At 36.4% G+C, this 144,179-nt stretch overlaps 1 protein-coding gene and 1 long non-coding RNA gene across 6 annotated transcripts; both read right to left on the bottom strand.

Moving 5' to 3' along the window:
* Positions 1-57,978: 57,978 nt before the first annotated feature.
* LOC141506156 (uncharacterized) lies at positions 57,979-87,433 on the bottom strand. The gene is made up of 3 exons (XR_012473780.1): positions 73,933-87,433; positions 64,065-64,313; positions 57,979-60,713 (listed from the first exon to the last, which is right to left on the bottom strand). It is a non-coding gene; the product is annotated as an uncharacterized LOC141506156 (long non-coding RNA).
* A 1,538-nt stretch (positions 87,434-88,971) lies between these two features.
* Positions 88,972-141,672, bottom strand: CSNK1A1 (casein kinase 1 alpha 1). Of its 5 annotated transcripts, XR_012473777.1 has the most exons (12): positions 140,640-141,672; positions 139,847-139,953; positions 120,414-120,540; positions 118,533-118,631; positions 116,170-116,253; positions 111,234-111,373; positions 108,244-108,322; positions 105,852-105,926; positions 104,227-104,333; positions 101,207-101,355; positions 94,973-95,422; positions 88,972-94,163 (listed from the first exon to the last, which is right to left on the bottom strand). XR_012473777.1 is itself a non-coding variant. In XM_074212664.1 (11 exons), the coding sequence occupies exons 1-11, from the start codon at positions 140,760-140,762 to the stop codon at positions 91,522-91,524; spliced, it is 1,098 nt and encodes a 365-aa protein (XP_074068765.1). In that variant the 5' UTR covers positions 140,763-141,666; the 3' UTR covers positions 88,972-91,521. The 5 variants fall into 5 exon arrangements, 2 of the variants coding, with proteins under 2 accessions (XP_074068765.1, XP_074068766.1); XR_012473778.1 differs by having other exon boundaries at positions 94,973-101,355; positions 140,640-141,667; XR_012473779.1 differs by lacking the exon at positions 116,170-116,253 and having other exon boundaries at positions 140,640-141,658.
* Between the last annotated feature and the right edge of the window lie 2,507 nt (positions 141,673-144,179).

Below are 144,179 nucleotides of genomic sequence, written 5' to 3'. Positions count from 1 at the left end.
TCCAAACACAGCATGCTTTTCAATTTAAACTGAATTATTAATATTTTTCCATACTTTCTTGTCTAGAAAAATCAATAATCTTGAAGAAGACCATGACTTCAAGGAGGTGATGCCTTGATACACAAGTGTATTAGATTTAAGTCAGAGGGTGCTGTGTTAAGTCACCAGACTCACTTTCTCCTCAAGAGTCATCTGGATCCATTGATCTGATATGGATCAGGAGGACTGGAGATGAAAAGAGGCAGGATTTATACGCAGGAAATCTGATTCTGGAACCAATGTGCTTACCACTGTACTATATTCATTCCTTATAACGTGACATTTTAAATGCTAAGAATTTGAAGTGATGGAGTGTACTAGAGTCAGCCCTAATTAGCTGGTAAGAGCTAATTGTTAAAATTCCAGTGTGAACATTTACATTTTGGAAAATCAGCAAATGCAACAAATCATGATTTATTAAATCTAATTCACTTGCATATCCTGGCTTTACCTCCCTGATGCCCTGATCTTTTTCGAGAATGAAGGGCAAACAACAACAACAATGCTTGAGCTAGTCAATAAACTTCCTAGTATCTCAGTTTTCTCATCCATAAAATTGGGGTTGGGGAGATTTGAGTTCATCCCTTCTATCTCCAGTTTTATGATTTTATGCAATTCCAACATACTGTAATACCTATTTAAACTGTGAAATAAGTTCATAGTCTGGAATTTCAAATAATTATTTATATCTATTCAACTGCCTGCATTAGCACTTCATTATTTCTTGGCTGGGTCCACAAACCCAGCAGAATTGTCTAGATGTTTCTATTAGGTTCTAGGAACCTAATCTGATGGGTTTTCTCCTTCTGAAATCTTCCACTCTCCCTTTCTCACTGTGTTCCATTTTGACTTCTTATGGAATCTGTCATGGGATTTTATTAATCCTCAGCAGTTCTCAGAGAGATTTAAAATAATCTCTTTTAATGGCCTTCTGTCAGTATTTTGTATTATGCTCTTGTCAATATTTTTGTTTTGTTTTTGAAAATCCAGAGGAGGCATGCACATAGCTAAATTCCTGATATGAATATTCATAAACATTATTAAGGACAGCTAGGTAGTTCAGTAGATAGAGCACCCAGTGTGAAATCAGAAAGATTAGAGTTCAACTCTAGTCTCAGTCATTTATTAACTGTATGACCCTGGGCAAGTCACTTAACCCTGTTTGTCTCAGTTTCCTCATTTGTCAAATGAGCTAGAGAAGGAAATGGCAAACTACTCTAATAACTTTGCCAACAATAAAAAACACCAAACAAATCCAAATGGTGTCACAAAAAGTCAGATATGACTGAAAACTGAAACAAATGAACAACAAATATTGTTAGTTTCTTGGCATGTTCCTTTTGGCTGTTTATAGAATATAAGACATGAAGAGCACTTGATGATAATCCATAACTATGTTGTCCCTGGAAGGAATGTTATTTGCTGAAATGAATATATGCTGCCTATATACTGCCCAATATACATTCATGAAGCATGGATTAGGAAACTAATCAAATACCAGTCAAATGATAACCTAATTAGTGCTTAATGAACACTTATTGAAAATCATTTTAACTTGGATAACCAATTTACTCTTTCAGGATACTACCTTTCCTATGTGTCTTTCTCTCCTATTCAAGCAATACTCACATTATAATTAACTTTATTCCTGCCAATAATCAAACTTGAAAAATGCAAATATAAAAGCTCAACCCCCCCTCTCCCTCTAGTGTATAGATTTGTTTTGATTCTTTGTTACAAGTGATTTTCAAAAAAAAAAATACCCACAAACATCAATAAAATATTTCATTTTTAAAAGTAGCATTTTAAGTCCATGTTTCCTTGACTTTCCCAGATGATTCTAGGTCTTATTTTCAGGAATTTGGGGAGATTTTAACCTGACTTTTATGGATGAACTTTTAATTGTCAAATACTGCTTTATTTCTAAGAAATAAAGTTCCAAATTGTGCTATAATGATGATTATACTCTTAGGTCAGTGCCAGAACTACCTGCATTCCAACATGGACAGTTTTTATATTTACTTTTAGTGGTTTCTCCAAAGGAAATAATCAAGGGGAGACGGAACCCATCACTTTATGTTAAGCTCTAAGCTAAGGTACTCATTACCTTGGGTTACTGGTCTCTTAGCCATTTCAGAGGATGAAATTTTCAAACTCTTAACAAGTGGTTTAGGTGGAAAAGAAGTCAACATTGTTTTGCTTTCAGCTCCTCTGCTGACATCATCAACCACTCTGTTTATTATTAACCCCCTTCAAACCACAGTTCAGCAGGAACTGAAAAAGTTGATTTGTGGTGACCTGGTTAACATCAAGCTTATCCACCAGGAAAGGTCTCTTAAGCCACTATCTGAAATATTCCTCTCCATTGAAAAGGTCAGAGTTAGTTGACAAAACTTTAGGGAAAGGGCAATTAAGAGAAACAATGCTGACTGCACAGGATAGGAATTAGGGAAAGGTCTAGCAAGCAGGCAGAATGAAAAAACTCAGCAGTTTTCCACATTATCCCCCTGGAATGAATCACAGGATCATTGACAATCATCTAGTTCAACATTCTCAATTTAAAGATTAGTAAAGAGAGAAGGGACTTCACAGGTGATAATTTAGACCCAGGACTTCTGATTCCAAACATAGCATGTTTTTCATTCTTTATAATGAGGCTTCCTTTACTGGAATATTAGCACAATCAACCCACCTGTATATAAAATAGAACTAGAACCCTTCACAACATCAAATACAAAAGATTTGGAACTGTATGTGACCATCATTAATAATGTGTTTTTCTTTGGATTCTTTGGATATATTTGGGTGTGTTTATCATCTCCTGGAGAACATAAATCCTTGAAGAGGAAGGATCCTTCTCCTGTGTCAATGATAGTCATCCAGCACAATATTCTGTGTAATGTGGGAACTTAAAAAAATGCTGAATGTTTGGCAAGATAAAGGGGGAATGAAGCGATAGCTATTATACTATCTATTGTGTATTATCTAAATGTAAACTTTGATCATTCTCCTCATTCTTTTGCAAGACATACTATAATTTTAAGTAGAAACCATTTCATTCAATTGCTATCTACCTTTCCAACCATTCTATAATGCTCCATATATTTTTTGTCATAGATTTCTTTTTAGTATTGGTTTGCCAGCAGATGGTGCCATTTCCAGGGGCTAAGTAGTCCAAAGCAAAAAGCCAGCCAGTGACCTAAAAACAGCACTTCTCTACTTCTCAATTTCCTGCATCATCATGATTAGCAATGATACTAATAAGTTTTAATGTATACTTTTGTCATGGTAAAAATGTATGATGATTGCTCTAAAAGTTATCAAAACAAAAATTTTTGGCATGGGGGCAGCTAGGTGTCACAGTGGATAGAGTGCTGAGCCTAGAGTTTGAAAGACCAAAAATTGAAAACTGGCCTCACTTACTGTGTAATGCTAGGCAAACCATTTACCCCTACCTCAGTTTCCTCATCTGTAAAATGATCTGGAGAAGAAAATGGCAAAATATCTTTGGCAAGAAAATTGTGAATAGGGACACAAAGAACCTGACTGATAAAAACCTACCTGATCAAAATGAATGACAAAGGTTCTAGGAGGTGTCTTAAAAAAAAAAACCTACACCATGTTAAAGGAACATTAGGTTTGTCATCCCAAGGTAACCAGAATTATCAAAATTATCATTTCTTCATTTTAAAAGGGATATTGATAGTCTCAGAGTCCATGATAAACAGGTTAAAAATTTTAGGAATACTTTTGGAAGAAACAAACCTTACTATTTTAGGAATAGAGGCTAACATATGTTTTCAAGTTATTTCAGTCATGTTCAATTCTCTGTGACCCCCTTTGGGGTTTTCTTGGCAAAGATACTGGAGTGGTTTGTCATTACCTTCTCCAGCTCACATTTTACAAATGAGGAAATTGAGGCTTACAGGGTAAAGTGACTTGCCCAGGGTCATACAGTTAGTAAGTGTCTGAAATCACATTTGAACTTGGGAAAAGAACTTTCTTATACAAAAATGTTTGTAGCAACTGTTGTTTTTGTAGCAAAGAACTAGAAACTAAAGAGATATCTATCACTTGAACTAAGGAGATATCTATCACTTGGTTAATAACTAAACAAATTCAAGCATATTAATGTAATGGAACATTATTTTTGCCATAAGAAATGATGAAAGAGACGGTTTCAGTGAAACCTGGAAAGACATAAAATGATGCAGTAGAAGCAGAGAACAATTTGTCCAGTAGCAACAACATTTTAAAGAAAAATAATCTTGAAAACTTTAAGAATATTAATCAATTCAATCAACAACTACAATCTCAGAGTCCCTATGATGAAACAATGGTAATCCTTGCTGACAAAGGTAATGTATGCAGAATGAGATAAACAGTATTGTACATGGACAGTGTGAATATTTGATTTGTTTTAACTATGTGTATTTGTTATAATAGATTTGCAGTTTTCAATTGGGAGCTGGGGCATGGAGATCAGAAACTAGGGAAAAGATTGCCTAAAAAAAAGAAAAGGAAAGAATAAGAAAAGAAAATGTGGTCATTAAAGCATTTTTTAAAATGTGTTCTCTACACAAAAAGAGGAACTTTGAAAATTATGTGTTAAAGCAATTATATACTTAAAGAGAAAATCAGATGTACAAGATTCACCATTTCATATGCATTCCTCTTTTTTATGTCAAATTCAATTATTGAAAGTAATTTTATTGGTTGTTTATTACATTCATAAGAAAAAGGATCTTTAAAAAGCAACAACAAATGTTTGCTCAGAGTACCAAGAGAAAATGGATAAAAGGGTCTCTATTGGTCATGTAAAATTCATTTATGTGTAATACAAAGCACAGTTATCTAGTGTATTTTATATATATAAACAGATAGCATGAAAAAAAGAAACTTTCTCAAGTTTCCCAGTAGGACAGAGATACCCTGAGCTACAATGTTAAGGCTGACAGTTCCAAGTTTAGCCCTGCCAGCAGTAACGATTCACCAAGGATTTGTCTGCCCTGTTTGGAGGTGTGGCCAATGTGGTCAAGAAGACCAAAAATGGCAATGGGGTTTGCTCAGCAAGATCCTTAACCTATCTGAGAATGCTAGTGAGTGAACCTGATACCCAAGTCTTTTAGTTCCCTACAATCCAACCTTCTGATATAGGACTGCTGTGTAAGTGATAAAAGTGATATATAAAGTATAATGTATTGGACTGTGCAATCAAGAAAACTTGTTTTCCAATCCTACCTCTGAAACTTTCTAGGTAATCACAGGCAAGTCATTTACCCTTGCAGAACTTTGGTTTTTCCTCATATATAAAATGTGAAAAATATATATGCATCTACATCTACATTTTGAAGCTCAAATGAAACAATGTAGATAAAGGGTTTCCAAAACATTAAATTTGTATAGATGTGCTAGTTACTTTTAATATTTGTCCTTCATTTTCGAAGAAGACTACAACATCAGGGAAGTGATGCCATGACAAGCATGTATATTGGATTTGAGTAAAGGGATTTCAGTGCTAAGTCACCAGCCTCACTTTCTCCTCCAGAGTCATCTGGGTCCAGTGGCCATATATAAATCAGGATGACTGGAGATGGTGCTGGATGTGAGACAATCAGGATTAAGTGACTTGCCCAAGATCACACAGCTAATAAGCGACAAATGTCTGAGGTCAGATTTGAACTTCTGTTCTCCTGTCCTCCTGTCCTCCTGACTCCAGGACTGGTACTCTCTATCCATTGTGCCACCTAGCTTCTTTATTGATGTTGCAAAAGAGAAAAGAAGACTAAATTGAAAAGAAGACTAAGAGACCAAGTACTTTCTTTTTTAAATGTATGATCAAAAATAATAGATGTTGATTCATATGGATCTATGTTTATTTAGCATGGTCATAAGTATAAAGCCTGTATTAGATTGCTTTCTATCAGGAGTGGGAAGGAAAGGGAGGGATGAAAATGTAAAACACAAAACTTTGCCAAAAAAACTTGTTGAAAACAGCTGTTGCATGTAGTTGGAAAAAAAACAAATAAAATATTAAAATAGCAATTTTTAAAAATGTATGTTTAAAGTTTCACATGCTTTAAAAAAACCCACAAAACCACATTTATCAATCATCTACTGGGTCCAGAGTACTATGTTAGGTCCTGATATGACAAAACTCCTTGTATTCAGGGAGCTTATGTTTTAGTATGTCCTTTAATTAGTCAATAAACATTTATTAAATGTCTACTATGTCAGGCCCTATGCTAAAAAAAAAGCTGTCATAATCTAAGAGAGAAGACTTGAAATAAATAAAAATATACAAACAAGCTATTTACAGGATAAATAGAAAATAATCAACAGAGGGAAGGTACTAGAATTAAGGGAGATTGGGAAAGGTTTTATTTAGAAGAAGGGATTTTAGTTGGGACTTAAAGGAAGCTAGAGAGATCAATATGCAGAAATGAAAAGAGAGAGGCTTCTAGGCATAGGGGACAGCTAGATAAAATACTCAAGAGTCAATGGATGGAATGTTTTCTTTATGGAACAGCCAGGAGAACAATATTACTAGATCAAAGAGAAAAAAGTGGAAATAAAATTTAAGAAGATTGGAAAAGTAGGGTGGGGGCTAGGTTATAAAGAACTTTGAAAAGTCAAACAGGATATTTTGTATTTGATTCTGGAGGCCATAAGAAGCCACTAAAATATTTTGAATAGGGTATGGCATGATCAGACCTATGTAACTTTAGTGGCAGTATGGAGAATAAATTAGAATGGGGAGAGGCAAGCAGACCCACCAACAGGTATAGAAGTAGACTAGGTGTGAGGTGATAAGGGTCTGGTCTAGAGTGGTCACAGTGTCAGAAGAAACAAGAGAATGTATTTGAGGGACGTTACAAAGATAATATCGACTGACCTTGGCAATAGGTTGGATTTGGGCTATTCCATATCTCAGTGTCACTATTTTTATGTAAAATTACATAATTTTCAGTTTATTGTTTTGGTTACATTATTGCAATGACTGTATTATTGATCAAGTCTATTTTTTTCCTATTTTGTGCCAATGCTATAAAGTAAAGAGTTCATTGAAAGTTTTTAATTTAATAGTCATCTCTTGATTATCCACACCTAGGGAAGGAAGATTCACTACAAATAATCCTAAAATAATTTGAACTAGGCTTCAGAATGAACTATTCACTATTTCCTTTCAACAAAATGATCTTTTCTTCCTACTTGAATTATTTTTTTATTTCTATAGTGTGTCTCTAAAAGTAGATACTTAATAAGTGTTTGTCGAATTGGGTAAAACCATCTGATGGTGGGTGGAGTTAAACTGGAAGAAAACAATCTCTAAATGAAACATCAACAATTAACTATTTATTTTGAGGATAGGCCTCACTCAATTTCAAGGTTTGACAAGGACAGTTGGTCCCTGAGTATAGTATATGTTAATTATAATTGGGAGATATAGCCACAATAACATCAGGTTTTCACTTATGAACAGAGATAAGCTTAACAAATAGTAATATCTTCTGTTTGATGTCATATTTTCATCTTTAAATGCTCTCAGTATGACTTTTCTTAGCTAGATATCTCCAAGCTTTCTTTAAATTAGCTTTAGCTTCCATTGTTTCTTTCTGATTTATGCTTAAAACCTTTTATCATTCTTTTTTGTAAGATATTACAAACAAGTTTATATTCTAAAATTGTGCTGCCCTTGGGCCATCATTTTCTTCTACTTGACAAGTAAGTTAGATGTTTTCTGACCAAGGCTCTTTTCAGATTTTTTTTTGATGCAATTGATTTATATTGATTAAACTTATGTATAAAATTATTATGATTAATGCTGTCTCCTACCTACACATTATCTATTTTTAATCATCTGATAAATAAGACAGGATTAAATTGTCTTTCTTTTTCCCATTAGCTTTTCTTCTAGCTTTATAGTAATTATAAATATATATAATATGCACAATATGTATATTTGTATGTCTACATATGTGTTACATGCACATGTTGAAATTATGAGTTTTCCTTATACAGAAACATTGGACCTTAAATGGTCACTAAAGGTGAAAAGACATTTTCAAGAACAAATCATACCCATTTGCCTCACAAGGATGGGCTTGAAATTTCTATTTAGAGTTTAGCCTTTGTATGAGCCACCAGGTGGCCCTATATGTACCAGCCAAGAATTCTCGTTTATGCAAACAGAAGCATCCTACCTGGATTGCTGTGCCAATGCCAGGAAGCATTCTTAGCTTCCTACTACCTGCCCAAGTTCTAGTGTACATCAGTTCAGGATCTAAAATGAAAAAAAGCATTAACCCATAATATTTCATTAGTTTATCACAATTGTATACAAATTCCCATTCTAGAGTGAAGTACAAGCACTGAATTGATTTAGCTATTAAAATATACAACAGGACTAGAGGCCCTGCTATGTAGTGTTTATAGTATCTACAATCAGCATCTTTGCCTCCTTTCCCCATCTTTAGCCAGATATTCCCAGGTGTACTCAAGTGATCAGTTTTCCTTTCAAAGTCAATGAAAGTGGAGACATCATCTGAAAGGCCACTCTTAATTCTTGCTTTCTGGTAAGTGGGTCAGAGAACTCAAGTTTTGAAACCACCCTGGGTTCCTCCAAGGCACACCCAAGACCAGAAGCTACTTGGTCTCCCAGGAATCTTAGTGTGAAGCCTCTGCCCTCTGCTCTTGCCAAGGTTCATTGCTATGCATGTCACTTCTACATCATCAACCCTGGCAGGAGTTCAAAAGTTGCTAGCTTTAACCTACGGTTGTCCTGATTTTCCAGGCAGAATGACCTTTCACACCTGCATTTCCACATGGCAAGCATAATAATATCCATGCTTGCCATAAAGTAGACGGTATTTATACTGAAAGACTCAGCTGAATTAAATGCATTTTAAGTAATTACACTTATGTTAATTCCCAAGGCTACCCAAGCTACAGTCTCACTAGCCTTCTAGTTGGGAAAAATGTAAAGAAATTCCAAATAAAGGAAAAACTGACCTGGCAAGGCATTGAATTCATTTAAAAACATATAAATGTATTTGTGTGTTCAAGTGTATATACTTGTGTTCATAAGACTATATAATGAAATGTATATATATGCATATATAAAACTATATATATGCATATATATATATATATATATATATATATATATATATATATATATATATATATATATATGTAACACCATCTCTATTGATTTCTCACTGACTGAGGTCCAGGTAGCATATATTTCATCCCTACTTCAGGGTTCTCCAGTATCCTTAAAAGAAATAGAAATTGGGATGGGGGGGTGTCTAGGCTCTCTGCCAATGGCTCCAGTCTCTATTAATCATGCTTTGTTAATTTTAGGGGGGTGAATGCCTTGTAATTCAGCTCAATTTAGTTACTAAAGAAATATCTATTTCAAAGGTTTAATCACAAATATGCAAACTTACTCTTGAATATCTAGGGCTTACTTGCCCTCCCTTCTTTGCAGCACTTTTCTGGGGGAAAGATTAGGTTCATAATTCAGTCTCTCTCTCACTCACTCTCTGTATATACACAAATACATATACATGTGTATTCACATATACATGTATACACACACATATATATTATATATAATATATATAATATATATATATATTATATATATATATATATATCTCCACGGTATTCTCAGTTGATAAATCTAGTCACCTTTTAAAAATTCTCCTGTAGTTTATTCTCTCTGTAGTTTATGAAACTGTTGACCACAGTATTTTTTTCATTGAAATTTTATTTTTCCACTTACATGTTATAGTAGTTTTCAGTATTCATCCATTTGCAAATTTATAAGTTACACATTTTTCTAACAGCCTCCCTTCCCTCCTCCCTCCTCATTTTGGCAAACAGTCTGGTAAAAGTTGTACATGTACATTTGTGTTTATGATATTTACATTTTAGTCATTTTGTGTAAGGAGCATAAGAGAAGTTTTTTTTTTAAGTGAACATAGTATGCATTCAAATTCAATGTTTTTTTTTTCCCCTCTGGATGTGGATGGCATTTTCCCAGGTAGGTTTCTTAAGGGTTTTCCTTGATCTCTGAACTGCTGAGAGGAGCTACATTCATCAAAATTGATCATCTCACAATATTGTTGTTAATGTGAACAATGTTCTCCTGGTTCTGTTCCCTTCACTCAGCATCAGTTCATGTAATTCTTTCCATGCTTCTCTAAATTCTGACCATTCATGATTTCTTTTTTTTTAGTTTTTTTTTTTGCAAGGCAAATGGGGTTAAGTGACTTGCCCAAGGCCACACAGTTAGGTAATTATTAAGTGTCTGAGGATGGATTTGAACTCAGGTCCTCCTGACTCCAGGGCTAGTGCTCTATCCACTGCACCACCTAGCAGCCCCCATTCATGATTTCTTATACAACATAATATTCATAACTTGTTTATCCATTCACCAATTGATGGGGATTCCTTCAATTTCCAATTCTTTGCCACTACAAAAAGAGCAGCTAGAAATATTTTTGAACAAGTGAGACTTTTCCTGTTTTTTATGATTTCTTTTGAATGTAGGCCTAGTATTGGTATTGCTAGGTCAAAGGGTATATATGATAAACTTTATTGTTCTTAGGGCAGAGTTCCAGAGCCACAATATCTTTCTAGTAATAATCTTTCTTTTGCTTCCATAGCATTGATCTTTCTTGGTTCTACTTCTTTCCAATCAGTCCTCAGTTTCCTTTGCTAGGTCATCGTCTATCTCCTATCCAAAAAGTATGGCAGTTTTGCATGGTTCTATTCTGAGGCTTTTATCTTCTCTCTTTTTACACCCTCTCTTGGTGACCCCATCTGATCCATGGATTCAATGATCATTTCTCCTAGATCCATAACATCTAGGTCTATTCTTGTTTTAGAACTCCAATTCCTTTTCACTTTTTTTCCTTGGATACATCTATTTGGATTCCTAGCTCAAATTCACATGTCCAAAATGGAACTCATGTTCTTCACAGTTAAATTTATCACTCCTCAATCATCCCTTTTTTCTATGAAGAGTACCGCAATACTTCTAATTATCTGAGTTCACAAACCGAGTCACTCTTATTTCTTCCTTTTCCTATCCCCACCCATATTTAACCAGTTGCCAATTCATGTTGATTCTTCCTCTATATCATAACTTCTTTCTATCTACATGGTCACCAAAATAATCCAGATCCTCCTCACTTTTTACTGGCATTGCTGCAACAACTTTCTAATTAGATTTCTGAAGAATACTGTACATAGTAACAGCAATTTTGTACAATGATCAATTGTGAATAGCTTAATATTCTCAGCAATACTATGATCAAGACAAACCTGAAGGACCTATGATGAAAGACCTATCCATCTCCAAAGAAAGAACTGATGAAATCTAAACGAAGCTCAAAGCCTTTTTTCCCTTGATTTTTCTTGATATTTTTGTCTGTATTCTGACATGGGAATTTGTTTTGCATGACTGCATGTGTATAACCTATATCAAATTGCTTGCCTTCCCAAAGAGGGTGAGAGGGTTGAAAAGGAAGGATAGAACTTGGAACTCAAAAAAAAATTAAATGACTGTTAAAATTGTTTCTACATATAATTGGAGGAAATAGAATATTAAATTTTTATTTTAAAAAAGAGCATAGCAGAAAAAAAAAAAACCTAACTGATTTCCAGTTTCTTCTCTCTCTCTAAACCATCCTCCACACAGTTGTCAATTGTCTTCCTAAAGCATTTTCAGTGGCTCTTTATTGCCTCTAGAAGAAAATCTTCAACTTGGCATTTAAAGTTCACAGTTTGGCTTCTGGCTTCTTTGACACGATTCCTCTTTACATTCTTTCCATCCTGTGACCCTGGCACTCCATCTCTAGTGTCTGTACTTATATACACTCTGGTTGTTTTCTCTGTTATGTTTTTCCATGCACATTCCCCTTTTCTGCCTCTTAGAATCCCTAGTTTCCTTTAAGTCTCTTCCTATGTAACTTCCTATGAGAAAACTTCTTTGATTCCCTTCCCTTTCTTTCATCAAATGATCATATCTAGTTGACTTTTTTTTAAAGATTTTTGCAAGGTAATGGGGGTTAAGTGGCTTGCCCAATGCTACATAGCTAGGTAATTATTAAGTGTCTGAGATCAGATTTGAACTCAAGTACTCCTGACTCCACGGCCAATGCTCCACTACACCACCTGGCCACCCCAAGTTGAATTCTTCAAATAGAATTTGAAGACTACACAGCTGGATGGCAGTCTGTATAGACACTGGCTTTGGATTTTGGGAGACCTGAACTCAAATTCTTCTTCAGAACTCAATAGTATAACCCTGGAACGTCGCCCTCTGTCTACTTCAGTTTCTTTAGCTGTAAGATGGAGAGAATGGCACATACTTCACAAAGTTGTTGAAAAGATGGAATGAGATAGCATGTAAAGTCTTTTGTACATGCTAGCTATTATCACAACTGTTATTATTTTGCACCCCCAGCACCTATTATAGTACTTGCACATAAGAAGCATATAATAAATGCTTGCTTATTTGAATTGCAAGCTACAGGATGATCTGTAGGATTGAGCCCCTCCCCTTAAATTGATGTCTCAGAGCTTTTGGCTCTTAATTCCCTCCTCCTTAATCAGAACACTTTTCCTGTCTCTTGTTCCAGGATACACAAATTTCTCAGTAAAACCATGCTGGATATTCTCTCCTCCCTTGGCTCCCATAGTGGGCTCTCTTGTGTTTTTTTCCTCCCACCCATATGTCTGTGCCTTCTCAGTCTCCTATAAGAATCATCATCCAATCTGTAACCTGTTAAGGATGGGCATCTTCCAAGGCTATGTCTCAGTCTGCCTTTTCTTCTTCCCATACTTTCTCTCTTGGTAACTTCATCTGTTCCCCTGAGTCCAATTATCTCCATAAAAATGACTTCCACATCTACATATCTAGTCCTAATCTCTCCCAAGAATTCCAGTTTCGCTTCACTGATTGTCTGCTAGACATCTCCAAGTGGATGCCCCGTAGGCATCTCAAACTGAATACATTCAAAACAGAATTTTTTACCTCCCCCTCAAAACCACCCGCCCCTCCAAACATTCCTGTTTCTGTTGAAGGCAACACCATATTTCTAGATACCCAAGTTCAGAATCATATAGTCATCTTTGTCTCTTCTCTCTCTCACACCCCCTCAGAATGCAATCAGATGCCAACTCTTGTCTAGCCACAGTATCTTTCATATCTCTCCCCTTCCCTCCATTCAAACAATGACACTCATAGTTCAGACTCTTATCTCCTCTCTCCTGAATTATTGCAAAATTCTCCAAATTAATCTCCCTGCTTCCAGTCTCTATTCTCTCCAATCCATCCTCCATTAATATTCTTAAAACACAGATTAATATTCTTAAAACACAGATCTAACCAAGTAGCTCCTGTGCTCAAAAGTCTTTAAAGGCACCTATTGCTCTTAAGACAATAGAAAACCTTAATCTTAGAATGAGTGGATAAAGGAAAAATCATTTATCAAATGCTTACTGTGTGAGTAGGTCTGGGGATAGAAATAGGGAAAAAAACTCTCCCTGCTCTTAAGGAGCTCACATTCTTTTTTTAATTAATTATCCCCCAATTACATGTAAAAACAATTTTAACATTCTTTTTTCAAATCTTGAGTCCCAAATTCTCTCCCTCCTTCCTCCCCTCTTGAGAAGGCAATATTTTGATATAGATTATACAAGTATAGTCATGCAAAACACATGTCCATGATAAGTCATGTTGTGAAAGAAAACAGATTAAAACACAATAAAACAAAAGAAAAATAAAGTAAGGAAAAAGTATCTTCAGTAGGCATTCATACTCCACCAGTTCTTTCTCTGGGGATGTTTAATGGAGCTCATATTCTAATAGAAAAGGACAAGTGTTGAAGGTTTCAATAGTAAATCAGATGGAAAACCCTGTGGTCCATAGACTGCTGGAGGAGAACTGATGATAATGCATACTATTCCATGTCGTTTCCATTGACCATATCTTTTTCTGATCCTGAACCATTTGGAGGTGCCAAGGGCTTTGGTGACAAGAACTTTCTTTAATAGATCTTCTGTTAGAATCCTCCATAATTTCTCCTACCCTTCAATACTTACATCTCATTGGGGAGCTGGAAGATGCAATGAATAGAGCACCAGCCCTGGACTCAGGAGGACCTAAGTTCAAATGTGATCTCAGACCTTTACTGGCTTTGTGTACCTGGGCCAATCATTTAAACTTGATTGCCTCAAAAAAAAGACTTACATCTTATTAATCCTTTCATATTATCTTTATTCCTGCATAACTGATCTACTACCATTCCCCAAACATGTCATTTCATCTCCTATATCCATTCCTTTACCCAGGTCTAAGTATGCTTCTCTCACTTCTGTCTCTTATGATCCATAACTTTTTCAACAACTCAGGAGCCACTTCCTCTGTCAGGCCTTGTTAGACCCAACTTCTAATGTTTTCTTCTCTCAAATCACCTTGAATTTATTTACCTACATATAGGTGTTATATTCAACCTTAGAATATATATACCCTTACATATACATATACATATGTGCATAGACCCATGCATATTTGCAGACACATGCATATATTCATTCAGTCCTGAAGTTCCTTCTATGGTCAGGGTACTGTGTTTAGTGCCAGGAGAAAATACAGAATATAAATAAGACAAAGTTCCCATATTTCTGGAGCTTAAAGGCTCTGACAAAATAACTATAATACATAATATTTTTAAATACTTGTAATGAATATTAATTATATAATACATATATGCATATGTGCATAATACAGAAGTAACTATAATTCATAATATTTATATTAGAAAGTTTCAAAACAAAGGGTTATATAAGGTCTACTGTAAAGATCAATACCAACAAAGGGGTTTACAGAAGACTTCTTGGAGGAAGTGGTATTTGAATTAGGCTTTAAATGATATAAGCAGAGACAGGAAGGGAGAATAGTACAGTCATAATGAACAATGTAAGCAAAGAAACAGGAGTGGAAAGTACATTGTTGAAGGAGAGTAGTCCAAAAAAAGATGGAGTCAGTCATTCAATAAACATCAAACATCAACTATTTGCCAGGCAATGGGTTAAGCACTGGAGAGGCCAAGAAAAGTATAAGACAGACCCTGATCTCATGGGGCTCATGGTCTAAGCCTGGAGACAACATGCAACTATGGACAAACAATCTATGTATAGGATTAATTGAGAATAATAAACAGAAGGAAGGCACTGGCATTCAAGGGGGATCAAGAAGAGCTTTTATATTAAATGGCAGATTAGATTGATGCTTTGGATGGCCTTTGCTTCCAAAAGGCAAAGGAGACAAATATAAATACTATAAAAGTTGGGGAATTATCTCTCTTCAGAAGAAAGCTGAACCATGATCTGTACTAAACCAACACAAGATGATCACGACATTGATGGTGTGGGGGATAAAAATCCACTTAAAAAAATATAAAGACTCTTCTGAACAAAAAAGAAAGTTTATTTTGGCTTTTCTTGAGAAAAGGGCACACTCCAAGTCTCACAAACATAGTGAAGATCAAGGAGCTGTCCCAAGGTAACAGTCAAGCAAGATTACATGCCTAGTGCAATTTCCCCCCTTCCCCTAGCCCCCTCTCTTCCAACTTGATTGGTTAAGGTTTTCAGAGTTAAAATCTTTACGTGAAAAATCTACCCAGTAACAAAGAGAAGAATAAAATGTTTTCATAGAATATTACCTCACCATCCAGATGGTGAGGGTATCAGAAGATTTCTAATGGTCTTTTGTTGTCTACCTAAATGAATTAATGTCTGAGTATGCAAGGTCTTCTAAGAAACTCTGCTATCTTCTTAGTTTAGTATTTATCAAACAAGAGAAGGCAGTCTACTGTTCTCCCAGTCTATCATCAGATAGGTGGCTAACTAAGAATGTAAGGTCTCTTCTCTGGAAGTATTCCACTATTTCCCTCCCTAACAGAATCAGGAGGGTGTCTGACTAAGAAGGCAAGGCCTCTCTCCCTCTTTTCTTCTAAGAATAGTCTAAGGGTAATAGTCTGTCTTTGTTTTAATGATTTTTAATCCTGAGAGGACCTCACTAGGAATATTAACTCTTAAGAGAGAATATTCCACTCAATGGTAATGATGCCTTAGGTGGGGCTAGACCAGTTCCCCTCTTCCACTGGGCCATGGTACCTCTCCCAGGAGCTCTTGGATCCCTCCCTTGTTCTCTCCCTTATCCCTCTGGGGCCATCTGCCTAATAAACTCTTTTAGAAGAGTCCCTGGTTCCTCTTAATAAAAAGTTGCTTATTATCTCCCCAGTGTGAATTCTGTTTGGCAGAGAATCACCCATGGTCAGCATTTTTTACAGAGCAGCATTAGAGATCACGTGGAATCAAACCCTTTGTGAGTTCTCACTAAGATTCTGCCCTTCTAAGCTGTCTTTTCTCATTTAGTTTGATTTCCTGCTAAATCCAAACAAACAGCAACCCTCTCATCCAACCACATAGAGAAAAAATTGGGCTGAGTTGCCAGGAAGTTTTAGACCCAGTGACTGCTTCTACCTTGGTCTAATCTATTTTATTCAGGACCAGTCAGTCATTTTGTTTAGTTATTTATGTCACAGCCAATCTTTATGACTCCTTTTGGGAAGCTTTTTTGGTAAAGATACTGGGGTGGTTTGCCATTTCCTTCTCCAGCTCATTTTGAAGATGAGGAAACTGAAGTAAACAGGGTCAAGTGACTGACCCAGGGTCACACAACAATTAAATATCTGAGGCTGGATTTGAACTTCCTGACTCTAGACCCAGCTATCTACTGTGCCACTTAATACCCTGGGATCAGTGTTAGTAAGGACCAAAGAACTCCAGAGTCGAAAAGCAAAAATGTATACAATTTAGATACATGGGAATAAGAAATGCAACAAGGTTTGACCCTGTCGTTTGCCCTTCTCAAAGAACTTTATTGGCTCCCTATTGCCTAAAGAATCAAATATAACCTTTTTTTGGTACCAGATTTTTCATTAGTATAAGGAACTACCTGTGAGTAGTTAGTGACATTCAGATTGGCAATTAATTTTCCCTTAATGGTTTTAGAAAATTGCCTGTTTAAGTTAAACGATTTGTCCACAGTCACTTGGCTAAAGTAAATCAGAGTGAGAACTTAAACCACATCTGCCTGCCTTGCTATCCATCATACAAGGCTGCCTCCTTTAAAGTCTCTTAAGCCTGATATTCAGGCCTTCCACAGTCTAGAAGCAACTCACCTTTCCAGTCTTATTTCATGTTACTCCTCTTCACACACCCTTACAACCAAAGTGGATGACTAGACATCCTCTTACCTCCTCTCACCTCTATGCATTTTTATAGGCTTCAATGCATGAGTGTGCCAAAGTCAGCTTTAAAAGACTCCGGGGAGCCTAGTGTTAAACTTTCAATTTACATCTGGGATATCATCAAGGGCTACAAATCAGGACTTGATGAACTGTTTTGTTGATTGTCTAGTTCTAAGAAAATATTAATAATGCAGACTGAATTAAAGAGTACATTGTTTGGGGGGGGGGAGTGGAAGGAAACTGGCTTTTCAAACATTTACCAGCATACCCCTGCCTCTCTCCTTGGACACCATTCCCTAAGCACCTCTACCTCTTAGAGGCTGTTATAGGAATCAGTATATAGAATACTAGCTCTAGGGTAAGGAAGACCCACTCACAAAAGTGACTTCAGACACTTACTAATTGTTTGACCCTGGACAAGTCAATTAACCTCAGTTTGTCTCAATTTCCTCAACTGTAAAAATGGAGACAATAAGAGCACCTATCTCCCAGGGTTGTTTGTTTCACATTTTTTGCTTCCTTTCAAACTCAGTCCAGGTGTCAAGTCTTCCATGAAGATTTCTCTGATTCCCTCAGGAAAAAGTCATCTTTCCCTACTGAGATTTGCAGTCTCTGTCTGGGTCTTTTGTTCTTTTCACATTCAACTAGTGGTATGCTTGTAAATGTTTAACAACTACTTTTGGGGAAAATGTACACATAACCCATTTGAAATTTGAGTTTGAATTATTAACATTTTCTCCACCACCTTCTTAAGTCTAGATGGTCAACAAACAAATCAACAGGCAGCTAAGTGGTGTGGTAGATAGAACACCAGCCCTAGCTAGAGTCAGGAAGACCTGAGTTCAAATCCACCCTTAGATACTTACTAGGTCTGTGACCCTGTCACAGTCACTTAACCTTGATTGCTTCCCTCCCACCACCAAAAAAAAAGGAAAGAAAAAAAACAATAAATCTAGTCTCAATTGCAACTTTTGTTGATTGTCTAGATGGCTAACTAAGAATGTAAGGTCTCTTCTCTGGAAGTATTCCACTATTTCCTTCCCTAACAGAATTAAAAGGGTGTCTGACTGAGAATACACTGAAAATTTAACAATTGGCTCTCCTCAACTTCTCCAGAACCCCCACATTCCTTTTTATATTATGCCATCTATGTATTCCCCCAGTTTGGTTATAAGCTCCTGGAAGACAGAATTAACATCTTTTTTTTTTTATTTTTACTTCCCAGTTCCTTGCATAGAGTAATCACTTCATAAATGTTTGTTATTAAATCGAAGTTGAGATAAATAGGGAATGAAGTCGTCTGTTTGGCTTGTTAACAAGATACTGCAAGTGGAGCCAGCCAGGCTTCCTTATCTTTTGTCCTTTGTGCTACTCATATATGCTCATTCATTGTTATAGTCAGGACTGTTGTCTGGTCCAGGGAACCAACGAGAGAAGCACAAAGATGAATAACCTAAGACAGCCTTAGAAACAGCACTGTGTTCTGCCAAGTAGGCTCTGACTGACAATAAAGATGGATTGAATAGCTGTAGAAATGAGGGGAAGAAATCAATCAACTCTGCCCTTTCCTATCCTGTTCATCCCTTTGATGCTCATCCCTCAGCACTCTGGCTAAGAGCTTTTTCTGAGTTTGGGATCAAAACTCAAGAAATAAACATAATAAACATTTCATTTGTTTCTCTCTCTCTTAACAAAACAATAGTGACTACTCTGTCTTCTGATGAGAAAAAAGAATAATCTTTCTAAATTACCACAAGTTAGATATTTCTCCCCTGCTCCAATCTTCAATGATTCCCTCCTGCCTATAGAATAAAGTTCAAATTCCTAGCCTTATCATTCAAAACCCACAGTCTATCTTCTACTTGCTTTTTAAAATGTCTTCCTCAGTCTTTTCCTAACACTCACTCACAATAATCACTCTGCTTTCACCAGGCTGCCCATCTCTCTCACTGCTGCTGAGTATACAGCATTCATGTCTTTGAATTATACTTAAGATTGAAGTGAAGGGTAAAAGGGGATCAGTGGGATTTTACAAAAGGAATAAGTGGTTATGGAATGCAAAAAACAGTTTGATCATGGAAAACTGGAAATAGTGGGTAGAAAGTGAGTGAACATAGGATTCAGTGAGTAGATGGGAGAGAGTCAGTGACTCAAACACAAAAACAAGAATCCTGGATCCATGAAGGGCTAAGGGCTTTAATGTTCCCTTGATGCAATATATATATATATATGTAAATATATGTATATACTAGCAGAGGATTCATACTGATTATATCAGGGATTTTTTGAGATCTTAGGCCATTTTGGGAAGAGAGATTCATAATGACTTTCTATGCAAGCCACACATAACTGTGAAGGATAGTTTGTTAGCACTTTGTAAATAATTGTAAGACTGGAAAGGTTTGCACATAGATATAGATGTGTGTTTGTATATGTATTTATATTGGTTTTGTGACCCATGTCAAGACACTTAATGACTAATTGTTCCCCAAATAACTCTCTAAGGCTATGGATTGTAGAAAAGATGCCAACTTGAATTGATGAAAGTAATTTGCTCATCCAGGAATTCCCAGTATCAATGAAAATACAGATCTGGTTCCTTTCCCTATGCTCATATTTACAATAGAGACTAACTGAAAGATAATTGATCAGTATCAACTCATCACTACTAATTAAATTAAATTAAAAACAATTCAAAATACACATCCAACTCATAACCAGTCACTGTAATCTTTATAAAGGTAAGCACACACACATCATTTTTAAAAATAGTTTGTAAGCTCTTTTGAGCTAGGGATTATATATTATTAAAGGATTATAGGATTTGGGATTGGCAGGGACCTTAAAATTGTCTATTCCTATCCACTCAATTTACTGATGAGTGAACTGAAGAGGTTAGAAGAGTGAAATGATTTTCCCAAGGTCACTCAAGTGGTAAGTAGCAAAAATGGGATTCAAATCCAGGGCTCTTTCTCTTATACAATCATGCATTTTCCTTGTAGAGTTTAATCTTCAAGAATAATTCACAAGTACTTTGGAATCATTGACTCTAGATTAGAATATGTCTTCAGAGATCCATATATCTAATGGATGCAGGATCCAGAGGTCCAACACTACCCTAAGTAAGAACCCCTTCTCCATTATCAATAGAGAATGCTGACAGCTTTTATACAGAAACATACAAAACTTCATGATGCTAAAATATCTGTTGCAAAGATTAACTGATTCCTGCAATCATTTCCCAAATTAAATTAATCATATTACACTTTGGGGGTTAAAATATGTTGACAAAACCAAGAAATGCTGGTCCAAGTTGGGATCTAGAATACCTTCAAGAAAAAGGTAAATGTGGAACAAAGAAGAGGAAATTAAGATTATTTTAAGGCTGAAATATTGCTGTATGCAAAGTATTTATTTAATATTTAATATCTTAAAGAGGTTTTAAAAAAGTAACATCAAGATTCTCATGGAACTCTGTGTTTCACATGGGACCAGGGTTCTACATAATTCAGTTTGAGAAATGCTGCCCTAGATAAATTTAACTGGGCCACACAGTGTTACTTCTGCACAAGCTAAGTTATCCTTAAGAATTCAAGTGTCTGCATGAAACACTTAGGAAATGAGTCACTTTGGGCATAGTCAAGCTCTCAGGGATCTTGCCATCTAACCAAACTTACAGTGTTTTTGTAGTGACTCAGAACAAGGGGGTTTGTTGACAGGCACATACATAACTAAATTTTTTTAAAATCATTTTGAAACAAAGGATTGAGGAAGAGAGTATTGTCTAGCTGAGACTCCACCTGACTTTTTCTTACTTTCTCATACTCCTATTCATTTGCATGGGAGAACCAAAAACTCTTAGTCTGGGATAAGACTGAGATAGTCCACACAGTTTGTGGGGATTTCTTTCTTGGTGTTTATTGTCCCCTCACAAATGGATTTGAGGGCACAGGATTCCCAAAAGAGATTACAGCAGTTATAGAGAATTTCTAACTCTAAATCAGATAAAGGCTTGAGACAGAGACATTGTCCTCAAAAAAAACCAGGAGAACAAGACTCAAAGTTTAAATGCCAATAACTCTATTAGTTGACAAGCTATTTTGTTTTCCCAAAAGTTGATCTCTTGAGGCTAGACTTTCTTAAAGAAAATAATTAAGTTAAATTTAAACTTCTCTTTATAGGGAAAAAAGAGCAGTTAGAGATTGAGTTTATGAAGGGCTTGCCTACCTCCCTAAAAGAATTAAAGATTAAACTTCTAAGTTATAAGATGAAATACAGACTACACAGCCTACTCTCCCTCTTATGAGGAAGAGAAGCTTTGGACTCTACCTAAAGCTAGATGCTAGAAAAAGAGAGAAGCACTGCAACCCTGTATGCAGCAAAGTAATGCCTGACAATGGCCATGAGAAAAGTGGAGTTCTGCACTTACATACTACACAGAATCAACCAGAAGAAGACTGTGGGAGCAGCTCAATAATACTACCAGAAGATGATTAGTATTAAAGGAGGATGCTCCTTTCAGTCATGTATCTGGTCATGTTATCCCCTATATGTATACCCCTTCACATATGTATTATCCTTTAGCATGTTGAATCTTCTAATTGATTGTATTTTGTGTGAGAATATACCCCAGTTTTATCAAGAAAATACATGCCACTTTTCTTATTATGCTATTGAATTAAATGACTTCATTGTGTACTAATTTCTTCCTCTAAGTGACTAGTAAAGGTAAACATGTGGTGGTGCTCATGAGTTATGCTTTTTCATAAGATCAGGAATTAGCAGGCATCTCAGAGATCATTTAATCTAACCCCTTAATTTTACAGATTTTGAGTTGAAATGGACCCACAGAGTACCAGGAATATGAGATAATGGGTCTTGGGAAGGACCCACATGTGAGTTGAGCTGCCCCAAGTGCTATGGTATTATATTTCATGTTGAAATGTAAGAATTACAGTGGAGAGACAAAATGGGTCAGGGTTAATATAGGCAACCTGGAAAATTCAGACTATTATTAATTAGGGAAGGCTTCCTGAGAGTAGGCATGAAGATTTAAGATTTTTCAGTGGCTATGCTTCACTACCCTGTCCTTCAATTCAGTTGGTATCCCTTCATATTACTTCAAAATTTTCTCTGTCACTATATCACAGATTCTTTCTTTCTCTTTTTCTTCTGGAAGATATTTTATTTTAGTTGATATCTTATATGAAGTGCTTTATAGTTTGCTAATTCCTTTAAATACATCATTTCATTGGATACTCAGAATAATTCTATGAGCTAGATATTATTATTATTATTATTATTATTATTATTATTATCATTGCCATTTTACTGGTGTGCATACTGAGATTTAGATACCTTGTCCATGGTTGCAAAGTTCTTATAGCTTTGATAATTTTGAGCTGATTTCAAGGCTCAACCACTTTGAAGGCATTGCAGTTATTTTTCTGTCTATATAATCTTGTTAAATTCTGCAATTATCCCTCCAATATGGCTTTGTTGACTGTTCTGTGGCATCTGTTCTGTTCTTTGATGACTCTAGGGATCTTTTAGTTTCTATGTTGCTTGCTAAGTCCTTGATCTGTCCCTTTTGGTTATTGAAGCTTTTTTCTTGTTTGTCAGAATTTCTCAAGGTTTTTTCTCTTTCTTTCTTCCTCTGTTTCTATTTCCTTGGTAACTAGGTTGCTGCTTTCTTTTATTTTAGGATATTTTTTATCCATTTGAGAGTCAACAAAGTATACTTACACACACAGACACACACACACACACACACACACACACACACACGTGTATGTTGAGAGAGAGAGAGAGAGAAAGAGAGAGAGAGAGAGAGAGAGAGAGAGAGAGAGAGAGAGAGAGAATACCAACCTTAAAACTACTCAGATCTAGGTAATCCCTAGATCTGACACATACTGTCAGACACATACTTCTGACATATACTGGCTATATGACCCTGAGCAAATCATTTCTCTTCTTAGTGCCCTAGGCTAGGCAGTTCTTTAAGACTCTAAGTTGCAATGAAATGTGCAAATCTGCTTAGTAGAGTTTCCTCCTTTAGGAGTTCCCAGTGATAGTAAAATCATACATCTAGTCCCTATCCTTTAGAGTTTGGACTTATTTTTTCTTAATTATTTCTTCACTTTTCTTTTGCTTTTCTTCTTCTTCTTATTATTATTATTAGAATTTATATTTCTTCCTAGCTTCTCTATGGTTGCTATTTAGGATTAATCTGGAGTCATAGTCCTAGAGAAGGAGGAATTTCAAGAACAGGCATGTTTCAGAGGGTGCTTTGGACATTATCCAGAAAGGCAAGAATCCCGGAGTCAAGAGCATGTATCACTTAACTTTTTCTAAGTTTCACAGTCACCCCAGTCCAGAGACAAGCCAGTTACCCTAGTTTCCCATTTCCCACTCCCACCCCCTATTCCCAAATTAGGAGAATCACTCTATTCCTTTCCCACTTCTAGGATCTGTTAACACTATAGTTAACAGTCTGTCTCTGTCTCTCTTTCTCTCTTTGATTCTCTCTCTGTCTCTCTGCTATTTCTGTCTTTGTCTCTGTCCCTGTCTTTCTATGTGGGGGTCTTTCTCCTTTCTCCTCTCTCTCTCTCTCTCTCTCTCTCTCTCTCTCTCTCTCTCTCTCTCTCTCTCTCCCCCATCTCTGGTTCATTTTGTACTAGGAGGTAACTTCATGCTAAAATATAGATGATTCACGGATGGCCCCAGAAAAATTATGATGAGGCATGCAAAGCCAAAGATGTGGGTGAGAGTAGTCTAAATTCTGTGAACTAAGGGAGAAATTATTATCCATTTATCTCTGTAACACTTTAGTTATGTTTCAGTCATGCTGCTTAGCTGTGGCTGGAACCATCACAACCTCCTACCTTAGACTCTGCTCCTCCAGTTCCTAAGCCAGAGTCTGGGCTCTCATGACTAATGAGAATTTACTATTTTTTACTTGGGCAGCTAGGAGTGTGCAGTGGATAGAGAGCCAGACCTGGAGTGAGGTAGACTCATCTTTCTGAGTCCAAATTTAGCCTCAGATACTAGCTGTTTGACCCTGGGCAAGGGACTTCACCCTGTTTGCCTCAGTTTCCTCAACTACCAAATGGAAAATAGTTTGACAGAAATTAGACAGAGGCCAACATCTCACATTATAAACCAAGAAAAACTAAAATGGTTACAAGATTTAGATATAAAAAGTGATTGTGAGCAAATTAAGGGAATGTGGCAAAAATTGTCAGACCTATGGAAGAATTAATGATTAAACAAAAAATAGAAAAGATCATGGGAAATAAAATGTATGTTTTTGATTAAATTTAAAATATTTTGTACAACAAAACCAATGCAGTCAAGATTAGGAGGAAAGTAGGAAACTGGAGAAATAATTTACCCCAATTTTCTCTGATAAAAGTCTCATTTCTCAAATATATATAAAGAACTGAGCAAAATTTATAATCAGTGCCATTCCCCAAAGGATAATTAGTCAAATTATATGAAGAGGCAGTTTTCTGCAGAAGAAATCAAAGCTATTAATAGGCTTATAAAAATACTCTAAATCACTAATAATTAGAAAAATTATACTAAAACAACTCTGAGGTACCACCCCTCACCTATTAGATTGACTAAAGTGACAGAAAAGAAAAATAACAAGAAAGGGAAATGGGAAAAGAGGGACACTGATGCCTGTTGGTGGAGTTGTGATCTAATCCAACCATTTCAGAGAATAATTTGAAACTATGCTTAAAGGGATATAAAGCTTTATTATTTGACTCAATGATATCACAACTAGGTCTATATCCTATAGAGATCAAAGGAAAAGGAAAAGAATATTTATAGACAAAAATATTTATAGCAAGTCTTTTTTGTGGTGACAAAGAATTTGAAACTGAGAGGATGTTCATCAATTGAAGAATGGTTAAACAAATTATGGTATAGGAATGTGATAGAATACTATTGAGCCATAAGTAATGATGAAAAGGGTAGTTTCAGGAAAAAACTAAAAGTGGATACAAAATGAAATGAGCAGAACCAGAAGAAAAATGTACACACTCATAACACTATTGTAACAATAATCCAATTAGCAACTCTGAACAATGCAATAATCTATGACAATTTAAAAGACTCATAGTGAAAAAAATCATCTACCTCCAGAGAGAGAACCGATTGACACTGAGTGAGGACTGAAGAAAATTTTTTTCTTTCTTTTGTTTTGTTTTTAAAAACATGACTAAAGAAGGAGAAAACGGCTTAGAGTGATTGCACATGGTAAACACATGGTAAATCCTTATTCCTTTCTCTTCCCTACCTCCTTTCCCCTTCCTCTCTACTCAGCATGTACTGTTTACAACTATAAAGCAGATATAATAGGAAGTAGATTTTGTTCCCTAAAATGGAATGTTTGATTGTGAACACAATGAATATATGCATTAATGGTGAGATTATTTCAAGAGAATCATCAAATGAGAAAATATACATAATGTGTTGTGCAAACCTTAAAACACTATATAAATGTTAGTTATTATGACCTGGAGTGGCTGAAAATCTGTTACAAATAAAGCCTTGAAACCGTCTGTGAATCGTGGAATTTTAAAACTGGAATAGACATTAGAGCTCCTCTATTCCAACTCCCTCACTTTATACTTGAGAAAACTAAAATTAGAGAGATTAAGTTACCAGCCCAAAGTCATGAAGCTATTCATAGTTGAGACAAGATTTGGACAGAGGTCTCATTCTAGATCCATTCTTATTGTTCCTTCCAATAAATGGGTCCCTAAAGGGCCTCTAAATGAATGAAAATATTTGCCAACCCCCTTGGAATGGAGTAAAAAATAGGCAGGAGGTAGCAACTACATGTTATTCAGGTCCCAAATTCTAACAGATAAAAGACAAAACAAATTATAAAGATAATTTAAACCTTAAACTCTATGCTGATGAAACATAAATATTAGGAGTGAATTTGTAACATGAACATGAAGGAAAATTCATATTTCTTCCTTTTCATTGGTGCCAGGGAGAGCTCCCTAGAATTTGACTGCTTACATTGTATAAATTTCAATGGGCCTAAATATGCAATTTTCCATGGGAAAGATCTATGTATTCTTTACTCTGACAACCTCTTATCAAAGTGAGCAGTCAGTCCAAGAGCTCTGAGAGACCCAGGGAGCAAAGGAAAGCAAGGGAGATTTTAAACATCAGCAGCCTCTGAAGTTGGAAATAATTATTAGAAAAATCAATCAACTGCATATGAAAAGAGCCAAGGAATGGAAATTCCGGGGACTCCTTAACTAATAATGGTCAGTTTACTTAGTCCTTAGGATCTAGAGATGGGATCCCTTAATTAGCAATGATTAGTTCACTAGTACCTTCTTGATCCCTAGGATCTAGAGATGTAGAATCATCTAATCTAACTCCTTCATTTTACAAAGGAGGAAACTGAGGCACAAAGAGGTTAAAGTGATTTGGTTAATGTTCTCCTAAAGGTCCTTCAAATCTGGTATAACCCACAAACTTTGTGCTACTCTGATTCACTTAAATCCAATTCAAGTCTGAGACAGATATCATCCATTGATGTCATTGGTCCTCTTCAAAAATAAAGGACCTTGCAGCAATCCACACACATTATTAAAGTTAAATACCTTTCAAACATGAGAAATCATTAATCAGAATCATAACTCTAGAGCTGAAAGAGACCACAAAGTCATCTATTCCAAGTATCTCATTTCACAGATTAAAAAACTGAGGCCTTCAGTAGTTGTGACCTGCTCAAAGTGCATTAGAGAGTAAGCATCAGTGATAGAATTTAAACCCAGGCCCTCTTGCTCAAGAACTAGGACTCTTTCCACTGTGCCATGTTATTCTTTAATATGCTTTAAAACAAGTAAGGATTAATGAAAACACCCTGGACTCACATTTTTTTTTAATTTCCAAGAAAAGGGGAGAAAAGAGTCTTTCTCCCAACAAAGACAATGTGACAATGTAGCCAGTGATGATCATAACTCTGAAGGACAGTTTTCCTGTCAAACTAGTCTCAAAGGAGAAGAGTCATATGCATGAGACCTTTCTGCTCTTTTGACATTCATTGGCTTTGAACTTTTTTAGGTTTTCCTTGATATATGTCTAAATTTTAGAAGTTTATCAGATTTAGATGTTACATTGAAATACCAATTGTTTTTTTTTTATAAAACTGATGTGATAACTTGCCCAAGGAATATGAAGTTACTTTTGGAATATTACCTCATTGGAGGCAGTGCCTTTCCACAGAGGTACAGTCTGGCTTGAGAATCAGAGTAATCTAGGTTCAAATATCATCTCTGACACATTACTTTGTAACCTTAGTCTAAATTTCGTCATCTATAAAATTAAAAGGCACACAGGTGGCACCATAGTGCACTAAGTATCTGACCTATAGTCTGGAAAACTCATCTTCCTGAGTTCAAATCTGAACTCAGATACTTACTACTTCTGCAACCCTAGCCAAGTTAGCCTCAGTTTCTTCATAGGTAAAATGAAATTGGGAAAAGGAAATGGCAAACCGCTTCAGTATCTTTACCAAGAAAACCCCAAATGAGGTCATGAAAAGTTGCATATGACTGAGGAAACAATTGAATTGATAAGATGAAGGGATTAGACTAGATGGTTTCTAAGAATCATTCCAACTTTATATTGAGAATCCCTTTTAATCTCTGGAATAACCCACACACTATTGTAATTATATGCCTCTCAAACACAAGGAAACCATAATAGAAGCAACATTCACTAAAGCAAACAGTGATTAATAAAAATGATAACTATACCTAATTTATATTGGGAAAAATGGCCAAGAATATCAAGAGCCACTCTGAGCAGAAAGAAGGGGAAGGGAGAAGGGAGGAGGAAGGTGAATATGTTTTTACAAAATATTTTAAAGCATATTATAAAATATTCAGCCTTAAAACTTTAATCTTCTGCAGAAAAGCATATTAATAATTCTCAGGAGCTAATCCAGAGCTGTACAAATGTTTAATGTCTGAGAAATCTATAGAAAACAACAAATGGAGAAGTAATCATTATTTAATACATGTAATTGTGAAGAATAGGCAGAGGTAAAAAAAATAAATTTTAGATGCATATGTCAAGCCATATTCTGTAAATTCCAGCAGATCATAAAATTTAATATGAAAAAGGGAATGAAGAAAATAGAATAACATATTTACCTCAGCTCTGACAATGAAATCAGTTTTATCTGATAGATTAAATTATTGAGTCTTAAGGAGATGAAATTGTTTACATACATATGCAACAAAGGTTTGAGATATGCCAAGATTATCTAAGATGGAGGCACCTTCATGGGAGATTCAGGGCCCTTACTTCTGGGACATAGAAGACCCAGTGATGGTATGGATATTCTTAGTTGGCCGATTACATGGTTGGGAACAGCTAAGTGGCACAGTGGATAGAGTTCTGGGGCTCAGGAAGACCTGAGTTCAAATCTGACTTCAGATACTTAGTATTTATATGATCTTGAATAAGTCATTTAACCCTTTTGCCTCAGTTTCCTCATTTTTAAAATGGGCTGAAGAAGATATTGGCAAATCACTCCTGTATCTTTGTCAAGAAAATCCTAATGGGGGGCGGCTAGGTGGTGCAGTGGATAGAGTACTGGCTCCTGGAGTCAGGAGTACCTGAGTTCAAATCCAGCCTCAGAAACCTAATAATTACCTAGCTGTGTGACCTTGGGCAAGCCACTTAACCCCGTTGCCTTGCAAAAAGAAAAAAAGAAAAAGAAAAAAGAGAGAGAGAAAAAAAAAAGAAAATCCTAATGGGGTCACAAAGAATTGGACAGGCCTGAAATGACTGAACAACAACAAAAATGTGTTTGTGAGAAGCTTTCCATCAGCAGCATATTCCTGAATTGTCTCTATGTTTAAATATACTTAAATGAATCATATCTGTGTTCTTTCATACAGCATCCAGGAGTGAAGTATTCATTCAGTCATAGTAGGGACATCAGGCAATAAACAAGAAGAACTGAAAGTCACCTTTCCTCCCATTTAGGTCCTATGGCTTATGATTCTGGTCTGGTTTTGTTTGTCCTTTTCAATTTTAAGTGCAGAGAATGGAGTCCCTAACCAAGGAACTCAAGCCATTAGGAACACTGGAATACAGGATAGCATGTTTCAAGCAACCCGATACAGAAGTACTAAAAAACCAAGCTGGCAGAATGAAAGCCAAGAAAGAAATTAGAGTCTTCTGAATTTCAAACATGTTGGGACTAAAGCTATGTAGGAACTGAGTTAAATTATGAACCTAATCCCACTCCCCTTCCCAGAGTCTGGTAAAGGAGGAAGATTTGATCCTAAAGTATTAGGGATAATGTTTGTTTATTTGTTCTAGTTTTGGGGGGAGGGGGTTGACATGGTCTTATTTTAATTTTTATTTTATACAATTTAAAAAATATGTTTATTTTCCATCAATTACATGCTAAAACAATTTTTAACATTTGTTCTTTTAAAGTCTTTGAGTTCCAAATTCTATCCCTCCTTCCCCTTTTACCTCTCTGAGATGGTAGCAATCAGATATAGGTTATCCATGTACAATCATGTAAAATATTTCTGTAGTTTTGTATAAGAAGATTCAAATACACAAGAATTTCTGTACAACAAAAATGTGTATAAATATGCTCAAGATAAAAAGAACAAAAAATTGGGGGGAAAATGTGCCAGATATCTTAGTAACTTTAGGGCATCCTACTCTCTTCCCATGTTCTATTCTACCCATCTCAGGCACACATAAAGATGACTATACCCTTGATTTTTTTTAGGTTGTTTTTTTTTTGCAAGGCAATGGGGTTAAGTGGCTTGCCCAAGGTCACACAGCTAGGTAATTATTAAGTGCCTGAGACCGGATTTGATCCCAGGTACTCCTGACTCCAGGGCTGGTGCTTTATCCACTGCACCACCTAGCCACCCCTACCCTTGATTTTTTTATCATGCACAAATGCACTGCCTCCAAGTCCAAGATTCTGAGATCCTCTTATCTGGACAAAATCTATTGGTTTTTCATGTCTTCCCTTTGCCTTTCCTTAAAAATTCTATTCTTCCTACTCACTATGACCTCCAAACTCTGGACCCCTCAGTTCTCTTCACCACCATCACTCCTACATTAGCCACTTTCTCCTCTTTTTGCTATCTTGACCCTTTGGTAAACCAATTGAACCCTATACTGTCTTCTTCTCTAGAGTACCTGGTCCTCTTAGCATATTGCAGACTGTACTTTGCCAAGTCTCAGACTTGAATGACTCCCACTGTCCATCACCTTCACAACAGCATCTGTGTTACTGAACATAAGCAGGAAAAAAATCATACAACCATTCTGATTGGATCAACTACAAATTTATGTTATATAACCTCAACTGTCACCAGGCAATCCTTTTACACTTTCCTTATCAATTCACTTTACCATTCTCTACAGAAGCTCTTCCACATCTTTTATCCCTCCTCAAATCTCTTGATGGCACCTCCCTCCTCTCTAAGCTGAGCATTTTGCCTCATATTTTACAGAAAAAATAAGATCATTCTCTATGAGCTCCCTCTTCTCCCATCGTCCTTATCTCTTGTCACTCAGATACATTCTGTTTCCATCTCTTCTTTCACTCTGTCTCACACCAAGACATGACCTTACTCCTTATCAAGGCTACACCTTCACCTAAATATTAGATTCCATTACATCACATCTCCTCTAACACATTTTCTTTTCTATCATCCCCATTCTTTCAATCTTTCCCTACTGACTCATTTCCTTCTGCCCTCAAACATGTTCATGTCCATCCTCAAAAAATCCTCACTTGATTCTTTTATCCCCATCATCATCCTATATCTCTTCTAACCTTTGTCCTGAACTCCTTTAAAATGTACCTACTCTTTCTCTTCTCTCACTTTCTTCTTAATCAGTTATATTCTGACTTCTAACCTTATCTATTCTACTGAAACTGCTCTCTCTAATATAATTAATGATCTTTTAGTTGTCAAACCCAATTATCTTTTCTCAATCCTCATTTTCAATCTTTGACACTATTGGTAGTACTACAATTGGTAGCAACCCATTCTGCCAATCCATCAGGCTCACAACCTAGATGTCATCATTGACTCCTTCCTATCTTTCACTCCCATATTCAATTTCTTGCCAAGGCTTGTCAATAGCACCTTTGTAATATCTCCCTAATACCCTTCTCTTTTCTAATACACTCATCATTCTAGTGTAGGCTTTCATCACATCACACCACATCTAGACTATTACAATAGCCTTCTAGTGGGTCTGCTTGCCTCAGTTCTCTCCCCATTACAATGCATCATCTATTCAGTCACCAGAGTGATTTTCCTAAAACACAGGTCTAATTAGTTCCCTTCTCCATTACTCAATGAATTCTAGTGACTTCCTGGATATTGTCTCCAGGTTCAAATACAATATTTTCTATTTAGTGTGCAAAGTCTTTCACTCTTCTCTGGAACTTTTTTCAGTCTTGCTATATCTTCCCCCCCAACATATACTCTTTGATCCAATGACATTGGGTTCCTAGTTACTCCATGAACAAGATAATGCATCTCCTAACTGGGTATTTCCTCTTACTGTCCTCCATGCCTGAGATGCTCTCTCTCCTCATTTCTGTCTCCTGGTTTCTCTTTTTGTATCCTCAGGGTTTGGCATAATGCTTGGCATAGGCAGATAACTACTGGAATAGGTGTTTAATTAATGTTTATTAATTAGTTGGTTGATCCACAAAATTATTAATGGGACACATGAATGTGGGACCCAACCATGTCTACCCATCCTGTGTAACTCCCATCCATGTCTTCTCATAAATTCAAAGGGAAGTTCATTCAAAATTCTGGAAAATTTCCTCACAATCTACTGATATTGAAATAATATCAAGTTGTGGGGTGGCTAGGTGGTGCAGTGGATAGAGCATTGGCCCTAGAGTCAGGAGCACCAGAGTTCAAAACCTGCCTCAGACATTTAATAATTACCTAGCTGTGTGGCCTTGGGCAAGCCACTTAACCCCATTTGCCTTGCAAAATCCTAAAAAACAAAAGAAAAAAAGAAAAAAGAAATAATATCAAGTGACCATTTCATCACTTTTCACCACATTTCTCTGATAAATACCCTTCACATCAGAATTTCTCATTTATAATCCATTGTAGTCTGAATCTCCTCATTGTATTTCCAAGTTTTATCCAATTGTTGGTCTTCCCAGTTTTATCTTTAAATGCCTTTGGGATGACTTTGCTTAACTGCATGCCTTACTAAATTTTCTTTAAATAAGTTTTTCTTTCACTACTTTTTGCCATTTTATAAGGCAATATTATACCTTATTTTCTACCATCCTCATTAAGATTTTGTAATTGGGTTAATATTATGAAATGGTTTTATACTGTGCACAGTAGTGCATATCTGCAATCTGAGCTCCTGGAGAGTCTGAGACTAATGGTTCTTTTAAGCTTGAGAGTCCTTAGCTAAGTCAATCAACTGTCACACTAAGTACAGTAGCAATAAATATGGTATGCTCCTAGACCGATTAAGAAGAGGCAAATTATCAGGGGTGGAAGGGTTGGGGAAGAAGATATGGTTAAAAAAATAAAGAGAGGTTGAGAAAGAAAATATTAAGTAAAAAGATGAAGAGAAATTCACAAATAGTAATTATAACTTTGAATGTGAATGAGATGTTTATAGCAACTCTCTTTGTGGTGGCAAAGAACTGAAAATTGCAGGGATCCCCATCAATTGGGGAATGACTGAAGAAGTTGTGGTGCTCAGTTGTGATAAAATACTATGGTACTGTAAAAAATGATGAGCTCAATGATCTTAGAAAAACATGGACAGATTTGCATTAAATGATGAAGACGAAAGTGAGCAGAACCAAAAGAACATTGTAACAGTAATACTGTTTTAAGAATGACTGAGGGGTAGCTAGGTGGCGCAGTGGATAGAGCACCAGCCCTGGAATCAGGAGTACCTAAGTTCAAATCCGACCTCAGACACTTAATAATTACCTAGCTGTGTGGCCTTGGGCAAGTCACTTAACCCCATTGCCTTGCAAAAAAAAAACCCCAAAAAACAAAAAAAAAACAAAAAAGAATGACTGAACAACTAAGTCATTTCGACTATTATAAATACACAAAATAAAAATAAAGGATATATAAAGAAAAATGCTATCTGCTTCCAGAAAAAACTGATATATAAAAGTATATGTAGAATAATTTTATATACATACACACTTTGTGTCCAATATTAGTCATCTTTAGGGTGGGAGGGAGAAAGAAAAAAGGTTAAGAAAAAGAAATTCATATGATAACTTTGTAGTATATTTGGAAAGACTAACAAGTTGTACATGGTAAATGTGCATTCTTCTTTTTTTTATTGTACTGTGTTATGGAAATGTTTGTGTTCATGAATTGAAAATACATATTTTTTTTAAAATGGACCAAGTTAAAGTTATCATGCTAATGTGTACAGGGTTCAAGTCTGTAAATGGCACTTGCAACCTGATTAAGAATTGCTACTGAGATGATTTCTAAATTCATTATCTTCCTGTTTTGGCAATTAATTTAATTTGTTATAAATCAAAACAAAATCATAATAACCAGTAGTAATGTCCTTTTATCCATCTGTTTCTCATTTTCCAGAATCAATAGCTTATTTAAAAAGGAAAGGTTGGAGGTAAGATTTATGCCATGTCTTTTTTTTCTCATTTTTATCCTTCTAGCATTATAATAATTTTGATCTTTGCTCTGACAAGTCAGTATTCTGACTATACACAGATAATTGATTCAGGAATGATTCATACAGAAATAACAAGTCCTTTCCTGTTCATTAGAACATAAGGCGTTTCATTTTTGCTATGTTATTTGGTGTTTATCATTATGTCCAACACTTTCTGAAGAAAGTATCATGACTTTAAGAAAAAAGTTTTCATATAGTCCATCTGTCATTGTTCTTTCTCAGTTCTTATTCCTAAAACGTGATTTCCAACATATCATTTGCCATCTTCTACTTAGCTTACCTTCACTTTGAAGACATCAAATGTCAAAGAATATGATAATTGAATATTGAGGATATTTTCAAATTCTTCAAAAGAGGCATAATGGCCTGGGGGAAGAGTGATGACGGGAGTCAGGAAGACCTGAATTCAAGTTCTGCCTTTTTGCATGTACTATATTGGCTATGTAAACCATAAGTTGCTTAATACATGTGTATAACATATAATTGAATGTTTACTAAATATTTAACTGACTAATTGACTTACCCTCATAGTAAGTTTCAAATTGCTGATCCACACTAATGAAGTCATAGTTTAGAGTGCTGTCCCCACCCTACAATCAAACTTTTCATAGAATGTCTCCACCCTCTTAACTTTTGTAACTGATGTGATTGCATAAATTGCAATCATTTTTGATGTGAAATGTTGTTGACTGGATAACCAACAAAACTATCTTCCTCAACTCTTTAATTTGCTTCTCCAAATAAACCTAGGATCATCTTTTAAGTGAAATGCAGTTCTTCCACTTTCATGGATAGAAATACAATGTAGTTCTTCTATAGTATGTCTACTTATTGGTCGAGTTCTTATTGATAAAAGCACTCAAAAACTTTGTGATTCTCTCATTCCCCTTTAGTATTCTTTGTCCCCATCATTATAGTAGAGAAGTCTGCACAAGGCTGAGGACCATTTTGTATTATAAGAATAACCTTTCTTCCTTCCATTCCTGGGCGGATCCAGCCCTGTGGAACTTGTCTGGACAAAAGTATTGGCAAATAGGTAAATTTTTATCACAGTTTGACTTGTGATTTCTCTACCCCAAATAGCCCCTTAATCCTGCTCTCACTACATCTCAGAATTCTGAAAGAATTTAAAACAGTCATTGTAATAATTGATCTTGACGATAAATTGATATATGATGCTCTTTCTCTAGAACTTATATAGTGCTTTAAGGTTTGCTTTCATTTTGCAAATATCTCATTTGATCTTTATAAGAGTCCTATGAGAAAAATGCTATTACTATTACCATTTTACAGATGGGGAAAATGAGGCAGATAGAAGTAAAGTGACCTTCCTAGGTTTACATGGCTAGTCTGACTTCAGGAAGTAGAATCTATCTACTAAAACACCTGGAAAAGTGGGGGGGTCTATAGGTGCAGAATATTGTTCTGCTATGAGGTATAGACAGTAAAACCAAATCCTGAATGAGTTACCTAAGGTCACACAATTATTAAGCAGCAGAGATTATATTTTAGCTCAAATCCTCTTTCTCCAGAGACAGTACTTTTTATATTCTACCAGCTTCACTCAAAGCCCTCTATAATCTTTATTAGTCATGTATAATTTTATGATTTGCACATTCTAATAACACTTCAGCATTTGCAAAAAGACCACTATGAAAATAATTGCAACTTATGCACCAGCATCAGTTACTGAGGAGGAAGAGGAAGATACATTCTACTGAACTACTGGGATGACTTTAATGAAAATGTGGAAAAAGATGAGGATGAAGAGACATTTTTAGAAAATTATAGTTCAGGAAAAAGAAATGAAAGAAGCCATAGATTTGTTCATTACTCAGAAGCCTCTCATCTCTGTGTCAGGAATACTTTATTTAATTTTAAAAAAAAAGGAATGGTAGGTACTGGATCTGTCAAACACCAAATAATTATAAAGAATGATATAGAGTTTATTTTTACAAACAGGAAAAGACTTGTTCTTTATGTAGGAGTTATCCCTGAGTCAACTATCTGTTAACAGTCAACTCATTGACTCATCAGAACTAAGAACTGATTTTGAAAATATATATATATATATATGTATGTATGTATGTATGTATGTATAAAATAAGCCCCAAGAAGAATAATGAGGATAGCATATGATATGCAATTAAAACAATTGAACCGTGAATTGTTTTTTTAGGTAATTGAAAATAAAAATGGCAAATGGACAGCAAAACTGACATTGACACTGATTATCATAATTTTATCCCGATGTTAGAGCAATAGAGAATGATTGCCTCAACAAGAGGATGGATAAAGGGCATAAAACACCTTAGTCAGCAAACATCTGTTTTCTTTGCTAGACTGAGAGAGCTGACTACTGAAGGCAAAACCAGGCTAGAATACAAACTCATTTGAAAAACCTTATGAATAAGGATGATAGATGGTTATGAGCAATGTTGTTTCATATAGCAGAAAGAAGCAGTATTTAAAACCAATTTTAAAAAACCTTGGCAAAATGTGCCACTAAGAAAATTTATCATTAAAAGGAATTCAAAGATGAAAATGCAAGAACTACAAACAGAAGAAAAATGGAAATGATTTGCAAAAGGCCAGTCTAAAAAACTGCTCTCTCTCCATTAAGGTCAATAGAACCACCACACTTGAATCCTAACATCATGGTCTTAAGGTGAAATGGAACCAAAGAGAACAAAGAAGGACAATATAACCATGCTGGACAAAGCATATATAGAGAAAAAAAACAGTGGCAAAGGCAACACAATTGTGAAGGCAATGAGGGACTGATTTCCAAGATATCTTGAAGGAAGAGAAAATATCAAAGGTTTTTTTGGGGGGGAATCTCAAATTTGGGTTTTTGTTTTTTTGTTTTTTTGCAAGCCAGTGGGCTTAAGTGATTTGCCCTAGGTCAGACAGCTAGGTAATTATTTAGTTTGTGAGGTAGATTTGAACTCAGATCCTCCTGACTCTGGGGCCTGTGTTCTATCCACTGCACCACTTAGTTGCCTCTATTTCTTGTTGATTAAAAAAAAAAGTAACCAAGAGAAAATCCTACTCCCTATGTATAGAAAAATGTTTACAATCATCATCCAAATATGAAATGAGTGTCCTCAATGAGGATATTGATTGGCAAGAAAGCATCCACAAGTTGTACTTTTAAAAGGCTCTTTACTTATCATCTCACAATCAACTGAAAAATATAAAGTACTTTAGATCCCATACTGTTTATTACTTGTTGATTAAGAAAAAATATTTGATTTGATAGGAATAAATGCTATCTTTCAAGCTCTTTAAAGCAAGTGTCTCCCATCCCATACATCAAAGTTATTCCAGACTCCTTGGAAGGTACAGCAACAGATATAATCCTATTCAATAACCCTCCAATAATAATCAGGTGATGCATTAAAAAAGGGAGATCCAGTATTGATAAAGGTGCTTGCTGTTGTGGTGGAGGCCATATGACTGAGGATCCAAGTTAAAGAAGGATTCCCCCATGAATGATGAAGTCCTTCAAATGGAAAATGTTTGAGAATGACTGGACGATACAGAACTTCTTGGAATAGATCTATTATTACCTAAAGGACTTTGACCTGTCCATCCACACAGGAAAGATCTTGTGTTTGAAGAATATCTGCTGCCTACATTTCAACATACATTTGAACTAAGAATCCTATGAACTTATCCCTCAGGGTATGTATCTGGGATGGGCAATATAGAAGGACAGTGAGGTGGACCCAGAGCTGAAAAAGAAAGCAGGTCGTTCTGATCTGCTTTGGGAGAATTACAAAGCCCTTTTACTCAATTCAAGCTTCCTATGAAAGTTAAGATCCATCTTTTCTATACTGTGATATTTTACCATTGTTGCTATTGTCAGTCATTTCTGATTCTTTGTGACCTTATTTGGCATTTTCTTGGAAAATATACTAGTATCTCTAGTTTTGAAAGAAAATTTACCATTTTCTTTTCCATCTCATTTTACAGATAAGGAAACTGAAGCAACAGGGTTAAGTGATTTGCCCAAGGTCAAGCATCTAGGAAGAGGCCAAAATCATATTGGAACTCAGAAAGTTGAATTTTCCTGACTACAGACAGACAGACAGACAGACACTCTATCCATGGTACCACCTAGCTCCCTACCAGTATTGCCGTAGAACAATTCTTTCCAATGTCCATGAAGTTGGCAAAAGCAGTTGTGGAGCTCATAGAGTTTGGTTAGACATCAAAGAAGCCAGGGTCATCCCAGGACATTTCCAGTCATCCTGACTTTTATTCTGTCTCTCGTCTTCAATTACTCTAGAGGAGAGATCGAGACTGATAAACTTTGTGCCTCTGTCTCACTTAAATTCAATTCAGATGTAAGTCAAGACATCACCCCATGATGTTATAGATCCTCTTCAAAAAAAAAATCAACAACAAAAAAAGGAATAACAGCAGTGGCAATGAGAAATAGAATATCACTCCCTTTGAAGAGTTAAAAATGAATATTTCACAGAGGATAATGGAGAGGTCTCTGGTGGCTGTGAGTAGGCTGCAGCATATAACCAACAAGAAATTCCAGAGAAGAACAAAAATAGGAAGAGATGAAGGTTTGGTATTAAGGAATAACAGATAAACTACCAGAATGCTCTACTGAAACTTTTTCTATGTCAGGATAAATTGAGAAGATTTCCAACACAGTGGGTGACCACCTTCTCCTCCACCACCCCACCATCCCCCAATTGAACTCCCCAATTAAACTTGTAGGACAGTATGGACAAGAGTTGCAGAGGATCACAGGCATGGGTGGATTGCTATCTCTTCTACGTTGTTGGAGGAAGACCTGAATATAGGAGATCATAAAACCATTTGAATAATGACAGTGCAGGGGTTTGCATCATTGATTAAGCTCCTGAAGCAGCAGCTTCTCTCCACCCCCACCCTCTTCCTTTCATCTGCTGATTTAAGGTCAGTATTCCAGGAGAAGGCAGCAGGTCATAAAACATGGATGAGTTTTTTTTTTTCATGAGCCCAAGTGCTTCATGGGTGTTTGTGTCTGGAGGCACAAAAGACATCGATTAAACATAGTATTTGTTGCACAGATGGAAAGTTTCACCATACAAAGAACCCTTATAATTGAATCTATGGCAGAAAAGTACAGGAAGGAGAGAAACCTTGTTTAAAGGTCTGGGTCATGTTGACCTTTTGCATAGTGAACAGCCACAGGAAGCTCAAATAATGTGTTTTCAGTTCTTATCTTGACACTCCCAAAACGTATTAGATTTGTCATGCTATTCTATCTATTCTTAGGTGGAGACAAGCTTGGACAGACGTGAGAAATAAAGGCAGTTTGCTAAGCTATTTTTTCTTATGAATCCTAGTACCTAGCACTTTACCTTAACCTTGTTTAAACACAGTAGATGTTTAGTAAATGTTTGAAAAATGAGATGGGAGATTATCTTTTTTCCTTTATGTCAGTCTCAGATACTTGCCAGGAGTGAGACCCTGGGTAAGTCATCTAAACTTCTGTTTGCCATAGTTTCCTCATCTGTAAAATGAGGATAATGATAGCATTTCCCAGGTTTGTTGTAGGGATCAAATGAAAGAATATTCATAAAATGCTTTGGCAAGTCTTAACATCCTATATAAAGGCTAGCTAATTATGATAATTATTATTATTATTACTATATCATCTTTTCATTTAACCAGCATTTATTGAGCTTCTATAATGTATAAATAGGTAGCTAAGTGTTACAGTGGATAAAGTACTGGATTTGGAATCAGGAAGACTGAGTTCAAATCCAACCTTCAAATCTGAGTAAATCATTTAACCCTGTTTGCCTCAGCTGATGAGACTGGTGAAAGAAATGACAAACCATTAGAGGTATCTTTGCCAAAAAATACCCAAAATGGGGTCACAAAGAGTTGGACACAACTGAAACAGCTAAACAACATCACCACAATGTTTAAGTGGTACATATTATTGTAATGAGGAAAGAAGTTATCTTGTGGAGCATGTACAAAGCTGCCTTTCCTTTTTTTTTAGTTTTTTTTTTTGCAAAGCAATGGGATTAAGTGGCTTGCCCAAGGCCACACAGCTAGGTAATTATTAAGTGTCTGAGGCTGGATTTGAACTCAGGTACTCCTGACTTAAAGGCCAGTACTCTATCCCCTTCGCCACCTAGCCGCCCCTCCTTTCCTCTTTCTAACCTATCATATTTCTCCTTGAAGCCCTTGGGCTCTTTAGGATGTTGAAACAATTCATTCATTGGCTCCTTGAGTTCTCTTCTCCCTCTCTACTACTACACTCAGTGATCTCATCAGTTCTCACAGATTTAATTACCATCTCTAAGCTGATGATTCTCAAACCTACCTTTTCTCCCTCAGTCTTTTTGCAGACCTCTAATTTTGCATTTCCAACTACCTTTTAGAGATCTCCAACTGGATTCTAGTAGACATCTTAAACTCAATAAGTCTAAAAGAGAACTCATTAAATTTTCCCCTCAACCACCATCCCACTCCAAACTTCCCTATTACTGTCAAGGACAGCACCATCTTCCCAGTCCCCCAGGCTCACAACCTAGTGGTCATCCTCACCATCTCTTAACCCAACTTGTCAATCTCACCTTTGCAACATCTTCCAAATACTTCCTCTTCTCTCCTCTGATGCTGCTACTACCTACTAGGTTCTTATCCTGTTCAGGGCCTATACTCTAGGCACTGTCACTCATGCTTGGCCAGGTTGCTGGTGGGACTGTCTGCCTCAACTCCATGGAGATGTCAAAGTGACTTTCTTAAAAACAGGTCCAACTATGTCACACACACACCCTTGCCTCCACTTAATAAAGCCTAGTGGCACCTGCAGGAACAAATTCAAAATTTTCTGTTTGCCATTCAGAAGCCATCCTAATTCCCTCCCTGCACCTTGGCAAGCTTCTTACACATTACTCCCTCCAGAGAACAGTGACACCAGGTTTCTTGCTCTTCCAAAGAAAGAAGAAAAGAAAAAAAGGAAGGAAGGAAGGAAGGAAGGAAGGAAGGAAGGAAGGAAGGAAGGAAGGAGGGAAGGAAGGAGATAACATTCCATCTCTTGGTTCTGGGTATTTTTTTCTAATCGTCCTCCATGCCTGAAATGCTCTCTCTTCTCTCCTCATTTCTGCCACCTGACTTCCTTCAAGTCTGAACCACAAACATTCCTCTACAAGAAAGCTTTCCCTACCCTCTTAATTCTAGTTTCCCTCTGCTGATTATTTTCTATTTATCCTATATATAGCTTGTTTGTATATTTGTTTACTTGTTGTCTCCCCCCCATTAGATTGTTTTTTGGGAAGAGTTTTCTTGTTCTGGTTTTTTGTTTTGGGAATTAAGTGACTCAAAGATCACGCAGCTAAGTAAGCATTGAGTCTGAGGTCACATTTGAACTCAGGTCCTCCTGACTCCAGAGCCTGTACTCTATCTACTGCACCACCTAGCTGTCCCTCCTCAATTAGATTGCTAACTCCTTGAGGGTAGGAACTGTCTTTTGTCCTTTTTTTTCCCCCCAGCCCTTAGCTCAGTGCCTGGAACCTAATAGGTGATGAATAAATGCTTATTGACTCACTGAATGGAATAGTTGCTGACACAGAATATTTAAAAGAGAATGCTAGATCTGTGTCTCACTATTTCATGTTTGTTAATCATGTTAGGAAAGGTTCAATTTTTTTTCCTAAAAGGGAAGAGAAGAGGGCTGGTGCCCCTCCACCATCCCAATGTCATTGTATCTATTTGGACATGGTTTCTAATACATGTAAACTGTCTAGCCAAACTTGACATTGCAACTTGGAGATCTAATTGCCCTTCAGTTTTATTCAGTTCCTTCACTAAGCATAGGCAACTGAACAGCAATCCTGAAATGTTCAGCCTTAGAGGCTAAGTTCCAAAGTTCCAGAGGTCCTGGCTCCTTAATCAAAGTTGACTGATCCCAGGGAAGTTTCTGAAGTGGGGAAGATAACAGTGAACAGAGTGAAAAGCTCAGCTCCTGCCCTCATGTGGTGGAAGGCCATGGACCTAGAAGAAATTATTTAGACAAGAATTTGAATAGAAATTATTTGGCAGAATTGAAGTAAAAAGGAAAAATATCTATTCAGCAGTCCCACAGCTGCATCATATCTTGATGTGTTAAGTATTAATCTCTTATATATAACTGAAGTTATAAATTAATGTAGCCTTCTTTAAGTCTTTTGTCAATGGGTGTTTTTGGATCTTTATGTTAAATATTTCTTTTTTTTTGTATAGAGAAAGTAAAAGTTGTCCCATATTTGATTTACATTGAGAATCTTTTACTCTCTGTCTCTGTCTCTCTGTCTGTCTGTCCGTCTGTCTCTCTCTCTCTCTCTCTGTCTCTGTCTCTCTCTTTGAGGAGACCCTACATAAAAGTTGGTCTGGATATTAGACTCTTTTGGTCAAAGAGTACAACATACTAAATTTGATTTCATACTGGCTAGTATACTAGATAGAAGCCTTAATTTAGGTGCTTTTTGAAGCTTTTTAAAATGCCTATAAATCATTGTCCTACTCTAATAAATTTCTGCCTGAGAAAAATGTTGGAACTGTTTGAACCAAATTGATTCCATCTTGTAAAACTGACTTCATTTATTTCCCTGTACATTCCATCTGCTTGCTAATCATGGGAATTGAGTGACATCCTATTTCACATCTGGAAAAAATCTATCCTGCTTACCTACCTCCTCCCAACTCTCAAACTCACTCATCTTCTTCCCAAATCAGAAAACCCCTAATCTTTCCTCCAATTAGAAATCAGATGGCCTAATCTTGAATCTTGGTTTAAATCCTGTTAACTATTTTTTTTTAATGCATAAAAATCTGCCTCTCCACCCCACCCTAGTGTTTGGGATCCAACTAGGGGATGTACTGATTTGTTATGTAATTGGAGTGCTTTGCTTAATAAATTGATAAGTTCAGAAACTTGAACTTTTGTTTCCTCAGTTATGTCACTCACCACAAGTCAACAATAGAATCATCTTTTGTATAAAGGGAGAGGGGGCAGGGCTCTTCAATATGATCAGATGGCCCAGTGAACATTTCTGATACTGTATGCCTGTAGTCCATCACTAGAATGAAGGATTGGACATTCCAAAAGTCTTAGTGCAGTCAAAGAGTGAGAGTTAAAAAAAAAAACCCGATCTTTATTTAAATGTTCAGGTTTCCCCAAACCGAACATGGTCCATGAGCACAAGTTTAGAACCAGGAGGAAATCTTCAGTGAAGAGAGAGGGTTTGGTCCTCTAGTTCCTTTAAGCTCAGAAATGATTACATATTGTTATAATTACCTTTAAAAAGGATATAAAGGGGAGTAAGACTTGGTTTCTGGTTTCTAGGAGTTTATAATCTATTAGGTAAAAGATAACACATACAGCCTCCAAAGTTACTAATAGTCCAAGACAGTGATGATTGGTAAAAACAAGGGTGCTACTCATATAATCAAGGCTGGGAGAGTGATTTATGGGCACCCAATGAGTCTCCCACTTCCACCTTGGGAAAACTGGAAAATCATTGATAACCAAAACTTGAAAGATTTTAGAACTTAGAATGTTAGAGCTAGAGAGTAGCTTAGAATATCAAACATAAGATGTCAGAGATGAAAGGGACCATGTTGTCCAAGCTGGAAGGTGCATCTTAGGACATAAAGCAGCAGAAAGGGACCTTCAAATGGCAGAGTTAAAAGAGACTTTAGAATTGAGTGGGACCTTAGAGTAGTTAAAGCTTTATCTTGCCAAAAGTCCTTTGAATATTTATATTTGTGGGTCATATAAAATTATCAGTTTAAAAATCCTACCCCTAGAAAACTACCAGGTTAATTGAATTTTGAGTTCTGCCTATGATTGCTTTGGCAACATCAGACCAAATGATTTCTCAGGCCTCATGCAGCCCAGGCTAGATGTTCCCCATCTCTGCCTTAGAGCATCATCTGTTGAACTAGAAAGGATCTCTGAGATTATCTCATCCATTGCCCTCATTTTATTAGAGGAGAAAAATAAGGTCCAGAGGAGGAAAGTGATTTGTCAAAGGTCACCTAAGTCCTAAGTGACAGAATCTTGATTCCCTGTGGAGGCTCTGCCCACAACATCACACTTAGGGAATGAACAAAGACACAGAAAAAATAAAGTTCTGGAGGAGAGTTTGGAGCCAGCCAGAGCCAGACAGTTGGTTTGTCAAGGGCTGAGGGCAGGAGCCCTGTCTCTTTTCTAATACAGGCCTTCAAACTAATAAGGGGTCATCTTCAAGGAAGCCATATAATCCCCACAGATCTGTGCTGATGATAATTATTATCAGTTCTAGCTGAGGATAATGAATGTCTGCTCTAACTGCCTTCCCTCCCAGGAATCTCTCTGAACTGAATTTCAACCACCCTTGTATCATCCTAATCATTCCCTATCACTTCCCCCACACTGTCTGCTAATGTGAGTGTTCCTGTTAGCCAGTGCTCACACAGAAGGCAAGATGCTCGAATCTATCCATCCATAAGTATTTATTAAGCTTTTACAAATATCTCATTTGATGCTCACAAGAACCTTTAGAGTATTCTTATTCCCTTTTTACAGCTGAGAAAAATGAGTCAAAGTTAAGTGACGTGTAGGATTACACAGCAAATAAGTTTGAGGTCAGATTTGAATTCAGGTCTTCCTAATTCTAGATTCAACATTCTATCTCTTTTACCACCTAGCCACCTATACAAGGGGATATAATTGTTGACTATATTGGGATATTGTAAGCATCTTGATGATAGAGACTGTTTTCTATTTGTCTGTATATCTTTATTGTCTTAGCTAGTGCCCTCACATGGGAAAGGTAATTAATAAATTTATGTTTAATTGAATTAAATTGTTCCAACTTTCTCCCTGTACTGTAAATTGAAAGTATCAGGAACTCAATGCCTAAGGGGTCTGGAAAATATTAACTCAGAGACCCACCTTAATCTGAATGAATCACTGCCTTCTTTGCCTCTGCAACCCAATCCCACCAGTCTCTAAAGACAAAGTTATCCCAGTGTCTCAGTTCATTCATTTGTATTTAGGTTCAATATCCAAAGTAATAAATACGTTCTCTTTCAAGTCTTTGAATCATTTATTAGAGACTCAAAAAATAACATATGACCCATTTAATGATACTTTTAATTTCCTCAATAACTCATTGGAATCAACAAACATCCATGACAGTGCTGTGACATGATGTCACATGTCCACCTGTCACCAAAGAGTCATAGACCTTTAAGGGTAATCTTGAAATTCTCCTATGAGGTTGTAAGGTGGCTATCTCATATTGGGTCTTAGACCTTCAGGAAGCTCTCAGCCCAGATTCCTATGCAGTTGCCTCTGAAGGGCCTCCTCTAAAGGCACAACCAGCTTTGAAATAATTGGGCTTCAAGTCCAGATATCTCAAAATGCCTGGGACATAGTGTCACAGTACATACTTCATCTCTCTGTCTCTATCCATCATGCCACATTGCTTTCCTAAAAGATAAAAAGCATCTGTAAAACATCAAATGAAATTTAATTAGACTGTTGGACTAGATAACATCCCCCCAATTCTAATATTCAAAAGATGATGTTTCCTTGGAGTGATGGCTAGTCTTGGAGGGCTTTCTGTACCTTAGAAACCTATGAGCACCCTCCCCAAATACATACACCCTTTTCTGAACAAAAAGCTCTTTTTAGATCTCTGTGATAGCATTATCTATTCTCCTGGCCTAAAACTTAAAGGGCAACTCACTTTCTGTCTCTGAGCCTCAGGTTCCTCACTATAAAATGAAGGACATGGGGTCAAATGTTCTCTCTGGGTCCTTCCAGCTCTAACAAGTCTAGACTTAAAAGTTTCTTTTAGCAGCATTTTACCCCCTAAGGTCTCTCTCCTAGGACAGGGAAAAATAGGTAACCTTGGCTAGAAGGTCAGAAAGTGGCCCACTGGCCACCATACACAGGTGCTGCCTTTGCCAGTAAAATCCCTCATGGATCTGTCATTTTCCTATCTTAAAGAAAAGAGCCTGGGGCTTCTTCCTGTCTCCTTCCCTCCCCACCAGAACACTGTAATCCCTGCCTGTTGAGACAGGCTCAAAGACTCCTCTTTGCCTTCTAACTAAACTAACTAACTTTAACTTGATGTTCAAGGGTCTCACCCCAACCCCTCACTCCTACTGTGAGTGTGTGAGAGTTAAGTGAGGGAAGAGCTTGGGAAGGAGAGGGGCATTTGCTGCTTTACCTGTCCCTAGCTCTCCATCCTCCCCTTCTTCTCCCTCCCATCCCGCTCTGAGATGATACTCCTAGGGACTGAATCACCAGACCTGTAGGTTTGACTTTTTTTTTTGAAGGGCAGCCAGGAATATCAGTGATGCTTTCTACAGGGAGAGGTCTTGGCAAGGGCAAGGAACTTCCAGGGGAAACTGCCCAAGACTAGTAGCTGCCTTCAGCCTAATTCATGAGTCACTGCCTGCCCTGAACGCCTCCTTAGCCCCCAGCTCTTCCCTAAACTGCTATTTAGGCAGGTGGGCCCTGCCCTACCCACTGACTCCTCAGCTTTACCTAACCTAGCACTGAGGCTCAAGAGGCCTGGAAAAGAGTTTTTTTCCATCTAGACAATGGTCAAGGCCTCCCTACCTAAAGCTAACATCTTCAATAGCCTTAAGCAATATCAAAAAGCTTGGGTCTGATGGGCCTGCTGGGTGCATTCAGCCTAAAGAACACTTAACTTGAAGCCTCCAGACCCGGTCTTCCTGACTGTTTTACATTTTCCTTCTGGGTCTCACTAATCCATCTATTAGCCAACTTGGCCTAGCCAAGCTAGTTCACAGTCTCTGGGTCCCCTGATGTTGCTGTCCAGATCTTCCTGGAGTCTAGGTTTGTCTGTGAATCACAACTTCACAGAATATAACATCTCCTCCAACCCTCATTTCTTAGATGGCTTTACCAGGGATGGGACTGTGCACTAGTCTGATTGGTTTGCCTAGTATCTTATCTCAGAAAGTGTTGGCTTCACCTTGTCTCCACTAGTGTCTAAAGACATTAACCATGTCCTCCCCTACTTGGAAAACTTCAGAGCAGCTATATGGCTCAAGGGATATAGACCCAACCTGGAGTCAGGAAGATCTGAGTTCAAAGTCCAACTCAGACCCTTCTTAGGGGGTATGACCCTGGACAATTCACTTAACCCTGCTGCCTCTGTTTCATCAATAGTAAAATGAGCTGGAGAAAGACATAGCAACCCATTTTAAGTAACTTTGCCAAGAAAATTGAAATGACTGAACAACAGCAAAAATAACTTATGAAATAAAATATAAACTCCTTAACTAGGCCTTTAAGGCCCTGCATCATCTGGCTACAATATTATTTGTCTTTACTTGCTCTATATTCTGCCCATGTTGGACTCTAAATTGTTCCAGGCTCTCAGCTTCTCCAAAAGCACTCATCTGTACAAGCTGTCTGTCCCTAGGGCTTAGAATGGGCCCCCTCCTTATCTCTGTCTTTCAGAATTCTCTTCTGTCAAGGTTCAGCTCAGATTAATCTTTTTCCATGAAGAAGGGAATCCTTGTCCTTCAGCTGAAAGATTATTCCTCCTCTTCAAATTTCCCTAGAGAACCTCCTCCAGATCTCTTCTTTGCTTCTGTGCTGAGTCTTGTATTATTATTTGTGTAGCTATCATATTCTCCCCCAAGAAAACTGAAGCAAGTATTGTTTGTCAATTTATATCACTGTCTCACCAGGGCCTGGCACACTTTGTCTTACCCAAAGTATGAACGTGATTAAGATTTGTTTTATTGTATTTTTTTTAATCCAAGCCTGTGATTTCATCTCTATTACTGTGGTTTAACAACCATTTTATGATTGCTTGGTCCCCTATTGGAGGAGAGAAAGAGGGGAGGGAGAAAGAGGGAGAGAAGATAGGGAGGGAGGGGGAAAGGGGAGGTAAAGAGGGAGGAAGGGAAGAAAGAGGAGAAAGGGGGGGAGAAAGAGAGAAGGAAGAGGGGGAAAAGAGAGGGAGAGAGAGAAAAAGAGGGGCAGAGGGAGAGAGAGAGAATGATAGACCATGGGGTATTCAATTTTATACAAACAAGACAGTACCTACCCTATAAAAAAGGAAGACAGTGCATAAAAGTTTCACATAGATGAATTGTGTGAGGAAGCAATGTAGCTAGCAAGAAGAAAGGAAAGTCCCGAGTACCATCATGAGGGAAGGGAAACATGGCTAAAGTTCTTTCTGAGAGTTTTCTGGGCAGACAGTAATCAATCAGAAGAGAGAATTTCATGTATTAAGTTTTCTCCAGAGTGGGAATGAGTCAAACAGGAGGTTGGAAAAGTCAGGACAATAAGGAGAAGAGCCAAGAGTGAAGTGGGCATTGCTTGGGCCCTTTAGGAAATGGTAGCTTCAGCGAAGGACTCACCAATCAGAGATGAGTTTCAGGGAAGAGACACAATCAGTATGGAAAGATTATTGGTGAGGGGTGGGAAATAATAACAATAATAAATAACATTTAAATAGCGTTTACTGTGTGCCAGTTTACAATTTTTATCTCTTGATAAAATCTTGATCTTGATCCTCAGAAACAACCATTGGAGATAGGTACTACTATTATCCTCATTTGACAGATGGGGAAACTGAGGCAGTCAGTGTTTAAGAGATCTACTTAGGGTCACAGTCATTAAGATCCTGAGACCAGATACTAGGAAAGAACTTATGGTTCATTTAGCTTTTAATTTTTATTTGGGGTTTACGTGAAATTGAGAGAAGCAATCCCCTAAATCATACAACAAGGTTGGATGGGCAAGAACAGCACCCAAATCCGGGCTCTTTCACTGGACCTTATAAAATGGTTTCACTTACTCCTCAGAGAAATGAGAGTTGAGTTATTTTTAGGTTTTTTTTTCTGAGGCAAGGCAAATGGAGTTAAGTGGCTTGCCCAAGGCCACACAGCTAGGCAATCATTAAGTGTCTGAGACTGGATTTGAACCCAGGTACTTCTGACTCCAGGGCCGGTGCTTTATCCACTGAGCCACCTAGCCGCCCCGAGTTGAGTTATTTTTCAGGAAGTAGGTGAAAACCAGAAATTAACCATCTGTCCCATCCAATATTTCTAAAGTTATTTCATTCCAGTTGTCAAATCAGAGATAAGGAACAGCAAGGTCAAAAGCTAGCCAAAGCTGGGCACTGTAACCTACAAAAGACAGCAGAACTGACCACAAGAGTAGAGCTGAAAAGCTCAAGGAGAATGACTGAAGGTCACTATGCACACGTCCAGGAACAGTTTGGAGTTTAAATGTTTTATTTCTGCTCTTGTTTAATCTATTATCTCTGCAATAAACTTCCATTACACTGTTACTTTTTGTAACAAACATACAAAAATCAAGGAAAATAAATCATCCCATTGGTCATATCAAACACTACATTCTACATCTATGGTTTACTATCTCTCTGCCAAAGAGACAGGAAACCTGCTTCACCATCACCATGGTTCCACTGAGTGACCAGTGGTCATATATACACCTTACAACTGAACCCCAGAAATGCTGGAAGTTGGAATATGAAATGGAAAGGATTCCAAGCTGAAAAAACATAAAACCTTGGTCCTGTAGTCATGTCTAACTCCTCATGACCCCCTGTAGACTATTCATCCATGAGATTTTCTTGGCAAGATATTGGAGTGGTTTTCTATTTCCTTCTCCAGTGTGTCACCCTTTTACAGATGAAAAATTGCAGGAAATAGAGGGTAGGGGAGGTAAAGCGACTTGCCCAGGGTCATACAGCTATGAAGAGTTTGTAGCCAGATTTGAAAGCAGATCCTACTGACCCCAAACCAGGTGCTCTATCCACCCCATCACTTAGCTGCCCTCTACAACTAATTAAAGGTAAAACAAGAAATTTTTTTTCAGCTTTGATAGAAACAGTTGTCCCACCCCACCCTCCCTTCTAAACCCCACCTCAGCAAGGAGAATAGTGTAGAAGGTAAAGAGAGCTATGATAACACAGTGTCAAGTTACTCCTGGGTGTGTGTGCTTCTGTGGACTTAAGGGTGGGCCCTAGGAACTCCAAGGATAAGGGATCAAGTTTCTTCAGGGACTGTGGGAAAAAAATACTTTATTATTTATCATTCATTGACATCATTTGAACTTAGCTTTATGTCACTAGAAATTGCCCAACCCAAAGCTTACCATAGAGGTGGGACTGAACTCAGAAAGCCTCAAGGGAAATCAGAGACAGATGTAAGGAATGCCTAGTTGGGGTCCTATTTTGAGTCTACCCAAATCTTTTGTTTTGGCTTAGCCCAAATTTATTTAATGTTTATACTTACCTGCCGATACACATCTCCAGTACATTGCCTTCATATGGCAGTTGTGCACTGGGACTCTCATTTGACTTCCATATATAAACTTCACCTAGATTTCAGGAAGGAATCACACTTTTTTCTGGCTCTTTCCTTTGTTGAACACAACAATAAAACTCTTTTTAAGGGGTGGCTAGGTGGCTCAGTGAATAGAGCACCGGCCTTGGAGTCAGGAGTACCTGGGTTCAAATCCGACCTCAGACACTTAATAATTACCTAGCTTCGTGGCCTTGGGCAAGCCACTTAACCCCATTGCCTTGAAAAATCTAAAAAACAACAACAAACAAAACTCTAAAATGCATAAGGTTTGAGGGGGTTGATCACCACCAACAGGACAAATAGAATTGTGAGGGGCAAAAGTGCTGACTTTTCAGAAACATAGTGCTAAATTAGTCTAAACCATAGGCCTCAGTTTCTATTTCTCATGAACCAGGTAATCATGAGAACCCAGATCTCCAGCTAGGAAAAATTATGTCACCCTAACCATATAAGATGTAAACAAAGACTGATGACCCTCCTGGGAAAGCTTAGGTACACCTCCCTTCTCTTAGGATCATCAAGTTTGACCAATTGTTGTAAGAATCAGCAGAAAAGAGGAGGGGGAATGGGTTGTGGTTTTTGTGGGTTTTTTTAAAACTCTGCTTCAGCTTCTGTAATTTGGCTTTTCCTGCTCTCTCTTTCATAGAGAGTTAGGAACTGCCCCGCTTCTTGCAAGAACCAAATTAAATCTTAACTCTTTGCTGCCACTTTGAGAGGACTCCAAGTAGTCATTTTGGGTCAGGGTTTCAATACCATGTACCGAATCAAGGAAGAAACCCAAGGGAAAAAGGTAATTTAGTCAAAATCCATTCCCCAAGGACTCTGGGGATGAGGCACGACTTGGTCAAAAATGGATGGTGTTCAGGTGGAATGAATCTCTCCAAACTGCATCCCTGATAAGCTACCAGCTTATCACTCTGGGTCAGTTGAATAGGAAAAGGGAGTGGCCTGTCCTGCCCAAACCTGTCTCTCTACCACCTTGTTACCGTATTTTCTTTCCCCATCTCAATGACACCTGAGGTCTGATTCCCCTTTTAAGGTCAGTAAAGGATCTTAAGGTGTATGGCAGAAGGGTGGTAGTTTCTGGATTGTTAAGGGAGGAATTAAACTCCCTCTCATGCCACTACCTGGGAGGAAATCTTGACCATCCTAACCCAGTTATACCACTGATACCACTTCTGCCACTAACTTTGTGACTGTGATTTTGGATGAGCCCTTCCCCTTCTCTGGGACTTAGTTTATCCATAAAAAGGGAGGGATTGGACCACCTTCTCTCCCACAATCCTTCTAGTTCTAAATTTGCTGATTCTAAAGTCCTTTATGATTTAATTTCATTCAGCATTTACTATTAAATGCCTGCTATGTGCAAAAACAAAATTTAATTATAAAAAACACTGTTCTCAGGAATTCCTTCCCTCCAGGAAATGATAGTTTACCGAAGTCACAATTAGCTCACTAAGCCCTATAGTTTTCATCATAAATTTGTGATTAGCAGAGCTAATTCAGTGTTACATATCATGAGGTCATTGTTAATGTCTTAAGCTAACTTGGAAAGTCTGCCAAGTCATTTCAGAGTTTGGTTTGAGTGTGGACTTTTAATGTGGCAAATACTGACCATTGCAGGGCCTTTGTCCATAAGAAACCTTCATGTTGTGACATTTTATATTTTGTGGAAGATTTCTCCATGTTTCAACCTTCAAATACCCAATGGTTAAAGTGTGGAAAGGCACAGAAATTTCTGGTTTACTAACTAGGTTAGTTAAAAAGTTAAAGTTTTAATTTAAAAAAAAGAATTAAAGCTTAAGGAACCTCTAGCTTTTCACTTTATAACTCATCAACTAGAATGAACATTAGCAAATGTGAGATAGATAAACAGCCTCTGAGAACAGCCCCCCCCCCCAAGCTGGGGTCCAGTAGGGTAGGGTTCCTTTTTGGCATCTCCATAACTTAGCATTCCCTACTGGGGAGAAAAAAGCATTTTTCTCCAGTGACAAGGACCACACACCATTTGCACAGTCTCAGAATGTCTCCAACACTACTCTCCTGATATAGTGACCTTCCTCTCTCCAGAGTCCTATATGGCAAAGTGGGATGAGGACTGAATTGGGAGATAGGATCCCTAAATTCTAGTCTTAAAGAAATTCCTCTGTGTGTGTGCCTTTCTCAAGTCTCTTCATACTCCAATTCATTCTTCATGCAGCTGACAAAGTGATTCTCTAAAGCACTCTTCTACTCAATAAACTCTAAGGGTATAATGAATCTCGAGCCTTGGATTTGGGGTCAGGAAAACATGAGTTCAAATTCAGTTGTTACACACTGTGCCACCCCAGGCAAATCACTTCATTTTTGTCTACCTCCCTTTCTTCATCTGTAAAATTGAAATAATAATTGCACCTACCTCCTAGGGTTATTGTGAGGATAAAATGAGATAATATTTTTAAAGTGCTTTGCAAACTTTGATGTGCTTGCTATGTAAATATCAGGAACTGAATTAGTTAAGTTGAATTATCCAGGTTCCATTGACATCTCCCCATTACTACCATCCCTGGCTTCTCCACTGCTGACTAGCAATGAAGCAGGCTAATATTTGAAACAATAATATTTGATGTTGGCATAGTGGTTTGAGGCTACAAGGGACTTTACATTCATTATTTCATTTGCTTCTTCCAACAACCTATAAGATATGCATGTGATTATCGTAAGCTTTCTATTATTTGATGTAATAGTTATAATGATAGGACTCCAGGATGGAGTCGTCTACTGCTCATAAAATCATATAGGCAAAGACAGTCAAGGGTGTACTTTTCCACTGTTCTGACCCTAGGTCAGTCAAATATTGCTCAAAGCTTTTAATTGGATAAAGCCCTTGACTGATTGCAAGGGTCTTGAGTCATTCTTCTTGTGCTGCCTTGGATAAGTTACCTTGCTTTGTGGTTCCAACTCCCCATATTTGAGCCTTACCCAAACTCAAATTGGGTATTAAATTATTGATAAATGACCCTGAGAATTCCTCTACTGATTAGGAATGTCTGTTCCTTCATCTGCCACCAATTACCTTTCTTAATGTACATAATTTCACCACCTGAATCCCAACTTTGAGCATGTTTCCTACCTAACACACTTTCCTCACTCTCCAGCCAGGATTAATTAATTAATCCCTAGGGATTAACATCTATCTGTTAGATTGCCACATGGTATGTGTGAGTGTGTGTGTGTGTGTGCGCGTGCGCGCACATGCACGCACCTTCTTACTGCACTATATAATAATAATAAAGTTCTACCAATTTTCTGGAAGTTCTCCAACCCAGGGTCTTGTTTTAACCTAAACTGAGAGGCCAAATAAAACAATGTAGGTATTATTTACTTCACAAGTGAAGAAACTGAAGCTTAGTGAGATTTAAGTGCTTTTCCCACAGTTGGGTCCAGTAAGAAGCAGAGCCAGGATTCAAATGCTAACCTTTCACTCTAAACAGTGTTCTTCTACCCACCATACTGTGCTGGTAGATAATGAGATCCCCATCATTAGAAAGGTTCACAGAATCGCATCATACACTTAGAAGGAACCAACCCACAGCTAGAAAAAAGGAATTTACAACACAAGCATTCAATAATTCATTCATTTTCTTCATAAAGAGCTGACTCTACTTGAAGACCTTCAATGAGAGAGAAACCATTGCCCCCCCCCCCCCAAGAAGCCTAAATTATTAGGAAATTCAGCTCCAAATTTGTCTCTTGGAAACTTCCAGGCATGACAGAACAAACCAGTCCCTCTCCATATGCCAGTCATTCAAATTCTAGAAGACATTTGTCATGTCCCCACCCTGTCGGATCCTTTCTTCTCTAGGATAGATGTTCACTTCAGTGGATTCCCATAGATCATACCAATGCCCTGGTCCTGAATTGCCTTCACAAATCCCTGTTTTCACAAAAAACATCCCCGTGACTCAGCCATTTGTTTGAGGTTTCTTTATTGACATATTGTGCCATAAATTAGGGAAGAGACTTGATTATATGCTTAGATTTTAACCATTTTATAGGTTCTGCTGGGGAGTAAAACACTTTCAGGCTTCTATGGGGTGTTCAGAAGGACTAGCCCCTCTGAGGACTTGTCAAGCCCTTTTCAAGGTGCTCATCCACCTTTGGCACTCACCTATCACCTAACTCTCAAACATGGCTCCAAGAAACTGTATCGTGGGCAGTGGCCACATCCTGGTAAAATCATCTTGGCAAACAGGTTAAACCAGATTGAGGGTAATAGACAAGCCTCAAACCTGTCAATGAGTTAGAGGGATGTTCACCCCAAGAAGAAAAGACTTTCCCCAGCAGAATGGGAAGATGAGAACAATTTGTTCCAAAAGCCATGAAGGCGGTTAAACAGGAGTTGTGAGGTGCTTTAGAACTTGGTCAGACTTTTAACACTGGTGCTAATGACTTTAAAGTGTTCTTTCCTCCTACTTTTGACTTCAGGATGCTAGTAAACCTCTTAATGTATTTTGTCAAGGACTTCCAAGATATTTTTATATTCATTGTGTTTTACTTTAGGGGAACCATGGTATTTGTAAATATCCATTAGTTCAATATGACCTCTGGATTCAAGCTCAAAGTTTATATTTATCTTTCTTTGGAATGTGATAAGAATTTTACATAGAGTCCAAATGGCATTCTTAAATCATTGGAGCAATCTCCCATAAAATAAAGAGGCTATTTAATGTGTCATTCAGTGGAGATCTCTTACATGTCACCTATACACATCAAATGATTAATAATATGTCTCTCTTTAATTGGAAAGTCATACCTAGTTCTCTTCAGCTCTGATGACAATAGGTTTAAGGCCAGACAGAACCATAATGGGCCTAAGTTGTACCTCTGAAAAACACTACATTTTATAACAATTGCTCTTAGCATTCATGTGATTGTGACATGTTTTATTTTTTTAACATGCATCTAAAATTTTTTTCAGTTCCATATTCTTTCCTTCTTCCATCCTCTCCCTCACTCATGGAAAAGTCAAAAAATATGATATAAAATCATGCAATAAATATTTTCACATTTGCCATGATAGGCAAAAAAAAAGAGCAAGAAAAATAAAGTGAAAAAATATCCTTCAATCTGTACTCAGAGTTCATTAGTTCTCTCTGGAGATGGAGATGGATTTTTCATAATAATTCCTTTGGAACTATTGGGGATCATTGTATTGATCAGAGACATTGTCTTTCACATACTTGATCATCATTACAGTATTGTTGTTATAAGGTACAATATTCTCCTACTTCTGTCACTTCACTTGCATCAATTCATCCAGATCTTCCCAGGTATTTCTGAAACTACCCCATCTATCATTCTGATAGTCCAACATTCCATTACATTCATATTCCATAACTTGTTCAACCATTTCCTAATTGAGGGATGTCCTTTCTGTTTCTAATTCTTTGTGGTGACATGTTTTAAATAATGAAAAGTTTTTCATGTGGACATTAAATATTCTTGCATTCTTGCTCTGCTTTCATATATTTGCAGTTGTGAATAAACTTGCATGGAACTAAGTCAGAGCTTTGCAGTATATGTAATATAAATGTTATGGAGTTTTGGGAAAGCAGCTTGCACAATAATTATCAAACCAATAATCATTCCTTCATTATATCTCAGTGACCTTTTGTGTCATCATTTTGCCTCCAGTTTATTATTTTATTTGTATCTATAGATTTTTTTTTAGTGAAACAAGCTATGATTGTTTTGTATAAAACATAGAAATTCATAATTGACCTACATTTGAAAGAGGTAATTGACATTTTCATCTTTTGGCAATAGATTATCTTCCTGATCACCAAATGACATAAGAAGGTTTGGGCTTTGAGCCATTGTTCTTGTTGCTATTACTGCCTGCTCAGGTAGGAACCTATCACCATGGCTACAGTCTCTTAGGAAACCCTACCAGAAATTACCACCAGCCACACAATTTAGAAAGAATGACCTTCTACCAATAGGAAGTGATAACAATGAGAAGCCAGCAAAAGAAGGAATATAGTATAGCAATACAAGCATTGGATTTGTTTCTTTACTACCTGTGTGTAGAGATCCTGGGCATCTCACCTTACATCTCTGTGCCCCTGTTTCCTCTTTTGTAAAATGAAGAGGTTAAGTTTGATGTCATGCAAGGACCCTTTCAACTTAAACCTTGTGTGTTAATGGGCATACTCCTGGCTTGGAGAACCACCAGAGCACTGTTTCTGGATCTTTACTGAGCCAGCTTCCAATAATAACAAATGATTTACATAAACATTGTCTTTAATGGTTTACAAAGCATTTCTCCTCTCCTCAAGCAATCACAAGAAAGTAAGAAGCAATAAGCAGGGATGAACAAAGAAGAAGCCACATGTGCCCACTGAAGAGCACTTTCTGGTTCTTCCCTCCAACTCCCCACCCCCTCCATAGGTGGCTCAGTGGCTAGAAAGGGTTGGCTTTGGAGTCAGGAAGATGGGAGTTTGAATCTAGCCTCAGACACTGACTCTTTAGCTGTGTGACCTTATGCAAGTCACTTAATTCTGATTGCCTCACATTTATGGCTATCTCCAGTCCTGATTCATATCTGGCCATTGGACCCAGATGGCTCTGGAGGAGAAAATGAGGCTGGCGACTTAGCACAGCATCCCCCTCACTCAAATCCAATTCATGTGCTTGTCATGGCATCACCTCCCTGATGTCATAGTCTTCTTCAAGAATGAAGGACAGGGGTGGCTAGGTGGTGCACTGGATAGAGGACTGGCCCTGGAGTCAAGAATACCTGAGTTCAAATCTGGCCTCAGACACTTACACTTAATAATTACCTAGCTGTGTGGCCTTTAGGTAAGCCACTTAACCCCATTGCCTTGCAAAAAAAAAAAAAGAAAAAAAAAGAATGAAGGACAAATCATCATCATCCTTCCTATCAACTATGAGAAAGTATTTTTATTCCCATTTTAGAGATGATACTGATGCGCAGAGAGTGAATATAATTCATCTAAGATCACAAAGCCTGAAACGACAGAGCCAAAAGTCTCTTAAATCCAACCTCAGTGTTCTTTCCATTCCCCACAATGTTTCCTAGACAACATTTCCATTGCTAACTTCCCTATAAATGGATCCCCAAAGAAAAACAAAGAAGTACAAGGCTATAAGAACTGCTGTTAACTCATGATAATTGAAGCTTTCTGGAGGAAAACTTCAGAGTAATTGCTAGATTATTAGCATTGACTTTGAACCTAAGCTATTTCCTCACTCAGCAGATTTTGAAGTTCAATTAGTCTCTTAGCTCCAGGCTGAACAGGACTTTCTGTAATAGAGCTCAAGTCTGCACCCACACCTACACTTTCACATATCCCTACATCTATATAGCTTCTATACCCAAATTCATTTACCCCTCCCACATCTATACTGCTTCCACCCCCCCAACTCATGCCGATATCCACCCCTCTTTCTACAGTCCCATATGCTCCTTAACAGTATATTGCCCAACACGTACCCCTACACTATATCCCCAAATCACAAAAATACCTATTCTCATGCCTGTATCTCCCTTCCATCTATATTGATTCCCAATACTTTTATGCCCTCATGCCTTCTCCACACCTATAATCTAGAGTTTTACTCGCCCCCAAAAAAACCACCAGCACCCACAACTGGGGCTTCTTAGCTCAAGAAAGGGGGACACGGTTAGAAAGAGGGTAGAAAGGCATGGGGCTCCCCTCAAAGCAAGATAAGGCTTTGCTTAGTACTTCCTTCCAGGAGTCATGGCCTATTTTAGCATGAAGGAAGGAAAAAAGTTTCCTGAAAGAAATGACTGATCTAGAGCTTAGAACTGAGGAGGATCTTATCAAGTAGAGATGGCAGGGAACGTCCTTCCCAGCAAAGGGAGCAAACAGCCCAGCCCAGATGGGCTTGGCTGTGCAGTAATTTCTTGGGCTGGGCCAGAAGTCCCTGAAGACTTGGGAGTTCCTTCATGAAACTATGGAACAAATCCCAAAATGGCAAGGACTGGTGATAAAAAGCAAAAATGCACTTTTTTAGAAGAAAAACACCAACAAGAATGCTGACTCTGGGAGAGAGAGTTCTATAGTTTCTCAGCTAGAAAGCCTCCAGGTCACAGACCCACCTCAGTGACTCAGATCCGCCCCAGTCCCTGTAGGTAACTATGCTGTTCTTGTCAAACCTGAAACTCTGGACTAGGTGCTCTGACCCTGGGGCCCTTTGAAAGGGTTGGGCCTAGAATAAGGGATTAGAAAGTATAGGTATACTATACAAGGCTTGGGATCACATAGGCAGAACCAGATGGATCCTCAGAGCTCATCCAGGTCAACGCACCTTTTTTTTTAAATTAAATTTTATATTATTTCTCCAATTACATGGAATGGTAATTTTTTTAGCATTCAATCATTTACAAATGTAGGAGTTACACATTTTTCTATCATCCTCCCTTCCCTTCCCCCTCCCCATGGTGGCAAATAGTCTGGTAAAAGTTGTACATGTACAATACTGTCTAACATATTTCCATATTAGTCGTGTTGTGAAAGAGGGATTAGAAATAAGGGGGGGAAAAAACCATGAGAAAGGAAGGAAAAACCATAAAAGAAGTTTCAAAAAGTGAACATAGTATGCTTTGCTCTGCATTCAGGTCTCTGTGGTTTTTTTCTCTCTGGATGTGGATGGCATTGTCCATTGCAGGTCTCTCAAGGTTGTCCTTGATCTCTGAACTGCTCAGGGGGGCTGCATTCATCATTGTTGATCATCTCACAATGTTGTTAATGTATACAATGTTCTCTTGGTTCTGCTTCCTTCACTCAGCATCAGTTCCTGTAATTATTTTTCTCTAAAGTTTGACCACTCATGGTTTCTTATAGAACAATAATATTTCATAGTATTCATGTACCATAACTTGTTTAGCCATTCCCCAGTTGATGGACATTCCCTCAATTTCCAGTTCTTTGCCAGCACAAACAGAGCTGCTATGAATATTTTTGAACAGGAGAGAGTTTTCCTGTTTTTCATGATTTTGGGGGGATATAGAACTAGTATTGCTGGGTCAAAGGGTATGACCAGTTTTATTGTTCTTTGTGCATAGTTCCAGATTGTTCTCCAGAATGACTGGATCAGTTCACAACTCCACCAACAGTGAATTAATGTTCCAATTTTCCCACGTTCTCTCTAACATTGATCATTTTCTTTTTTATCATCTTAGCCAATATGATAGATGTGAGGTAGCATCTCATAGTTGTTTTAATTTGCATTTCTCTAATCAATAATGATTTGGAGAATTTTTTCATATGATTATACATAGTTTTAATTTCTTTATCTGAAAACTGCCTGTTCATATCCTTTGACACATCCATATTTTATAATTAAGGAAACTGAGGTTCACAGTCAGGAAGTGATTTACCCCAGGTCACATACAGGTAACAAGGGTCAAAGGCAGGATTTGAATCCATGTCCTCTGATTCCAGAACCAATGATTTTTATTTCATAACATTCTATCTGTCTCTTAAACCTTTCAAGTTTGCAGCAGAAATTTAAATAGCATGAAATGTTCCTGTCAGCACATTTGGGCTTCTAGTTCCTTGGCCTTTTTTCTCACTCCTCCCACCTCAGTCCCTGCACTCCTGCCATGGATGGACTAGGGCAGTGATCTGGAAAATGAGTTTGAAATACTCAAGGCCTGTGGGAACAAGGACCATGGTCAGCAGGTTAATTTTCCTGTTTGCTTCATGAAGGTGAATCTTGGGGACAGAAAAAAACAGAAGGTTCTTCGATTCTCATAATCTCATTACAGGACTATACCAGAGTTGCAAGGGAAGGTTATTTTGCATTTTTTTTGGCTTGTTTGGGTTGGCATGGGCTGCCAGAAAAATATATCATATAGTGACTGGTCAGGTGATGAATGCTTTGGGGATCAGTCCAAGAATAATAGTCACAATCTGTTGCCTTTCCAATGTAATAGGACCTGAACTGGTATTCCACTGGTATGGCCTTCAAGAACCTGGGCTGCCTCCATCCCACGGTGAGGGTATGAGGCCCTGGGAGATATCCAAGCTCTGCCCCAACTCTCTAGGCTAAGTCACTCTCCCTTGCTGGGTCTCCTCCTCCTCTGTAAAGTGATAGGGTTGAACATGGCCCTTCAAGGTGCCCTTCAATTCTAACTCTGATCTGATGAGCTTTCTTTTAGTTTACTTCCTAGAAAGCAGAATTAAAAAAGAAAAAAAAAAGAAAGCAGAACTGAAATCCTTGTGCTCATTGTAGAGTGTATACACAGTCACACAAATCCTCCCCCCTCTTGAGAAGCTTTTCCTGAGGACGTTGTTTCCTTAGAGATACTAAAATTTACAACACCCAGAAGCGCAAACAAGTCAAGCTGGCACAGAAAATCAGAAGCACAAAATGTCAGAGACTGGGGAGCATCCAGTTCTAACTGGATGCTGATATTAAAACTCACTTGGAGTTCCTTTTCCATTTCTTAGCCTCTCTATGTGGGTTCTCTTGTGGACTTCTCTCTATCAACATTCTCAATAATTTCATCAGACTCATAAGTTCAATAATCATCTCTAAACAGACTTCTGAGTGCTGGCTCATAATATTACAGTTGCTCCAAACTATATTTATTTTTCTAGATTCCTGTATATCTATATAGTGACTCCATAATGGAATATAAAAATTCCCCGAGAGCAGGGACTATTTCATTTTTATCTTTGTTTTGCCATCAACTAACCCAATATCTGTTAGTAAATAGTAGAAGCTTGACAAATGGTTGCTTATTGATTGAATGAGTAACATCTTCACCAGAATGCAACTTCTGTGCAACATATACAAAATGTAACTCACAATCTTTCCCCCAAACCTATCCTTTTTAACGTTCTTCTTTTGTCAAGGGCACCATACATTCATTATCCATATACAAGAGCCTACTTACAACACAAGCAACATACATTCTCTGGATCATACCAAGAGGTTTTAATTGACTGTTCTTTGGAAACTTCAAGGTCAGATTCTAGGCCATTATTAGCAACAAGCCTTTCAGAACCCAACACTGGTCTATCTCTGCCTCTATGATACCCCTTGCATTTATCTCATTTCCACTCACATCCTAATTCAGGACTATGGCAATAGTCTCCTAATTAATCTCTCTGCCACCAGCCCTTTTTCTTACACATTCTCCATACAGCTATCAAAATGGTCTGAAGCACCTTCCTCTGTGACAATTCCCTATTACCTCTATGATTAAACTACCAAACCTCCTGGTATTGGGTACCTTTCACATTCTAACTCCATCCTACCTTTCCATGTTTAATTTAGATTACTCCCCCTTTCATCTCTTGCTTCAGTGCCTTTGCTTAGTCTGTTCCTGATGCCCAGAATGTCATCCCTGTTTATCTTCAACTCTGGAAATTCCTAACTCTCTTCGAAGTTCAAATAAAGTGAGTCCAACCCCCCCCCCCCAGCTTTTCCTGATCTCCCTTGGTAATGTTCTCCCCACTGTACTCCCTATAATTATCTTATACTGATTTAGCTTTATCTGTTTTCTTTTAGCAAAATATAATCTACTTGAGGACAAGTTCCATTTTTTGATTCTGTCTTTGTCCAGAGCCTTAAACATTATAGGTGCTGGTTTAATTACATTGCCCAAAGTTATACATAAATGACAGAAAAGGATTTGATTCTGTCTCCTGATTCCCAGTCAGTCTCATTCCACTATATCACAGTGCTCCAGGAGTTCCTCCTTCCCCTACACCCTGTTCCTTTCTCTTTGTCTGAATTTAGTTTCCCAGTGCTTAAAGACAAGAGAATTGGACTTGAGTCCCTTTCAGCTGACATTCTATGAATCTGTTTTAGAATCCCTTCCAAGGACATAGAGGAGTTGGACTAGGGGAACAAAACTATTGTTCAGTAACCTCCATCCAAGGTTTTAGAACCACCCCAGGCCCTATAAAGGATTTACCTTTAAGTCTCAATATCTTGAACATCTTAGAAAAAAAGCCTGGGTTTACCTTATATTTTCTCTGCCATCTCCCTAGCCCAAAAGACTCTATTGCTTCTGCCTTCTGTCAGAGGCAGTTGCTGGTGTGATGGACAGAATATTGGACACAATATCAGGAAAAACAGAGTTCAAGTCTGGCCTCAGACACTTACTAGCTATGTGACCTTGGACAAGTCACTAGACCCTGTTGCCTCAGTTTTCTCATCTATAAAATGAGCTGGAGAAAGAAATGACAAACCACCCCAATATCTCTGAAAGAAAGTCAGACACAACTGAAATGGCCATACAACAAATCTCGACAACTGGGGCAAGTCACTTAAAAACAACTGGCAAGGGGCGACTAGCTGGCACAGTGGATAGAGCACCAGCCCTGGAGTCAGGAGTCCTTGAGTTCAAATCCAGCCTCAGACACTTAATAATTACCCAGCTGTGTGGCCTTGGGCAAGCCACTTAACCTCATTTGCCTTGCAAAAAAAACCTAAAAAAAAAACAACTGGCAAATAGGGAATAATAATTTCACCTAATCTCATGGGGTTATTTTGAGGATCAGATGACAAGATATTTGCTTTTATTTAGGGGATGGGGAGAGAAAAGTGCTAAGGACAGTGTCTGGATGTAGTAAATACTGTATAAATCTTATTACACTCTCTATTGAACCCATTGATTGGCTCCTACTTCCTGCCAAATAAAGTCCAAGATCCTTAATTTGTTGATAAGGAAACTCTGCAATTTGGCCATAACATCATTTTTCCCACAGTAAGACAGGGAAGCAGGGGGAGGAGAATATCATTTGGAATTATGTTTTCCCGGGTGTCTGGCTTTCTCTATTCCCCCTGGTCTTCGGTCTTCTCTTGCCCCACCTCCTAACCCAACTCTGGGGCTGATCATCCAGGAAAATCACAATGCTTGTGGGGTTTTCTCCCTTAAAAGGAAGCTAGGGACACCAGCAGCATTTCCTGTAGGGAAAAATTTTTGGAAAGGCAAGAGCTTCCAAGGGGAACTGCCCAAACGGGTAGCTTTCTCCTATCTCGTCTGTGAGTCACTCCAACTCTAGAACACCTCCCTTCTCTAAGCTGCTAAGGATTCCCTAGGCTATGGATGGCCAGGGGAGGATGGGGCAGAGCTTCAGGCCTTGCCCTGCCCCACCGGTTCCTAGGTTTTTCCCTAACCCACGTCTGGCCTCTAAGATCACAGTCATCATTTAAAGAATGGGAAAGAAATTTGAGGTTCATCTAATCCAACCCAATAAGGAAGTGAGTCTGAGGAGGAAAGTGTCTCACCCAAGGTCACAGGTGAGGAACAAAGCTTCTCTTATCTAGAGAATGGATTTGGGTCATTTCCTAATCCTATCACCTTTGGAGGCCTCCCGGTTCAGCAAAGAGCTCTTCCACCATAGGTCAGAGCTCCTGGTAGCATACATACATCTGATTGTCAGAGCTGAAGGGATCTGAGAAATCAGATTTCATGAACCTAAGATTCTGAATAGGAGGCAACCTAATAGATCATCTAGTTAGACTGTTGGGAAACTGAGACTGGGAGGGGAAGGAGCTTACCCTTAAAACACATGAGAACAATCAACAAGACTTGCTTCAAACAAACCCACATCTTCTGATTCCAAATCCAATGTTCTTTTCCATTCATGGTTCTGTTCTTGGTTTCCCCCTCTTGATAAATGAAAACAGGCTCAACAAGGAAGAAACAGGAGAAATTGCCTAGAGTGCTACAGTTGAGTTTTGGTAGGACCAGGCAGGTCTAGGACTTGGTCTTGTGATTACCAAACTAGAGTTCTTTCCCCGGACCTGCTAGAAAAAGAAAGCATGATGTTTATTAGTTAGAAGGTCAAAGCCAAGGGACAGATAGGTGGCTCAGTGGATAGAGCACTGGCCCTGGCATCACGAGGACCTGAATTCAAATCTGACCTCAGACACTTAATAATTACCTAGCTGTGTGACCTTGGGCAAGTCATTTAATCCCATTGCCTTGCCAAAAAAAGAAAGGTCAAAGCCAGGAGTTAATCAGTCATCCCATCCAATATTTTTGTGATTACTTTATCACCATTGTCAAACCAGACATGAGGCAGCAAGGTCTTGAGGCAACTACTGTGGCTTGCAAGGGTAGGAGGACTCAATAGACCCAGAACCAAGGACAGCAGTGGCAATCTTCTATTTTTTTCTTCTTCAAAAATGTATTATTGATGCTATTCTCTTTGGGCAAACCTTGTTGTGCATCAATTAATAAATCAATCAATAATAATTAATTGTGTCCACCAGCCACTTTGGTAAGCACTGGAAATACTCAGACAAAATACAGTACCTGCTCTCAGGGAATTCATAGTCTAGTGAGGAAGACAACATGAAAGCAACTCTATGTATTTCCAAAAAAATACCTCTCCTTGTAGCAAATATAGTCAAGGAAAACAAATCACATCTGCCACAACTGCACCATCTCCTTCTCCTTTGCTGGATCTTCATCAAAGTCATGCCCAATAACTACCCTAGGTCCTAGTCTCTTCCCCTCTATACTAATTTGTTTGGTCATTTTATCAGCTCCCAAGTTAAATTATCACCTCTAAGTAGATGAGTCTGAAATCTATTTGTCCATCCCTAACCTCTCTACTGATCTCTGGTCTTATATTTCCAACTGTCTATTGGATAATTGACGTATTGTAAACATTTTAAATTCAACATATTCAAAAGTAAACTATCTTTTCCTTCAAGACCTACCCTCCTCCCAACTTCCTTACCATCCTCTTAATCTAGGTGTCATCCTCAATTCCTCATTCCCTTTTGACCCCCTTTCCCCACCATAGACAATCAAGTGCAAGGTCTTGTCATTTATGCCTCTGTAACATCTCTCTGCCTTCTCTCTTCTGGCTCTGCCACCTGAACCATGAACAGAAAGAACAGCAAACCTTGCCTCACTTGAATCATTGTAATAAAAAGCCTATTGGCTTCTCTTCTCACTCCAAACTATACTCCACTCATCCACTGATGACAGTACCTCTTCTTCAATAAACTCCTGTGGCCCCCACTATCTCCATGATCAAATATGAAATTTTCTATTTGTTTTTTAAAGACTTTCAGAACCTTTTGCTTTCTACCTTTTCAGTCATTTTATACTTCCCTCTATCTATTGTCTAATCCACTCTCACTGATCTCTGTGCTTTTTCTCACAGAAAATACTCCATGTCCAGACTCTGGATATTTCACCAGCTATCCTCCAGGCTTGGAATTCTCTCTACCCTCATCGTTCCCCACAACCCCCTCCAACCCTCCAACTTCTCTCAAGTCTCTATATTCAATAAGACTCACTCTACTCCCTTCAAATCTAGTGACTTCCCCCTGAGATTATTTACAATTTATCCCATCTACATCATTGATATCCAACTGTTTGCATGCTGTCTCCCATAGGCTGTAAACTCCTTGAGAGCAAAGGCAGGTGGTAGAGTTTTTTTTTTTAATTCATTTGCCTTCCTTTGTATCAAGTAGTGCTTACCAAAGTATATGATTCATAGAAAGTACTTAATCCCATATCTGAAACATCCTTCATTCTACCACTTTCCTACTGGGAAATAGGAAGTATTCTGTGTCAATAGTCCTCTGAAGTCACCATAGGTCACTGTGCCCTGCAAATGTCAGCAATGAATATGTGATAAAGGCAACTGGCCAGTTCAGTGGTTTTTAAAAAGAGGTCAGTGCTATTAACTAAAGAAGCTGACTGAAAAATCTACAACAGATCAGTCAATTTTAAAGGTCCCTGGTATAAATTGAGACTTTAATTAGGGAAATACTAAGGCAGGGGATCGTGGCTTCCTTGTCCTTTCATTTCCAATCTATAATGTGGCTTTCTATTAGAGTAGGACAATGATCTTGTCCAGCATGAGTTTCCAATTCATGATTGAAAGGATAGTAGGGAGAGATAGAGAGGAAAGGAAACATGGACTTAATGTGCCTCTAGCTCTAAAAAGGACCTAGATATGTTAGACCTAAGCTAGACCATTCTTGCATTAAATAGATGTGGAAACTTCCTATTCCTCCCCCAGGTGATTCTTAGTGCTCCCCACAGTGTAGCACCTCATACTTGTCCTTCAGAGTGTGTGGACTCTGGACTAGTTCATTCTTTTCAACCTGCTCTTACTCTGGCAGGACTAGGTTCCCCCAAAATAACCACCATTATGTAGTTACATTCAATCAATCAATATTTATTAAGAACTTACTAAGTTCAAGATACTATGTTAAATGCTGGAGATAAAAAAAAAGCAAAGGAGCTTATAGATTTTAAGCTCATTAGAATTATGAGGAAAACGGCGTGAAAATAAATATATACAATTCAAGCTATATATAAGACAAATGGAAATAACAGAGGGGATTCTACCAGAATTTAGAGGGATTAGGAAAGGCTTTCTGTAAAACATCAGATTTTATTTGGAACATAAAAGAAGCCAGAGAGGGTCAATAAGACAGAAGGAGGAGGGAGAGCCTTCCAGACATGGGAGACAACCAGATTAAATACTCAAAGAGAGTTGAGAGAAGCAGAGTCTTATTAAGTCTTATAAAGAACAATCAGGGAGGCCACTGGATCAATGAGGATCTGGTAGGAAGTAAGATGTGAGAAGACTGGTGGAAGGAGTCAGGGAATAAAAGGATTTGAATATCAAACAGAGCATTTTTGTATTTGTCCCTGGAATTTATTGAATTGAGGGGTTACATGATTTAACTTGAATTTTAAAATAATTTCTTGGGGCTGAATGAAGGATGGATGGGGGTAGGGAGAGACTCGAGGCAGGCAGACCCATCAGCAGGTATGAGGTGATGAGGACTGCTCTAGAGTGATGATTATATCAGAGGAGAGAAGGGAACATATTCAAGAGATGCTGCAAAGATGAAATCAGCAGGCTTTGGCAACAGATTGGATATGATGGGGAAGAGATAGTGAGGAATCCTAAGCTGTACACCTGAGGGACTGGGAAGATAATGATGAAGGTAGGAGATAGAAAGAGGGTTTAGGAAAGGAGATAATGAGTTCTGTGTTGGATATATTGAGTCTACTGGACATCCTATTCAAGATATCTCAAAGGCAGTTGAAGATGTGAGATTAGAGGTCAGTAGAAAGAGACAGGAAAGGTAGATCTGAGAATCATATGCATGGAAATGGTAATTCAATTCATGGTAGCATTGAGATCACCAAGTGAAGTAGCATAGAGGGACAAGAGGGCCCAGGAAGACATCTATGATTAAAAGTATGATAAGGAGGATAATCTAGCAAAGGAGACAGAGAAGGAGCAGTCAAATAAGTAGGAGGAAAACAAGGAGAGAGTGATGTCCAAAAACTTAGAGAGAAGAGTATCAACACTGTCAAAGATTGCAGAGAGGGAAAGGACAATGAAGACTGAGAAAAAATCATTGGATTTGGCAACTAGAAAGTCACTGGTAACCTTAGAGAGGGCAGTTACAGTGGAAGGATAAGGTCAGAAATTGGATTGTAAGGGGCTTAGAAGATAGTTGAAAGTGGAAGTACCCACAAAGGGCAGAAGAGATAATAGGATAATAGCAGGGAAGGAAAGATCAGATGAGAGTGAGATATGGACATGTTTGTAGGCAGTAGGAAAGAAGCTAGAGGATAGGGAGAGACTGAAAATAAGTTAGATTGACAGAGAGGTGAAATCTGCTGGAGCAAACCAGATGGAACAGGATCACTTGAAGAAGTAGAGGGGTTAGCCTTGGGAAGAATTAAAACCATTTCAGCATGTGAAAAGGAGTGATGGAGGAGGGAATGACAGAAGGCAATGAAGTGATAGATGAGAAAGAGGGGGAAAGAGGGAACTCACAGAGAAGAGTCTCATTTTTTTTCCTGTCAAGTAAGAGCAAAGTTCTCAACTGAGAGACCGGGAGAGGGGATACCAAGGGAAATCTAAGGAGGGATGAAAAGTTTTGGAAGAGTCACCATGGAGAGAGGAATAGAGAGTTGACAAAGGAGTTGTAAGAAAGATGGTTGGGAAATGATGAAGACCTAGTTGAGGTTATAAAATATTCATTTTATATGTCAGAATAGTTGAATGATCATTACAACTTAGTTCAGTATCACATGTGTAGGTGTGAAGGCAAGGAATGGTAGGAGTGGTATAAGGCTAAAGCTTGGTTGGGCACAATCATTGATTGATATGATTAAGGGGGCAAGGGATCCAAGAGATAAATCTTTTGAAAGGATAAACTCTCGCTATTCAACATCCTCCCCTTCAAGCCTCAATCTGTTTTTATTTACAGAAACCAAATAATGAGACTTTTCATTCTTAAACATAATTATTTCCTTATCAATAATTTTAGAAAACTACACAGGCCATCCATGGGCCTCATTTCCCAGGCAGGCTACAATCTGGACTTCTCTACCAGTTTTGCCCCTTGGGGAAATAAAGTCTGGACATTATAGAGAACTGGAAGCTACTTTCATCTAAGGAAGAACCTCATAGTAACTAAAAATGGCCTATGGTAGAAGCAGTAGCCACAGTAGATATTCAATTCACCATAATTGGAGGTTTTCAAGCTGTTGGAAGACACTTTGTCAAGGATATTGTTGAAGGGATTCTACTCAGATATATTAGATGAGATCAGTGGGGTCAAACTCAAATAGAATCAGGAACCACTAATTCATGCACAAGGATCCTGGTTGGCAGTTCCTAAATGTGGTGCTATCTATGTTTTATTGTATTTTTATTCATTTCGTTAAATATTTTTCAATTACATTTTAATCTGGTTCTGCCAGCTGGCTGTATATTTAACCCTTATTAGATGACTCTGAAGTTCCCCTTCTGACATATATTACCCTGTAGGACCTGTTTGACAAATCATATAAACTCTCAGTAACCAAGGACACTTTTGTAAGACTAGATGCTAATCTAAGCCAGCAAAGGGATTTCTACACAGTTTTTATTATCAATAGAGGTAAAAGTATAATCCTGAACCCATTAACAATCTCCCCCAGTATCAGCCCCTCCCCAAAAAAGTAGCTGCAAACCAAGGATCTTTTTGTTTTGTTTTTGTAAGGCAATGGGGTTAATAATGTTTGTCCTTCATTTCTGAAGAAGACCACAATATCAGGGAGGTGATGCCATGAAAAGTGCATGAATGGTGCTTGAGTGGGGGGCTGTGTTAAGTCACCAGTTTCACTTTCTCCTTCAGAGCCATCTGGGTCCAGTGGTCAAATATGAATCAGGACAACTGGAGATGGTCCTGGATGTGAGACAATCAGGGTTAAGTGACTTGCCCAAGGTCACACAGCTAGTTCTTGTCAAATGTCTGAGGCTGGATTTGAACTCAGGTCCTCCTGACTCCAGGGCTGGTGCTCCATCCACTGCACCACCTAGCTGTCCTCACACCAAGGTACTAAGAGTATTGGGAGTATTTAACAAGACTTCAGAAAATATTGTCTTGCCTGTGTGCCATAGTAAATACAACAAGACACCAGGGTACCCAGGATTCAGAGTTCTAAGGTCCCTGGAAACATTTAAAGAAGAGATTCCAGTGCCAGCTGTTAAACAAGTCTAAGTGGGTATTCAGATTTGCTTCCTTTGCATATGCTCTTGACAGAATGGATATACTGGCATCTGAGCAAAGGAAGACACTAAAAACAGCTTATTAGAGAGAAGGAATGCTTGGAGAAAAAGAAGAGACAAGTATTTTCAGATGGATAGTAGAGTGGCTTTTTGATGTCATGAATATGGGTATTGCCTCTGACAATATGGGTTACAATCCACCCATGCTTGCCCATACGATCATGTCTGACTCTTTGTGACCCTCTATGGGGGTTTCCTTGGCAAAGATACTGTAGTGTTTTGTCATTTCCTTCTCCAGTGAATTTGGCAGAGGTTAAGTGACTTGTCCAGGGTCATACAGCTGGTGACTGAGACCAGATTTAAATTCAGGTCTTCCTGACTCCAGGTGCAGTGCTCCATTTATTTGGCTGACTACTTATTCAATTTCAGCTTTTCATAGACCATAATATTTCATGACCAAATGCTATACAATACCACTAGAAGAATGTTTCTATTAGAAAAATCGACTTTTGTTTTGGGGCATAGTTTGGGGTCACTTACTATTTCCCATGGCACAATCTTCCTGTTCGATTTCAAATCCAAACTCATTGTACATTTTCAGTGTTTCTTATCCAAGATGTTTACCAGTGAATGAGTTCTACAGGTTGTCCATTCAACTGCACATCAACCTAGAGCAGGGTTTCTTCACATTTTTGGTGTGTCATGGACCCCTCTGACAATTTGGCAAAGTCTATGGACTATTTATCAGAATAATTTTTTTATCTATGTCCATAATTGAAGAAAAAGTCAAACTTCAGTTAGAATTCAGTCAAAAAATATGTACCAGGCATCATGCTAACCACTGAGGATACAAACATAAAAAAAAAAAAGCAAAAAACACCCTCAAGGATGATTTGGGGAATGGTAGAGAATTTGAGAAGTCCAAGATCGTGCAGTCAGGTAAGAAATGCAATAATAAAAATATAACTGTCATTTTTTTCCAATCCAAGATCCCTTAGGTATCCATGGACACCAGGAAAGAACCCCTAACTAAACTTTAGGCATTCTTCATTTACTTTTTCCTGTGTGGAAAATTAAACCAAATCTTTAACAGTAATTAGGGATCTCATTTAGAAGATTCTGTAATGCAATGTTTCAAGGACTGATGTAATCAGCAGAATGTCATCTACAAAAAGAAAATCTGCAGCATCTCATCTACATGGAAACCCTCTTTAAGTTGAACTTGATATTGGATCATCCCCCTAACTGTAGTGACCATCCTTGGACAGCACAACTCGGTTTTTATTCCTTGACTGATATTAATCATCAGAGAGGCAAACAAGTTGTCTTTGGTATTATATCTTTCATGAATACTAAATAATCTTATATATGTTTTGGGAATACCCTGTTCATGGAGAGCCTTTAAAGTGGTATTTTGTTCTACTGAATCAAATGCTTCTTTTATAGTCAGAAAACAATGATCAGAATTGTCCCTTATACGCATCAAATGATCTATTCAATGGTGAGTGGTGGTAAATATGTACTGTACTATAGAATATCACTAATGAGTCTTCCTTTCATCTTACCTTCTATAAGAGGCATTTTCAATTCCTCCATTCCAATTATTGTTGAGGTATATCAACAATTTAACTTTTATTTACTATGTAAATATTTAGCATGCATATAGTCTCTAGTGAAAAATTAACTTCTTAAAGGCAAGGACTATCATCTTTTTATTTATATCCTCAGGCCTAGATCACAATGTATAGTGCCATAGTAGGCAGCAAAAAAAAATGCTTGGTGATAAATTAACTATAAGCTCTATTCAAAGATATCTTCAATGCATGTATAGATTAGTTTCATATATAATGTTTTTAGATTACTTTCAACTTTACTTTCAGATTTGAATGGATATATATAAAATCATAGGAGACTAATCTATATATGCCTACAGGGCAGTTTGATTAGGATTTATAGTCAATTCATTTTATTTCTCTGAAATTAGGCATATCACAGTTGGTGGGTAATGTTTGCTCATTCTCTTTTTTTAATATTAATACAGTTCATAAATTTTTTCTTTTGTTTTCTCTTTCTTAATACAACTTGAGAACAAATTCTTCAATACCCTAAAAATTGTATTACCTTCAACACACACCACTTCTATTAGTAAATGCTCTACTCCAATATTTTTCTCTTTTCTTCTATTCCATTTCCTCTACAGACATTAAGATTGATATTAAGGTCCAATTATGTTGACTTCATAATCTCTGAAAGTAAAAAGAATTTTTAAAAAACCTATAGATCTTTTCCCATCTTCCATCTGTTTGCTAGCTTCCTTCTATTTTCATCCCTAAAATACCTATGACTTTGCTTGCTAAGGTCTCTTGCTGAAACTTTCTTTAAAAAAATTTTCCCCTACACAACTTCTTGTTTTATGAGGCAATATTGCTTATAATCTTTCATCATTTTCTCCAAATAATCTTGCCATTGATTCACATATTTCTTAGCAAAGCAGCCAAGAATTGGCTGATTAAATAAGTTTAAGACAACTTTCTTATTACAGCATTTGAATTAAACATTTAAATGAAATTGCTAAAATCAATGCTTGTTTTTTTCTTCCATCCATTTCCCACATCTTTTAGCATTAATAACTTGTTTAAATGGGTCAAGTTGAAGATTTCATTTCATGCCATATCTTTTTCATTTTTTTCATCCAGCTTTCTCTTAATTATGGTCTTTGCTCTAAAACGTTCATAGAGCATAAACAAATGAATTACTATGCCTTCAGTAATGAGTCATTTTTTATTTGTAAGGAAGCAATGTTTCATTTGTTGTAGTGTTCACCGTGTCTAGTACCCACCTGATACTCTTCTCAAAGAAAATAATCATGACATGTGGACAGGAAGCTTCTATGGAATCTATTAAGACTTTGGCCTCTCTTATAGTCCTGAACCATATTTTCCAAATATTTCTTACTGCCTTACCCTTCTATCTTTGTTTTGGAGCGCTACATAAGCAAAAATTAAGATTTTTTTAGATTTTTAGGCTAGGTGGTGCAGTAGATATGGCACCTGCCCTGGAGGCAGGAATACCTGAGTTCAAATCCAGCCTCAGACACTTATAATTACCTAGCTGTGTGACCTTGGGTAAGCCACTTAACCCCACTGCCTTGCAAAATAAATAAATAAATAAAGTTATTCTGAGTGTTTGCTTGGTTGTTTTTGCTGGCATTTTTAAAAAAATACATTTATAGATTTCATTGCTTTTATCAATTTATGTCATCATGTTGCTTCATACTGAAATTATGGTTAACTCATACTCTGAGTTCTTTTCCTAAGTAAATTACAATCTAGCCATGTCACATCCCATTATGGACTTGTGCTTTTGATTTCTTGAACTGAAAAAAAAAATTTAGCTTCAAAGGCAAGGTACTAATCAATTGTTCATTATTGTAGGAAAGGAGTCAAGAATCCCACAAGATCTCAAGAAAAGAAAGGTATTCTCCTACATTTATCTAATTATTAGTAAAGTAGACTTGGCTAACTCATCTTCTGAAAATTAAAGGTGTGTGGACATTAAAAAAATTCAAATTCATTTTTGTTAACATCTTTTGTTTTTACATCACCTCTATTTCCTTTTCTCAAGCTCCTCCCAAGAATCATTCCTATAGCAAAGAATGAGAAATCAGAAGAAAAATAAGTTAATCAAAAAGGCTGAAATTATATGCAGTGCTCACAAAGTCCCCAAATTCATCAAAGGAGGTGAGGGAGGCAACTTCTTTTGGAGTCAACCTTGGTCATAATTTCAGAGCATTCAGCTTTGTGCTGTGGCTGCTGTACTTTCCATTTTAATATTTTTGTATCATTTTATATCATTTTCCTGGTTTCACTTACTTTGCATCAGTTCATCTACATCTTTGCTTGCTTTTCTGTTCTGCCAGGATCCACTGCTTAGTACAACAGAGTGATTCCCTCACCTTCACATATAATGACTTGTTATTCCCCAGGTGATAGGCCAGCCAGTTCTCTTCATCTATACGAAAGGACTGCTGTAGCACAGATCCTTCCAAACATCTTCAGCATCCCATTCTGAGGTTGGATCATGTTGTAGAGGTTAGCCTGGGTTCTCAAGCAATGCCAGCCCAGGACAAGCTCTGGCAGGTTTTCTATGCTTGAGAGGCTTTGAGTGCAGTCCTGGCAACCGATGGGATCTGTTTGCAGAACACAAACCTAGCTAAGTCCTAAGAGGCTCATCACCAGCAGGCTGGCCACTTTGGGATGAATTCTTTAGCCATAGCAACCCATTAAACAAAGAAAAATACAAACCATCCCTCAGCCCAGGGCTGGCTCCCTTCCACTTTTGCCCAGACAGTGACAGAGGGCTGGGGCAAAGGGGGATAAGAATCATAATTTTCAGACCATTTATAAACATTAACTTAGTTCCATTATTTCACTACATATGAAATCTTTGTACCATCAAATAAATATATTACTTGAAGAGTTAAATTCCACCAATTTTCACATTCTTACTAATACATTTAACCTGAAGACAAAAGTTGTGTCTAAATGAATGACTCAACCACTCCTTGGAGAAGAAAATAGTAGAACTGATTTTACTATGTGTCCAAAGGAAACCAAAAACATATCAAGGTCATTTGGACATCTTGTATTGCTGAGCTCAGGATCAGCATGCACAGAAAGACACCCAAGAAAACAATAGCAGATGAAGTAGGTCACCCACCTCTTGCAGAAGCGATGAACTCAAGAGTGGAAAGGCATTTTTTCAGACATGATCAATGTGGACATATTGCTTAACTATTCCTATTTGTTACAAGGGTTTGTTTTTTATTTCTTTTTTTCTTTTTCTAATGTCAAGGTGTGGTGTCGGGGGACAAAAAATTAGATTTTTGTCAATTTTTTAAAAAAGAAAATTAAAGAAAAAAGGAAAAGAATTGAAGCTTCGAGGCTAACAGCTATTGCAGGTGAAGAGGGAAAAAAACTCATCAATAATAGGTAGCTAGATGGATAGAACACTGGTCTTGGGCTCAGGCAAATCAGAGTTCTGAACTATCCTCAAGTCACTTCTAGGTAAATGATCCTTTTCCAAAGGAGAGGTCCTGCCCAACCACACAAAGTTTTGCCAGTAGAAATAGTCTGGAAGGTTAGGAGTCTGACTCCCAGAGAGTGAACACAAGCTTACTCTCTTATGATTCACTGTATTGCTGTTTTTGATAAAACTGTCCCCTCCAATCCTATGAGCAACTGGAGATTATTCCTGTCCTGGCAACAGAGAAGTAAGGGAGGGACTAGTTATTCTATCACCCCTTCCCATTCAAATAGCTAGAAGGCACCAGCTGTTAAACATTGCATTACCAAAAATGGGAGGAAATGAGTGCCCAGTCGTAAACTTAATTTGAACACTCTTTCAAATTAAAAAAAAAGTTATTTCCATACCCACAGTTGAACACAAAAGGATTCTACAGAAAACTAAGAACCTCTCATTGAAGGGGTTTCAACCATGGCAGGAAAACTCATAACAAGACACCAGGAGAGTCAGAAGACAATGCCTCAAGACTCAGAGGTCATTAAAGGAGAAGATAGAAGTCGTCCAGATTAGTTCTGAGGAAGGGGTGATGTCTTGATGAAGTTACAAGGTCTAGCCTAGGCCAGGACCTGGGCTAGTATCCTTCCAGGGACTTGAGTAAGCACACAAAATGCAGTTCTTTTCAGTTAGAAGCAGTGGCCCACATTGAGTGGGGAAGTGACTGCAACTTGTCTGTCCCTCCATCTCTGCCCCCAAAGCCTCCTCAGCGGACCCCTTCCCAACAGGGAGGAGAGGGAAATTTCCCCCAGGCACCTCCTCCTCTTGACTTGGTTACCAGGGTTTATGTTTCCTATGGTTTTCTTAATTAAGGGAGCACTGGATTTTAAAGACTGATTTTGCACCAGGGGAGCCCTCTCTCAAGTTTAAATAAATGGCCCTCCTCCTCCTCCCTCTTACCCACCCCCCAGAGATCAACACTTGCCCTGCAAAGATCAGATAGCTGTTGGCATATATCAGTCACAATACAAGCTCCACGGAATAGATTTCTTACTGTGTTGACCTATATCCTAGCAACAAGGGGCTATTTGGATGCTGTTCATCTACCCAACCCACTACTTGATCCCTGGGCAGGGTGGGCAATGACAGGAGGCTTTTGGGTCAGGACATGGTGCATGCCAGAGGCTCCATGGGGCAGCACAGTTGAGAGTTATGGTTCTAACTTTAGGCAACACATTCTCAACTGCATACATTTTTTCTGGCTGTTTTCCATGCCTAGGATTCTTTCCCTCCTCATCTCTATCTCATGGCTTCCTTCAAGTCTCTGCTAAAAGGGCACTGTATGCAAGAAGACTTTGTTTTCCTTCTAGTGTCTTCCCTCTGAAATTATCTCCAATTTTCCCAGTCTGTAGAGTTTGTATGTCTTCACCTTTGGACTGCAAGCTCTGTGAGGGGCCAAGGAAGCCCTTAATAAACAGTTGTTCCCAAATCACTGCCTTTCTTTGGACTTCTATTGCTCCTCTATGACAGGGGCAAGTCTGCAATGACTTCTTGGGGCCCTTTCCAGGGGTTCATGTAATCACCAAAAATGTATGAGGTTCAAGGTCTCTTCCAGCTGAAAGGACTCATAGCCACTTAGTGAAAAAAAAAAGCTAGTCATTCCTTTTTTGACTCACTCCCACTGGCAGCCAAACATTTCTGAAAATTCAGGTATTCTCATGGTTAGACTAGAGCAGACTGGCTTTCAACACACAACTGTAAAAGGCTTACATTAAGGCACGCATATGGCTGCTTTTCGGTCTAGAACATTCTAACCAAACTCTACCAATGATCCCCTCCACACCATTTTAAAAATGCCTCAAATTATGGAAAACGGTAAAACCATCACTTGTACAAAAATGTTCATAGCAGCTCTGTTCGTGGTGGCAAAGAACTGGAAATCAATTGGAGAATAGCTGAACAAACTATGGTATATGTATGTGATGGAGCACTATTGTTCTATTAGAAACCAGAAAGGATGGGAATTCAGGGAAGCCTTTAAAGACTGGCATGATCTGATGCTGAGCAAGATGAGCAGAACCAGAAGACTGTATACCACAAAAGTAACATGGGGGTGATGATGAAACCTTAATGGACTTACTTGCTCATTCCATTAGTGCAACAATCAGGGACAATTTTGGAGTATCTGTGATGGAGAATACCATCTGTATCCAAGAGAAAGAATTATCTTACGTTATCTTGTAATTTTTCTACCTCTTATAATTTATTTTTTTTCCTTAAGGATATGATTTCTCTCTCATCACTTTCAACTTAGATCAATATATACCATGGAAACAATGTAAAGACTAACAACAGATTGCCTTCTATTGGGGGGGAGTGAGATTAGTGGGAAAATTTTAAAATTCAAAATAAATAATTTTTTAAAAATGGATCAGGAAAAAAATATCGTTCCCAAGATGAGTTTTGGAGTGGCAGAGTCAACAAAGGGTCAGGGTGAGACATTTTTTTCCAGCCTAAAACAACTTGTTGACATTGTGACCTTGAGGTGTTGGCTGGTCCAGAGAATACCCATAGCAGCACTGTAGACCTTGGAAGAAGTTATGACAGTGGCAACAGAAGCAAAGTTTCAGTCCAGAGACTGGTCAGAAAGAGAATATAGGGGGGATCCTTTGCTGGCAATGGGTAAAAGCTAGAACTGAATGACAATTCTATTGCCCATATGAATGAAGGTCTGAGTCATAGTCACAGGGTGGAGAATACTTGTGGTCACTCTATAGGGAGCAGGGAATTTGGTCAGAGTGACAAAGCCAAGAGGAGGGCTATTGCTTATGATTGCAGAGGAGCAGGGGCCCTTGCTATATATATAAAGACCAAAATCAAGTTCACAAGAGCAGTGACCAGCCTCTCCCTGGATCACAAAACCTTGAAAGCACTGAAAATTTGCAAACCCCCCAGAACTAGCTATGAAAACAGTAGCATCTAAAAAGCCTGTTGCTTGGGACAATGCCCCTCCACCCTAAAGTGAGCAAAACTCAACTTTAAAGTTCAAATTCAAGAAAAAGGCTGAGAAAATGAGCCCACAAATAAAACAAACAAAAAAGAACCTGTTCACAAAAAGTTACTAGTGTTAGAGAAGATTAAGATACAAATTCAGTAGAAGACAAAAATTTTAAAATAACACAGAATTTGGCCTACTGGTAAGAGAGGCACATAAATTCACTGAAAAAACTTCTTAAAAAACAGATTTGACCAAAAGGAAAAAAGGTACAAAAGTTCACTGAAGAAAATTTCTTAAAAATGTGAACTAGGCAAGGTAGAAGAGCTAATGACTCCATAAGATATCAAGAAACAATGGAAAAAAGTCAAAAGAATGAAAAAGTACAAAAGAAAATCTGAAATGTTTCATCAGAAATATTACTGACTTCAAAAATAAAAAATCAAGGAAAGATACTTTCACAAATTAATGAATTACCTAAAAGCAATTATTTTTAAAAAGGAACCTAGACATCACATTTCAAGAAATTATTAAAGAAAACTGCTCCAATTTCTTTAGAGCTAGAGAGTCAAATAGAAATTGAAATAACCCACCAATCACCTCCTGAAAGAGATCCCAAATTTCAGAGCTCCCAGGTCAAGGGACAGATAGTGCAAAATGCCATAAGCAAACCATTCAAATATGAATGACACACAATTTAGTAATTTTCACCTTAAAGGAGGGCTTGGACTATCATCCCATAATGCAAAGGAGCTAGGATTATAACTCAGAATCAGCTATTCAGCAAAACTAATAGAAGAAAAAAATGAACATTTAACAAAATAGAGGACTTGCAAGTATTCTCAATGAAAAGATCAGAACTAAATAAAAAAATACAAGATTCAAGAGGATAAAAAGGTAAACATGAAAGAGGTATCAAAGGATTTATTAAGACTAAACTGCATTTCTATGAGTAGAGAAATTAGTCTAAATAGAAGGTAAGGGTATGAGTTTGGATCATCTTAAAAAATGAAGTGAGAAAGAGGGAGAGGGATGTATTGGGAGCAAGATATAGAATGCAGAAAATTTTCTCACATGAAAAGTTTACAGTGGAGTGAAAATGGGAGGGGGGCTATAAAATTCTGCTTATTCTTTGACCCAGAAACATCACAAAGTCTGTATACCTCAGAGATCAAGGGGAAAGACCTCTGTATAAAAATATGACAACTTTTTTTGGAAGCAAAGAATTGGAAATTCAGGGAATATTGATCAGGTAATGTCTGAACAAGTTGTGTTATACGATTGTGATAGATTACTATTGGGTCATAAGAAATGAGTAAGGGAGATGATTTCAGAAAAATGTAGTAAGATCTATGTGAATGAATGCTGGGTGAAGTGAGCAGAAACCACATCAATGGACACAAACTATTAAAGACTTAGCTACCTTGATCAATACAATGATCAAAGAAAATTCCAAAAGACCTCTGATAAAAATACTATCCACCTCCAGAGAAAGATCTGATGAACTCTGAATGCAAATTAAAGATTTCTCTATTTTTATTTTTTCAATATGGCTAACATGGAAATGTTTTGTATGATTTTACATATATAATTGATATTTTGCTTGCCTTCTCAATGGGTAGGGGAGGGGCAGGAGGGAAAACAATTTGGAACTCAAATTTTTAAACGTTAAAAATAATTATCTTAAAAATTAAATCTCACACACACACTCACTCTCTCAATCCAACTCGCACATACAGAAGGGGAAATTGAGCTGTTAAAAAATTCAACCAAGATCTCAAAGCAAAGCTGTGACGGAGCTAGGACTAGAGCTCAGATTGCCTGATTTTACATTTTAGGATGCTTTCCACCACATAATGAGACTCACCTTCCACCTGCTATAAGGCAGCATTCCTATGAGTGCTGCACAGAAATATTAGTATAGAAGATGGTAAAAGGGTGTTGACATTCTATGCTAAAAGAAAGTAAATGAAATACAAATACAATTGTGACACTGCAGAACTTTTGGCTAAAACAGCTTTGTTTTAATGCCTAAGCAGAACAGCCTTCTAGGTAGGGCATTGCAAATATGCAATTTACAAATGTGAGCAGATATGTCCTCTTCCAATCCCTCCATATTAGCTGAATGATATTGGGATCTTAATATTATGGAGAACATAAAAATGAAGGTGATGTTTTTAAAATCACTAAATTAGTTTTAAAGAACAGACCAGGGGCAGCTAGGTGGCGCAGTGGATAAAGCACCGGCCCTGGAGTCAGGAGTACCTGGGTTCAAATCCGGCCTCAGACACTTAATAATTACCTAGCTGTGTGGCCTTGGGCAAGCCACTTAGCCCCACTCGGCTTGCAAAAACCTAAAAACAAAACAAAACAAAAAAACCAGACCAAAAGTGCTACACATATATAACTTTTTTTTCATGAGTGGAAAGGGTCCTACAGTCTGGGTTTAAATCCCAGTTCGATTAAGGACCTGTTTCCTACAGAATGGGCAGATCGACATATAGTTAACATTGACATACATATGTGTAAGGATTATATTTTTGTTTGGTTTTCCAATCCTAAATCCTGTTTTGGACTAGACATCTAGAATTGGAAGGTGGGAAGTTATGGAACAAAAACACAGGTACCCTCCTCAATGCCATATATCCACTAGGCATTGCTTGAGCAACTCATGGAGGGGACTGTATAAGGAAGGATGATCTCTGTCCTTAAAAGAGCTTACACAGTGTTATGGAGTTGGAATTGGATTAGATCTGAGAGGTCTTCCAGTCTGACCCCTCATTTTGCAAATGTATATAAGGATGTTTTTAAAAACGCTTTGATATTAATATTAAATAGCAAAACCAAAATCCATAAAAACACCCAATCAAAACATGGTATGCCAGTGGAGCCTAAGCTCAGCCTTGTCGTACCAACCTGGAAATGTTGGAAGTATGGTCTAGCAATCAACACTCTCCCCATCACCAGATCAGCCTAACTGATCAGTGGCTTCTCCTTCCTCTGTTCCAGGCAAATTTCTCTGGCTTTCTTCTGTGCCTGGAATGTCTTTTCCTCATCTCCCCTTCTTGGCTTTCCAGGCTTCGAGTCCCAACTAAATGCCAGATTCTTCAGGAAGCCTTTCTCAACTAATTCTATCATCCCCCCACCCCATTACTTCCCATTTTTTTCCTATAGTATGTTTTCCTATTGCCTATAAATGGTACAGGCTGTAAGCTTCATAAGGGTAGGGACTGCCTTTTCCTATTTATTTTAATCCTTAATGCTTAGCACAATGCCTAGAACATATAGGCACTTATTAAATGTTTATTAATCCAACACTCCAAAAATGAATTGTTTCAATAGAGAACTGTATCACAAGGTAGTAGAAGCTCAGGGGCAGTGACAGAACATGCACCAACTTAGAGATCTGCTCTTTTTCCACTTTAAATTGAGGATGAGAAAGAAGTGACTTGCCCAAGGTTACCCACTGAAAGCACTAGAATTCCGATCTCATTATCTAGATTGTACTTTTTCAATAATACCATTCCAATCTTAGCCTGTAAATGCCTATGAAAAAAGAGCTTTTTTCCCAATAGTAGGAATGCTTCCCTAAGAATAACAACTGCCTATCCCCAAGCTTGAATAAGAAATGTAGGCACAAAAAGAGAATTTAAGTCAATTATGGCTGAAAAGAAAGTTTTCTGCTGTAATTTAAGTAGGAAAATACTTCTAGGGGCAGCAGTTTGACACAGTGTATAATGCACCTCACTGGCCCTGGAGTCAGGACAACCCCAGTTCAAATCCAGTCTCAGACTTTAATCACCTAGCTGTGTGACCTTGGGCAAGTCATTTTACCCCATTGCCTTATTTAAAAAAATAACAAAAACCACTTAGCAAGCTTAAGAACTTTAACTGTAAATATGAGGTCTATTTTTTAAGACAACAGTAATGGACGATGTTCTTTTGCCATAGATTGTCCAATACTGTTATATTTTGATCATCCCTAGATTATACTGTAGTAATAAAAACACTTCCAAAACCAAAAGGAAATTTGTTGGCATTTGAACAACAAATTTGAACAGGAATGCAAGTTCCCCTTTCAACAATGGAAAGGTAAAGCTGTAGAATAAAAAGCCTTGGTCTGGGTATTCAAAAGAATCCATCCTGGAGCTTCCTTTCGGTTATTCATGTGATTTCAGAGGTCACTTTACTTTGTTTCTTCCCTATTTCACAGAAGGAACAAGACTGGGTCATTAAATTCTGATATTCTATGATTTCACTGACCTTATAGCACATATAAATCATGACTGACAGAAAAATTTTAAATTCTCTTGGAAAATAACCAAAACTCCTCAAATCAGTTTCTAAAAAGGCAATGCAAGCTATCACAAACAACCTAAAAATGCTTCAAATTAGATATGAAAATTTAAATGCCAAATTTCACACTTTTCATCTTTAAGATGAGCTTTATAGCTACCTATATACACATAATATGCACTCTCATATACATACACATGTATATGCTTACTTTATTCATTATTATATGTATTAGATTACAAGACCTAATTTTGATAAGAATGGAGTACAGGAAGTGAGTGGGATGGTTGTTGGGGGTGGGATGGAGATACACCAGCCAGTTTGAGATAGACAATGTATAATGGGAGTAACAGTGCCTGCCTTCCTAAATGTTTGTAAGGATCAAATGACAGTCATAAAGCACTTAGCAATGTCTGGGTAAGTACCTACTATGTATCTCCCAGAATTTCCACATTTGAAGGAGACTGAAAGGTCAGCTAAATCTAATAATTTACCTGAGCAGAGATGCTTTCTATAATATTCTCAAGGTATTCCTTGAGGTTTCTCACTGTTTTGAGCTCTAGATGTGATTAAATTATCTTAAATGGAACTATAAACAGCCTGTTTGTAACTTAGGACCAGAATACTAGATTCAAAGACGGCACTTAAAAGACCTGTTAAGTACAATCACCTAATTTTACAAATGAGGACCTTGAGATTTAGAAAAATTAGGTGACTAGTTCAAATTTTCACAATTAGGACAGGATGCAATACCAAATTCTCAAATTCCCACATCTATTTTTTTTAATGGTACAAAACTTCTGTTCGTTGCCCATTTAAAAAGGGAAAAAGTAGCTGACATTCCTATAATGCTTTAAGGTTTGCAAAACACTTCATACATTTATTTAATGCAACCCTGATGGTAAGTTTTGGGACTCCTGGAATAAGAAAAACTGAGGCAAAAGGTGAAATGGCTTCCAGAATCACCTGTTGTCAGTGGCTGGCGCTACTTCTGAGTTGTCAATCTATTCATAGTCCCCTCAGTACAACAAATGCGCCTACTCTTCACCCTATATCTGCACTTATGCAGAGAAACATTTTCACTGCTGTTATCCTTCTCAAGTCAGTGCCTGGAACTGAACACAATCCCCAGCCCCTAGGGTGTTTCAACAATGCAGAGTGCTATCAGGTCCCATGCCCTCAACATCACTTCTGGGAATGCAGCCCAAGAGCTCATTGCCTTTTTTGGTTTGCTCTGAGGTAGTAAGAGCACTGATGAAATCATACAAAGTAAGGTCAAATCTCAACTCTGCATTGTCTATTGTCGTGTGGAAAGCTTTTTGAGCCTTAGTGATGGGGGTGGCAAAGCTGAGAGTGAAGGGATGAAAGTTCATTTTTTTTCTTGTTCTACTTATTTGTAAAGGTTAATAAAAATTATAAGTTGCTGGTTAAACTAGAAGGGCACTGAAACCTCTAGGCCCTTTTTCACATAGGTTAATTTTTAAAAATTCATGTAAAGATATTACATGTAGGGCAGCTGGGTGGCAGTGAATAGAATGCTGGGCCTGAACTAAATAAAGTTTTCCAGAATTCAACTTGTGGGCTCATTATACTAACTAGCTGTGTATCACTCAACTTTTTTTGTTTATGCAAATATAAAATGAACTGGAGAAGGAAATGGCAAACTATTCCAGTAATCTTGTGAAGGGAAGTCCAAATGGAGTCTCAAACACAAGAGAAACCAAATGAACAGGGCAGATTTAACATTATCTTGTCCATTATAGAACAATGCTTTACATACAGCAATTTGAAGCAAATCTTTTCTTTTGATACCCATTCAAGACAACATTCCAGTTTGGTCAACTCTTTCTGAATTGCTAGTCTTTAATCTGTTACTCAAATCTGCAATCTTTACAATAATTCCGTAAAATGAATGTATAACTCACCGTGTACTCATGAAATCATATTAATTTCAATTTAATTGAGGCTAATACACATCCCTTCCAGGTTTCTAAATATTGAAAACATTTTTGATTGGTTTTCAAAGAAAAAAAAACTATTAATTGTACCAAAAGTGCTAATATTACACTTGGTGATCTATGTATTTCATCACCCTATGCATTTTTGAGGTGTTCTGTGCCTCAGCAGATTGTGGGCCAAAAATTAATTTCCTAATATAAACAAAGTTTTTGAGGATGCTTGGACCCAAAGGTCCTAGATATACTTAAAATGTCTATCATCTGACTGGCCACAGAGCAAATTTTTCCAACAGCAATGCTGAAGCCATTTAAAAAGTTGTAAAGTTGTGGTAATTTGTACTGGAGATTGCTGTAACTCACATTGTAGATATCTTTAAGTGTTGGAGTAAATGTTAGCACATTGCAACTGACTTACTTAGTCTAGATTTTCAAGTCTACTCAAAATTTTTCCCTCCATATAGAATGAGTCATTAAAAAAAAAGGCCACTCCATTTCCTACCACTTTCTGTATGATTTAGACTAGGCAATGCAAACTATTCTTAGATTTGAGTGAAATAGCACTTTTGGTACACTCATTTTCTAAGTGAAGTTTGCAAATAAACAGAAAACTGAAAGGTTTAATTATGAATTTTGAATGTACCACACAGAATATAGTAAAAAGAAGTTTAGGAACATATTTTCCTCTGAAATCTATTCTCTTAAAATCTATTCAAACAGGTCAAGATTAATTGCAGGAAAGGAGAAAATTGGAAAATTTCTCTTAGAAAATACCAATCCAAACAATTCTGGATAAACTGAAATGACTGAATTTGGTTAAATGCCAACTTAGTCCAATTGTTTTCCAAAGGAAAAACAAAATATTTTAAGGAAACAAGTGCAAAGAAAATATGCTAAAAAACTCACCTAATTTTAAGTAACATCTTTGACCTACCTAAATTTTTCAAGAACCAATTTTTTCTATGCTTTTTGCCTTGCTTTTAGTATAACTACATAAATGTATGGTCATACTTAAACTATAAAATAGCCTAATAAGCACCCAGTCACAACTTTCTCAGCAAGGTTGTAGTTCCCCTTGATTCAAACCAGTTTAGGCAAGATAGTGCAATCAATAATGATGGGGCGGGGGGGGGGGGGTCCTAATGCCAGTTCAAAATCCTGCCACTTGCCAGCTATGTAACCTAATAGCAATTAGCACAATCAGTCTGAGCATCTTTAAGCCGGCTCCATTAATCCATAAAATTAAACAGTTAGATTTCATGTCATGTAATTTATCTGTTTTGGTGAACTTAACTAGTTCTTAAGAGGATTTTCTTAAAATTCCTTTGATACATTTATATTCCTTACCCTAATCAAAGGCATTCTTGGTTTCTCTACCATTCTATTTATCAAAGCAGCCAATAAGCCTATGAGGTGAGAATTTAAATAGAACTGACTGTACTACATGGGGTCATTATATATATTTGAAATGGAAGGAATCTTGTGATCATCTAAGTCAAAAATCCTTACAGATAAAGAATCTGAAGCTCAGAGAGGTTAAAGCTACATTTCCAAGGTCATAAAACAGTAGCTAAGGTAAGATTCAAATTCTTTGGAATTCAAACTTTAAATTGTAAATTAATGTATTAGTAAGGATTTTAGTCAAGGCAATAAAAGAATTGGGCTAGCCACTGGGCACTTTTTCAACCAATTACAATGAGAATTTCAATCTTCATTCTTCTCAATCATGTGCCTGTCATAATGAGACTTGGGAAAAGATGGCCTGCCCATTTAGTGATAGCAAATTACATCTTTGAGCTTCAATACCCCCCGCCAAGATATTTTCATTGCCTCCTTCATGGGGCTCCTGAGATCATGAAACACAAAAATATAAGCTAAGTCTTGGTGACTAGTATCTTTAAGGTGGTAAAGGGTAAAAAAAAAATGGAGAGGGTCGGTTGGCAGCTTCAATCACCATGAACATTAGTGGAAATAAGATATAAAACTAGGTACTAGTAGCATTAAAAAAAATACTTTGGAAGGGTCTAGAGATAAAGTATTTCTTTTAATGGATTACTCTAACGTATTATGGCCCTTCCTGTTAAAACTAATTACATTTCACTTAAACCAATTAACTGCTAAAGGTCAAGACATTAGACAATTGGCAAATTCATCAACATTTCTTAGAATCAACACTCTTTAGATTTACTGTTTGCTTTAAAATAAGCATGGATGACCAAATTATTGTTTCCCCTGACAGAAGTATACAATTTTTTTAAACCTGCTTATTCAGCATTTTTTCCTGATTTGGTTCAAAAATTTTAAATTTTCAGGCATAATGATCATATACACCCTAAGATTCAAGCCAAGATATTACTCAAATTGCAAATAACTGGCTCACTTAGAAAATGGCAGGTTGAACCCTAACTTGAATATTCCAAATTAAACACTTTTATTATAATATGGCAGGCTCCTGTAAGTTTAATAAATGCTTTATTAAACAAAGCCTAGATGCAGAAATCTCACCTAAAATGGCAAATCAAAATATATTCTCTATTTTTTCAATAAAAACTTTTAGATGTAAGGGTAGATAGCCCTGTTCTAAGTTATTAGAAATATTCAATTTACTTTTCTCAACTGCATGAAAAGCACAAAGTTTCTATGCTCTGGGGCAAACCCCACCTACAAATACGTAACCTAGTTCTGGCACTGTACTATTAATAAACTGTACATTTCAAAGCAAGGCTTTTTAATACTTAGACCTGAAGGAAAAACTATATACTTTTAATTACCCTGCAACAATGATGAATCCAAGCTGTTATAAGAGTATATGTAAGCACCTAAAATTCAGGGCAAATTGTAAACCAAAGGGAGCACTAGGACAGTGAATAGCAATTTATTAATTTCAGACTTTAGTAAAACAAATCTTAATTTTATATTTCTATTTTCCTTTAAATTCTCTGTAAAAAGTTAAATGTAAGTATTTTCATGGGGGCAGCTAGGTGGGCACAATGGATAAGAGGACCAGAGTTCAAATTTGCTCTCATACTTATCACTTACTAGCTGTGTGATGCTAGGCAAGATTTCTCTCACACTCACGCACACACACAGAACCCCCCCCCCCCCCCCCATCCCATCCCCATGAAGCAGCTAGATGTAGATTAATGGTATATATATATTCATCTGAGTCATCTCAGAGGATTCAGGTCACTTCACTTGGCTTCAGTACTTGAAGTGACTGTTGAAATCAAAGGGAATAGTTCTACATTGGGACTGATCCCATATTAATGAAAACTTCGGGACTTTACTTTTTAAAATAGCGAAGTTCTATTACATACACTCATGTCCTATCCTTTAAAATAAAATATCCCTATTTAGATATTCAAAGGGTTTGTAGAACCACTTCCATGGCTTACTTTATCCCAGACATTCATTTTCGGATTTAACTGAATCTAGTCCCCTTAAAATGTTCAAGCAGAGACAGACACAGGGCAACTGCAAAATAAACTAGGAGTACTGACTTGTCTTACTCTGATTCTTAAAGGGAAGTCCAATATTACTTCGTTTTCAAAGATAAAAAAAATTTCTATTTTAAACTGGCAATTAGCAAAATCAGTCATGCAAATTACATAAGCAAATGGACATTTCAGTCTTTTGCTCTGAGATTTATCCCTTCCTCCCATATTTAGTTTAAAATAGAAAATGCTACGGAATAAGGTGCTTAAAACTTCTGACAAAAATTATCAATAACAAATATTTAACAAGTTAAACACATTCACAAGTAAACTGCTTATCTTTACTGGCTCCACAAAACACATAATCCTGTGCTTATGGGTTCCAGACTCTCTTCCCCCACCCACCACAAAAACAAGAAAACATGAGCACAGGGCTACTTCATAGGAATCATGTCCAGGAACACAAATATGATAATATTCTGTGTGAGGATCTATAACTTGCATTATTTTGGATTACTTTTAAACATGTGAATGGTAATCAGAAAAACCAATATTGTGGAATTATACCCCATTAGGGTAAACATGAAACTTAAGACAACTTTATAAAGTTCAATATAACTCTAAAAAGTTCAATCTCAAGTCACATGTGATTACATAGATTAATGACTTAATAAACTCCTGCCACTTGAAGAAAAATATGCTAAACTTCTTTCTTGTGTTCTAGTTAAGAGAAAAAGGATAGATTTTGCTATATGGTGACCCAAATTAACTTTTTTAAATTACCTAACTTGCACTCATACATGTTTACTTTGAAAAATGTACAAGCAAGTTGGGTTATTCAATTCAAAACTTGTTTCTTAAATAATGAACACTACAACATGTGAACCAGTGATCCAATGCCCTAATGAGGGAAAATAACTGAATTCAGCTGTATTGTTTCTTTCAAAAATTAAGATGACACATTGTTTTCTTGCCTCCTTGAGGTTCACTCTGTTAATGAGAGCAACAATTTAAAAAGTCCTTTTATCACAAGAAATTTGCATTTAAGAATTTAAGGGAATACACTATTGACTAAAGCTTTGTTATAAGGGGAATAGGACAGTATTGCTAATGTCAGTATGGCAGGGACAAACGAACCTCATTTAAAAACTCACCAGTGATAAATTCACAGTAAAAACAATTCCTTCAAAGAGGCATTTGTAGGCCATAAGATCATATCCACAATAATATGGGGAAGAGATAACCAGACTCTCCCTCCACTTTTATTTGCTTGTTATTTCTTCCCAAACAGAGACATTCAAACAATAGTTAGAATGGCCATCTCCCAACATTTTTTAAACAGCACCTCCAATGGGTGAACAAAGTAGGAATAACCTAGAGTTCAGTTGAGTAAAGCCACTGTCGAGTCATAAGTGGTCAGGTTGTCCAATTTCAGAGTGTCTTGTCTTCAACTTGTACCATCATTTTAGTGGAAAAGCGTAATTAATATTTTGTTCAAATGAGATTCCTCTCCAGTCAGGATTTGTTTGTGCATTCACTGAATTTCAAATTCTTCTTTTGTCAAACTGTGAAGAAAAGGAATGGTAGCTAGAAGATGAATGGAATTCCAGCTCCAGCTGCAGATGGAATGACAATTCACTCAGGACAAATACCTACATTTTGATTTACAAAGCTAACAGTCTTAAATCTGTAACTTAATTACAAACGGACTACACCACAACCTTTTCAAATGGCAAAAATACAAAAAGGTTTTAAGTGTTACAAAAATATTTCAGAAAAAGTGCATAGTCTAAGTGCATAGTAAATGAAAGTACTGGAAAATATTTGCCAGAGGAAGCTCAACTTGGTAAAACTTTTAACCAAGCCAAACTTTTTTCTTTCCTTTTCTTTTACACAAACCATACTTAAAAATAGCTTTATGAGAGTGATTTCTAACTAGATATCAAAGAAAGGGTTTATTAATAAAGCAACTAATACTGTAACAAGCTAGAAAGGCTGGGAAAAAAAACAAGCTGACTACCCCCAAGAGCTCATTTATTAAGATGCTTGCAGTACTGAAGTTCTGATATATATTTTTATATACCTTAATGGCTGGATGTGGCAATCATGAAATTATTGCTAAGGCCATTTTCAAATTAAAAAACAAAACAAAACTAAGCTGGAATTTAAAGGGCACAAAACTAAACCTTAACTTGTGTAAATTTACAGTCTTAACAAAGTTAATGTACAAAACACCACATTTACACATAGGCATCTGGTAGCATTTTCAGACAATGTTTTTTTTAATTTATTCTGACATGCTATAAATGAATAAATTACACTGTTTAGAGGATTACCAGCAATCAGAAGTAATTTTTTTTCTTTCCGCTGGGTCAGAGATAAAGAGAAAAAGAAAACGCACAAATAAGCTGGAAAAAGCACTCACACACAGGCTGCCTTGGAGGATTGGGGATAGTAATCATGAGAACACCAAAGTGTGAGGCAATCTAAGAACAAGAAACAATCTGGTCATAGCCATTTCACAAGAATTTGAAAGAAAATCTCTGTTGTTTGCAAAACCCTTTAACATTTCCATTCTTATTTTCAAAAGGAACAACACAAATCAGTCCAGCTGTTTAGTCAATGGCAACACTATATCTACCAACACCAGTTCTGCAGTTGCACTACTAGGCATCGATGCAGGAACTTAAAAAAAAAAAAAATCAAGAATGCCTTCTCCCTTGAGGAAAAAAAAATACAAAATTTATTTCTTTAAAAAAGGAAAGGGTACAACACTAAATCTAAAATGATCTGCAAAAGAATATGACTTATTTAACAATGGCCATCAAGTAGTCTATTAAAAAAAATGGGGAGATGTTGATTCTATCAATGAATTAGCAAGGCATTTCTTTAAAAAAAATTTTTTTACACAAATATTTTTTAGTTTTTAATGAACTTGTAAACAAAAAAGTTCCCATTTCAAAATAAAAACAAAATCCCAGGTCATATAGATGTTTACAGTGATTACATTGATCTAAGCAACTTACATACAGGTTTAGTTGTAAGATGTTAACTAAATTTTTGTGACGAATATGTGGTTTTTCTTTTTATACCAAGAACATTATAGAGTTAATGCAGAGTCCTAAAGATAATCTAGTAGTCACTAAGTTTTTCTTAAGTCTTCACTTTTAGATGCTGTTAATTCTAGCACAGTAAGCAGGCAGAGTCTTTCATATGCTTAAAAACTGGAATCTTTGGTTGCTACCATGTCAGCTGACTTGCACATAGAAGCCAACAATTTTAAGAATGTGTAAGTTTACAACTTTCAAACCCTAGGAAGGGAAAAAAACCCCTAAGAATGCACAATTGTGAACATTTACAATTATCACAACTGTAGTTGAAAACTGTTCATGCCGTTCTTCTGAAACGAGATCTCAAAGCAGTGTAGTTCAAAATAAAAGGTAACAAAAATTGGCATATGCACAATTTCTCCACCACTTGTGTCAACCATTTAACTTTTCCACTTGAAAAAATGCAATAGAAAACTGGACACCATGTTTCACTATCTCAGTTAATATTCACAATTACAGCGGCTACAACTCAGGATGCAGCATCACCAACGCTGACCAGAGCCAGTTTATAATGAAATTAAGTTCTTTACACCAAGAAAATGGTTGCCCACAACCACTGGTACGTGTACATATGAACTAAAATTTCTAGATTTGGGGAGTAACAAATCCTGCTCTGATCATCTGCTCTGCTTCATCTGTTCCTCTTCATTGTTTAGAAACCTGGGCAAAAGAGACAGAGAAAAGAGAAACAAATTAATTCAAACTGAAAAAGAGAAACCATACCCAGAGCAGGGGAACTGAGTCAAACTAAATATTATCTTAAAAAATGTAATCTCAATTGTTAGTCTTTGGATCTGTATTCTGAAAGTTAAGAATTCCCCTTCCTAACTGGATGGCTACATATAAAATGGTGTGGCTCTAGAGCCAGACAAATCCTCTTTTAAAGTTACTTCAAGGTTAAGATATAATTGTCTAATGGTAGTCAATAATCAAAACAAAGGGATTTTTGATTAGGGTTAGTAGCCTAAATTGTTGATTGCTTTAATTACGTAAATGAGCTAATGTTCATCAAACTGGAATAAATCAATTTTATTAAGCATAAAACTCATTTGAAATTTCTGCTTTTTATTCTACTGAATTTGGATGGGTGGGGGAATCTGATCAAGAAAGTATGGGTTGCACCTTTGAAGACTGTTAACATCCTAGATCTTCCAAAATGTCTTGTTTTTCTACTAAATCCTTTAGGGTTTAATCAGTTTCTAAAAACTGATTATGACTATGTTGCTTAAATTTAGCTACTTATCTATAAGATTTCTCCAATTTACAGTGACTAAATAACAAATTTTTATGTCCATTATATCTTTGGTACTTTCATTCTACTTTCAAATAACTTATACCTATCCTACATCTGGATTAAAATATTTTATACTTTCATCTTTAGATTATCTTTTTCTATAAATGTTAAATTACATTCTACTTTAGAGGCATTAAATTTGTGAAAATGCCTCACTTTCCCTTAAAAGTGACTGAGAGAAGTTAAGAGTAACTATTGCACTAAAAAAATCCATCTGGCAAACCTAAGCGTGACATCTACTACTACACAAAGAATCTTCTACATTTTCCAAAACCACTATACATGGCGATACTGAAAATTTCCATGATATACAATTATTTTTATTTATGCTAAGAGAGATGAGATTGTGAGGCAAGAAGGTCATACCATTTAAGTGATTATTTGCTTCATGTAAAGAAAAAGCTGGCATAAGGAGGAAGAGATTGGAAAAAAGGGTCTAGCAGTCTTTCCTGAAACCAACATTGGCACACTCTGGATGAGAACAAATATGGACAGTAGTTTAAATTCCTTCCAGTAACCAATAAAACTACAACTGGTAGAAAGGGCAGAGGAAGGAAAACCCAGAAATGCCTCCTGTTCAACTGGGACAGTTCCATAGAAAAAACTAATACTTGCACCCAACATGAAAAATATAACATCCACTTCAGACCTTAACCCTTTCTTCACACTTGAAGTAAACCCTGTTTATCTACCATTCTGTGGGCTCCATGGAGCCTTCTCAGACTTTCCAACCCAATTACATCTGACCCTTCCTCACTATACTCTAGTAATCTGTCTTATTATTAACTTGCTAGGTAATCATGTACTTCTAAGTGACAATTCTTGCTTGCTACTTAACTCTTGAAATATTTGTTTTTTCAAAATTGTATGTTTTTCTCATAAAAAAAGAATACTGTCTGGGATGCACTGAACTAGTATTTGCTCCTTTAAATAAAAAACTTGGGATAAAGCTAGACATGCATAAAAAAAAGCCTACAGATAGATTCCTAAATCAATTCTACATTAAAAATGGTCACACTCAGTAACTTAATTTCAAAGAATTACATGAAAATTACAATTCAAGGTGAACCCAGTTCTTTCATGGCCAGCTCCCAAATTACAAGTTAATTAACTGGAAATGATGGTTTGTTGTTTCGTTTGGTTTTTTTAATCATAAAGTCTGCAGTCATCAATCTTTTTTTAAAAGGAATCTTAGGAAAATGGGAAGAAATTTTTAGTTATTAAATAACCAGAAGCTAATCAAACTAAAAAATGGGGTTCTAACTTCTTTTGTTAACAAAGAAATCAGATCTGTTACACAACTAAAGATTTAATTAATAGTTCATATTTTTCAGAGGGAAAAGAGAGAAAGGGGAATCAGTCTTGCTTCCCTTAAAAGCATGCAAGTTCTAATTATACAAGACCTCTGTTCATTTAATCTGATCTATTTTGAACATTCTTCTGTGCCAACTAGATCTTCTTTAGAGATAAATGTTTAAAGAAGGGCCACTGGGTCAGTGATGTTGGAAGGAGTGGTAGTTAATTACAGATTCACTTCTCCAAAAAGGGTCAAAAACAGTAGGATAACTCCACCCAAGGAAGATCATTCCTCTAGTAAATTATCCTAGGATTTCAGTGGAGCTCAATAAACATTTATTGGAGGTGGGGGTGGGGGACAGGGGAGGAAAGGAGAACCAATACGCATATCCACCATATATATAACATTTGGGCTTTGCATCTCATCTTCAAGCATTAAATACTCTCTTGAATTCTTTTTCCAGTTAGCATAATCCTTTATTCCTTGGCTTTCTTTCAGTCTAGATAAAGCCAGAAATCTCCTGGCTTCCAAAAGATAAAGGTCGCTTAAAGATGCCATCTTCACAGAAACTTCAGCTAAACTAAAGGCTAGATCCTTTTCCTCCTGGAAACAGTAAAACCAGAGCTTGAAGTTATAAGGTGATAGTCCAGAAGTCAGTGGTATGCATCTGGCTATTTCTCTTACTTTGACGTTTCTCCCAAACCTGTAAATAAATGTTAAAAAAAACCTGTCAATTCTTAATACTCAGTAGAGCCCATACATTTAATCATACACACACACGTCTATGGATTCTTTGCTAATGTTCCCTCACTATAAATTTCTACATTTCCCACTTAAAGATCAAATCAGAACTATGACCAAAAACTAGTATTAACTAATTATTATTTATCTATATTTAGCTAAACATAGCCTTAAAAGTGTAGAATTCTTTAATAAAAGATAAAATAGCAACACCTTAAAAACACAAATGGGGAGTTTTCCACTCTTCATTATTATACTGTATTTCGAATAGTTTTAATAACTCAAAACTCAATAAAATCAAACTATGAAAATTCTAGAATTTGGAATATAAGATAGCAGCATACAAAATTGAATTAATAACAGCAATGCTAAGGGGTGGCTAAGTGGTGCAGTGGATAGAGCACTGGCCTTGGAGTCAGGAGTACCTGAGTTCAAATCTGGCCTCAGATACTTGATAATTACCTAGCTGTGTGGCCTTGGGCAAGCCACTTAACCCCATTGCCTTGCCAACACTAACAAAAGTTAAAAAACAGCAATGCTGCCTTCCCACAGAAACTTAAAAAATATCCAGTTAAGTGGGAAGAGAGAGAAAATTAACCTTATTCTTATCTTCACAGTAAGGACAAGAAAGAATTAAACACAACAGATACAACATTTCACTTAGTTCAAAAGAAACACAATAAAACTTAACTTAAATGCTTTCAAAGTTTTAATATAAACAAAGGTCACAATTTTAGAGATGTGTGAATTTGTTTTATTTGAAAGTAATACCTGTTATACTGACTCCTCTCCCAAATGTAAGATACTGCATTATAGACTGTTGTATTGATTCCTCTCCCAATTGGAAGCTATTCCACATCATCGAGTTACAGCAACATCATACTCCAGTTAGTTATTCACAAGGGCCTTCTCACTTGATAGATACTCAGAAATATAGCCAATGCCAAGAGCATGAAAGATTAAATAAGTTTTCGAAAAGATGAAGTTCAAATCACAATAGAATCTTTGTCATTTATCTTCTTTCTTGATCATTTATTTTTAGTTCTTTACAATCCAGGTTTATTGTTCAATATTCCAAGATTCCAGTAGGCAGTCACAGTTCTTCTGGCATCTCATCAAAATCGATGAATTTTATCCTGTGTTGATTAGCATCTCCAGGCACGGTACATGATCATGATCTTCGCCCATGATTTACACTATGCTGAGTAACCAGACATGTTCCTAGCAGTAATTGGTGAAGTCAGAAAAAGTTATGCTAGACAAAAACTGAAGCTGAAGTACAGTAAACAATGGAGGGTAAGAAAAGAAACTGGTAAGGTAGGCATGATGAAATAGCATCACCCTATTTATTTTGAATGCCAACATTAATCCAATGTAGAAAAAGATCATCTCAAGCCCAACTATTATTACATAATGGCATTGCTATATAGACTATTACAGTATTTAGCACAAATGCTAAGCATATTTAAGTATTAGACTGAAAAATCTAGAATCATACTTCCTATGTGTAGGTTTTTCACACTTGCAACATTACTTAGAATATATTTTTGCCTTTTCTATCAAAAGATACTCTGGTATTACTTTATAGTATAATACAGACTCATCAAATAAATTATATTCTTTCATGCTTCATTCTAGAATCCAACTGAAATACAAACACACACACACACACACACACACACACACACACACACACACACCCTCTTTAAAAAAGGCCATCTAGTTGAACCTTTCAACCACAGCAGGGATTTTCTTTATCATCATATAGCCTGTGATGACACTTCACTACACATTCCATTTTTAACAGCTTGAATATATCTTTACAGCTTATATCTGATAGCTCTCTATCTACAGGTTCAATTCTGCTCTCTGAAACTAAGACAGTCTATTTTCTCTTTCATATGACAATTCTTCACACAGTTCAAATTATATACATTCTCTCTAGTCTCTTCACCCACATTCTGACCCCATGCACTCTTCTTCTATGTCAAAACATTCCCACACTTCAACAGAATTTCATACCCTCTTCCAGACATATCTTGTCTATATCCCTCTTGAAAATCAATACTGTAGCATCAAAAGAGAGCATTAGCTACCCTCACTTAAACTTCTATCAATTCATCTGAAAAGTGCATTCTCATTTTGACAGTTATATTGCATAGCTAAACTTATAGTAAGCCTGCAGAAAACACAAACTCCAAATTCAATTTCATATCAATGGCTTTTAAGCTAGGTTTCTCTTAACCTATATCTGTAAGACAGATTTTTTTTAACCTAAATTTCAAGATTATATTTACACCTATCAAATTTCAGGTTGCTAAGTTTCCAGTCATTACTCAAGTCTGTTGAGACATTTTCAAATCCAGACTGTCATTGAGCATATTACCTGTTCCTTCTAGATTTTAAGCTTCAAACTTAAATGAGTATTTCATCAATGTTGTCATCCAAGTTGTTGATATAAAAATGTTGAACAAAGTCCTACCTGTGACATACACCAAAATACAGGATGTCCCCAAAAGTTAAGTTTTGGTTTCTAGAACACCTTGTATGTTTTTTTTTTAATAACTTTATAAGTTCTATGCAGATTTTTTCTGAAAATTATTTCTAAGTGCTCTTGGCAACACCATTTCATATATTTAATTAGGCACTCATTGTTAAATGTTAGTGTACATCAAAATTAAAGTTAACCCCTCATATAGTTCTCACAGATCAAAAGTTCTGGTAGATACAATCATTTCTTGATTAGCAAAATTGAATCAGCATACTCCAACATAAAGACAAAAGTTTTATTTGTTTCTAAAGTATTCTCTAAATTTTCCCTGTCCAGTTTCATGGGGGGGGGGGGGGGGGAGAGAATGAACTATTTGAGCCTATAAAATTAAATGAACAGTTTTATGCTTCTAATCATTAAACCCTTATTTTACTCAGGTTAACTGGAAATAATCTCTTAAATTTTTCCCCTTCCTTTAGTAAACTCAAGTACTAAAAAAAAAATTCACTTTTTGTGGAGTAGATGTGCTAAGAGAAAAAATGAGTATGATAACTGACTAAAAAAAGTATTTCTATTTCTTCAGTATCTTTATTAGGTGAAAGGCACCATAGGCAGCTTCACTTCACTATTCAGACACAGTATTAGGATGTAACAAACCACCACTCCTGACTTACAGAAGGAGAAATGATGAAGGAGAAATGATGGCTAAGGAACTAAGGAGGAAAAGGAAAGGGATGGACAGTTGACTGTAGAGTATTCAGACAAAAGAAAACTTAATTTAGTCATATTTGTAAAAATACTTGTGCACTTGAGGTTCTGCCATACTGGTTAATGTTCCAAAATAGGAAAATACAAAGGCAACTACACTAAGGGAAAACATTTTTCCCCCCTACAAATAAGGGAATAAATAATTAAGATATAGGAAGTTATGATTGGTTTGATCCAAAGGTTATATAACCTTTAAAGATCAATTTTGAAGACTGATAAGGTTTTGTATAAGCATAACCTAACAACTTTCTGACAAGTCAGGCAAATTTCAGTAGCTAGGAAATAAATAATATTCACTATTGCCAGTACTGCAAGAATATTCAGAGCTTTAAGTTATTTTTAACTAGCCTATATTCATTTTGATTTATAACAATTCAACTTTATGTGAAAAAATATTTTTGAAACCAAGAATAATACCAATTGCCAAACAGATATATGACTAAAAAGTCCCCAATTTACATGGTCTCAAAAATTCTATGAAAATATTATAGAGAAAAGACAATCTTTAGTAGTAGTTATTTCCAAATACCCCAATTTTTTTTGACTAACTACAATGGCAAAAGCTCATGTAATGCCAATAAAGGAGTCAACCCATAGAAATTACTACATGTCAGCACCTGGCATACAAGAGATTCTCCACTAATAGTCACTGACCATTTGGGAGGCGGGGAAATTTTGATTACAAGAAATAATTTACATCAAGACCAACTATTTTTTCCCCTGGACTGTCTCTGAAAGGGCAGTCAATGAAATATGAGCTCCTTCAGTTTAAATATAAACCTTCAGTTTAAATATAAAACCTGGAGCAGTTAGGTGGGCATGGATAGAATACCAGTCTTGAATTCAGGCAGAGCTGAATTCAAATTCAGCCTCAGACACTTGATACCAGCTGTGTGACCTTGGGCAGTAACTTAAACTCCATGGACTCACAAAAATAAAAAATAAAAAATCCCTTACTTTATAAACAAATCTTCATGACCATCTTTTTTTAAGGTGAAGTATAAATTTGTCAGAAACTAGCAAACCCTACTAAAATTTTTTTTTACAAAAGTTTCTGAGAAAAATTCCCATTACAGAGAAATTTTTAACAATTTTTATACTTTGTAAAGAAAATACAGATTCAATATATCCAGAATATTTTCTTTGAGATTTGGAATAAGTGCTTACTTCTGCTCATTTATTAAAAAAAAAAACATGCTGTATTTAACATAGAAAGGACATTAGATACATGGTCTGAAAAAGACAGAAGCAGGACCAATTCCGTAATAACTAGAGTTGTCCAAAAATGGACTTGTATAATAGTTCCCTGTCACTAGAAGTGCAATGGTATAATACTGTTTACTTAATTATTTCAATAATAAATTATTTTATTTGTAAGGAAAATTACACCACAGCTGCCCATTCTAATAATCCATAACTCATGGACATTAGTTATGTCCTTCAATAACACTGGAACAATTAGCATTAATCTAATAACTGGCCTGCATAATAAGACTTAAAATGAAATCTATTAGCAGGACACACCAGGCAAGCAGCGAATATTTGCTATTCTTTCCAGTCATGAACTATTTCTTCAAATCTGCACTATTATTTGTAGAAACAAATATGGAAGGTAATGCATCAATTTCTAAGAATCTCAAAATAAGAAAAGAACTCAAGAGGCCTTCTAGTCCAACATTCCAATAAATCCAAGAACCACAGCTCTGTATCACATCTACTGACAGGCAGTCACTGGCTTGAGCACTTCTAGTGATAGGAGACACTAAAGTTCAGAAGACAAGGCATTCCAATTTTTAAAAGCTATAGAGAATTAAACCAAGTATTTCTGTCACAAGATGGCTAGTCCTTTAGGTATTTGAAGGCAAGGATTAAAGTTCCACTTGTTTTATCTTTTCTGGGGTATATATCCCTAGTTCTTTAAATTAATTCTGGTAGCTCTCCTCTGATCACCATTCTAATGACAAATTAGAAATAAATCCTATTCTGAATTTTAAAAGGGTAATTATTTAACATTAACAAAGTTAGAGGCACCTAGGTGGCTCAGTGGATAGAGCAGCCAGCCACAGACACTTAATAATTACCTAGCTGTGTGACCTTGGGCAAGCCACCTAATCCCACTGCCTTGAAAAACAAAAAAAGAAACAAAGTGATGACCACTGGTTTAAATATTAATTTTCCTGAGAAACAATTCTGGTCATAATCAAACTCTACCAGTTTCTACTATTTCAATTCATTTTTGGCTCCTCTCCCCCCCCCCCCCCCCAAGAACCTATTTTTGGTCCCATTAAGTAACATGTGCTGGTTTTACTCTGATTTGCGATTGAATTTTCTATTACCTACAAAAAACAAATTCAAAAGTCATTTTTTTATGCCACAGAAAAAAAATCAAATCTAGCTCAGGGATAAAATAAATTCTTCTGCTAACATTTTGTTCTCCTTTATAATTGTGGATGAACTTTTTGGTTAACCCAACCTTAACACTTATCAACTCTAATAACTTCATTAAGAATTTGTCGAGTACTTCGATTATTAGCTGTTGAGGTGAGGACATCAATAAATTATGACTTCTGAAACTAACTGAGAAATAAGATCTTTTATCTTTTGACTTGAAAGTTGGTTGTTATAAAAAGTTTTAAACAGACTACAGACCAAGGGCAAACTGAAGACTATATTCAAACTAGCTCATACAGCAATGAAAACATAACCAAAAAAATAAAATAAATCACATTCCATCACCATTTCCAGGATTGTCGAGGAAAATTTCCAGTATACCCCCAAGGAAGAAAGAAGGCATGGAAGGGAGATCTCAAGGCAGCTGACACATTGAGTGCAAATTGCCATAAAATCTCCATTCCGTGAAAATAAAGTAGTAGCTAAAGAGAAGATGACATCAGTAATGCAGCAGCCCCTTACCCCATTAAAAGAAACACCTTCAAGATGCAAGTTCTTAATATAAAGGAAGCGCACAATGAGCCTCTAAAACTTGCTTATTTTCTTTAAAATCCTGAAGCTGAAATTTCCCAAATATTTAGAATTAACAAAAGATAATTGATATATTATGAATAAGTATAATTCAACTCCTCCATTGTTTAAATATCTACTTCAGTAAAATTGTTTGTAACTAAGAGGCATATGAATGAGCATTCACAGTAATGCCACCTTTTCACCAAGTGAAAGATAATCATTCCTACAATTTTCAACATTTACTGTCACATTACCATGCAAAGAAAAAAAATCTTAACACTGTTAGTTTAAAAATACCATGGCTAACCAAATCCATTCCTAAAAGGCAGGGAAGAAAAAAAAAAATCAACAAGTGTTAGGTCTAGGATTTTGGACTGAATAAATTCATTGATCACATTCCCAACACCAATTCATGGTTCTTGTTTGGAAAGGGGGTTAATGCATGAGTAAAAAGATGCAGTTGTTAAAAATGACCCAACATCCCAAGAGAAATGATATAAATATACACACATATATGAGAAAATATATATACATATATATATATGGACACACATACACACACATATATATATATATACATATATATATGAACAAGGACATTTTGGGTTTAAAGTTAGTAGTCAAATTTTCCAAGGACGTCTGATTTTTTTTTAAATCGAGCCAAATGTGTGTGTGTATTTTAAACCACCTCCTTGATCTAACACTGTTATAAATTATTGACTGACCCAAATTGTGTGTTCAAATTTTTTCCCTGTAACGTCACTTGGTTCTTGGCTACTAACCTTTCATGTTACTCTTGGTTTTGTCAGTTTGCTTGCCTGTGGGGGTTTGGGCCTGCTGACCCTGCCCACTGGAAGAGGCTGCCTGCTGGGCTGCTTTCTGCTTTAACATTGTCCAATCAAATGTGTAGTCATACTGGTGGTTCAGAGTCCTAGGGGGGAAAAATAACTCCCTTTATACCAATACCAATAATACCAATTGGTATACCAATATACCAACAGTTACTTGGTAACGTACACACAAATAAAAAAAAAACAAAAAAACCCCACCACTCAGATAAAAACAATTCATATAACAATCTATCTTCTTAAGAGCAGATAAAAATTCTCTTTATGATATACATCTCTATGTAGAGAACTGATGGTCACAGAGAGCATATTGAAGCAATTTCACCTCCCCCCTTTTCCCCTGCCTTCCCTCCCCCCTTGATATGGTTGACTCAGAAATGTTTATGCATGACTACATTTTATACACGACTTCTTATATAGAGCAAAAATCACATTTCTTGCCTTCTCAGTGTGTGGGGGAGGGATGGAAGGAGGAAGAAGTTGTAAGTGAATATAAAAATAAAATAAAAAATTTTAAATGAAATTAAGATAAAATTCATCAAGGTGTTTTTTATTCCTGGAAATTAGTTCAAAACTAATCTGGAGATCTCATCCTCTCTTTAGATATTAAAGTACTTTTTTTTTTGCAAGGCAAATGGGGTTAAAGTGGCTTGCCCAAGGCCACACAGCTAGGTAATTATTAAGTGTCTTGAGACCGGATTTGAACCCAGGTACTCCTGACTCCAAGGCAGGTGCTTTATCCACTATGCCACCTAGCCGCCCCTTATTCTTAAAAGTGTTTTATTCTGCTAGTCTTATAATAGTTCAGTTTTCTTTATACTTCCTCTAAAAAAAAAAAACTTGGCAAATAACAAAAAACCCCAAGTCCTTAAACTGCTATTCGTGAATGTGAATGAAAATATACATGTGTATAAATGTTTAATATATGTTTTGAAATGTTTACATACACATACCAGTGTAGGATCAAAGTCGATAACAATATATAGTACCCCAATATCCCTAGAAAAAATATCATTCAATATTGAAATATTGAGGGGGTGAGAAGAAGTAGGAGATATAATGGCAGTTAAAAAAACAATGTCTCAAGACAAGCATTTTATAAGATTGAAAAATCAAAAAAATACAGGCAGAGTAGAAATATACTAGCTAGCATTTGTATAGTACTTGCTACTTTATCTAGTGCTTAATATATTTTTTTTAAATAGAAGAAACCTGTGAGGTAGTAGTTAATGCAGGTATTTAAATCTAATTTACTGATGAGCAAAAAGCTTTAAGTAATTTTAATTTGTCACAAAGCTAGTAAATTCCAGGGTAGGACTTCTTAAACTCAGCTCTTCTAAATCTAAATTCAGTGATTACATCACAGATGTATCCCACAAATTGGGATTATAAACTGTATTTTTAGAACAAGATGCCTATGAGGAAAGACATTCATACTACCTTGGAACATGACAGGATGGATTTTGAGGTTTATTAGAGAAACAAGTAATGTCAGTGAAAGAACATTTTCTCTTTAATTAAAAGATAGTCTGGCCATTGGCAACTTATTCTTTTACCTTAAGATATGAAAATTCTTCTACCTTTAAGATATGAAATCAGAGCAATAAAATTTGTGTATGTATGTGAAACCATTCCAAATATCTTTCCATGATATATTTATTTAACCCTTAAACATTAAAAAAGCAAAAAAACCTATAGGTCAAATCTCAAAACTCAAACTCACACTAAGCCTACATTTTGTCATGCAGTGTATCATTGACAATTTACTCACATGCTTGTGGTTCTCCTTTTGTCAATTTAGTTTGTTTGCATGCACAAGCACACAAGACCCACACACGCGCGCTCGCATGAGACTCACGAGACACACCCACGCACACCATCCCTCTTCATTTGAAAAATGGGAAATCAAGTAGTATGATAAAGTATATAGTGAGAACATAGCTAGAATGAACACCTGGACTCAGATAAAACCCTAAGGACTATGAGAAAATTCCTTGGAGGAAAGAAACACGGCAGGGCCTTGAGATCCACAATTCTCTTCTGCTCCATGAATAGATTTTGTTTTCGAAAGTCAAGTTAATCTGTTACAAATTTGTACCATGTTTCTACCATCAATTCTCATGGCCTTGGGAAAAAGCAGCAGCCAATAGAATCCAAGTAAACATCTTTTAAGTCTTTAGTGTAGTCCTACAGTTTATAATTATGTTCTTTTCCGATGGCTTAGAAATTAACAGTAACAATAACAAAAAGAACTTACATTTATAAAGCATTTATGTGCCAGGCAAACTGTGTGCACTTTTCAATTACGGTAGCTATAGGTCTTCCCTCAAAGCTAATAAATGAACTTCAAACAGATAACTAGGTTAGAAATTTAGTGCTTGTTTAAATAAAAGTCTGACACAGTCCACTCCCTCAAGAGTCTACTATACATACCAAACAAAAGACCTAAAGCTTTATTCCATAAGTACTGAAAAATGTCATTATCATTTACAATCATTACATTAGAAAAGCTTTATGGTTAACAAGACACTGTGGCAATAATCCCATATGAGGAATTAATCTAAAGAGGTACAGGGAGCAGATATTTAAGAAGGATAATTTGCCTAAAGGTTAACAACTAATAGGATTATAACACAAGTTTCCTCTGTCCCAAATCTATGCACTACACTATTTTATACTGCCTCTCAATTTCCTTTCAAATTGATTTTCTCCAGACCTTGGGAAATCACCATTATCATTTAAATAGATTTATAAAGTTCTTTACAATTGATCCACATCATAACCTTGAGAGATACAGTATAGATCTAAGACACTCATTATAAAATAAGACAAGTAAATGCTTAGATAACTTTTAGTTCATTCTGCCATAAGAGTGTAAGTAAAAGGAAAGGCTGAAGTAACATTATGATGCAATTTGGGTAGAATGCTTTATATTCCACAATTTCAAAACTGACCTGAAAAGAATACGAAATAGTTGCCTCAGATACATATAATCTGGTGCTTCTTCAAAGCGTAGTCCACGACAATAGTTTAGATACATGGCAAATTCTGCTGGAAATCCCTTTGGATCAAGAATGAAAATTAGTCAAGGAAACATACTTCATGCTTAATAGAAAACAAATATAATATATAAATATGTATGTATGTATGTATGACAAAAAAATAATTAAGCAGGAGGCTGTGCTTACTATTTCAAAACGTAGAAAAAAACCAAATGCTCTAAAAACTTGATTTGCCTGCACTGTGTAACCAGTATCATGTTTCCTTTCTCACTAGTTCCTAACACTAATTTCTCAACAACAATTTGGGGTGGAGGGAAGAATCAAACTTCTGGCCCACATGAGAAACCTGCTACCCACTGCTAAAATGTACTTATACATATAGGTTTAGGGCAAATTAATGTTTCTAATATTTGATGAATATATTTCCCCTTCTATTTGGATTTTGCAAATTCTTGTCTTTCAAGAATCTGAAAGAAAAGGAATGCATATAAATAACTGTTTTTCCTAGCATATTACCATAAATACCAAAAAGCACTCAAATGTTTTTTTTTGATGATACAGCAGTAAGGTGAGATAGCAAATGAAAAGGTAAAGGTATGCAAAATTTTAGTTCTCTAGCATATTTTTCATTTTCAAAGTAAACTTGTTGATTTAGGAAACCAAAAATAGATACATAATATTATCTCCAGAAAATACACATGCAACACAAACATTTTATTAGGTCTACTTCTCTAACATAATGAATTCCTTTACAACATACAGCACAACCTACATTCCCTGAATCAAAGGTATATAGTTGTTACACAAATCTTTATATTTCAGGCAGCATTTTTATATGATACTTCAACTATTTAGCAATTCTATGAGCATACAAAGCAAAATATGAGAGGATGAGATATTTAAAGAGGTTTATTCCTTTTCTAATCTCATTCCCTTCAGATAAAACTGAGTTTGAATTTCTTAGAAATTAAAGTAGAAATCAATTCTGTCTAACTCATGTCTTTTTACTGTCTATATTTCTTTCTTCTGATAAATATGCCTGCCAACAAAAAATACACTGGATCTTTTCTTTTTAAGTTAAATCATCCATTGCTTTGGAGAATCTTATCAGAAGAGCTTACATCCTAAGAGCTTTTCAATGTCCATCTTTACCTTTTTAAAATGACCTTTTCCTTAACCCTATACCATTAGGAATTAGCCTAAACGGACTATAATATATTGAAATCACAGACTATCTTTAATATCACCCACAACTGAACAATCTACTGGAAATTCAATTTAAAAATACTGTGGCAAAGGGCGGCTAGGTGGCACAATGGATAGAGTACCGGCCCTGGATTCAGGAGGACCTGAGTTCAAATCCAGTCTCAGACTTAATTATTACCTAGCTGTGTGACCTTGGGCAAGTCACTTAACCTCATTGCCTTGCAAAAAGAAAAAAAAATACCATGGCAATAACATAAAGCAAATTCTTAAAGGTAACTGACCACTCTAAGAGCACATTCAAGTTTAACACTTGTCATAAATTGTTTTTCTTTGAATGCTAATCTACAAATTCATCCATTACATCCTCTTACCTTACATAAAACTTCAACAGGAGTGGACATCTTCTTTTCACTAATTTTTTCATACTTTTGTTTCTTTGTTGCAGCCTATGAAACATAAAAAACACAGTATGGTCAATAACAAACTATCAAGGGGCACAGCCAATAGGGATTTTTTTAAAAAATGCAAATGAATAAAGTTCTTAATAGTTTAGCCTAATGACCTATATTCAGTTTTGAAACTTTTATAAAGCCTAAATTCTCAAAAGAGCACATAAAAAGGACTTCTCTGATAGGTCATACAAAAGTGCAAGTTTTCATGAATGTACTGAATGTACCTGTTATCCAATCTAGTGGGGGCTATCAATGGTTATAGGTCTGTACCTATTAATTTGCCTAAGTTGTGAGGAGAAAGAGTAGGGGAAGTCTATCTCAGTCAGAAAATTATCCATAAAGTTCCTTTTTATTTTTTTTTAAAGGTTTTTGCAAGGCAATGGGGCTAAATGGCTTGCCCAAGGCCACACAGCTAGGTAATTAAGTGCCTGAGGCTGCATATGAACTCAGGTCCTCCCCTCATAAAAAGCTTTTAAAATATACCAAACACTGCAAATTGTCCAGCTGAGTTTCCCATGGGGAAATCTCATGATCGGCACAATCCCTAAGCAATAGCTGAACTTCATATATCATAGGCAAGCAATCTTTCTATTCATAAATAATTTCCTTTTCTCCCATGAAATTGAGGAATAGGGAGAGAGAGGATAGAAAGAAGACAAGACTTGTTTCCATCAGATATTGTTTATTTGATCCTTGGCAAATATCTCAGATCCTCAGTATCCTATGTAACTCTAAGAAAGCAGAGTTACAAAAGAATTGACATTATTGCAAGGTGCTTCCTAACCCTTTCACTCACCAGGGAAATAACAGATATTTATACCCCAGAAGACTTCAATCTGAAGGAGGAGAAACTATGGTTCTACTATAGAATTAATTTAATATTTTAGAACCACCCAGAAACATGGTGGAAAAAGGGAGAGACAGCAACAAAACTATTGTCTTAATTTAGTGTAATTTAATATTGCCTAATGGTTTTTTCCTTACAAAGCAAAATATTTTGTCCAATACAAAAGTTATAGAAAAATCATAACTTGTTGAAAGTTTTTCTCAATGCTCACTAATTAAAATTAAACTAAAATAAAGCAAGCCAATATTTAGGGGAAGTGTGTGTGTTTGTTAATTCATTTTTTTAAAAAGTCAAATAGTAAGATTTTTACTTATTAGAAAATACAAGTACTCTCAAAGAAGTACTAACTATGTTTCTTTAAACAGAAAGCAAGCTTATTTTTCAGTGCACAACAGACCAACATTTTAAAATGGATAGTATATAGCAGTGTATAAAGAGTTTATAGTTTGAAAGACATTAGGTCAACTTCCAGCATGATCATTTACTAGATATGTGAATGGGAGCAAAAGGTATTTGGAAACTCTGAGCCTAATCTTCTTCACCTACAAAATAACATCAACCTCAAGGGACTGCTTTGAAATTTAAATGCAATAAAAAAAATTAAGATTTAAATATATAAACATATATTTTACTATATTTTATATATTATATATACGTGTGTGTGTGTTAAAATAACAGTCTGTAAATTGTGAAATACTAGAGAGATTACCTTAGCTCATATATTCCCACCCAAATGAAGTAATAGTAACAGGTTTTAGTCCGACAATGAGAAAGTCACAAGCTTCTAGATGGATCCCTGATAAAAGTTAAGTGTGGGAAGTGGAAAGGGAGGTGTTGTTAGGAGTCCACACTCATAGTTTAGGGGAACAACAACCTGGAGAAAACGTGGGCCTGGCAAGAGCACCACCAAAACAGGTGAGTCAGTCTACAGAGTTGGCAAAGTACAGTACAAAAGGCAGCATGGATTAGAATTAGTGAAACTTCTGACTACATCCCTTCAAATGCTGGTGGGAAGATGCCCACAATGATGAGTATAAATCTCTTCAGATTATCAGAAAAGGAACTGTTAAGGAAGAAAGTTCTTCCATCCTTGCTCATACCCAACAGCAACTGCCATTAAAGAACAAATAAACCCTGAAAGTCCTGGGATTCCTTATATTCTCAACCCTGCAAAACTCTATTTCCCCCCAATTAAGTTAATTAAGACAGTTTCATCTATGTTCCTACATTATAAAAAAACAAGTCCTCACAGTACAGGAGTCCTTTAACCTATTACTTTGTGTCATGGATCTCACTGACATTCTGGTGAAATCTATCGACTCATCAAAATAATATTTTAAAATGCATAAAATAAAATATATTGTAAAAGAAGTCAATTATATTAAAATACAGTTGTTATGATTTTAAAAATAAGCTTAAAGACCTCAGGTTAAGAGGCCTTGCCTAGCAGGAGTATTGACCTACCTTTAATCCTTGCCAGGGCAGGCTGGTCCTATTAAAATACATCAACACATATCCTAGAGACTCCATATCATCACGACGACTAAAGAAGAGGGAAAAGAATTTTAGGAATTGTTTGTGTATCTATGTGCATATGTGTGTGCATACATACACACATTCTATTTTAAAAAGAAAACCTTTGTAAATTGGCATGATAAACTAAGAAATTCAAAAAGATGAATACCAGGTTTTTTTTTAAAACAAATGATTAGATTATAAATGGAGCAAATGCTAAGAATGTTTAGTCAATGAACTACAACTTTTCACAATGCTTGAGAACTTTAAGAAAAGCAAAACAATTTAGATAAGCATCAACTTTATTGGAAGTTGAAGCACCAAGTACCATAGCAATTCTAAAAACTTTACAGAAGATAGTAAAATCAGAACTTATGTGTGCTTAGTAGCCTAGCAGGGAAAAAAGCATGAATTACATTTTTACAGCTAACAGTATAACAGTAAAGCTAGAGTATAAGTGAGAATGCTTACAAAAATTTCCTAAGAAGTGGGGGAAGGAAGATTGGGAGAAAAATTGTAAAACTCAAATAAAATCTTTAATTAAAAAAATTTCCCAAGAAATCATTATCTAAGAGAATTACCTTCAAGGTATTTGGATTTTGAAGTAAGATTTTTACCAACTGAAACCTACACCTCACTACAAGCAAAAAAAATTCTCAAATGTACTTCAAGTTCACAAATATAAAATAAAAATGTTTAATACCTTTACGTATACAACTAAAGGACATAAAGTGCTGTCATTTTTCAAAAAGCTGACAGATAAAAATATTATTGCATAACACTAGTAGATTTAATAAAAAAAACAATTGACAAAGTTTTTCATTCTGTTTTGTAGAAAAATATAACATGCAAGCAAAATAATAGTACAACTCATTGAATTGAAATGGAATTAGTTAAATGAACACTCAAAAATTCATATAATTCAATGTCAATTTGTAAGTCAATCTCATGTCTCATTATAATTGGCCTTGTGCTACTTTATGTAACATTTTATTGATTCAAGAAGAGGTATTACAGGGTAGGAGATAAGAATCTACTTTGAATATGGAAAAACCAGAATCAAGTCTAGCTCATGAGAAATTATTTGTGTGCCACTGGGTAAGTCACTTTTCTTTTTTTTCCAATTACCTCAGTAGTTCCCCATAAATTGCAGAACAAGATTCAAATTGCAGTTTCCACATGAAAATCCCCTTATCTACAGAAATAACTTGTCCAATCCCCAAAATAGTAAAACAATAAAAGCACAAAGTACAATTAAATTTGTAGATAAAGGAGGAAAGAAAATTTAACATACTGAATAAGTCCAAATTTTAAAATGAAATCAACAGGGTCACAAGAGGAATAATGTCCAGGACTAGGGAAATGATAATCCTAATCTTTTATTTGCCTGGTTCAGATCACAATAGGAGTATTGTGTTTAGTTTTAGGGATATTTTGGGAAAGCATGCTGACAAGCTGGTCTTGAAATTCAGTCACATAAGGAAAAGTTAAAGGAATTGTAGACATTCAGCTCAGAAAAGAGAAAACTTAATGATGGGGGCGGGGGGACTGGCAGGGCAGAGGTTAAGATCTAGTAACAAATAATGGTGTTATAAGACCTACAAGTAAATATTTCAAAGGTCAGTTTCTGTCTAAATACCACTTCTATTCAAGTCCCACAGTACACACACTGCCATCAGTAGCCCCCCCCCCCCAACACCTTGGTTTGGCCAGAATTAAATTTTTCTCATTAAAATAAAGACATAAAAAAAATCATACATTAAGACAAATGAGAATAGAACACCAGAAAATACTGATGTTTAAGAGTTCATGATGTCAGATTTAGAATTGAATGGGACTTCAAATGGCAAAAAATAAAGTAGTAAAAACAAGATTAAAACCCAAATCCCTCAGGATTCTAAATTCAGCACCCTAGGCATTGACACCACTATATCTCAATTACTAATAAAGACTTAAGAGAGCTACAAATGACTGTCAACTCAAAAGTTCCACAAAAAAACAAAACCAAAGATGCAAGATGAAATGAAAACCATGAAAATTATTCCCAAAGAGAAAGCAAATTAAATCTTAGAGACAGTCATGGAGTAGTAAAAAGACATGTTTCTAAATCAGAGCAACTGGCACTAACTGAACTTGTGTGAGCTTAGAAACTGATTTAGATATGTTTATATCTAATGTTCCTTCTTTGAGTTCAATGCTCAAGGATACGATGTTAAAGACTTATTGGAACTATACTCAAAGGGTTACAAAACTGTGCAAACTCTGATTCAGTAATATCACTACAAGGTTTGTATCCCAAATAGATCATAAAAAAAGAGATTCACACATACAAAAAATATTCATAGCAGCTCTTTGTGTGGTAGTAAAGAATTTGAAATTAAGGGGATGTTCATCAATTGGGGAATGGCTGAACAAGTAATGGTATACGAATACAATAGAATGCTATTATTCTGTAAGAAATCATAAAGTGGAAGATTTTAGAAAAACCTAGAAGACCTTATAAACTGATGATGAATGAAGTGGGCAGAACCAGACCATTGTACACATTAACAACACAGTGTGATTATTAACTATGCTAGACTTGGCTATTCTCAGCAATAGTGATTAAAGACAATCTCGTGAAGGAAAATGCCATTCACATCCAGAGAAAAACTATATTGCAGTCTCAAAGCAGACCAAAATATATTATTTTCACTTTTTTAAAATGTTTTTCATTTTTTCTTTCACATTATATCTAATATGAAAATACTTTTAACCTGATGGTACATGTATAACTGATATCAAATTACCTGCAATGTGGAGGAGGGGAGAGGAGTAGAGAAACATATGGAACTCAAAATCTTACAAAAAATGAATGCTGAAAACTGTATGTATATAAAAGAAAAAATTACAAAACAAATTAATATATGTAAACTATATTAAATATAAAAACCTGTTACCTCTGCTCGATGCCAAGGTGTGCATTGATGCTGGCATAACGGGCAGTGCCAGTGAGATTTTTATCTTCTCTGTATGGTATATGTTGTCTTGTTCTGTTGTCTCTGTACTTTTTGGCCAAACCAAAGTCAATAAGGAATAACTTTAAAAAAGAAATGGAGTCAGGTTAGGTTTACAAATACTTTACTTCAAATCCTTCTCATTCATCAAAGGTTACCCTTATTTTGAGGCAAACATTTCAAAATAAAAGTATCTGAAGGACAGTTAACAGACTTATTATAATAAGCTTTTTTAATAGCCTTCACCAATAAACCAAGAGAAAGAAACACAACTAGCTCAAGCATTTTGTCATTTGCACTATTCAGCATGCTAAAATTTCATTCACCTATAAATGCATTTAATTGCTTTTCTATTAAGCAAATGTATATACCATTGACATATAAATTTTCCATAATGCCATGAAACCATAACTAAAATCTTAATTTTTAAATCCATTTATTTCACATGGTATTTACAATCAACAAAGTCATATTTTATCTTTCTAATGCATATCTGAAATAACTATGCATTAAAGTTTTACAAAAATGCAACATGAAGTTGCAAACAAAATTTACAGCACTTCTATGGAATCAAATGTCTGAGTATGAAGCTGACTTTATTTCTAGTAAGCATGCAGCTAAGCACTGAAAATGAAATAAGCTAAAATTAGCCAAAACTAAGAGGTTTATATACTGCAAACTGTCGATATTTAACTGAGGAATAAAACTCATTAATTCATCTTAATAAAGACCATGTTGTGTCAGTTATACTATATTTAGAATAATGAAGATTCTTAAAAACCTTAAGAAATTATTTGATAAAAATCTAAAATACATTTTTCTTTACAGTGATCTTTTTCAAACTTTTTCTAATAATTCAGGATCATATTAATAAACAGTTCTTGTGTTTGTTTTTTTAATTATGCCTTTTATCCCATCTTCCCTTTTTGTTACCATTTCTATCTAATATTCAGCTGACTTAATAAATAGTTCATCAAGTTTATAAGGAATATACACAAAGTTAATAGTTACAGAATTCTATAAAATCAGGATGCTCTTAGTGAGCTCTGTCTTCTATGACATAAATCACGTGAGATTGGTTATTAACTATTTTGGCCAATAAGAGGCTTGTATGTAATCGTGTTCTGAACTGCTGAGGATGGCAAAAGTCTGACTCCCAGTAAATGGAGCTGTTAATATATTTCATATATATATGTATTACTATAAATACATCAAATGGTATTTTTATTAAAATATAATTGACCATTCAAAGCTTTCCAAATAAGATAAAAATCATTTGACACCAAAGATTTTTCTTTATAAGAAAATTGACAGAAGATTAAATATTTAAACAAGTTAAATGATAACTCTAATTTCTAAGTTTAGGTCGCAAAATCAAGTTCAAGCATGAAAAATAATCAAGAATCATTTTCTCTTTGAATTTCTACTTACAAAATAATGGGATTGGATTTCATTGTTCTTAAAGTTCTTCCTCCTTCTAATATGTTTATGACACTGCAAGTGCCTGTCTCATATTTAACGACTTCAATTATTAAAATTTAAATGGGCTCTAATACAAGGTCAATATTGAAAAATATATTGAGAATGAGGAAGCTTAAGAAAAAAAAGTCTACAGAGTCAAAATATTTTACATAGCTGCTCCCTTTGATACTCTGGTATACCAAACAAGAAACATTGTCGGCCCTGCCCCAGAATCAGGAAAATTCCACCCGGGTTCAAGTCATGCCTCTAACAGAGTTGTCCATCAGGCCTGATGGGAGGCAATCTATATAGCAGGAGTATTCTAATAGGTCAGAATTCCCTTCCTCCAAAGAGAAAGGATGAAAGGGAGAGCAATATTTAAATATTATAGTTGAGTTTCATATACATTATATGATATATATGTAAGTGTATATTAGATGAATTTCATTTCTAACTAAACTAAGTACAATAGTTCTATTACTACAAATATAGTCTTCCTAAACTTCTCATGTTTATCCTTTAGCCTACTGTCACATTAAGATAACTAAACTCCAGCTTCATTAGTTAAAAAAAATTAAGAAAATTTAAAGCTTTTTTGGTTAATTTTGAGTACTAAAATTGTACCGGGAAAATAACTAGAAAAATTATCTGAAGTGAAGGTAAAGCCTTTTAAATTTATAAAGCTTTATAAATTATGACTTCTCTCTAAACTTTTCTTTGAGATCCAAGTTCACACTCTCCCTCACTAGTAACAATAAAATGAATATTTGTGTAAACATATAGTATATTAAGGAGATTATATGCAATATTAGATCTTTCTTAAAAGGTGAGACCGGGGCAGCTAGTTGGCTCAGTGAATAGAGCACTGGCCCTATAGAGTTTGAAATCAGGAGGATAGGAGCTCAAAACTGAACTCTTGACACATAGTAATTGCCTAACTGTGTGACCTTGGGCAAGTCACTTAACCCCAATGTCTTAAATAAATTTTTTTTAAAAGTTGAGAACAAGGATCCCACAAACCGTGTCTCCATAATTTAAAAGCTTCAAAACAAATATGTGTAGACATGTGACACACACAAATTGCTAAGACTACTCTGAAATAGTATCTTCGATACAATAAAACCCCAATCAATCCCTACCCTAAACCCACTGACTCAGCTATCTAAACATCTCTCATTTATGAAGTTCTCCATCTCAGCTCCCCTCACCAAACTCCTACTCTCCTTCACTCAGAAATATAACTTCTATTTAAACAATGAGACAGAACAGAATGTTTCAGACAATGCTATTTCACCTGTTTACAAGAAACCAAATGTGGTTATCCCAGAACGTAATACCTATACATACATATTTTGAAAGAGTAAACAATTTGGTAGGATGAAAAGTCTTGAGATTCAATATAATAAAAACATTCCCATGTAAATGAGATAGATAAGTCATCACTGGTGGGTCTTAAAAAGAGGATGCCTTTTGATGACTATATATGAACTACAGTACTTTATAATGAAAACTGTGTTTCTACTGTCTATTCAGAGGAAATTTGTATAAATAATTTGAACGTTCTTTCTACTCCAAAAAGTTGTCCCTGATTAAAAAAAAATGACAATATTCAGTGAGATGAATTTTTCATTTAATAAAATCATTCTCTTAAACTTTAATAAAACAGAAGAAAATAACACGATCCACTCAATTGTTTGTAGTCATTTTTTCCACATGTGGTTAAACTATCTCATCTTCTGCTACTCCTAAATTTCATCTCTCTTGCCCATACAGCTGAAAATATAAGCACATTTTCAAATTAACTAAAAAAAGCAAAAATGCTGCAAAATCTCTAAAAATTTAAGCCAACTCTTGATTATCTATGCTAATGAATGAGGAAATTTGTTTAATCAACATTTGTAAAAATATCTAACAATTTGTAAAAAATATCTATGGTTTTTCACCAAGTAAATGTATTTGTCCTATGGTTTTTTGTTTTGTTAAAATTCATATCAATTTTTAATTCTTAATCATTCAGTAACAAAGGAATGCAAAGGAAAGGTTGGTCCAAAAATTTTGGGGCAAAATTATCTCAATTTGGGAATTCAAGTTATAGTTTGTATAATACACAACGAAATATTAACTGAAAGCTTATTACCATTCCTTTTTAAACTGGAAAAATTTAGTTGGGGAGAAAAGGGAGCATACTGAGGGCAGCATTCTCCCTCATTAGCGCAGCTAAAAAGAGTTGACTTTATATTTACAATCTCAAGCAGCCTTTAAAAAGTACATGCATGATCATATGACATATGAAAGCCATTCAACCTTTAATTATTTGTTTTTTCTTTATTTGGGGGAAAAAAATCTAAAAATGGAGGCACCTAATTTTCACAATTTTAATAAACAATGAAAATATATTTTGTAGCACATGCAAGAAAAGACTATGACCTCATATTCTATCAGTTAAATGAACTTTTGATTTATCTTAATTATCAGATTTACCATCTCATATTTAACAGGATTACGAATGTTCTAAATATATTACTGAGATGTGAGACAGTAGAGTATGATAGAAAGAGCACTGAACTTAGAATCAAAAGACCCAGGTTTAAGTCCCTGTGCTACTACTTTACTAGCTGTCTGACCTTTCCCAAGAAAATCAAACTTCACTTCCCTAAATCTCAGCTCCTCACTTGTAAAAATAAGGGCAATAATTGTACTATATGGGGCTCTTGTGAGGAGCAAGCAAATTAAAGGTATGAAATATTTTGCAGCCATAAAATATTATATAAAGTTCAATTACTACTATCACTGAGATGACTAATGTAGTAGGACTTTTTACCAAGGTTTCTGGTTCCAAAACATTTAGTGTACTGAACAGTCATTTAGTTCCTAAGTAGAGAGAAAGGAATATAGAACTAGAATCAATCTTTTACCAAATGCCCAAGATCTGAAAATTAAATTTACTTACCTGAAAGTCATTAAGATCAGGAAAAAAAGGGACCCAAGGGGGGTTTTCAGAAATAATTTCAGATACAGAGTATTCAGATGCAGCTAAGGTTAGCTCTGTTCCCCCATGCATTAAAGATCTACTATTTTAACTGCCATTTTAATAAAATAAATAGAGCTATACTCATAAGTTCAACCCAAATAATACTCTATTGATACCAAAACTACACAGCATTTTCTCACATAGATGTTAGGTATTTAAAATTAATCCTATTTACATATACTTTTCTCTAAACTTTATAGTTTAAGCAACAGCCACAAGGAAACATCTTAGTAACGTTACATGTTTGCCAAGTATGTCTGAATAATGCCAACGTAAGAGGTGCTTGAGCAAGGTCTACATTCTCCAGAAATCAAACAAAACAAAAAATAAAACCAAAAAAAGCACATGAATTTGGGGTTGAGGTTGGAATAGGAGACAGTTTCAGACCTGGTTTAATCCTGAGAAAGATGGGTCCTGAGAAGTACTAACAGTCATGCTTCTTTTCCTCTTCCCCACTGGAGATTCTAAACACTAAACAGACAATAGAGGGTGGCAGTGCATCAAACAGGATTGCTTACATTGCAACAATGGCCGGCGCAGACAGGCAACACCGAGGCATCAGAGAAAGAAAAGGGTAGCCAAATGCCATCCTTCTTCCACCAAGCACTGGAGTTTCTTAGATTTCCAAATATTGAGAAGAATCACATGCTCAAAAAAATTTGAATCCTAGAAAAAATTTAATTTTAAGTGTCACTGAATATAGTGCCACTGCTGTAAACAGGGATAGCAATGGAGACATTTGGCTCTATTTTTTTTTAAAGAATTTAGTTTTTGCAATCTTTTGTATCACAAACTGCCCTTCCCCCACAAAAAGCATATGGGGGGAAAAAATCTTCAGTAAGGAAGAGGTAGAAGGCATTTAGTCACCTTAAAGTTTATTTTCATAAGCATGCAGGGCTGATTATTGGCAGAGGTGAACAAATTCACCTATTAAAGTTATAGGAGCAGTCACTCCTTAATTTGGTTAAAAATCATTTTTTTAAAAAAATACAAATTTTTCTATTAATAAAAATCTACTGGAACAAGATTACCACAGAATCTAATCTTTATTCAGCTGGTATTACTAACTATAGTACAGAAAACACTAAAAAAAAAATCACTACAGATAAAATACATTTGGAAGCTGTTAAAAGGAATCAATTCTTAATCTAAAATTTGAGAGCAATATCTGTTGTTTGATTCCTAGTTAAACAAAATACTTTAGGATTACTTCAATCTCTCTAAAACTGTCTAAGACAAATCCTTGTCCTTTTTATGGCTGTCACTCCAAAATGAGAGGACACAAGACTTTTAAACATCCTTGGAGTAACTTGGGCTTCCTATTATATCTATGTGACTAACAAAATGATTTCTTAAACTACTAAGTAGCATTTTCTGGGCCATTACTCCAATTTAAAATAAAAACAAGGTATTTCTCAACCCAGCATGACTGGGCAGACAGTAGGTATTAAGAGGGTAGAAGCCAAGTTAATGGAGATAAAGAAATGAAGGGAAGAGGACTGGGAAATAGCCAAATAAGGGGAAAAGATTGAAAAATTGACAAATTGCCAAAAATGTTACCATTAAAATTATTTTTCCCCAGGACTTAATTTAAGACCCTGGCTAATTTGCAGTAAAGAACTAACTACAAGTCAAAAAAATGTAACTTGGGAATGGGCAAGATTTAACAAGTTACATGTAGATTGCTGAATAACTGCTTAAAAGCTCAGTTCAACCAAAAAAGTCTAATTCTCTAAAACTACAGACCAACACTACCATCTCAAACAATAGCAACCAATTCCATGTCTAATGCTCCAAGTTGGCATTCATACAGGCAAACAAAGGTAAACATTTGCAGCTAGAGCTTAAAAATACCAAACATTGTGATGGCTCTACAAAACAATGGGAATCTTGCTTCCAATTTAAAAAAAAATAATGTGTACAGTTGTCCTGTAGTTGAGAATTTCTATCAGAACACAGCATGCTTAGTGCATTGCCAATGCTGCCTGTCTGCCCGAGCTGAACATTGAATCGGTAAATTAAGCAATTCACTCAACAAAACTAATCATTGAAGAGAAAATTTCATATGATTATACAGTTTTTGACTGCAATCATGCATCACTAACTAAGACCCACGCACCACATAAATTCAACACCTCTCAGAACTTTCAAAAGTATGAAAGTGGTTTTATAACATATAATTTCACTTTTCTAAATTTTCTTAAAAATAAAAAGTCCTCCCAACTTAGCATTTGGGCAAGTATAATGTATAAATAAAATTGTCATTTACCTTTGAAATAGGCTCAAGGGTGGCACTTTCATAGCCACAGATTCAGAGGTTAAATAATTCTGATTACCAATCATGCTCAGTCAGCAAAGTTTAGTGCCTTGATGACAGGCAGGTCAGTAGCTCTAATGCTGGCACAAACACTTATGTCAGGAAATCCAACAAAAATATATGGGGACTTCCACTATTATAATACATGAATGGTAGACACAGCAATTCAAAAGTAAAACAATGCAGGAGATTAGCATTTGAACTTTGAGGCTGAACATTTCTATATGGAGATCTAACTAACTTTGGCTAAAGAAGTTGGAAAACAACCAAAAGTTGACAAGTAAGGAGGAGTTAGATGATTTGGTCTTCGTGGCACAATCTTCATTTAGCAATTACAAATGACTAATTTAAGTACTAAGAATTTAAGCTGAAATTTTATCAGAGATTAGAATGTTAATGCTTTGTTCTTTCATGCAAAGAACACAGGACTAACCTTATTACAGTGACGCCCAATACCCATTAGGAAATTATCTGGTTTAATGTCTCTGTGTATAAAATTCTTTGTATGCACAAATTCAATTCTACTGATCATCTGGAAAAAAAAGAAATGAGTTTTAACAAATTCATTTGACCAAACAGTTTATAGGCAATATAAGTTGCATCCACCACCCATTTCATCAACCCCTTTAGGTCATAAGGGCAGCATTTTACAAAATTATACAAATAAAGGGACCAAACACATACGTCATTGGTATGTCACTAGATCCAGTGGCTAATCTCTTTTTCTATGAATAGTTCATAAGAACATTAAAGGATTATACAATATATATACAATTTTTGAATTATAAAAATGGCATTTATATCCTTTTAATCCAAAGAGAGAAAAATATTTGGAGGGAAAAAGGATAGCGTCTGATACATAGGAATATGGTAGTTTTCTGCCTCATTTTATTTTTTCCATTCATATACTTTCCCAATACAGTCAAAAATGTCATACTGCCTATTCCCAGTATGACATTCCATCTCAAGTTTCCATGCTTGTGCCTAAGTGGTCAGTCATATCTGAACTACATTCCCTCCCACTTCTACCTCAGCCTACCAATCAAAGTACAATTCTATTTTCTAGCTCATACCTAAGGCCTTCCCCAGGCTTCACCAGTTATTAATGCTCTCTCCACCTTCAAATTTCTATGTTCTTACTGGTGTAGATCTGTATGCCTTAGTAGCAGACAAGCTCATTGAAGCCTGGGGCTTTCATTTCTATTTTCATATCCCAAAGACCTAACAGTCTGAAATTTAGCTTGTCAATAAATGTTTCCTGAATTGAATTAAAAAACAAGAACTTCATTTTACTACTGAATTTCTTGAAGGGTATACCTTCAGCTTCTGTTTTTCATTGGGGCTAATGGGTGTTTTGCTTTTAAAAAAAAACCTCTAGGTATTTATCTCTTCATCCCTAAAACTTGATATAGTTATCCTCTTGAAACTAAGGCTAAAAATGAGGAAAAACTCTTATTTCAATAATTATTAAACACAATGCTATCACATTTAGATCATAAAATGTAAAATTTTCAGCACATTAGTCAACTGGTAGAAAAATTAAAATTACATATAATTTACCTATAAGTTTAAATGATGGCTTTTATCTTCAATAAAGGAATATAAAAAAAAAATCAAAACATTTTACTTAGGATTGTCTCTAAAGTACAAATTATATTCTTGATTTCCCAAAAGATTGCTGACAGATCAAAATTAAAATACTGTTGGATCTTCTAAGAGGTTCCTAAGAACTCTGAAAGGTAACTGATTATACCAGAAAAGGTACTTGATTTGGTATCAGAATTAGAAGACATTGGTCTTTTGCCACATACTTTGATCAAACAAGAATACTTGCAAAAGTTCATAGTAAGTATTTAAGGAATGCTTGCTCTCTTCCTTTCCCCCTTTTTATTAGCTTTGTAACTGGGCAAGTTTAAATCCTCTTTGCACTTCCATTATAAAATGGTGATGTCACTTGATTTTCTACATTTTTCCCCAAGTTTTATTTATTTAGTACTTATGAATCTGTAATTTTTTTTTTAGGTTAGACAAGTTTTACTCTCTGGGATTTACCATTCATCTACAAGTGGTAATGATCACACCTAGCTCAAAGAGATCACAGTACTTATACTTAAGAGTAAACAAATTTTCCTGGATATCATTTCATTATTTGATATCAAAGACAATCATCCTTCTACAATATCTTGCTTGAGGAAGGTCACATTCTCTTAGGAGTTTAAGTACCAAGAGGGTAGAATTAGTACTCCTTTTCCAAGTGTAAAGGAGGCCATTTCTATTCCTCAATAGCTAAGAAAAATTCTTTAACTTTACATACCTGGTCAGCTAACATAAGTACTGTTTTCATTGTGAACCTGCGGGAACAGAAATTGAAGAGGTCTTCAAGACTCGGTCCAAGAAGATCCATGACTAGAACATTATAGTCTTTTTCTTGACCATACCACCTGTAAATAAAGATATAAAAATTATCTAAAATTTTCCACCTAACTGTAAAGGTGAAAGTTCATTTATTATTATTAGGAAAATCATCTTTCATTTTAAAAATATCTCATTTGATAGAGAGGGAGGCAAGATATAAAGAACACAAGAAAACCTGGGTTTCTCTTCTACCAACTACTTACATTTATTTAGCATGAAAGTGTTTGCAAAGCAACCACTGCTTCACAACCACCATATAAAGGAGGGGAAAAAATGTTTTTGTAAAATGTAAAAAAAATTAAAAACAAAACAAAACCCAATTTACATGTCAGAAAACAGACTGTAAAAGGTTGATTTGCCCAATCACTTTAGCAATTAAGGGCATAAGGGAAGATATGAATGACAGTCTTCTAATTTCAAGTATTTCTTTCACTATTTATAAAATGCTCATAGACAAGTGTGAACAAATCTTATACTACTACTCTATTTGCCTGAATCTAAACCCATAGTTTTCTTAAGTTAGAATACAACCAATTCTCAATTAGTATCTTAAAACAATATAGTATTAAAATTAAAAAAATTAAAATAATTTGAAATGTATTGTTCATAATAACAGTATTACCATCACATATCAGCATTGCCATTTTATTATTAGGATCTAGAGTACATTAAATTAGACAATTTTTTCCAAACAGGCATCAAGATCATGCAAGATGAAACACCATGCCTTGTGACAAGATTGATGAAATATGTTTAAGACATTCTCTTTTTTTTTAAACAATGTAAAGACTAACAGACTGCCTTCTGTGGGAGGAGGGAAGCGAGTTTAGGGGAAAATTTCAACACCCAAAAATAAATAAATAAATAAATGGTGGTGGTGGGGGGGTTCTAAAGCCAAGGTCTCTGCTTTTAAGGAAATTAAAATTTAATGAAATTCCTAAACCTGCTGTTTAACTTATCAATTTCAAACACTCCAAAACTGTTAATTTTACACGTTAAAATCAGTCTGTACCTAGCACAAAATAGTTGTTCAATAAATATCTGGTGTACATACAAACTGATCCAGAGATATATAACCTACCAGATAAAAAATTATTCTGAGGAAGTCAAAGATAATTTACTATTAATACCATTTCTTGTAACTAAAGTACTTCTCAATTATCGAATACTGCTAAATAAGAACTGAAGTTCTTCGAAAGTATCCTTCAAAATTCATTTATCTCTTCCTTTTCTAAATCAAATGACTCTATAAGAACTAGCATTCCAAAAAACCTTTTTAACCCACTGCACTATTAACTTCCTAGTTTTTAAACGGTGATTAAGTATTTAAAGGCATTATGCTCTTTTTTGCTTCAAAAGTACAGAATTTCAAATTAAGTTTCTGTGGGCTTTTTAAGGTAATTTCTGATCCTCCTTATTGCCTTTCCTTTAAGAGTATCTCCAATTTGTTCCATACATAACTTGTTTTATATATATAGTTGTCTCCTCCATTTGACTGTGAGCTACTTCCTTGAAGGGAAGAGGATTGTTTCTGTCCGTAATTACCAGTGCTTAGCCACAGTGCTAGGTATATAATAGACACTAAATAAGCACTTGTTGACTTGGCTAATAATTTAAAATTTTTAGCATCCAGTCTATTTAGAAGCTAGATACTTATACTTGTCTTTTTCGTGATTTCCAGGCTAGAACACAAGTGCCATGTTAGCAAGGCCAATTTCCAATACTTTCCTACAGCACTGTTGACTCCAGATAGGTTGATCCCAGTTAAGGGGCAAAAGAATTTAAGAGGACCCCAGTTTTACTCTCATTTCATAAAATCATCTAGGAGTTATTAGTTGAAACAACTAATAAAAGAAAACAAAAGAAACTGCAGACTCACATGAAGCATTTACTGTGTAATGGATACAGAGATAAAGAAAAAAATAAAGACTATTACCTAATGTTTGATATTATTACATTTGATAACATTAGAAGGCATCTAATCTTCCTGCCAGCTCTAAATCTAACATCAGATGAAAATGAATCAGGATGCAGTGAAATAATCACAAACAAGAATAGATACATAATGACTCGGATAAAACATTAAAAGGCAGCAATATACACCAAATCTTAATCATGAAGAAATGATCAAACACATTTTTCTCTTAATTTTCCAGGCAATTTCAGATATCATTTTTTCAATTTTGCTTAACTTTGACAGAGGAATAAGAGTGATGATAAAGAGATCAGTTCTAATCTAGGATCTACCACATACTGAGATCCCTAAAACTAAGTCCATAAAATGACTGTTGGATTATGTGACTTCTAAAATGCCTCTAGTATATAGCACATAATGATATGTGTCACTATGTTTAGGCAAGTCTCAAACTTCTGAGGACACAATTTCAGGACTTCTAAAATCACAACTTGAGAGCTGAAAGAGATCTTCAACATCATCTAGTCCAAATATCTCCTTTTAGCTATGAAAATGTAAGCTCACTAGAGAGGTGAACTGACTCACCTACATCTGAATTCATCTTCTGGCAAGTGTCTGAAATTCTGTCTAAACCCAGTTCCCCCTTAAGACTTCAAAATAGTTAAGAACTGCACCAAATAAACAAAAATACAACTAACAGAAGGAAATATTATTCAATTAACCCAAGGAAGCCCCAAAGGGGGTTGGGGGGGAGGGCCGGCGGTGGTGGCAGATGAGGGAAACTCATAGGGTTGTCAAGACGAAATGCAAAGCACTTTGCCATATGTCAAGTACTGTGCCAAGCCCAGAGAATATAAAAAGAAGCAAAACAGACTCTAAACTCAAATAGGCTGCTCCGGCTGGAACTTAAGTTTAGAAGAATGGTGTAATAAAAATCTAGATTGGAGAATTTTATCATCCTAGAGATAACACAAAGTCTCTGAGCAAGGAAGCACCATAATAGACCTGTGCTTTACAAATCTCACTTTGCTAAGAAAACTATCCTGAAGAAAGAAAGAAAGAAAGAAAGAAAGAAAGAAAGAAGAAAGAAAACTATCACAATAGTCCAATGGGAATGTGATGAAGTAACTATGGTGGTGGTAATGGATACACAGGAATGTGAATTAGAATTGGCAAGACATAACCAATGAATGGGGAATGGGGAGGAGATATAAAGGAGGGGGATGACAAATGGAAAATGAATTGATAATAACTGTGAGGTTGCAATTTTTGATTACTGTATAGTGAGTGGGACCCTAAACCAAAATAATCCAGTCATCTAATCTTTCCCCAAATTCAAACAGGGATATATTAAATTTTTTTTTCTTCAAGGCAAAAGCATTTTTACAAATCAGTCATGTTGTTTGCCGAAAGAAAAAAACCATTACTCTTGACTTTCTATTTATCCCTCAGAAAACTCAACTGCTATCCCTCTCTCTCTCTTCTCTTCCTGCCTCAATATCATGGAAAGCATCTCTACTGTGAAACCCTAATTACTACCCATTATCATCCTAATTAGTAATGTTTTCTATGTCCCTTAAAGTTTTTCTTTTTCATTTCCAGTTCCTACAACAATTAGTCCTTGTTGAAATAATCTGACTTCTTTATTCTTGTTCATCTTATTCAGCCAAGTTGGAAAATCTTCTAAGAAATTTTTAAATCTCATCTTCCTTGCTACCACATACCAAATCCTATTTATTTCTTCATTCCTCTAAGGTATTCATCTTTTCCACTAGTCTAAGCATGTTTCTTCCCAATCCTATACTATCACAATAGCGTCTTAATAACTAACTAGTCTTCATGCCTCCAGTCTCTCCTTTTCAAATATTCAAGTCACTGCTCTGATCAAAATCTTCAATAGTTACCTTTTCCCTTCAAGATATAAATATTTACCTTGACATTCAGGGCCCATCTTCCCAAATTATCATTTACTACCCACTCTGCCTCATTCTGACTAATCCATTCTTTATTCAAACTGTAATAATACTCACTATTTTGCTCATCCCAGTCTCTCCAACAGAATGACCTACAATCAAACCCATCCTTCCTAGGCTAGTTCAAGGTCCACCTTATTTAGAAGAAAATTAAGTTCCTAAAACTAAACTCTCACTTTTATATCTAATCCTAGAATCCTTTCTTTCTCAACAGTCTTTGTTGTTGCCTGAATCTGAGATACTGACGTTGAGGACTTAAAAGCTTCAGTTCAAGTACTCCCATCTTCAGCCTTACCTGTCCCGAATGATGAGTACTTCAGAATCCACTCTATCTAGGCCACTTCAAGTTTATTTTACTCCCAAGGCTTCTTTCTCCTCTATGTACTAGCCCTATTAACCATAATCAAACCCTTTAACTTTTCAAACCAAACACCCTGGCTCCTACTCTCCCTAAATATGTGGCTTCCTTTAGTTCCCATGAACATTCCCTTGAGGGCGGGATTCTATATTTGTATCCCTAGCACTTAATACAATCAGTGCTTGGCAAAGTAGGCAAGTAATTCTTAGGAAATGAAGTTTTTCAACCACTGCAATGATATTAATCAGATTATGATTTTTTTTTACTGTTATTTACAGTAAATTACTTGGGACAAAAAGTAATTTTGACAGGGTAGGATTTTGTGACAGCAATGGTTATCATCTGACACAAAGTGGAATTAATGTTTAAGCTTGACAAAATAAAATTTCAAGCTGTATTTCCCTGCCACAACATTTTCACTATCTTTTACTGTGCTTATACTCTAAAGAAAATGTGCAAAAGTAAAAGTACTTTCATCTCCTGGAGGTAAACAGTTACCAGCTAAGTACAAAAGAAATCTAAGCAATCCAAAGTCAAATGGAAAAAAAAATGTTCTAACTCACTAAAAATTAAAGTAAATCATAAAGTTTCTATTTCACAGGTTATACTAAATGTATTGTTAGTAGAGTTGTGCACTGGTCCAATAATTCTAAAAAACAATTTGGAACTTACTGTATGACATTTTCTTTTCATGGCAACCCCAAATTGTAAACTAAAGGGGGACCCTCCTATTGAGCAAAACCTAAACAAATTGTGGTAATGAATATAATGGAGTATTACTGTGACATAAGAATTGGACAATTTCAGAGGAAACTAAAAAGATTTTTATGAATGATGTCAAGAGAAGTAAGGAAAAACTAGGAGAACAATCTATACAAGGATAACATTGTGGATAGCAATGTCCCTATTAGGCCAAAGGAGACCAAAGAAAGGGAAAAATATCTTTAAAGTTCAAAAGCAACTCCTTTTTAGTAGTAAAGACCTAGTAAAGAATAGGAAACTAAGAGAATGTCCACTTAATAAGGACTGGCTGAACAAATTATGTTACAAACATAATGGATTATTTTATCATTTCAAATAATAAAATTGGCAAATGCCAAAAAAAGCCTGTTTAGATATGCATAAAAGATACAGAGTAAGATAATAAATTTTCTTATTCAGACTGAGACTTTATTTTGCTTAAATGTGTATCTGCTACAAAGGCTGTTTTTCATTTTTCCCCTCCACAGTGGCTAGAGTAGGAGTATAAGGGGGAAAAGGGTTAGGGTAGAAGGGGGAAAAAAAAAAAACTGAGTCACCCATGGTATATTTTGTTATTTTTTAATGAAAAGGAAATAAGTCAATAAGAGAGTGAATATTTGCATACTTAAAAAAAATAAGCAAGCTGGTACATATCAGTTACAGTTCCATGTAGAATCCCTCTTTTTCCATTCTTTTTCAAAAAAGCCAACAGGGGGCAGCTAGGTGACACAGTGGATAGAGCACTGGCACTAGAGTTAGGAGTTCAAAAACTTAATAATTGCCTAGCTGTGTGACCTTGGGCAAGTCACTTAATCCAGTTGCCTTAAAATAATTTTTTAAAAACACAAGCAGAAGATTGGCATGTGGCACAATTAACATACAGTACAAACTTCATTGCTATGAACTAAATGTTAAGTGAGAAGTAGGTCTGCATATTATCCTAAAATATGTAGCTTTATTTTTTAGCACAAATAATAAAGTCCTTAAAAGAGCAAACAAATTTATGTAGATCATATCCTGAAAGATAAAGATGCAAAATGAAAATGTAAATAGTCAAAAAGGGTTTTGTACTGAGTAATGAATAAGTGATACATTATAATAGTCTTAATAAGAAAAACTAAGTCAGGGGTAGCCCACCTATTTCCCTCAGTATTTTGAGAATAACTTCAAAGTGTCCCCCAAACCCCTCCTACAATTTTTTTAAAAAGAAAAAAAATCTGGCCTCTATGGCAATTCTTCAAGTAAAGATTACTTATCATTAGCCTATGTTTACGTGTAAATGGATCCTCTTAAGAGTATAAATTCTGCCTGATGTCAAATATTCATACATACAACCCCCTTCCCATCTCATTTTTATTAATTTGTTAGCATTTTTCTAATTGGGCAAGGGCAAATAAATGCTTCCAAAATATGGGGTAAAATTCAGAGTATATGTGCTACGTACTAACCCTTAACAGAAAACAATCCTTTCAACATGAATAAAATTAATCCACACTTGCAGGGAGGGTAAGGATAAAGATGGCTGTGGTATATCATAATGCTATAAACAGACCTAAAAGACTACCAGTTTTATTAAGAGTGGAAACAGGAGAGCAACTGTGTTGATAAACTATGAAAGACTAAGTTCTTCTCAGCAATACAATTCAAGACAATTCTAAAAGACTCGTGATGGAAAATGCTATCCACATTCAAAGAACTGATGGAGTGTGAATGCAGATTGAAGCATGCTATTTTCACTTTCTTTTGTTTTTCTTTTCCTTCTGCTTCTTTCACAACATGACTAATGTGAAAATGTTTAACATGATTACACATGTATAACCAACCACGTGAGATTGCTTGCCATTTTAGGGAGAGGGGAAAGGAGGGAAAAAATTTGAAACTTAAAATCTTTAAAAACAAGGGGTGGCTAGGTAGCACAGTGAATAGAGCACTGGACCTGGAGTCAGGAGTACCTGAGTTCAAATCTGGTCTCAGACACTTAATAATTACCTAGCTGTGTGGCCTTGGGCAAGCCACTTAATTAACCCCATTTGCCTTGCAAAAAAAAAAAAAACCCTAAAAAAATGAATATTGCAAACTAACTTAATATAATTGAAAAAATATTTACCAAAAAAAAAAAATACTTCATCATCAGTGATGTCAAACTCAAATATAAACAGATCCCCATGGGCTTAGAATGTCATAGATTAATATTATCCACACTTTAATCATATTTCCACCTATTTTGGTAAATGTCTTCCAATTACATTTTAATCTAGTTCAGCACACTCAGTTTTGAAACATGGCAGTTTGACTTGGTTGATATGGTATTTAAAAAATGCCAAATGTCTAATACCCACAAAAACTAAGAGATCCAGTCTTATCCAGGTCAAGACCAAGGTCCCACAAAATCCCAGCAAGATTCAGCTGAGTGGAACCACATTTTCAATCTATGTTGTATGTGTGGAATATTTCCAAAAATAATTTTTAAAAAGCCTTCAAGATACAGAACCAAGAAGCATTTCCAAAAATGAAGGTCAGTGCTTTTTGACATGCAAAAAAATAAATTCATAGAATAATGCCAAATCTGCTTCTTTTCAAATGAGTCTATCTATGGTAATATTCTATCCAAAAAGAGAAAAATGGACTGGATAGATAGTGCTTTGTGGCAAGTTTACTGTTTAAAAATTTGCTTTGCAAAAAGGAAGCATTCCCAAACCTCACAATCTAAATTAGAAACATCTAAAATTAAGAGACAAAAAAAAAAAAAACTACAGGCCACTTGCTTTTGTACAGCCAGTGAGCTAAAATAAATTTTACAATTTTAAATGAAGTTTTATTGTATGGATTTAGTCCTTCACTGTAGTTTACTTTATACCTATTTTAATCTGAAATATTCTCCATAAAGATATCCAAAAAAAAAAACTCGCCGTCAAATAAACTGGGAAACTCTCAATTTCCCAATTCTGCTAAGCAAGAACCAGACGAAAAGTATTTTAGATAATGATTTCTTTTTTAGGTTTTTTTTTGTAAGGCAAACGGGGTTAAGTGGCTTGCCCAAGGCCACACAGCTAGGTAATTATTAAGTGTCAGAGATCGGATTTGAACCCAGGGCCAGTGCTTTATCCACTATGCCACACGCCACCTAGCTGCCCCTAGATAATGAATTCTAAGGGATATTGCAGAACTCAGTGAACTCCAATAAGCCTAGATATCAGAAATCTAAAACATTATCTAAATTCAAGGGCTTAAACTAAATTTAGAATAGAAGACTTGTATTTCAAGGAAAGCATAGGAGAAAACCAGTTTTGAATCCTTGTTCTATTTACAGCCATGAGAACTAGACAAACATCTAACATCCTTTCTGTCTCATCAACCCTAAATCAAGGAGTCACAGGTATACATTTCCCCAAAGCAAGCCAAAATTGCCTACACACTTTAAACACACGATTCAACTGATTTAACACTTTCAAATAATTTTGAACTATAATCATTCCAAAAGTATATATAAAACATGCAAAAAATAACATTTACAGGGGGTAAACTATTAAAAATTTTCAAATATTATTAAATTTTGATCTAGGCATATCATGGAAGCTAATGTAAAGACTATATCAGAGTGCCTTCTGTTGGAGGAGGGGAAGGGAAGGAGAAAAAAATTTAAATTCAAAGACTTGCAAAAAAAAAAAAAAAAAAAAAAACGAATGGGGCAGCTAGGTGGCTTAGTGGACAGAGTACCGGCCCTGGAGTCAGGAGTACCTGAGTTCAAATTTGACCTTAGACATTTAATAATTACCTAGCTGTGTGGTCTTGAGCAAGCCACTTAACCCCGTTTGCCTTGCAAAAAACCCTAAAAAATAAACAAACAAACAAAAAAAGACGGGTAGAAACTACACTATATTCAATTGGAAATCAATTAAACATTTATGTAATTTAAAAATGAATAATATGAAAATTTTTTTTAAAGTCTTGAGATGTTCATTAAAATTCAAGTAACCAAGTATTTCTTTTGTTAGCTACTCCTCAGGTAAACTGAAAAGAATTTGTAATCACTGCATCTAAGATCACCCAAAAGGTTTTGAGGCAATATACAAAATTTTGACATAATTCCACAGGAAAATCTACTAGAAAGATCACAAGACTGAGGTGTGGTAAGGAAGAGGACCTCTCCTCTGATATACCTAAGAAAGCAACATACAGATTTTACATGAAAAATTTATTAAGGTTGGTGGAGGGATATAGGAAAGGAATGATAATATTATCCAAGCTATAGCAAACTATGGTATATGTATGTGATGGAACACTATTGTTCTATTAGAAACCAGGAGAGACAGGAATTCAGGGAAGCTTGGAGGGATTTGCATGAACTGATGCTGAGTGAGATGAGCAGAGCCAGAAAAACACTGTACACCCTAACAGCAACATGGGAGTGATGGTCAACCCTGATGGACTTTCTCATTCCATCAGTGCAACAATCAGGGACAATTTTGGGCTATCTGCAATGGAGAATACCATCTGTATCCAGAGAAAGAACTGTGGAGTTTGAGCAAAGTTCAAGGACTGTTCCCTTTAATTTAGAAAATAAAAAACAGATATCTTATTGTCTGATCTTGTTATCTCTTATACTTTTTGTTTCTTCCTTAAGGATATGATTTCTCTCATCACACTCAATTTGGATCAATGTATAACATGAAAACAATGTAAAGACAGACAAATTGCTTTCGGGGGGGGGGGAATGAAGTAAGATTGGGGGAAAATTTGTAAAACTCAAAATAAATAAAATCTTTAATAATAAAAAAGAAACCAGGAGGGATGGGAATTCAGGGAAGCCTGGAAGGATATGCATGAGCTGATGCTGAGCGAAATGATCAGAACCAGAAGAATATTGTACACCCTAACAGCAACATGGGGGCGATGATCAACCTTGATGGACTTACTCATTCCATGCAACAATCAGGCAAAATTTTTAATTTTTTATTTAAGTTATTATTTGAGTAAGACCTTTAATTTTAAAAAAGTTATCTTATTATATAATTTATTATCTCTTATATTTTATGTTTCTTCCTTAAGGATATGATTTCTCTCTCATCACATTCAACTTAGATAAACGTATACCATGGAAACAATGTAAAACTAACACTGTCTTGGGGCAGCTAGGTGGCGCAATGGATAGAGCACTGGCCTTGGAGTCAGGAGTACCTGAGTTCAAATCTGACCTCAGACACTTAATAATTACCTAGCTGTGTGGCCTTGGGCAAGCCACTTAACCCCATTGTCTTGAAAAAACCCTAAAAAAAAAAAAACAACTAACACTGCCTTCTGTGGAGGGTGGGAGGAGGAAAGCAAGATTGGGGAAAATTGTAAAATTCAAAATAAATAAATAACTTTAATAAAAAATTAATAAAAAGATTCCCCACGTAAAAAAAATTCTCCAAGCTACTTTAAAATGAGTAAAACACAACAAAAAAAGAATTTGAACATAAAAAGCTAACTAGAGAGACAGGGAACACGAAAGACAAAAACTCAGAAGGCAACAATGTGAAAACAACTTCAAGCAAAGTCTCAAAATGCAAGTTGGACCCAAGCCCAATAAGAATTCCTAGCAAAGTAAAGACTGACAGATTGCTTTCAGTGACGGGGGGAGAGTAAGATTGGGGGGAGATTCTAAAACTCAAATAATATCTTTAATAAAAAGGCACCCAAAAACATTGAATACCTGAAAAAATATAATTGACCTCATGGGCACAAAAATTTACTGAAGAAAAGGACTCTTAAAAAACAGGGAAACCCCATTTCGATAAAAAAGGTACCATAAACAATTAAGCAATATCAAAAATTTTTATAACAAGTATCTCTGATAGTCTCTTTTCTCAAATATATAGGGAACTGAGTCAAAACGTTCAATTGATAAATGGGAAATAACTGTCAAGTTTTCAGAAGACATTAAATTATGGGGAAGTTTATAGTCATGTGAAGGAATGCTGTAAATTATTGATTGGAAGAAATGCAAATGGAAATAAATTTAAAAATCCTAGTAAAAATCTCCCATAAGCTTATGCTAGGGTGTCCAACCATTTAGCTCTTCTGGGTCACATTGCCCAACAAAAATTTGTCAAGTATGGTATATACTTAGCAAGTCATTGCTGTCTTCATAACTATTAGAAATGGCAAATGCTGAAAGGCATGAGGAAAAATTAAGTACTCTAATGAACTGTTGGTGGAGTAAAAGTAGAAATGTGTATCCAATTATTCTGTTGAAACTATGCCCAACCATAAAGGAGGTAACCCATTGTCCCAACAATACAACATCCAAATCTGTATCCCAAAAGATTTTTTAAAAAAAGGAAAAGAAAAATCAAAAGGACCTCTATGTACAAAAATATTTTTAACAGTTCTTTTGGTGATGTCAAAGAATAAAAATTGAGGGGATTCCCATCAATTAGGGAATAGCTGTGACATATGACTGGTGGAGTATTACTGTGTTGTAAGAGATGGAGTAAAACCACTATTACATCTGTATTCTAAAAAGATCATAAGAGTAAAATGCCCAAATGAGCAAAAATATTTTTAACAGCTTTTTTTGTAGTGGCAAAAAACTGGAAATTCAGGGGATAACCATCAATTAGGGAATGGCTGAACAAATTGTTATATATATTAATGTGACCGATTATTTTTCTGTAAGAAATCATGAGGACAGGACTTCAGAAAAGTCTGGAAAAGACTTGCACGAACTGTACTGAGTGAAGCAAGCAGATCCAACAGAACCTTATACAAGCATATCCTTACACAGTAGATCCTTATACAAACATTTATAGTGTGTGATGATCTATGAATGGAAAATATGATAAAAAAAAATCTACATCCAGAGAAACTCTGGAATTTAAATGCAGACCAAAGCTTATTATTTTCAAAAATTTCTCATGATCCCCCCTTTTTTGGTCTTGATCCTTCTTTCACAATATGATTAATATTGACTATATTACAGTGCTCTTTGTGGGGGGGGGCATACAGAACTCAAGGCCTTACAAAAAAGTTATTGGAAACTATTTTTGCAGAGTTGGAAAATATATTAAAAGAAAACGAAGGGGCGGCTAGGTGGTGTAGTGGATAAAGCACCGGCCTTGGAGTCAGGAGTACCTGGGTTCAAATCCAGTCTCAGACACTTAGTGATTGCCTAGCTGTGTGGCCTTAGGCAAGCCACTTAACCCCATTTGCCTCGCAAAAAACCTAAAAAAAAAAAAGTTTAACATAAGTTATACACGTACAACCTATATTAGAGAATACTCTAAGGAGGGGAAGAAGGAAGGAGGGAAGAGAGAAAAATGTGGAACTCAAAACCTTACCAAAAAAAGATCATTGAAAATTATATTCACATGTAGATGGAATAAATAAATTTAGAAGAAAAAATAATGATGGGGTTAATTTCAGAAAAATATGGGAAGATGAACTGATGTAGTGAAGAAAGCAGAACCAGGAGATCATTGTATACAGTAAAAGCAATAGCACAATGATGATCAAACTGTGAAAAGACTACTCTTGATCAATACAATGATCCAAGAAAATTCCAAAGGAGTCATGATGAATGAAACCTTCTATTTCCTGAGAAAGAATTGATGAACTCTGTAGTGTAAATTGAAGTATAGTTTTTTGCTTCTTTAAAAACACAATTATGTCTAATATAGAAATATCTTTAATGATTTCACATGTATAATTGTTATCAAATTGCTTGCCTTAGACTTAGAGAGGGAGAAAAATGTGAAACCCAAAACTTACAAAAAAAAAGATGATGGTTGAAAAATGTCTTTGCATGTAATTGGAAAAGTAAATTTTAAAAAAAAGAAGCTCTATGACTTTTGGTGGGGGGGGGATGATGGGGAAACCAAGACCTTACCAAAAAAATGACTACTGGAAACTATCTTTGCACATAGTTGGAAAAATATATTAAAAGAAAATGAATGCAGATCAAAACAAAATATCTTCCAATTTTAAAAAATTTGTTCTGTTCCCCTTTTTGTTCTGATTTTTCTTTCACAATATGATTAATATGGAAATATGTTTAACATAAGTTATATATGCATAACCTATGTACTAGGAGGTTATAAATAGTAGACGTGAAGTGATTAGTCTGTAGAAGAGGGAGGAAAAGTTCAAATTTCCAACCATTAAGCCCATCGATGCACAACCTTTAATTTTTTTTTCAAAGAACTACAGCTTTGAGAGTTGAAATGGGGCTTAAGAATCATCTAGTTCAACAATTTTCAAACAACGGGGTCTCATAACTTTTACATTCTTAAAAAAATTATTTAGAATCCTATAGCAAGGAACAGCTAAACTGACTAACAGTGGATAGAGCACCACCCTGGAGTCAGGAGGACTAGAGTTCAAATCCAGCCTCAGACACTTAATCACCTAGCTGTGTGATCTTGGGCAAGTCATTTTACTCCACTGCCTTGCAAAAAAAAGAATCCCAAAGTGCTTTTGCTTATGTGTTTAACACCTATAAATACTGGGGTAAAATAAACAAAAATTTATGATTATCTATTAGTTCATTTACTATAACGATAAACTAATTATACATTAACATAAAATAACTTTTTCTAAGACACTAAGACAAAAAAAAATTTAGTGAAGAGTGCGAGGTATTACCTATTTTTTTGCAAATTTCTTTAATGTCTGGCTTAAGAGAAGATGATTCTGCTTCTGCATCTAATTTGTTGTGTTATTTGAAAATATATGAAAATCACAAGGACACACAATTAGAAAAAGGGAGGTAATATTTTAATAGGCAAATTACATTTTATTACTTTGATCCCCAGGGATCCTCTGAAAGGGAAGCTCTTTATTTTACAGATAAATTTATATATTTATAAATACACAAATTTTATAGATAAATACAAGTAAGGTCCAGAGGGCTAAATAGTTGCATGTGGTCAATTATAAGCACTAAGTAGCAGAGTCAAAATTAGAAGCCAGGATTTCCACCTCAAAATCTAATACTCTTTGTAAGAGCAGACTGCTGACCCTTCTAGGTTTCTTATCTGGAAGACAAATCATTCTTTCAAAATCCAATGAAAAGACCCACAATTTCATGAGAATGGTTACTATCTCCCATCAATAGGGATCATAACCAAGACCACAATTTAATACATTCATAATCTTTGGGAATTGCTTTGGCCAATAAATTCATCCTTAAGCCAAGCTGAAAAAGAACCTCTCTCTCTAAACTTTGATAAGCTGGTCCTCAGAGAGACATACATATCCCATCACCAAGTCACACAACAAACCTCTTCCTGCCCAGTTTACAAGAGCTCATGCTTCAAAGGAGTGTTGTCAACAACTCAAGGTCACCTCCATACAAAGCAAAAAAAAAAAAATCATTCAATAAGGATGCCCAACCACTCACTTTACCATGGTTCACATATTTCCCTTTTATTTAGACCCCAAAGTAAATAGATTCAGTCTTGTTATATCTGAATTCAGATTTCCCACTTCCATTCTCAACCCACATAAAATAAGGTGAGCCAAAGTTTTAGCCCATAAACTGGATATTAAGAGACTAAGAATGGGGCAGCTAGAAGCTATAGTGGAAAGAGCACCAGTCCTGGATTCAAGAGGACCTGAGTTCAAATCCAGCCTCATACATTTAATACTTAAGTTGTATGACATTGTATCACTTAAACCCATCGCCTTGCCCCCCCCCAAAAGAGATTAAGAATGAAATCCAAAAGCAGGGTTTAAAAGCAGAATTTAACTATCATAATTGATAGCAAGTGGTAAAGTCGGAACAAAGTGAATGATTTATAATCACTGACTCACTAATCAGATATGAATTCTTCTGGGGCTAAAATTTTTTACATCTGTAAAAATGGATCTGACTAGATTATCTCCTTTTCAGTTCTAAAATCTTTTATTTTTAATTATGCTATTCTACGCCACAGGTGAAAATTCACCATCAGGCATTTCATCCTGTGTTCTCCTATTAACAGGGACCACCATGACATGGGTGACACCTAATCTTCCAAGTAACCAAACAAGCATAAAGGGGATTTATGGAATTATCTACTGAAAACTTTTCTTTCACAGAATATAAAAATTTTAACAAAAAATGGCTTAAATTTTCAAGGGGAAGACACCTATTTTAATTCAAAATTCTGAAAGCACTTCTAAATTCTCTCACAAAAAGGTTCATAAAAATTAAACAATTTTTAAATGATTGAATAATGATAAAATGCAAATGTTTTAACATAACTATACATGTACTTCTATCAGATTACACATTGCCAAGAAAAGAAAAATGTAAAATTCAAAATTTTAACAAAAAATGAATCTTTAAAACTATCTTTACATATAATTAGAAAATAAGGAAAAAAATTGAATCCTTTTTTATTCCCCAGGTTTCACCCAAAGTAACAAATGTTTTGAAGACATTTAAATCAGTTAACTATTAGCCCAGATGAAAGACGTAGGGCAATGTTATTGTTGTTTCATTTTATTTCTGATCTCAACTAAGGTTATATTCCTAGAAGTCAATTCACCAATAGCATCTAATAATGATAATAACTAGCATTTATATGGTGATTTAAGGAAACATTAGAAATATTATCTCATTTCTTCCTCACAACACTGGGAAGATGGCTGCTAGTATTAGCTCCATTTTACAAATGAGCAAACAGAAACTGAATCAGGAGGTTAAGTGACTTGCCCTAGATCATACTAAGTCATATGGCATATTTGAATTTTCTTATCTTCTGAACTCCAGGTTCAATACTCTTTCCACTGCACTAAGTGCATTAAACATTTTAATTTCCATCTAGCCAGTTTGAAATTCACCTAACTACAAATGGATTGCTAGATGGGTCTTGTTCCTGAAGACCTGAAAGTGGAAAAAGAACAAGATGGAGAACTTTTAATCTCACCTTTGAATCTTAGTATAATTCCCTTCCCCAAAATCTGAAGTCTTGACAGTCATCAATTCAGTACCAGATGTCAAGTGAGGGATCACAGACTGTTAGTGCCCCCCCCCAAAATCCCAAGAGGTAGTATTTTGCTTCTGTTCTCTAAAAGGGAAGTATGCTTTTGATTCTATAAAACAGTTCCCCCAAATTACACAATAATGACCCTAACAGAGAAGAGTTTTATGTAAATCAGTGACTTACAACTCATGTTTAGGACTCAAGGCCATTTCAAATTACTTCTCAAGGATGCCATAAATTATTAAAGTTAAAAATCATTCATAAAATACACAATATATGACTTTTGTACTTTTTGAGGGAGGGAAGAGTATAGAACACAAATAAAAAATATTTCAAAGATTTGGAAATCATTATCTTGCTTAATTGGGCACAAACTGGGCAGTTGGAAAAATACAAAATATCTCACAACATCAGAAAAGGGGTTCCATCACAACATATCAAGATTAAGGCTAATCTTTCTTACAAAACCTTCCATTGAATTTTAAATATTTTTATTTCATAAACATGACTGTTTATTAAGTCCCATTTCTTCTCTTACATTCTAATTTATTATAGAACTCTGGACTATCTACCTCTGTGGAGCTATAAATATTTCTCCCTCCTAAATGGTTCCTAAAAATCATAAAGCTTTCCTTACCTAGGAAGCCAGATGGTAATTTCCACCAGCCCCACCCAATTTAACTGCCATGACTCCACCTTATTCAATTACTTGTTTAGGACCTTATGTCCTAACAGAAACTAGATGGTCATCTGTGCTGAAATCCTGTAGATCACTAACAGACCACTTAAATGGCTTACCTATTATCAAAAAATTCAGTAGAAACAGCACAGCATAGTACAAAGAACAAAGCTTTTTATCAGCTGGGTCACCTAAGTTTGAATTCAGATCTATTAAGTTAGTTAGCCAGCTGTTACCCATTAGGTATAACTAATAACCTCAGTAAATTAAAGGAACTTGACAATCTCCTCAAAATCTATGATCCCATGAATTTTTAAAAGTGTATGTTAACTTAAATCGTGAAATAAACCATCAATTTAGGAAAATGCATTCCATTTTTCATCATGAGAAGATTCTCCTTTGAAATCTCTTCAAGATTCTCATCATATGAGAAAAGTAAAGCTAGAATCATGAATTAAAATACAATTCCAGGTCCAATTTTTTCCCATTGTCCCACAATATCCTGTCAACTTCAGAAGAAAAGAAAAAAGCCCCCCCCCTTTATATTGGGAAGGGGAGGAAGGGGGATCCCCTAGAGAATGCGAATAATAGTTGCAAAGATATGTTACAATTTTTCATCCTTGAAAGAACAAGGACATAGATGAGAACACAGAGCTTTGATTGATGTTTCAGGGGTGAAGAAGAAAAGTTAAATTTTTAAATCAAAAAATGTAATAGGAAAAACAAGCCATGAGTGTTTCAATTTTGTGCTCAATGTGGAAAAAAACTGCATCATATTTTGTGATTTTCAATCATGACCAACAAAACTACACATTCAAATTTTAGTGCATTTTGTCAAGGGGGAAAAACTGCTTTATAAATTGTATTGTAAAAGAAACCAGAAAATACTTCTGCACTACTTTTCCTTCTTGAAGAATGACAAGTATCAGGTTCCCATTCTGCACAATAAATTTTCACTTTTTTTGGCCCATATGATTGGAGAGGAGAAAAGGGTTGAGAATAAATTTTTTTGTTTAGTTGTTCTCAGTTGTGTCTAATTCTTCATAATCCCATTTGAGGTTTTCTTGTTAAAGATACTGCAGTAGTTCGCCATTCCTTCTCCAGCTCAATTTACAGATGTGGAAACTGAGTTATCTAAGTGTCTGGAGATAAATTTGATTTCAGGTCTTCCTAACAACTCCAAGCCCAACACTCTATCCCCTTGGCTTTGTTTTAGGATCATTGATTTAGACCTTCAAATTCTTCAGAATTCAATCAGCCCAATTCTTTTCACATTTCTTATGTGAGGAAATAATCCCAAAATGTTAAAGAACTGACCAAAAACAAGTTACAGAACCAAATTCACCATTCTTTCCATTCCCCCTGGCTGCTTCTCACTTACAGAAGTAGGCAAAATAAAAATGGGTTGTTCTCACAATAAGAACTTAATGATTATTTTACTAACTACTAAAACCTTTTCATTTTTCTACAAAAACAACAGAAAATTATTCAAAGTGACTAGTGAATTTTCTGGTACATACATCCTCAGAATTAACATATAAAACCTCATCCTTAAGACAAGCTGACCATTACTGATAATCAACCATGTGAATTCTGCAAATTTTAATTAAAAAAAGAAATCCTTCATGTGACAAGATACAATTAGTCATTCCATTCTTTGGATTGTGGTCAAAAGGATATTCTGATGAACCCCAAATCCAAATTTTGTAAAATTCATAAAGTTTAACAGAAAAATGAAGAATAAAAAGGTTTTAAGTAGCATTTACACCTGAAATCGGCCTACTTTTTCCTGACATTGCAGTTTTGCTATAAAAAGAATTCAACAGGTTAATTTATCAAGATGTGTAAAGTCTTCAAGAAACCCAAGTTTAAATTCAGATGTTGATGCCCATTTTTCATTGGAGATAAAAGCAGTAATCCTCCTCTCTTAAAAGACATTTTACAGTTAAATGAAATTGTGGAAATAATAGTAGCCATGGTCCAACAATCTGACAATTTCACCCTTGCACACCTAGTTCGGAAACTACAAATGCATAAACGTTCTGCCACCCCTAGACCTCAGAAAGTCTATATTCTCCTTTCACAGGGACGACGCACTTTAAGGTGATGGAGAGGGGACGCAAGGAAGTAAGACTTTAACACACTAAGAGAAAAGGGCAGGAAAATGGGGTTGAGTCACGTACATCCGCCATTTTCTAAGCGGAGGAGGAAGACATGTTGGAACAAAAACACAACAAAAGAGCAGCCATTTCCCAATCCAGATCCAATAGCAGCGCTAATCGGATGAGCCTGGTCACTGAGCCTTCAAATTCACTGCCCCAGGCTGAAGTCAAGGTTGCAAGAAAATCGGCCAGGACACATAACAACAAGAATCAACCTCTCCTCACAGGAATGAAATCAACTGCTCTCTATAAACTTAAAAGTATGAAAAATGCCTCAGTAAGGATGCCGGAAACCAAAGGACAATCGAGAATAAATTTCGCCTTAAATTCACTCGAAAACATGGTTCTCAGGGGGTTGAATTGGGATCCAAAGGAAACTACAGATAACCCGAATGGCACTAGCACACAGTCACTTAAAAGGTCATGACTCAGATGTTCCTGAACACATACAGAGTGAAAGAAGTCTGATTCAGGTATTCCCGTTAGGTGCCTTAGCTGCCCACTTTCCCATGCCTTCCGCCCTTCACGGGTCATCTGACTCTTTTTTCTTACCGTATGTGGGGAATGCCAACCCCACCTTGAAGAATCTTATACAGTTTACTCTCGTACAGCAACTGGGGATGCCTGGCCTTCTGAGATTCTAGCTTCACTGCCACTTCCTGTGGGAAAACAGAGGGGATGGCATCAACACCCCCATCGGCAAGCTGGGGAGGAGACGATTTAGGGGTATAGAGGGAAAAAAATGTCAACTCAATTCGAATTTCTAGTGAAAAAAAGGCGATTTAGAAAAGAAAAAATCTTTTCTTGTATTCGCTAAAAAGCGAGGCGATCGGCCTCAGCAGAGCCTCTTCAGGCCGAGAATAAAATCACCCTCTAATGTACAGTAATAATAATAATAATAATAATAATAGTAATGGTAAAAACATCGATGCAAATATAGAAAATGTTTTCTCCTGAACGCTTTGAAATTTATTTATATAACAAACATAATCTAATGAGAGAGCGGATCGAAAGCTATCCTAGTTAAGATTAGAGAAAAACGGGGACGGTCCGGAGGGCATCTTGAGACCAAAAATTATTTTTAAAAAAATTGAAGTGTTTATGTAAACGAAAATGCACATGTATAAACACAAATATGCGTGTGTACATGTATTTGATTAATCTAGGGAATAGACTGTAGTAGATTTTAAACGGCTGCGAAGCCCCCGACCCAACACGCCTCTCCCGTTTGTTTCTGGAACCCTTTCGGGGAAGGCTCCCGAGGCGCCCCCGCAGCCGGGGAAGGGGGGGATGGTTCTCCGAGGGTCGCCTAGCCCGCGCCCCGCGGCCGGCCCCGGGGGGTTACCTCTCCGTTGGTGACGTTGATGGCCAGATAGATGTCTCCGAAGGAGCCGGACCCGATCTTCCGCACCAGTTTGTATTTCCCTCCGACAATGAATTCGGCCTTGGAGCCGCTGCTGCTCGCCATGCTGGCGGCGGGAGGGGAGCGGGGCCGGGGGGGGCGGGGGGCCTGGGCCGAGGGGGCAGGGAGGCGGACGGGCGGGTCTCACCCGGCGGGCGCGAGCCTCGGGGGCCGGCGGTGGTGGCGCTCACTCTTCTTCCCCCCCGGAATACAAAGCCAAGAGGCTCTTCCCCAGAGTCAGACGAGGCCGAGGCGTCCCGCGGGGGAGTTCCGGCTTCTCCCGCCTCGGTCTCCCGGGACGGTCGTGGCTCCGGGCCCGGCGGCTACTCCCGTGGCCCCCCTCCCGCCCCGCGTGAGCAGCTCCTCTACGTCCGGACTCGGGGAAGGCGCGATAGCGGGGCGTAGCCCACCCGCCGCCGGGTCCCGCCCGCTAGGACCCCGGTCACTCGGCCGCCGCCGCCATCTTGTTCCTCTGGCTACAGCCGACACAAAATGCCCCCAGCCCGCAGGAGCCGCTTCTTCACGGCGCGGTGGACTCTGGGAAGGGAATCGCCGGGCGCGAGACGCCGCGAGGGGGACGAGAGGAAGGAAGTCGATTGGTGCGAGTCTCGTCACACGCCGGCCGCGTCAGCCCGTCGCCGGAGGGTCTGCGCATGGGCGTCACTCACTCAGGCCGGAGAGGGGGAGGGGAGGGGCCGGAGAAAGGCCAGGGCGCGTGCGCGGCCAGGACTCGGGCCTCGGCCCGGGGCCCGGGGCGCTGGAGTCACTGGCGCGGCCCGCGCCGCCGGGGAGGGTTTGTGGCGTTAGTCATGGGCAGGCCCCGCCTCTCTCCTTCCGCTTCTCGGCGGCCTGATTTTCGGGGGGTCAAGCCCCGGAGGCGGGGCATGACCCACTCAGGCTCCCTCAGCGACGGCTTAGAAGGCCCACGCCGCGGTGTGAGACTGGCGCCGACCCCCGGGCCTGGCCCAGCCCGGCGTGGGGGGAGCTCCGGGTCTGCGGCCTCCCGAGCCCCGCCCCGCCCCGCCCCGGGGGGGGAAGCGACGCCGGCTCGGGGCGGAGGTGGGGAGGAAGCCGGCCGCCGGGAGGCGGCGACTTCTATAGAGATAGGGCGGGTCAGTCGCCGAGTCGGCCCCGACCCTCTCATTTAACACATGGGGAAACTGAGGCCCTCGGAGGAACTGACCTTCCCCCGGGGCTTGGCCCGCCGGGCGGATCCCCCGCGCGTCGGACACAGAAGGAGCTGGCGGAGAGTAGAGGGTGGCCGCTCGAGCCTCCCCGACCTTTTCCTTCCTCCTTTGTTCCTGCCCAGGTTTTGCCTCCCGCCTAACGCCAACAATGCCCGGCTTTGCGCTGCGCTTTGTAAGCGCTTCCCTAAAGGCCCCCCTGGATCTTTGCCGGGCTCCCCCCGGACGAACAACCCCACCACGTTCATTGTTCCCACAGCCGTGACCTAGGGACTGTCCAGAATGACCCGGATGAGCTGGTTTCTCTGTCGTCACCTTGCGCCCGGATCGGTGGATAAACCTCGGAACCCCTGCGAAGACCGCCGGACTGCCTTCTGTCTCTTGTAAAACTCAGAATCGCTCCTGAAAGAAAAACGACCCTGATGACCACCTCGTGGTACCCGCAGTGGCTTTATCTTTCCACTTGCCTTTAACGGGAAAAGAAATTTAAAGTTTTTAGAAATTTAAACATTTTAGAAAATAATTGATTCCCACTATGGAAATTGTACTTCTCTAGAATAAAAGGGATAGATTATAGGCCAAGTAATGGAAACCACAAAAGCCTGACTGAAAATTCAAAAATAGATAGGAAGCATAACATTTCTTTTAATTAAATACTCATAACACTACAAAACACAACAAACCTGGGAGGTAGATAGTCCCTTTTTACACCCAAGGAAATGTATCTCAGAGATAGTCCCTTGCTCACACAGTGGCTTCAGAAAACCTAAATTTGAATCCTGACACATTTTTTTTTTTAACTTTGTGACTTCCTAATCTTTATAAAGGGATAATAGCACCCACCACACAGAAGTGTTTTAAAGATTTATATGGGTTAATACTTATAAAGCATTTTGCAAAACAAAATGCTGTGTAAAATGCAAGCTATTGGAGCATCTGAAGTGTTAGAACTAGAATTTAATCTATTCAAGATGGTGTATTTTCACACATTTCTTCCAAAGCAGCTCTGAAGATAATTAAAGATGTTAGAAGGATATAACAAAACTAAATTCAATGAATACTTCAGAAGTATTTTTTGTGTTTAAAAAATTTTTTTAAAAATTAGCAAGGTGCCAGCTCTATTCTCTGATACTTTACCAAGCTGACCTATTAATGGTAAATGACCCCTTCCTTAGAAAATAAAGTTTCCCGAGGCTGCATTATTCACCCTCATCTTCAAAGTGTCCCTTTAATTTCTAGAAGTGTCCTGGTTCTCTTTCATCCATTGTTCTTCCAGACCCTCTCCAGGATACTTCCCAAGGCTTGACTCATAGGATCAGTCTTAGATTAGGCCAGAAGGGACCTAATCCAACTTCCTCATTTTACAGAGGAAGTAACTGAAGCCTGAGAGAAGTTAAATGATTTTTCTCAGTCACATACCTTGTCGAAGCCAGAAGTAGATTTGAACCTAGGTCTTTCAGGCTTCAGGTTCAACATTCTAAGATGATACCATGATGCCCTTCCTACTTTGTTTTCTTATAGTCTCTCCAAAGTAGACCCATTCTTAAGGGGTTAACTGTCATCTTGATAGTTTATACTTTTATATAATGTCCTACAATTAATGAAGAACTTTCCTAATAACCCCATAAGACAGTACAAATTTTATCCCTTAGAAAGCAGGCTGAAAGATCATGGCTTAAGCATAGTAACCCCTAGGATTTACAGATTGAGGATTTAAACCTTGTTCTTCTAAATCCCATGTTCTTTTCTACTCCACAGATGAATCCAGTTTCATGTCCTGTCAAGATCTTTCACCTAAACTCCTGTTCTGCATCACCAATTCTACTGAACTAATATATATACTTCAATATACATGCAGATAACTCAACCAAACCAAAAGTATGGTATCATTTCTGTTTTCTCTTTTCATTCCGTCCTCTGCTTCCTTCTTCACATCAAAATAATCACTAAAAAAAGGCAACATCAAGTTAAATGAGATAATATATGTAAAATGTTTTGCAAACCTCAAAGTTTTATATAAATATTATACTAGAAAATGACTGATTTGCTTATCAGAAGACCAAATTAAAATTCTGGCTCCCTCCTTAACCCATTCATTCTATCACTGCCTGTGTACCCTTAATGCCTATTCTATCTCAGAAGCCTTCACTTAGAGGGTGGCTAGGTGGTGCAGTGGCCTGGAGTCAGGAGTGCCTGAGTTCAAATATGACCTCAGACACTTAATAATTACCTAGCTATGTGGCCTTGGGCAAGCCACTTAACTTCATTTGCGATGCAAAAACCTAAAACAAACAAAAAA

This window comes from Macrotis lagotis, chromosome 1 (assembly GCF_037893015.1).
Source record: "Macrotis lagotis isolate mMagLag1 chromosome 1, bilby.v1.9.chrom.fasta, whole genome shotgun sequence".
NCBI lineage: Eukaryota > Metazoa > Chordata > Mammalia > Peramelemorphia > Peramelidae > Macrotis > Macrotis lagotis.
The sequence above is the reverse complement of the archived record's forward strand: the minus strand, read 5'-3'. Positions and strand labels throughout refer to the sequence as shown.

Bases quoted from the DNA above. Each gene is read 5' to 3' on its own strand.
- CSNK1A1 (XM_074212664.1), bottom strand. From the start codon at position 140,762: ATGGCGAGCAGCAGCGGCTCCAAGGCCGAATTCATTGTCGGAGGGAAA. The intron at 139,954-140,639 runs GTAACCCCCCGG...GTTTTCCCACAG, and splicing joins TCAACGTCACCAACGGAGAG to GAAGTGGCAGTGAAGCTAGA. The intron at 101,356-104,226 runs GTCAGTTTTGAA...TTTCCCCCCTAG, and splicing joins CTATTTCGTATTCTTTTCAG to GACTCTGAACCACCAGTATG.